At 44.8% G+C, this 144,179-nt stretch overlaps 2 protein-coding genes and 1 non-coding gene across 3 annotated transcripts in view; all 3 read right to left on the bottom strand.

Annotated features, from left to right (window-relative positions):
- The window catches only part of Adcy5 (adenylate cyclase 5), a 149,378-nt gene extending 148,410 nt beyond the window's left edge, over nt 1-968 (bottom strand). Inside the window, exon 1 of the mRNA XM_050159706.1 lies at nt 1-968. This exon is cut by the window's left edge and continues 855 nt beyond it. Coding sequence (XP_050015663.1) covers nt 1-279 — 279 coding nt within the window. The 5' untranslated portion in view covers nt 280-968.
- Nucleotides 969-10,247: 9,279 nt separating this feature from the next.
- Trnak-cuu (transfer RNA lysine (anticodon CUU)) lies at nt 10,248-10,320 on the bottom strand. Its single transcript has one exon. It is a non-coding gene; the product is annotated as a tRNA-Lys (tRNA).
- Nucleotides 10,321-49,596: 39,276 nt separating this feature from the next.
- Hacd2 (3-hydroxyacyl-CoA dehydratase 2) lies at nt 49,597-143,811 on the bottom strand. The gene is made up of 7 exons (XM_050159841.1): nt 143,593-143,811; nt 140,146-140,263; nt 126,386-126,404; nt 93,272-93,360; nt 60,043-60,164; nt 57,667-57,845; nt 49,597-52,376 (listed from the first exon to the last, which is right to left on the bottom strand). The coding sequence occupies exons 1-7, from the start codon at nt 143,745-143,747 to the stop codon at nt 52,294-52,296; spliced, it is 765 nt and encodes a 254-aa protein (XP_050015798.1). The 5' UTR covers nt 143,748-143,811; the 3' UTR covers nt 49,597-52,293.
- Nucleotides 143,812-144,179: the final 368 nt, after the last annotated feature.

Genomic DNA, 144,179 nt, shown 5'->3' with positions numbered 1-144,179 from the left:
GAAGCCCCCGGCCAGAGGGTCATCACCGCTTAGTGGAGGGTCGTCGTCGTCGTCGCCACGCCAACGGCTGGCCAGGCGTTGCTGTTGCTGTGGGGTCACTGCTCCCCCAGATCTCTTGGTAGAGCCGCGGGCAGAACCCCCGGGGGCGTGGGGGTAGCCATTGGCGCGGGAATCAGCTTCTCCCCACGCGGCGCGATGCTCCGGGCCTCCCCGGGGCGTCGGCGACGCTGCTGTCTGTGCAGCGTAGCCCGGGGGGCTCACGCTTTTGGAGCCGGACATCCCCCCCTCGGCCTCGTCGTCTTCTTCCTCTTCCCCCCGGGGCCGGGCCGGGGGTCTCCAAGGAGAGGGCGGACGGCCAAGCAGGGGGACTAGACTAGGGTCACACGTCGAGGGCGGCCCGGGGCCTTGAGCAGCAGCGGGACATCGTGGCACCCCCGTCCTGAGCGGTGGAGGACAACGGGAAGGCTAGCGGGGAGACAGCGCAGCCCCGAGGTGAGAAGTAGCTGCGAATCAGAGTCTAGAGTCCCAGGTCCGAGACAGAGTTGGCTCCGAGCGGGGGCAGCGGGGACAGCTCCGGTTGCTGCGGCGTGGCGCGCAGGGACGTCCGGACTCCTGGCTCGCGTCGAGCTCGACGAGGGCCGAGAGTTGCGGACCAGGCGGGACGGAGAGATGTCCTTGCGGGCGGTGCCTCTCCAAAGCTGGCAGTTCCCGGGCGCGGCGCTTGCCGCTTCTGCTTAAGCGGAGCACAGCAGCTCTCCAGGCGAAGTGGCGGCGCGGGCGGCTCGGTAGGGGTCCCGGCACGGAGACTCAGCGGGTGCCCTTTGCTCGCAGCGCACTGGGAGCGACTGGGAGGTGCAGGCTCCTGCCAGCATTATTTTCTTACGAGGGGTGGGGAGGTGGGATGGGGGGTGGAGAGGACGGGGGAGGGGGCGGCGGGCGGAGCAAGAGCTCCCGAGCCCTAGGGAGGAGGGTCCTGGAGCCCGGGGGGGCCGTCACCCGCATCCCCCACCTCCGGCGGCGCGAGTGGGAGCGTGGCCCCCACGAAAGGCGAGCCGAGCCTCCGGCGCGTCCGCGCAGGGGGCGGGGGCGAGGACCAGCTCCTGCGGTGCGGCCCTTCCCCTCTCGCCTCTTTCTGTCCTCCAGACCCAGCAGGCTGGCCCTCCAGACCCAGCAGGCTGGCCCGCACCCTCTGGTCCCGAGGGCTGAGTCGCTGGCTCCGCAAGCCTCCGGTTCCTCGCTGCCGGCGGCGGGCCCACCGTGGCCGGGCGCAGAACCTCTACGCGGAGGGCGGAATCCGGCGCAGCGCCGCCGCCGTTCTGCCCCAATGCAGGCGGGCTTCTCCCGGAGACCACTGCATCCAGCGATGGAGGGCTGCGGCTCAAGAGCAGCCAGCTGACAGGAGCCGGCCAAAGAGCCGCGGCGCCCCCGGGGCGCTCCCGAGGGGCCCGCGGGAGCCCGGCTCCGGGCGCGCCATGCACGCCTCCGGCCCTGCGCCGCTCCGGCCGCTCGCGCCGCTCCTCCCTTCTCGCCCGCTCGCCGCCGCCGCCGCTGCCGGAGCGCCCTCCGCATCCCCTCCTCCCGCCGCCTCCCCGCCCCCCGCGCCGCTCGGGCCTCGGCTCACAGCGGCGTGCAGCCGCCTCCGCCCTCTGCCCTGCCTCGCCCCGGGCTCTGGCCCCGGCGCCCCGCGGGCATACTCAAGACCAGCCCGGGGTCAGTAGGGACCCCCACTCCCCTTACCTAAAATTTTTACTGCACCCCTCCCTCCCTGGTGCCTGGAGCCGGGTCAACCAGCGGATCCCTCGTCGGACCTGGGTAGCGGGCCATCCACCCCCGGCCGGGTCCTGCGCCCCCAATCCTATCTCCCCTCTTTTTATTACCCTTTTCTCTCCCACCCCCATTCAACCCAACTTCAGCTGCGGTGCTGCCCCCCCCCCCTTCTCTGGTCCGGCTCTATTGGCGGTTTCCAGAGCTGTCAGACTCGAGTCCGGTGCTCTTATTGGGCGATTCTGTGGCCCCGCGACGGTGCCAAAGGAGGGCGCGCCGGGTGGGGGGCACCCCAGCCTCTTGTGCCGCAAGGAACTGGAGTCAAGAGTCCCTTGAGAGGACGGAGGGACCCAGAGCCAGACCCGGAAATGAACTGAGGAGATGCAAAGACCGAGGATCTCTGAGGCACAGGAAGACAGCGAGGGAAAAGATGGAGTTGCTGGCAGTGGGTGAGGCCGATGCAGCCAGGGTGGGGCGGACAGGACCGCTTTGGAGCATAGTTACTAACAAGAAACACCACTGACAGCTGTGAGAATACCTGGCGTTTCCAAGGAGCTCTTTGCCTCTTCGTGCCTTTTAAATCTCATCTGGTTCTAGTAACAACCCTGGGCTATGAGGGGGACAGGGCCTATGTATTTATTTCCTGTTTGTAAATGTGGAAACCGAGGCTCCAAGAATTTAACCATCGTGTCTTCTAACCTTCAATACAAAGATCTTTTCTTCACTTCATCTTTTCTACACTGACTCCCACACCTACCAAGATGTTCCCAGGAAGGATGTCCACGGGCAAGGTATAGTCTCCTTGCCAGTTAGGAAGGCAAAAATGACCCTTCTGGGGACCCTGGTCAAAGGCAAGGGTGGACAAGACGATATTGCTGAGAAGACAATCTGGTAACGTGCCTCTTCAATTCCCTTGACCCCCCTAAACCGACCTGCTGGAGTTTTGGCCGTCTCAAAAGGGGAGGATGAACCAGAAATCTTTAGCCCCTTCACCCTTCCACCCACCTCCAAAGTCCCTAGAAGCGTGGAAATCTGAGAGAGCCTTCTCTACAGCTCACCTCTTTGCTGACTGGAAGGTAAACCGTTCCAGAACTACAAATCGGGAGGAGGGAAAAAAAGAATTCCAAGAGTTCTGAATAGACTGGGTCTTGAGTAATCACCCAACCTTTGAGTAATATATTATTAGCTAAGTGGTAAGAAAGCAACACGGACTTAGCCGACAAAACCCGAGTGCGTTTTGCACTATGCGAAGCACTGTGCGGGACGCTACCAGGAAAAGATGACCAGACTGGACCTGGACCTTATACTCAGGGAGAGAACAGGAAAGTTTTTGGAGATGGAATCTGGGTCTAGCCGGGGAGGAAGATGGGTAATATTTATTAAGCGTTTTGGTACTGAAGGAAAATATTCTATTGCCAGTGTCAAACGCCAGTCAGACACCAGATTTAGTTGTGATCTTAATTGGCTTTGCTTTGTGATTCGGGAATGGAGCAACAGCTCATTCTGTGTGATGACTGAGGGATGTGATGAGCTGCGCGGAAGAGCTTTTACTTCCTAGACAGAAAATGGCGGAAGAGGCAGGCTCAGAACAAAGAGAGAAGGTGAAATCACAGCAGACCTCCTTGTCGCATCCAGGCTGGCTCGTTTGGAAAGTCCACCCCTACATATTCTCTATCTGCCCCTTAATTTCCTAGAAGGGGAGACGAATATCTTAGTGTGGCCTGGACTGGGATTTGAGCGAAAGCATTTCCATGTTGGTTGGGTCTGTTGGGGCTGGTGCGGGATCTCAATCAGTGACCTCTTGTAAATGTTATTCAACAGCACATAGCCATCTTGAGGAAAGTGTTAGTTACTCCTGCATAGAGATGAGGAAACACACTTAGGGAATTCAGCCATTGTAGCAAATACGGTATCTGAGTGATGCTTGGGACATTGCCAGCAGTGTTCACAGAAGCCAGGTGGACAGCAAGGTTACGGGCCAGCCTTCCATCCTTGGACCTGCTCTCGCTCCTCTAGTTCCTTAGGTCATCCCTCCTCCTTCTCCTCCTCCCCCTCCTCTTCCAGCACTGTTAATCAAGTCTAGGACTCACACATTTACCACTCCACCGTTCTTTTAGTTCTGTTCCGATAAAGGAATCGTTTTACAGCAAAAGCTGTGTGTGACTGATAAAATGGTTAATGTTTCTCATGTCAATCAACATTCATTTACAAAACTCGTATTTTAGACACACTTTCACCGTGTAGCTCAGACTGGCCTTGAACTTGTTCTCCTCCTGCCTCAGCTTCCTGAGTACGGGGTTCCAGGTACATTCCATCACACTGGCCTAATGTCCATTTCATAATGAGCACGTCGGAGTTGGGATAGCCAATACTCTGTTAAACATTACTGTCGTGGTCATTTACAAAATGTTTTTACTCTTGTACCATTAGGAACAATAAGCATTTTGCTAGCTAAGTCTTTATTTGCATCCTTAATTATAGTCTTGGGAGAAATTCCTCCAAGTACATTTGCTCAATCAAAAGATGAGCATACTATCCTTAAGATATTTCAGAAATCTGTCATTAGCTCTTGACTCTTGAGGTTCCAACTTTCCCTTGCCCTCGGATGCTCTTGGGACCCGCCCATAACTGATTCCTTTTATCTGAAATTAAGACCATCTCCCAAGTAGCTTACTGCCCCTTGTGTTCTCTCAGAGGAATGACTGGACCTACACTCCCGTGAGTGGCGATCTGTCCATCTGTCTCTGCCTCTCCATTCTCATCACCACCTTTTCCGGATGGTCCCCTCCTTGCCTCAATGACTTCTGACTCACCCTCCTCTTTTGTGCTTTCATCTCATCATTCCCCCACCGAAAACTGTCCGTGCATCAACAGCCATCAACCATCACTTCCCATATTACCCAGCCCCCGGACTGCTCCACGAGCCTCTGCAGACATTGCTTTCCTCCACAGTCACCAGCTCCTGGGGGAAGCCCTACTTAATGCCCCTGTACCTATTGCAAGGCTGGTAGGCACTCCCACCTCCTCTGCTCCCAGGGCACCTTGCTTGTAACCCTGTCCCACGGTATGGACACATTAACAGGCCTGGCTCCACACACTGCAGAATTAGGATCACTCACCCTGTACCCTAAACCTGGTCCCTGACAAACAGCTGTCCAGTGATGCGCAGGATGCAGTCTCAAGAGCATGTGTGGAGAGGGCTTGCCCTGATAGGTGGAGATGGACAGTTAGGTCGGAGCCTTCAGCACAATACAGAGGAGTGGTTTAAAGACAAAGAGGAGTGGGGATGGAGAATTAGCCCTGCAGTTAACAGCATTTGTTACAGCTGCCAAGAACCCAGTGCGATTCCTAGCACCCACGTGGTGGCTCACTTCAGCCCCGGGGTATCTGACACCTTCCTCTGACCTCCTCAATCACCAAGCTCACCATGTACATTTTAGACATGCAAGCAAAAATACTCAGACATAAAATAATAAACCTACAAAATGTAAATAAAACTAAGGAGGTGGGGCTTTGGAGATACTTTCTGCTCTAACATGAGGACCTGAGCTCAGATTCCCAACACCCACATAGAAGCCAGGGCTGCAATACCAGCCAGCTATGATAAAACAGGAAATTCCAGCCTCATTAAGAGACCCTGTCCAGCCAGGCAGTGGTGGCACACGCCTTTAGTCCCAGCATGAGGGAGGCAGAGGCAAGCAGATCTCTGTGAGTTCGAGGCCAGCCTGGTCTACAGAGTGAGTTCCAGGACAGGCTCCAAAGCTACAAGTAGGACCTGTCTTGGGAGGGAGGGAGGAAGGGAGGAAGGGAGGGGGAGAGAGAGATCCTGTCTTAAAAAAAAAATAAAACAGTAAATAAGATGCAGAGCATGGACATCAACAACTGGCCTCTACAGATGTGTGCACAGGAAGGGCACAGACATTTCAAGAAGTGATTAACTAAAGGAACTCCTGCATTTGAGGCAGGAGCATCCTGGTATTAGGAGGCAACCTCTGACAATGAAGAAAAACTCAAGACTACAGACAGATCAGAAAGCTGTTTCAGAACTGATGGAGTTTAGGACCAGATGCAACAAGACAATGAGAATAACGCCGCTGGCTAGAAGATCCCCAGACCGTTCCCTATGTGAGCGAGGAACCCTTTTGATCAGGAGATAACTCAGAAAAGTCAGGACCACAGGATGGAAGAGCAGCCCCTAAGATGTCCAGACTGCGTGAGAGAGGTGGAAAGGCCCCTGTCCTCAGGCAGGACACTGGCCTGAGCCCTCACTGGAATAAGTGTTCGTGTTGCCATTGGTAATGTCAGTCCTGTTCTCCAGGGCACTGAAGGTCCTTGAGATCTAGAGACAGATCTGAGCTGGCCATTTACCTCTCATGTCTCAGTTCCCCTCAGGGCTTTGTTCACCACTACTCCAGGCTGCCCTTTTGGAAGAATATGTCTACTTTAGAAGTCAGAATATTAGAATGTAAGTGTTTTAGAATCTGAAGAAGTTCCTATTGAAGTCAGTACTGATAGTACTCCTACTTACAGTTTGCCCACGCTGCTTAAAAATCCCACTAGTAGACTGTCATACTTGGGGCTAACAACCACACACACACACACACACACACACACACACGAATGCAGAAAATCCAGAGACAAAAAGTAGATTAGTGGCTTTTGAGGCCTACAGAAGAGGAATGGAAAACGGCAGCTCATGAGTAGATGTAGGATGATGGACGCGTTTTAAAATTCGATTATGGTGGCGATTGCACAACTCTGTACATATACTAAAAACCATTGAATTACATAGTAGAGTCTCTGGGGAGACGGCTCAGTAGGTAATGTTCTTGCTGCTCACACATGAGGATCAGAGTTCAATCCCCAGCACCCACATACGTGCAGGGTATGCTGGGACACGGGTGCCCTCCGTGGCGCGCAAGTTCTGTCTCGGGGGCTGGAGAGATGCAGTAAAGAGCACTTGCTGCTCTTCCAGAGGACTGGAGTCTGCTTCCCAGCACCCACATCAGACAGCTCACGAACCACTTGTAACCCCAATATCAGGAGATCCATGCCAGCTCCTGGCATTCCAGGGCACTTGTATACAAGTGTGTATGCACACACATGCACACATACACACACATGCACATATACATAAAAATAATTCTTTTAAGTTATATCTCAATACAGTGATTAAAAAATAAATCAGCCGGCGGTGGTGGCACACACCTTTAATCCCAGCACTCAGGGCAGAGGCAGGTGGATCGAGGCCAGCCTGGTCTGCAGAATGAGTTCCAAGGACAGCCAGGGCTACACAGAGAAACCCTGTCTTGAAAAACCAAAAACAACAACTAAATGAATTGGTAGCTGTAAATGGATGTGTTGTTAATAGGTTGACGGGCTCGTGATGTGAAAAAGTATAAACAAGTCAGTGTGCATGGGAGTTACCAGCCCATGCCCTGCCCACAATGCCCTTAATACTTCGGGCTAGGGCTCAGTTAGGACAAGGAAGAAGACTCGGAGGCAAGTGAAACCACAGTATGGAAAGCAATGGGTACCTGTAGGAATGAAAAGCATCAGGGACTCAGGGTCAAAAATGAATTTTCCCAGGCTGAGGACAGCTCAGTTGTCAAGAGTCCTTGCGAGTTGCTTTGTCGATCTGACACAAGGCAGAGTCATTTGGGAAGAAAGACTATCAATCAATCGAGAACACGCTCCTACCAGATTCCCCTAGGCAAATCTGTGACCCATTCTCTTGGTTGGTGTTCGACATGGAAGGGCCCAGCCCACTGTGGGCGGTACCACCCCTGGGCTGGTGGTCCTGAGTCTATTAGAAAGCAAGCCGGGCCAGTCCCAAGAAGCAAGCCAGTAAACAGCACCCCTCAGTTGCCTGGGAGTGAGCTCCTGCCTCCAGGTCCTTGACCTGCTTGAATTCCTGTCCTGACGTCCCTCCGTGGCGGACTGTGATGTGGAACTGCGAGGTGAAATGAACGCCTTCCTCCCTGGGTTGCTTTTGGTCCATGGAGTTTATCACAGCAACAGAAACTCTCGCGAAGATACCTAACATGCCCGAGGCTCTGAATTCTAGCCCCAGCGCTGCAGAAGACCGACATGATCCAACACAATTGTAATCTTCAGCACTGGAGAAGCGGAGGCAGAAAGATGGGGTTGTTCTTAGCTATACAAGAACTTTGAGGCCAGCATGGCTGGAGACCCTGTCTGAAAATAAAAGAGAATGTTCCCTTTTGTATGTTTTCAGGAGATCTGCCTTGAAAGGAGTTTTTTTTAAAAGAACAAATTCTGGGGCTGAAGAGACAGCTCAATGGTTAAGAGAACTGGCTACTCTTGCAGAGCCCTGGGTTCAATTCCAAGAACCCACGTGGGACTTACAATCATCTGTAACTTCAGTTCTCAGGGATCTAAAGCCCTTCTTCTGGTATTCCCAGGCAAAACACCCAAATACATAACATTAACACTTTAAAAATTAAAAATAAAAGTAAAACAAGCAGATGAGTAGGAGAAAACACAATTTTTATTCATTCATTCATCCGAGACAGAGTCTCACGCAGCCCCGTCTGGCCTCAAACTCCTATGGAATAGAGACAGGCTTTGAACCACTGATCTTCCCACCTCCCTTTTCCAAGGGCTGAGAGTTGCCCCACTATTCCTAGCTACGTCATCTTTTTCTGTGTTGTTGAGGACCAAATCCAGAGCCTCGGAACATGCTAGACAAAGTTTCTACCTGTATACTACACTCCCAGCTTTCTGAAAACACATTTACTAAGAAACATTCACAGTATGAAACACAACAATGGCTTAAACACCCTCTTCATAAGGGAGAGGGACTGGGACCTGACTTTTAGGAGTGAGGTACGGACCCAAGAACAGTGTCCCAGTACCAAATTCATCTGGCTGCTATTCTAATTTCTCTTCCAAGTTGATTTGTGGGAGGATCCAATCTCAAGGTAGACAGGAACTACGGTGAAAGCCCCTGCTTCAGGACAGAGGAACCTGACAAGGATGGAGGCCAGGAGGACAGGGAGACCTGAGCTCGAAACTTTCATCTCACCAGAACATCCTATTTTAAGGAGTAATTTTCTGAGCTCAACCGGGATGCAAAGCATCTTAAAGATCACCCCGTGCCTAAGTAGAAAGAACATTCGCGTTTTCAGAGCAAGTCCTAGACGGCAAACAGGATGACGTAACTTTCCCACCAAGAACTGCTACCCTTTCAGGTGCTGGAGTAGAGAACAGTTTAGGGAACTGTGTGTCCGGAGGGCAGGTCATCCAGGCTAGTAGTACTTAGTATCTTAGCCCCGGGCCACAAATGCCTTAGGTCTCTTGGCAATCATCCCCCCCCCCCCCCCCCTTCCCAGCCTGTGTTTTACTAAGAACCCTGAGATCCAGAAGACAAGGGCATTAGCCCTTGTTCTTGACCTCTGTCAAGAATGGAAAGTCTGCACCTGGCGAGAGAGAGAGAGAGAGAGAGAGAGAGAGAGAGAGAGAGAGAGAGAGAGAGAGAGAGATCCTATGTTTTTCCAAACTCCAGCCTCACCTTTACATTCGTGGGCCTAGGGGAGCAGGAACCCTGCGGAGCTCAGATTGAGCCTGGAAGTGGCTGGTAAAGGCAGGATCCTGTTCTCTCCCAAGTGCTGGCATTTGCATTTTAATGGAGGCGGCTAATGCCGCCAGCGAAATGAGTGACTAATAGGTTATTTCAATTGCTACTGGAGGTGGATGGAAGACCCTTTGTTTCCCAGGACCTTTTAAAGACCCTGCCTTCACCATACAAGGCCTGCAGCTCCTCTGCCTTTGAACTACTGTGCCCACATTACTGCCCTTGCTTTGCTTTCCCGTGCGTCTTTTCCTGCTAGAAACCTAGAAACATCCCAATGAGTCATTGATTCCTTTCAGCACGAACTTATTGCCCGTGTGGAGAGAAGACTGCTGGGTAGAGTGGAGGTGAGGGAGCCCAAAAAGCATCAGAAGACGCCAGCCACCCCAAAAAGTTAGAGCTGAGGGATTCATCGAGAGCTGGAAACACGACGTCGGCTCTTGATGACAAATGGGCCATGCTGCTTATTGATGTGGGAGTGTCATATCAATCTGTTGATTTCATTGGCTGAGCAATAAAGAAACTGCTTGGCTGGCCCTCATAGGTTAAAGCATAGATGGGAGGAGAAAACAGAATAGGATGCTGGGCGGAAGAGGAAGTAAGGTCAGACTCTGCTCTGCTCCCGGAGACTCGACAGCTCTGCTCTGGAGCAGAGACACCAGGATGGACTTAGGCTAGAATCTTCCCGGTAAGCGCACCTTGGGGTGCTTACACACATCATTAGAAATGGGCTAGTCCAGGTGTGAGAATTGGCCTGTAAGGGCTAGAGTTCATGGGCCAAGCAGTTCTTTAAATGAATACAGTTTGTGTGTTGTTATTTCGGGCATGAGCTAGCCAAGCGGCCGGGGTGTTGGGGATGCAGCCCCGCCGCTCCTATTTCAACAGATGGCGCCCAACGTGGGGCTCGAACCCACGACCCTGAGATTAAGAGTCTCATGCTCTACCGACTGAGCTAGCCGGGCCAGGCAGTGTTTGAAAGAATACAGTTTCCGTGTAATTATTTCTGGGCATAAGCTAGCCATGCGGGCGGCCGGGTGCCGGGGACGCAGCCCCGCCGCTCCTAATTCAACAGCTTATGCCTGGTGTTTCTGGGGCAATCCAGACAAGAGGTAGCAAATTTATAGGAAAAGAGATTCCTGTGTGTCAGGGTGATCCAGAAAAGCTTGGCAGGGGCCGTGCGAGGGAGTCTGAAAGTATACATAGAAGTTAGATACAGAGGCTGTCAGTGTAAAAACAACCATAGCTCACGTCTTAAAGGGATAAGAGATAGTTTATTCTGGAGTCATTTTGAGTGTCCATTGCCTGGGAATACCGATTTAGGTTACCCCAAATTTCATATTTCAGCATGGAAGCAGTTTCACAGGGTTTTTATAGTTTTACAGAACAAATAAAGCCATAAAAGAAAGCAAGTGTAAAAGGCATTGGTGGATCAGGAGCGAGGCCATGTGGTGGTTTGAAGGAGAATGGCCCCCATAGGTCATAGCTGAATGCTTGGCTACCAGGAGTGGAGCTGTTGGAAAGGATTAGAAGGATTAGGAAGTGTGGCCATGCCTCTGGAGGTTTGAGGTTTCAAAACTCCAAGCCAGGCCCTCGGTGTGAGTGTGTGTGTGTGTGCATGTCTGTCTGTCTTTGCTTGTGGATCAGGATGTAGACCTCTCGGCTACTGCTCCAGCACCTGCCTCCATGCCCCCATGCTCCCCACCATGAGGAGAATGAGCTAAGCCTCTGAAACTGTAAGCAAGTCCCCACTGAATGCTTCTTATTTTAAGAGTTGCCTTGGTCATGGTGTCGCTTCACATCCTTAGAACAGTGACCAAGACAGGCAAGGTACAGCAAAACAGGGTGGGGTGTTGTTTAGTTCTTGGACTGGCACAAGCTAGCAGAAGCTTAGCATTCTGTCAAGTTAATAGCCTCTAGGACAGTGGTTCCCAACCTGTGTGTCATGCCCCTTTGGGGGTCAAATGACCTTTCCACAGGAGTCGCCTAAGACCATTGGAAAACATAGATGTTTACGTTATGATTCTTAACAGTAGAAAACTTTCAGTTATGAAGTAACAACAAAAATAATTTTATGGTTGGGGTCACCACAACTGTATTAAGGGTCTCCACATTAGGAAGGCTGAGAACTGTGTATGATAATTCGCCACCACTGATGTAATAAGCCAAACAAACCGAAGCATTTCTGGGTGACCCCATGGGAAGTGGAGGAGACCACAAGGGGAGCACATGAGGTAGGGCTTTTAAGGCCCTCAGGGGTGGAGCCACCGATGGTGGACTTTCTCAGGGGCGGAGTCTGGACTGAGGCAACTGTAGGCGAGGGGTTTTGGGGTGGAGCCTCCACCACAACCTTCCAGACTCTTTGGGTATATGGATGTCAGGGGAGTGAATCTTCCACCCGAACAAGAACCATTGTCTAGGAGTTTTTATTTATTAATCCCAAGACGTTGGTTCTGATATAGAGTGGGGCAAACAGTGGCTGTTCCAGAAGGCCAAGATAAAGTAATTAGCCTCTGAGTGCTAAATTCCAGTCTGTCCACAGCACTGACATTCCGCTGGCCCAGCGGTCTCTGCAGGCACAGAGACTCCATGAAGGGTCTTCGTTCACTGTCAGACACAGCTTCTGTTTGGGAATCTGCATTCACAGGGCTGATTCAAAACATTCCACTAATCACAAAGACCAGAAATTAGATGATCCTATTTGTATAAAGTAACCAAAAACCAAAACCCAATCCATGGAAATCGCATAGATCAGTGGTTGCTTAGGGCTGGAAGGCAGGGAGTCAATCTTAATGAGGGCAATGGGGTGTTGGAAATTGTTTTAAGATTATGATGGTGGTTCCACAAACCCATGAATATGCTTTAAAGGTGAATACATTAATTGGGCCTAGACAGGCAGGTAAGTAACTTTTCACCAAAGCTGTTTAAAATGGGGGAGGAAAGGTAGAATATTTAAATACCCTTCAACAGTTCTTCTCCACAGGTACAGAGGTATCCTGTTCTGAGTCTTAGTCTTTCCTGCCCAAAGATTCTTTTTCTTGGGGAGGGGGCGTTGAGACAGGATCTCTCTGTGTAGCCCTGGCTGTCCTTGAACTCACAGAGATCCACCTGAGTGCTGGGATTAAAGGCGTGAGCCACCACTGCCTGGCTGGGTTCATTCTTAAATTTGTTTATTAGTGAAGCTAAGAACCCCAAGAGGGGACTCCAGTTTTCCTAGTACCATCTGGCTACCATGAAGGGAACCCCCTAATAGTTTATGGGGTGGTGGGAACTAGTTGACCGCTAACATGTCGTCTCAAAAGTTTTACCTATTAGTCATAAAATGTTGGGTCAGAAATGAAGGTGGATAGAAAATGGCTATTAAGGGGATGGAAGATAACTCCAGAGAGTTGAGTCTTCTCCTTTTTTTTAACCTTAAAAATGATCTTTGGTCCACCAACTCCAGTAGGACAGGGAAAGAACCAGCACAGGTCCAAACCAGTCCCTCTGAATGTGGGTGACAGTTGTGTGGCTGGGGCAGACTGCGGGGCCATTGGCAGTGGCACCAGGATTTATCCCTAGTGCTTGTACTGACTTTTTGGGAACCTATTCTCTTTGAATGGATACCTTGCTCAGCCTAGATAAAGTAGGGAGGGTCTTGGACCTTCCCCAAAGCAATGTGCCTTACCCTCTCTGAGAAGTGGATAGGGAGTGGAGGATAGGTGGAGGGGATGGAAGGAGGGAACTGGGATTGGTATGTAAAATGAAAAAAGATAGTTTGTTTTCTTTTTTTAAAAAAAATAAAAGAAAATAAATTATTTTTTTAAAAATGAGTCTTTGGCTGGGAGATGGTAGTACATGCCTTTGATCCCAGCACTCAGGAGGCAGAGTCAGGTGGATCTTTGTGAGTTCAAGGCCGGCCTGGTCTATAGAGTCAGTTCTAGGACAGTCAAGGATAAACAGAGAAACTCTATCTCAACCCTCCCCCACAAAAGACTCAAATAGAAGCTACAGGACATTTTTATTCGCGTTATAAATGAAGAAGATCCCTGGTTGGGCAAGTTTGTAACCTGCAGTAGCTGCCTGAGGAAGAGAATGGAGGAGAGAGGGGAGGTCACAAAGTCTGACCTGTCCCGTGGCAGCGAGTGGGACAGGAGAAAAGGAAGGAAGCCCACAGCCCACACAGTACCAGAAAAGCATCCTTGGGTTGTGGCCAGCCTCCAAAAGGAGGGAAAAAAGAAAAGGTACACCTTTTTGAGCCAGGTGGCTCAGCTCATACCGGGAATTCTGGGAAGAAAAAGAACACTATCTCAATAAAAGGGTAATTAATCCATCTTCCTCTTTGGCATAGCTGGCCCAAGGTGAACCTGCCTTCCTGGGGTGGTCCATGAGCTGGGTGATTGACCTAGCCCAAGGGAAATGGTAGGTCTCTACCCAGGGCAGAGATTCTATTCTCTTGGATAGAAGGAGCTTTTCCTTAATGGGCCTTTATTAGTACTCTTAATACCACGAGTGCTATAACATTTGAAACCTGCAGAAGAGAAACCCTCATGCCAGCACCCACCCCACCCCCATCTGCTGTTACCCATCTAGATGTCCCTGCCTGTTATTTCCATCATTAGGTAAGCAGTTTGATTTCTGACTTTCACTCTGTGGCCATCAGAATTCATATAACCTCTTTCGTGATGGAATCTGCTGTGCAGAGCGATCCAGGTCCATTCTCACAGGCCCTGGCCGCTCATATTTGGCTCAGAATAGACTATACATGACTCCTTCTGGGGCAAGAGCCATGTTTTCCATTGACACACTCATGCTTTCCCACAGTTCTGGAAGCTGGAAGTCAAGATGGCTGTCACACCTGATAAGGGCCTCAAACTGCCATAACTCAAGGGCAAGGAGGCCCACTTCCCATGTGGATGACCCTTTCATTCCTACAAAAGGCAGCCCTCATTCAGCCCTCTGAGCAGAATAACTCCCACGCCTCCCAATACTATTGTGTTCAGGAACTAATATCTCAACATGTGAATTTTGTGGAGACACACTTGAGTCATAGCAGTATATATGGGCTACCCCACCCCTCCCATACACATGTGCACACACACATGTACACATACACACACACAGTCCTGTTACAGTCACCCAGACTAACCACAAACCCTATATTCTGCTTTCCCAGTCTCCTGAGTGCTGACATTACAGGCATAGGCCACCACACACGGCTAGGATATACATTCTTTTAGCTTAGAATTATACATAATTTGTGAGACTGTTATACATTTAGTAATTGAATTAAATGGCAATAATTCACCCATCTCAGAAGAGTGGTTTTGTGTCTGTGGGGCAGTTTGTTTACCAGGCCTTCTTCATCCTGGCTTTGTAAACCTCTTTCCAAGCCTTTTTAGTGTCTGGAGGTCCCCAGGTTTAGAAGCCTGGCCAGTGCTTTGCTAAGATCTATCCAGTATGGCTCCCTGGCCAGGCTAATGGATGAAAACCCATTATCAGAAAATCTGATACAATCCCCACCCTGGGCTATTGCCGCCTCTTCAGGCCGTACAGCTAGAATGGCACCTTTCCTCCCCCCAAACCAAATGAGCTCTGCGGAGAGTGGACACAGCAAGGAAGCCAGCCAGGGCCTGGCTAGTTGGCAGACACTCGTCTCAGGCAAATGTAATTAAAGGCAGCCCCAAGTAAGTGCCTATTAATTTTTCATTAGAAACGTCAAAGGCAACCTCCTTGGAAGGCGGCGTCATTGAACTTCAGGTTTGGTGGTAAGACTGGGTTTCCCCACGGTGGAAGTCCTTGTTCCCGAAGTGCATGCATCCACTCACACAGGGAGCCTGAAGCTTCCCACTGAGCACAGGAGAGAAGGACTGGGAAGCCAGGACCCTGACCTCTTTCTTCAAAGGCCGCTCCGTTCTATTTCCTTGTGCCCTTACAGCTCAATGATGACTGTATGGAGCCAGGATGAGGCAGCAGTGCCCCAGACTTCGCCTCCTTAAATTATGCTTACATATCGCTGTATAGTTTGAGCTCCAGTTCAGATGTCAGGGGGAGGGGCTACTATTAAATACTCTCAAGAGAGCCTACTCCCTAAGAGGTCTGCTCCCTAAATGGCGTGGAGTGTGGTGGGGGTCTAAGAAGAGGAAAACAAATGGGGGACTTTGGTGGCAGCAGCTAACCATCTCCTGCAGGGCTGACTGCGGGCCCCTCTCTCCTTCCCACCACTTCCAGCCCATCTCTCCTCTTCCGCCTCAGAGCAGAGAGCCATTCACACAGAAGTGGCTTCAGCATTCAACTAGGAGTCAGTTTGTTGCTAAACCCACTTCCCTGGGGGAGATGTTTTCATCGTCCCCTTCTCCTAAGGTCCCAATGACAAACTGAGGCACAACTCCACAAAGATCTCTGGGGGAAACCAATGAGTTTATTTTACTTCCTTGCAGAGCATAGGTGAGGGGTTACTTGCTGGACTGTGGGGCCTTCCCCACCAAAGTCTACCCAGGAGGGATGATGGTTTTCCCATAGTCACATAAATGGAACTCCCTGCCCCTTCCCCCACACACACACACTGCCTGCAGGCTTCCCTGAGTTATATTCTCTGGCCCCTTCTCACGGCCACATGCAGACACAGGTGGTAGGGAGCAGCAGGAAGCCCAGGGGAGCCTCATGTCCCTCTCCATTCCTCTATGAGGGGGTAGAAACATCAAGAATCCCAGCAGATCTTTTGCAAGTTTTGCAAGATGGTGGTTGTTTGTCTCAGAGGATAATCCTGCACAGCACAGCTCTCCCAGTTCCAGCTGTACAACCTCAGACAAGTCTGTTCGCCTCCTAGAACTGCAGAGCCACCAAGGATACTTCCCGTGATGTCTTGTTACCAGGAGCAGGAGAATGATGGGAAGTCCTTTTCAGATGATTCCCCCTTGTGTCGAGTGGGAAACATTCTTAACAATAACGAACGAATAAATTCACTCTGCGCAGATCCAAATGTTTGCTTCCCAGGCTGGAATGAGGCGCAGCTCTGGGTCTCCAGCTCTTGCATACATTTATAGAGGACTGTGATAAATATTTTCATGTCTGTGCTGCGTGTGTACCCACTCCTCTCATAGCCTGGAGATCTGCTCTTTCATCTTCTGTGTTCAAAGCAGGGCCCCCAGGGCCTTGCAGATGAAGTCTCTGGTTCTCAAAGACCTTCCCGCTTCCAGGATGCTGACAGCCAGCAGCCTGCCTGCCATGCCTACTGGCAAACTGTGTTGTGTCCTCCTGCAGGCGTGGGTGGTGATTAGAGAGGCCTGGAGGGGGCCAGAGCAGTGCTAAGTGTTCTTTCTCCTCTCAGTGGCTTCTCTGCTTAGCGTTGGAGTGGTCCTGGCCAGGCTGTGCGTTGCTGGCTCTGCCTCTGTGATGGGCAACTGGCAAGTCAGGCTAGGTTAGACTGCTGGGGCTGGCTGACCTTCCCCAAACCCAGATAATCTCTCTCCCTGGCAACAGGCTAGGCTACCGAGGGACTGTGACAGATTGCAAAATCCTGGGGCTAGGCTTTCTAGAATTACTTTAAACAAGAAAATAATATCGAGTCTACACGTTTGTATCGTGTTCTTTAAAAGAAAGAAAGCGGTGCTTAAAAACGGAGGGCAAGCCTGGGATTGCCTGGGGAGACTGACCCAAGTGGATGGAAAAGGCCTGTTCTTGTTTGCTCCTGATATGGAGAACATTAGGAAAAATAATTTCCCCCCATAGATGAAGATATAGGAGAAAAAAATGGAGTGATGTAACAAGATTCCACAGAAGCAGGAGCAGAATTTGACTCGACAAGATTCAGTCATTTTTAAAGTAGGCAGAGAGAATGAGATTGAAGGGCCTGGCAGTTTGCCTGGTGAACCTGAGCCCCTGGAGTGGAGACACAGTCATTGGATTTTTCCTCTTGTGGCACATATGGGAAGATGCCCTGATTTGCATATCAAAAACAGTGAGGAGGAAGAGGAGGGGCAATGCAAGGCATGAGAAAAATGAGCATCCTTCTGCGAGGTTATTTTTGGTAAGGACCATTGAACAAAGGGGCAACTTCAACAGTTAGGTGTGGACAGGGACAGCACCTGCTGCCGGGAAGGGCTCAGCAGGAAAAACACCAAATGCAGCCTAGCGGGCCACATGCAACCACTGCCTGTTTTTGTAAATAAAGTTTTATCGAAACAATCATATTACTTGTCGTCTCAGCAGCTTCTGAACTTCAGTGACAAGTCTGAACATCTGTGAGAGATAACCCATAAAAACTAAAGTCTTTAGTATCTGACTGTTCCAGAAAAAAATAAAAATTTGTTCATTGCCTAGTACCATGTACACAAAAAAATCAACTCAAAAATTTTAGATGTAAATGTATAGTGTAAAACTTCTAGAATAGTACAAAGAAGACAATCTTTGAGTTAGGCCAAGATTTCCTTGACAAAACACTAAAAGCACCAACAAAAAAAAAAAGAAAGAAAAGAAAGAAAAAAGTGTGTAAAAAGCCGGGCGATGGTGGCGCACGCCTTTAATCCCAGCACTCGGGAGGCAGAGGCAGGCGGATCTCTGTGAGATCGAGACCAGCCTGGTCTACAGAGCTAGTTCCAGGACAGGCTCCAAAGCCACAGAGAAACCCTTTCTCGAAAAACAAAAAAAAAAAAAAAAAAAGAAAAAAGAAAGAAAGAAAACACTAAAAGCATAATTGATCATTTTTCCCCAGTATTTAAGATTATTAAACACTTTAAAATTTTGTTTGTTTTAGTGTAGGGAGGCATGCATGTGCCATGGTACATATATGGGGGTCAGAGGTCAAGTTGAAGGAGCTGGCTTTTTTTTTAATACTTATTTATTTATCTATTTATTATGTATATAATATTCTGTCTGTATGTATGTCTGCAGGCCAGAAGAGGGCACCAGATCTCATTACAGATGGTTATGAGCCACCATGTGGTTGCTGGGAATTGAACTCAGGACCTTTGGAAGAGCAGGCAATGCTCTTAACCACTGAGCCATCTCTCCAGTCCAAGGAGCTGGTTCTTTCCTTCCCTCATGTGGTTCCCAGGGACCAAACTCTGGTCGTCAGGCTTGGTGGCAGCAACCTTTATGTGCTGAGCCATCTCACTGGCTTTCAACATTAAATATACATATTTATATAATATACAATTATTTGTATAGGTGATTGCCTGCACCAATGTCTGTGCACCACGTTCATGCAGTGCCTACAGAGGCCAGAAGAGGGCATTGGATTCCCTGAAACTGGAGTTAATCATGGTAGTGAGATGCCATGAGGGTGCTGGGAATTTAATCTTGGAAGAACAGCCAGTGTTCTCAACGACAGAACTATTTCTCCAGCCTCCTCTACATTGTTTGATGAATTAGACTTCATTAAAATGAAAAACTTCTCAGCCAGATATAGTGGCTTTACCTGCTAGTTTTATGTCAGTTTACATACAAGCTACAGTCATCAGAGAGGAGGGAGCCTCCGCTGAGAAAATGTCTCCTTAAGCTCAGGCTGTAGTAAAGCCCACTGTGGTGCCACACACGGGCTGGTGGTCCTGCCTTCTATAAGAAAGCAGGCTGAACAAGCCATGGGAAGCAAGCCAGTAAGCAGTGCTCCTCCATGGCTTCTGCATCAGCTCCTGCCTCCAGGTTTCTGCCCTGACTTCTTTTGATGATGAACAGTGATATGGAAGTACAACCCAAATAAACCCTTCCCTCCCCAACATGTTGTTCAGGGTGTTTCAGCACAGCAAGAGAAACCCTAAGACAGCGGTGCACACCTGTAATCTCAGAACTCAAGGAAAAGCAGGGAGGTCAAGAGCACCCTGAGCTGCAAAGTGAGGCTGTCTCAACCTATTGTGATGTTTTATTTGTGCTTTAATAAATAAAGCTTGCCTGAAGATCAGAGAAGCAAAGCAGCCACACTAGTCAGCCATACAGGCCAGGCAGTGGTGGTACACACCTTTAATCCCAGCACTGGAGAGGAATAAAAGGCAGGATGAGAGAGGAACCCACTCTTTCCAGTCTGAAGATTTTGCAGACGTAGATCTCTCTAGTGGTTGACTGCTTTGCTTCTCTGATCTTTTAGCTTGAATCCCAATACCTGTCTCTGGGTTTTTATTAGTCATGCTACATCAACCAACAAAAATAACACCCACCACCTATACACCAATCCTAATCTGACTTTTGGCCTCTGCAGATGCACCTGAGCGTACACTCTTGAACATGTACAAAGACTGTTAAATCCACGAAGAGCCACAGACTGTGAAAAACTATGAGGAAGTCACAAGTGTGATAAAGGATTGGCAGTACCCATAAAGAACTCTCTAAACTCACTGATAGTTAAAAAAAAAAAAAAAGAAAAAGGAGCCAATAAGATGGACAAAGACAAACAGATCATATAGACCATAGGAAGTCATGCGAAGCTGTCCTACGTCATTTGTCATTAGGGAAAAGCAAAGCAAATGACATGTGACACCCCACACATCAACTAGAGTGGCAGAATCAAAGAGGGAACATCTTTGAACAACTAGAATGCTTATCCATCCCTGATGGGAGTGGAAAATGCTACTTTAGGACACAGAATCAAAGTGTCTTAAAATGCTAAGCAGACACATAGGATGTAATCTGTCTATCTTAGTTAGGGTTGCTATCGCTGTGATGAAACACCATAACCAAAGCAGCTTGGGGAGGAAAGGGTTTATTCAGCTTGCACTTCCACGTCATAGTTCACCACTAAAGGAAGTCTAGAAAGGAACTCAAGCAAGGCAGGAACCTGGAGGCAGGAGCTGAAGCAGAGGCTACAGAGGAGTCGTGTGTGCTTCCATGACTTGCTCAGTCTGCTTTCATATACCATTCTAGGACCACAGCCCAGGGGTGGCCCCACCCACAACAGGCTGTCCCACATCCATCAGTAATTAAGAAAATGCCCATAGGCATACCTATAGTGTAATCGTATAGAGGTCTTTTCTCAACTGAAGTTCCCTCCTCTCTGACGACTCTAGCTTGGGTCAAGTTGACATGAAACTAGCCGGCACAGCATCCAATCCACCTTAGGTGTTTAGCCAAGAAAAGTGAAGCATATGTCCACGCAAAGACCTCTGGGCTGCAGTGGTGGGCATGGCTGCCTTCCAAAGACCCCTGTGAGGATATTTATAGCCTTTCTATTTACAACTAGAAGCAATCCAACTATCCATCAGCAAGTGAACAGAAAAACAAAATGTGGGCTGCGGAGATGACTCAGTGGGTAGACCACTTGCCTGATGACCGGAGTTCCGATCCTTAGTGCCTTCTGCCATGTGGGTCTATACATCAAACTCGGGTTGTCAGGGTTGATGGCAAATGCTTTAACCCTGTGAGTTATCTCATTGGCCCCTTAGAAATATTTTTGAGGGTAGGCAAGACTTAATGGGTAAAGGTGCCAGCCTTGTATGCCTGGTGACTTGAGTCCAGTCCCCACAATCTGCATAGAGGTGGATGGAGAGAGCCAACACCTCAGAAATGCCCTCTGATTGTCACGTGTGCTTTATAGCACGTGCCCACTCCCCTCCCCCTTAAAAAGCAAATGTAATAAAAACAATACAAACACGATCCAATCAATAAACAGGCACATAGATTAACACACTTTCAACTAAATTCTAATGGTGGAGGCTGAGAGTGTAGTTCAGTGAAACATAAGGCCCTGGGTTCAGTCCTTGGTGAGAGAGAGAGAGAGAGAGAGAGAGAGAGAGAGAGAGAGAGAGAGAGAGAGAATATGTTTGGAGACAATTAAAATTTTTTAAAAAAAATTGAAATAGCCAGCTGTGGTGGTGCATGCCTTTAATCCCTACACTCAGGAGTCAGAGGCAGGTGGAGCTCTGTGAGTTCAAGGCCAGCCTGGTCTACAGAGAGAGAGTTCCAGGACAGCCAAGGCTACACAGAGAAACCCTGTCTCCAAAAGATCAAACCAAACCAAAAACAAGCAAACAAATAAACAAAAGAAAAAATAAAAAAATTTACCTCTCCTCAGTCAGGATGGCTATTATAAAAGGGAAGAAGAGAGGGAGGAAGGGGGAAGGGAAAGGGGGGATGAAGAAAGGAAGGAAGGAAGAAAAAAGAAAGAAAGAATGAACAACAAGGGCTGGTGAGGGTGCTGCGTGAAAAAGGACCTCTGATTGCAGGCGGACATGTAAATCAGCCCAGCCGTGTATATGATCCACGATCCAGCTGTGTCATCCCTGTGTTTATGCCCCCAAAGAAGCAAAGCCAATTTCCTATAGGGGCACCGGCATATTCATGTCCATTACTGCACTATCCACAATAACCAGAATATGAAATTCGCCGAGGTTTCCACCAATGGGTGAACAGATAAAGAAAATGTGGTATATATACACAATAAAGTTTTATGAGATCATAAAAGAGAATGAAATTATGTTGTTTGCAGGAAAATGGTTGGAACTGGAGATCATCTCTGTTAATGAAATGACCCAGACTCAGAAAGACAAGTATCAGATGTTTGCTCTGATGTGGAATCTAGGTGGGTGGAAACAAAGAGGATGTGAAAGGAAGAGGATTGGGGTATGGAACGGTGAGGGGTGGGGGTAAGAAAGGGAAGTAGAGGGGTAAATATGGTCAGAGGACTTTGTATGGTTGGATGGAAATGTAGTCATGAAATCCATATACAACTTTTAAAAATTCACTTGTTTCTGTCCCGACATAAAGATTTTCAATGTCATTCCTTCCTAAACAATAGTTTAACCATTGTTTCTATGGCAATTGTATTATATGAGGTAATAAAATACGAATATTGTTGTAAGTGCACATGAGGCTATGCATAGCTCATATGCAAATACTTCCTACTTATATAGGGACCTGAGTATCTATAGATTGGGCATCCATAGAGGGAGCCTGGGCATCTATAGATTGGGCATCCATGGAGGGGGGCCTGAGCATCTATAGATTGGGCATCCATGGAGGGGGCCTGAGCATCTAGAGATTGGGCATCCATAGGGGGGCCTGAGCATCTAGAGATTGGACATCCATGAGGGTCTTGGAATTAAAATTCCATGGATATAGATGGGCAGTTATATAAAATATGTCAAAATTGATCAAGCTGTCCACTTTAAGTATGGACAGATTATGTGTGCCAATTATAACTCGATAAAGCTATTTCCCCAGGCTGCTTTAAAAAAAATTTTTTTTGGAAGAAAAATTCCTGAACTCTTAACTTCTTTAGACATTCTGTGTTGCTAGAAGCAGCCAGTTCAAACCCAAGCTTTCTATTCATCACTTGTACACAATAGGCTGTGACAGCCATTCTGTATTTTTATCTTCATCCTAGCAGACCACAGGCTATCAGCCTGTAGCCATCGCGTGGGATATGAAGGACACAGAGCAGGTCTACTGCTGCTAGCAGGTCCCTGTTGCCCTCCCATCCAGTCAGGGGGAAAGTACAATGTCACCATCTCATTTCCCTGAGCTGTGGTTGCTTGGCACCATCTTGGTCTCAATGAATCTGTGGGTGAGAGTTAGTTTCAGAGAACGAAGCCCATCTCCCCAGGTGACTCATAAAGGAATGCAGTAGATATTCTGGAGATGTGTGTGAGAAGCAAGGTCTCAGCTGTTTCGGTCGACAGGAATTTCTTCCGTGTGTGAGTGAATGAACTTGCCATGCAATATGAAACCCCAGGAAAGGAAGCATCTGCTCTGTGGTGGTTTTCCTCACAACACAGCACTTCTTAAACACTTCCTTCTTTTCCTCGTTCCTCCCTTCAATTCTCCTATCCTTTTCTTCCTTTCTTCCTCCCTTTCTTCCTTTTTCTTTCCTTCTTCCTCTCTCTCTCTCTCCCTCTGTCTCTGTCTCTCTGTCTCTCTCTGTCTCTCTGTCTCTCTCTCTCTCTCTCTCTCTCTCTCTCTCTCTCTCTCTCTCTCTCTCTCTCTCTCTCTCTCTCTCTCTCTCTCTCTCTCTCTCTCTCTCATTAAACTACTTACAACTCAAACTCAACGGATGACCAGGACTCCTTTGATAAATTGCTATTTCACATCTGGAAAAGGACAAGGTGAATCTGGAAAGCCTCCTTGGGATAGAAAATAAAGATGTCCTATAAAATTGACGGGACATGCTAAAAAGGCCACAGGATACTACACATTATTCGAATGGCTGAAAGGCAAGGACAAAACACAAGGTCCCCAGAAGGGACTGCTCCTCCCTCAGAGCGAGCTGTTTAGTGTTCTGTGAGATGCAGCTCACAGACGACCTGGCTGTGAGTCATAAATGAATGTCAGCTTCTCTGGGGGACATCTGAGAAAGCCACCAGGGAGAGGCCTGGTGAAACGGATTCTACACTGCTGGCCTGCCTCTGTCAGTCTAAGGGCGAGCCCTCTCTGCTGAACCTCAATGATAGCACAACATATTACATAGGGGTCAGGAGTGGACCCGAAATGCTTCAGGCTGAGTTCCCTAGAATGCCAGGCTCCTTGTTTTTGCCCTTGGGATGTCAAGGGTCAAATGGGGGCCGGGCTGGGTGTAGGTGCCCCTGTAGAAGAGTCCAGCTTCCCCACTTTGGGGGAATATAAGTATTTAAATATATTTGACAAATGTAACTCTGTTAACTAACTGGAGGGATGGAAAATACCAAGTTTTTACTTGTCCAATTTTCCAAAATCATTTTGAAGTCCCAAGATCCATTACCAGAAGCTAGATAAAATATTCACCTCAAGTCCTTTGAGGGTTCTTCTCTCAAGCAGTGCGTAACTCCTGTGACTAAGAGGTCCCGTGAGGTGAGGCCCTTGTGAACCTACTGCCTCAGATGATACGCCACCCCTGGAACATGCGTACTTATTAGGAAGGAGCTGGCCAACCTTCTCTCTGTCTCCCCTCACCCCACGGATCTTTCTCCTCAGCCCACTTCCCACCTAAGGGAACCCTTTGGGAGGGTCTTGTATGTTTCCAAGGCATTATTCTGTGTGTCCTCCCCTCTCGAATCATAGTTTCACCCAAGGAGTCTTCACCCCCAACACCATGGGGCAGGACGCTCTTTCTAGAGATAGTCAAAGCAGAGTGGGATCATTCGGATCTGTCCTCATCCAATTGGAAGTGTCTTTCTAAGAAGAGGAAATAAGGACACAGCAGAGAGGAAGGAGGGCATGGAGGGAGAGGAAGGAGATGTTCTCTATAAGCCATGGAGAGAGGGCTAGGGCAGATTCTGCCCACGGTGTCAGCTTTGATCACAGACATCTGGGCTCCTGCAGTGCGGAACATGAAGGTTTTGTGTCCTTGACCAGCCAACCTCAGCACCTTTGATTACTGCCTTGATCAGCTACAGGGATTCCTGCTCTTTCCTTAGCTCCCATTGGAACCCTGCATGCTCTCCTAGGGATTGCAGGCCAGTACAGCTACTCTCGAACAGAAGAGAAAGGGACAGGAACTAGACTTTATGCCCCACCGTCTCATTCAGCCACACATGCAGAAGGGGCTATCCAACCGTCAGAGGCTAAGACTGCTCTAGATGTCACAGGGCTGGTGACCGATGTCACTGACTGGGTGATGGGAGGCTCTTCAGAAGATCAGGATGTCATTCTCTCTATTTTTGTATATATTGAAATTTTTTCCATTATAAACTTTTGGTTGCGAGCCTAGATTTTAACAGCTGAGCCATCTCTCCAGCCTCCACCATCAGCTTCAGAGGGGAGGTGGAGGCACTCCCTGTCTCTAGAGTTCCTAGCTGCGACTTCAGGCCCTCCTGTGGCCTGACCAGCCATTAAGAATGACCCCCAGCCCTCCTTCCCATGTCAACCTTGAACCCGGCACCTTCCTCAGTCAGGCTCCAAGCTCTGAGGCCACCACAGCACTAAGGCAGCTCCAGTCCGCAGAGCAAGGGCTGATGACAGATATTTCTCAGTCCCCAACATCAAGCAAGCCTTCCCAACAAGCCTCATCACACCACAGTGGCTTCACTGCATCCCCCCAGAGGACTCCTTTCCCAGCTTCCCTTCCTCCTCTCGGTTGTTTTCTCTGTGTGTTTTCTCGGTTGTGTTCTCGTTTGAGTCCTGTGTTTCCATTTAAAATTCTAAACCAGAACTGTGGGCAAAGGACCTGCATTTTCTCCCCCTACACACAGATGACACATGTACACACATACACAGAGACACACATGAATACATAGATGCCCACACAGATATGCACGCGCTTGCGTGCGCGCGCGCACACACACAGGTTTACTACCGATCACACGGGCTACTTTTCTGAGACAGGCTCCCAGACTCAACAAGAACTTCTGTTGCTTCCCAGCCTGGGTCAGGGTAAAAACCCACAATCCTGTTATCTGTGGCATCTGAACTGGGCTCTGCATATGGTGGGTGTCCGGCTGACAGCCCTCCTGGTTCTGAGGTTAAACATGTAGTCAGTGGAAGCCCATCCGTCTGGGTGTCCTCTCGCCCCAGTTCAGGGCTCTTCTTCCTTTCTTTCTTTCTTTCTTTCTTTCTTTCTTTCTTTCTTTCTTTCTTTCTCTTTCTTTCTTTCTTTCTTTCTTTCTTTCTGGGTTTTTATTTTTTTTCCCCTTAGAAACGTGTCTAAACCTTCGTTTTGAAGTTTCCAACACAATAAAACAAGAGAAGGAAAATGAACTTCCACAGGACTGACTTTAATAAAATCCGCAAAGTGTCCTTTTATTTTAGAACTATGTTTTTTTTTTTCTACATTTTGTTAGGAGATATTTTCTGTCATGAAATGGTGGAGTCAGCACACCACAATAGGATCAGCCGAGGTTAAACTGCAGGCACAGCCGTCACTTGAGTTGTTTCAGCAGAACAGAAGAGAAAACAGGTACTCGGAACTTCCCACAATTATTGGGAGAGCTGGGCTACCCACTTAGGCTGGGTTTCCTGGAATGCCTCCTGTGTCTGTCAGCTTGCCACCACTATAACAAACTACTCCAGCTAATTAACTTGCAAGTTAGGAAAACGTTTCTTTTTTAAAGATTTATTTTTATTTTATGTATATGAGTGTTTTGCCTGCATCTATGCATCTGTGTCATGTGGGTGTCTGGGGCTGATGGAGGCCAGAAGAGGGCATCGGATCCCCTGGACTTGAAGTTACACACTGTTGTCATTTGCTATGTGGATGGTGGGTACCAACCCCAGGTGCTCTACAAGAGCAATCAGTGCTCTCAGCCTCTGAGCCCATCTTCCAGCCCTATAAATGTTTAAGTTTTTAGAGGTTGTTTGCAGCTAGCAGCCGGAGAGCTGGCAGGGGCATTCACCCCAAGGGCAGATAAGACTCTGTGGGCAATGAGAACGAGGCAAGCCAGCCCAGATCTGGAGGTAAGCAGGTACTCTTGGGATGGTGCTCCACTCTTTCCTGGCCCACAGCCTGTCAGTGGTCTTCTGCTCCTCTCTCCTGAATACCAAGCAGTGGGCAGTGCCGCCTAGCGCCCCTGAGGGAAACACGTTGTTCTTGATGACAAGCCTCAGGGAATCACAGTTATTGTTGGCTACGGGGAGGTGACTGAAAATTCTGGAACTTGTGCTTACCCTTGGGCCAGCCTCTCTGGGGACAGCAGAGAAATGTTTGGGGGGCAGGGGGAAGGACGGGGATCTGGCGATCCCCGACCCACAGGAGCAGAGCGGGAGAACAGTCTAGTGTCGCTAGACCATGTTAGCAGAGCAGGCTGGGGGGCGGAGGGAAGGACAGGGGGATCTGGCGATCCCCGACCCACAGGAGCAGAGCGGGAGAACAGTCTAGTGTTGCTAGACCATGTTAGCAGAGCAGGCTGGTGGCAGCAGGAGCCAGTGCCTCTGGGTGCTCCAGACCCTATGTTCTGGATGTGGCCGATGCACATCCCTGCTGCTTCCAGGGCATGCCATGACAATGTATCAGGCGTGCCCTGTGAAAGCGGGCACAGTCTCATTCTTCCCCACTCGCAGCCTGACACTGCCGGTACTTGGCGAGCGTGGAGGGAAAGGAAATGCCAGGCATTGAGCTAGGCAGGCAGTGAAGGGACAGATGGTATCAAGAAAGGCAGCAGCCATGTCCACGTCGCTTCTAGCCTGCGTGGTACGACGACTGACCTTCACTGAGTGTTCGGTGTTTGCAGACCCTGTTCCAACGTCATGGCATCGTCTCGCTGAGGCCTTAGGTCAACTCTGAGCTGGGGCATCAAGATCCCACCTTACATACAGGGGAAAGGAAGCTGAAAAAGCTGAAGTTACTTGGGGGTAACCTCTGAGGGCTTAATCTTCCCACCTCCTTGTCTTCATGCTCTTGCTACATAAGCCCAAATGGCCTGGAACTCCCTATGTAGACATGACTGGCTTCAAGAGTGCATCGGTTTTCTCGAATCTGCCTCCTAACGGCCACATCTGGCTTGTCTTTGTGTCTTTTTAGATACTTTTTTATTCCATGTGCAATGGAGGACGGTTTGAATGCATTCATGTCTGTGTGAAGGTGTCCAATCCCCTTGCAAATGGAGTTACAGGCAGCTATGAGCTGCCATGTGGGTGCTGGGAATTGAACCTGGATCCTCTAGAAGAGCAGCAGCGCTCTTAACCGCTGAGCCATCTCTCCAGCCCCTGTCTTCACATACCTATAGAACCCTTAACTCTTTCTGTGCAGGCTGAATTTGGTTTTTTTTATTGGCTTGGAATGGGTAGAATGAGGCAGACTCTGGAATATCGGCTTGGAGAGTGGGTTACAAAGAGACAGCGGTCTGCTTGTGGGTGCTGCCTTGGGCTATTCTGTTGGGGAAGCCAGATGCCACCTCATGAGGCCAGCTTGGGGAGAGATGACATCCATGTGGCAGAGGTTGGAATCAGTTTCTCAGCTGAGCTCTGAGATGACCGTGACCTTGTGAGATTCCCCACTGCAAGCTAAATTGCTGTCAGATATCCTGAGATAATACACGGTGCTGAGCTAACGCACTAGGTTGCTAGAGACAGCTAACACACTTGCCCACCCCATACAGGCTGTCCGTGATACGGCTGGCATCGGAGCTCAGGTAGACCTGACTTCAAACTTCATGTCCGCTTTTGTTCTTTGGTGCTAGACTCAAACTCAAGACTGTGGGACGCTGAGCCACTATGGAGCTACACTCTCAGCCCTTCAAAGTCCACTGTTTAGTTACTATTCCATGCTGCTTCCCCTAAAATGTAGTCAAAAGACATCTCACCCCAAGTGAAGATAAAACTAAGAGCAAAGTAACCAACTCTGCATCAGTTTCCTCAAATGCAAAATTGGCTGAAGCTGATAATAACCAAATCCTAAGGCTGTTGTGATGATGAAATACATTTACTTACATGAAGATCTTAGAAGATGATAAACATTCAGTTAAGAATTAACTATTAGCTGGGCACAGTGGCAATGCCTGTAATCTAAGGTGTTTGAATCTTTTGGGAGGCTGAGTTCAAGACCAGCCTAAGCTGTTACACAGTAAAACCCTAGATTTAAAAAAAAAAAAAAAGGAGGGTGAGTTCATTATTGTTTTTGTTTTTAAAAGATTTATGTTATCTTTATTTTGTGTGTAAGAGTGTGTGCGTGTGTGTGTGTGTGCGTGTGTGTGCACCATGTGCATGCCTGATGCCCATAGAGGCCAGAAGAGGGTACCAAATCCTCTGGAACTAGTTACAGACATTTGAGAGCTGCCATATGGGAGCTGGGAACCAGACCCAGGTCCTCTGCAAAAGCAGCCAGTGCTCTTAAGCTCAGAGCCTTCTCTCTAGCCATGAGTTAACTGTTGTTAGTACTAGATGAAATGCACACACACGTTAAGTGATTTAAAATTGGCTCAGGCCCCTGCGGAAGATCAGTGATATTTATGTAATGGTGACCACAATACTGTCATCACCATGGACAGGACTAGAGGAACTGGCAGGGTGTCCAGCTTCTGCTAGAACCTTAATAAATGGCTACATTGATGGAGGAGGGTCATCTGTCTATGTGCTACTTTCATTGGTTAATAAAGAAACTTGCCTTGGCCCTTTGATAGGACAGAAAATTAGGTAGGCGGAGTAAACAGAACAGAATGCTGGGAAGAAGAAGGCAGTGAGGCAGACGCTATAGCTCTCCTCTCTAAGATGGACACAGGTTAAAATCTTTCCAGGTAAGCCACCACCTCGTGGTGCTACACAGATTATTAGAAATGGGTTAAAGCAAAATGTGAGAATTAGCCAATAACAGGCTGAAACTCAGGCAATGTTTAAAAGAATACAGTTTCCATGTAATTATTTAGGGTAAAGCTAGCCGGTGGCCGGGAGCTGGGAGGCGGGAAGCTGCCTGCCACTCCTACTACACTGCATAGTGCCTGGTACACTCAACATCCATCCATCCATACCTGGAGCACTATTCAACACACATATAAATATACATACATACATACATACACACACACATACATACATACCTGTAACACTCTACTCATCACATACATACATACCTGTAACACTCAACACACATACATGTACATACATATAACACTCAACACACATATACACACATACAAACAAACCTGGGATACTTCTCTTAGCACACACACATACCTGGAATACTACAAACATATTCACATAAAAACATACATACATAGACATATATATGTGTATATATATATAAACATACACGTACACACACATACATACCTAGAACACTACTCAACATACCCATATATACATATCCTGGAACATGCTACTCCGCATACACAAACCTGGAACACTCCACCCAACATACCTGCATACATAGGTACATACTGACTACTGCTTTCGAGCAGCCAGGAGGTGCTGTCCCAGCACTCTGCTGATACTGTTCCCTGGAGTCAATCGTCAACCCCCTGCTGCAGGGTCTAGGGAGCCAGAGCAGTTATGGTCCCTGAGAAATCTGAGAAGAGGCCCGGTAGGTCCTGGTGCCTGAGAATGTGCCCCTGCGGAGCCCATCCAGGCCCCCTGCACTGGCACGAGCAGGACCTTCAGGCCTCCAAAGAGAGGGTTATGTTAACAACCCCAAGGAGGGAATTTGTTCCATGGCCTCCCGGATCCCTGGGGCAGGAGGGCTTAATGAGTCCCAGCACAAAGGGCACTGCCGTTTCTCATTCCAGTTGGATCTCTCTTGCAATCGCACTGTTTGTGCTCCAACTGCACTCCAAAAGAAATAAATGAGTAAATAACACGAAAAAGATGGGCCTGGCTCCACGGCCCTATGTGGGAATGTTTGGGGAAAATGTGATGACCATCTTAGTTCAAAGATTTGGAGATTTGCGGAACATGTTTGTACAAATCCCTCTGCCAACTTCTCCTTGAGTTTTTTGGCAGTTGAAGTACCAAATATCATAAAGAAAAAAGTAAGAACCCACACAGCCACCAGTGAGACTGGCATACACTCATAAAAATACATCTTTGAATCAGACATGGTGGCGCCATTTGAGGTCTCAGCTGTTCCCGAGGTTGAAGCACGAGGATTGTGTTCGTGAGTTCGAGACTAGCCTGGGAACACAGTGAGCCCTCCATCTTTAAATCAACCAATCAGTAGAGTCTTCCCCGAAGATAAATGTCATGATTTTCCTTGAGGTCCAGCCACTCTGCCAGTGAACTTCATATCGGGAAAAGATGCGGGCTGAGGTCCTTTTCTGGGAACCTTGTCCCTTGACTGCCGACTTTTTACCCACAAAGTGTTCCGTTTGACCTGATCAAGATTTTCAATTTGGCTTCTTGGGGGTACCCTGGGAGGGGTGGGAACACCCACTTCTTATGTCAGTCAGAGATGCTTCCCCTTTGTCAGTGTATCAGATTTTTTTTTTTTTTTTTTTTGGGCCACCAACCAGTTCCCAAATCATGACACAGAGACATTATTAGTTTTGAATGCTTGCACATTCAAAATGCTTAGGCTCGTTTCTGGCTAGCTCTTTTAACTGAAATCAGCCTGTTTCTCTCTCTCTCTCTCTCTCTTTTTTTTTTTTTTTTTTGAGACAGGGTTTCTCTGTAGCTTTGGAGCCTGTCCTGGAACTAGCTCTTGTAGACCAGGCTGGTCTCGAACTCACAGAGATCCGCCTGCCTCTGCCTCCCAAGTGCTGGGATTAAAGGCGTGCGCCACCACCGCCTGGCTCTGTTTCTCTTTATGTACCTTTGGCTTCGGAGCTTTTTACCTTACTTCTGTGTCTCTTACTTTCACTGCTTCTCAGTGTCTGGCTGTCTGGCTTCTTGACCCAGGCATGTTCCTTGTTCTCCCATTCTTCCTTCTCTCATTTTTTTCCTTTTGAGCCTAGATTTCTCCTATTTATTCTCTCTGCCCACCAGCCCCGCCTATCCTTTCTCTGCCTAGCTATTGGCTGTTCAGCTCTTTCTTAGACCAATCAGGTGCCTTATGCAAGAAACCAAGTGAAACAAATGCAACCCATCTTTACATAATTAAACAAATACAGCACAAGCAATTGTAACACATCTTTGCCCAGTTAATAATATTCCGTGACCCCTCAGTTTTAGAGCTCAGAGTCTTACTTTTTGAAAAAGGGATTTTGCTACTTATAAAATAGTAACACCTGACTTCATGTCCAGTGTTCCCCTCACCCACCACATTGTTTTTTTTTTTTTAAAGACAAGTTACTATGTAGCCTCAGCCGGTCTGGTTTTTACTACTTAGTTCAAATTAACCTTCAACTCCAGACAACCTCAGCCTTGGAAACGCTAGGTTTACAGGTGCATGCCACCACACTTGGCTTTGAATGCCCCTTTACTGGGTGACCTCTGAGGTCCTGACTAGTACCGATAATGCTAGATCACGTTTGCTAGCTTGGAGGAGGGTGAGGCTTAAACCTGCATGTAAAATATAGAAACCAGGTTCACCGAACTGCATAAGAAAATCACTGCAACCACTCAGATGGGAAGGAGCTGTGGAGTTTTGCTCTGTGGGGGAACCTTGAAGAAGAGTGTGGAAGGGTTTGAATGAGGGAGGCACTGACAGGGCAGGGTTGAGGTGATGGGCTGGTTCCACAGTTGGAGGATTCCACCAGCCTGTGAAATTCCGCCAAGAGCTGAGCAATTCCTAAACGGGGAAAGGCCTGGCAGACTCCAAGGCAGGCTGTTCCTCAGTTTCTTCCTTCCTCTGGCACTCGCTCCTCCCAGCACTCCAACCCTCGCCTTTTACTGAATGTTCTGTATGGTGCATGGAACCCAGGAGGCCATATGGAGGTTAAGCTCAGGGTGTGGGAAACAGAGGACTCCCCTGACGCCCAGCCCCAGGGCCTGATCCGGAGCGTCCACTGCGGGTTGGTGAGGCTGACCATCGCGGACAGTGTGACTTGGACCAGGAATGGTTTATACTTGGTCCTGTCCCGCCAGAGCCCCAGGAGAACACGGAGTGCACAAAGCCCTAATGGCTTACACCGCAGGCTCTGTGAATGTCACCAGTGTCTCTCGCAGTGGGTTGGTGTTCCGCATCCAGTGACTGGCTTCAAAATGATGCTCAGGATGTCCGTCTCATGGCTGAGAAGACAGGTTACCACAGCCTTGAACAGGGCAGCACAGGCTTCAAACAGGAACTGTCTTTACTAGCTGCAAGTCTTCCCAAAGCCCTGGTCAGTGTCAGGCCCTCTCCACCTGATCATGGCTGCTCCTGCCGCAGCATGACTGCCAGAGGCAATGGTTACAGTGAGGGTGAGCAGAGAGTAGTCAGAGACCCTGCTTGGTGAACTAAGTGGCCTGGAGACAATTTTGGTATGTGGAGAGCTGGTTGGCTCAAAGGGCCAATGATGCTGGCCTCCAAAGGGCTTCCTCCTCGTAGAGTCTAACCACTGTGGGGTAGCCTTCCCATGGAGGGAGGCTAGCACCTTATATATTCAGATCCCAGGCCGGTAAGTGGAGAAGATGCCCAAAATGCCCACAGAGTATCACATTGGGTAAGGATCCACTGGGGATGAGGGTGTGCTGGAAACTTGAGGGTTGTCGTCATTGGGTTTCTATTACTGTGATAAACACCAGGACCACAAGTTGCCATTTGGGGAGGGAAGGGTTTATTTCATTTTACAGCTTACAGTCCATAAGAGAAATCATGGCAGAAACTGATTCAGAGGCCATGTAGGAACGCCACTCTTAGGCTTCCTTATCTACCCTAAGACCACATGCCCAGTGGTGACACCACCCACGGAGAGGTGGCCCCTCCCACTCCAGTCATTAATGAAGAAAATGCCCCCCCAGGCTTGCCTGCAGGCCAGTCTGATGAAGGTAATTTTCATCTGAGGGTCCCTCCTCCAAGATGACTCTAGTTGATGTCAAGTTAACCAACCCCAACTAGCACAAGGCCCAAGAGCCCCACAGGCTCTTCTCTGCCTTCCGGCTACGTCCATCCTACAGAATGGCCACAGAGCCTGCCTGGTTTTGCTCTCAGTTCCCTGCCCGCTAGAACCTACAGAGTCCATGGACATCTCTGTGGTGTTTGTCACCATAGAAACCAAGGACAACAGAGACAGAACAAGAGAGGAGGAAGGTGAGTCTGAAGAGCATGTGGGTTACTGAGCACACTATGGGCATGGGAGGGAGGCTGGTGGGGGTGCAGGATATACCATCCTATTGGACGAATTCAGACACGTGGGTGGGGCACTGAGATCCTCCTGTCAAGCCCCAGAGGTAGTGCCAGGTGACTTCTGCCCCAGTCCCCGAGAGGGAAGTGATCCTTTGGGACACTTCTAGAAGTGTGTACAGAGAATGTCTGCTAAATGGGACTTAGCAGGGTCTCTGTGTGGTCCTGGAGATGGTGAGACACTGAGCCCAGCCCAGCAGGTGCTGGGGACAGCTCATCTCCTCCCAGCGGCAGAGGCAAGAGCCACTCTGGTTGGGACAAGGCTCTCTAGTGGGGGTTGGGCCAGGATCCCACCTGTCTTCTCCACTGGGGTGTTTTCACTTCAGAGGAGCAGCATTAAATGAAGATAATAACGAAATTAATCTGTCGAGTAATTATAGACATAGCTGCTATTATAATGTGTGCTAACTGACCATGAACAGCAAACAGTTTACAAAAAACAAGGCAACGCCTTTCACTCAGCTGGGCTGGGAGACTCCCAGCAGGTTCCTCATGGTCCTGGCAGCTCTCCAGGATGCTGGGGACTGACTGAATGCTGACCTGGGCAGTATTCAATCCCACACAACCACTGACACTTGCCTCTTGTGTCTCAGTTGTCCGGCGCCCCTGAGCAGCCCAGGATCTGTCCTTATCCCTCAAGGGGAGTCCAGCTATCCTATCCGGGTCTCTTTGCCTCCTTCAATTTATCAATTATTTTTTTTTGGGCCCCTCCTCCACGTAGCCATCCTCTACCCAGTGCCAGCGACGCGGAGGGGATGGCCAGCTAAACTGTCAAGGGCCAACAGAAACATCCATCCTCTTAGGAGGACAAGAGAATCCTCTTCGTGATGTCACAAACATGCCATGGCTCACAACCAAAATACCTTTTGTTGTTGGGTTTTAGTTTACTCTAACCCCACATTAGAATGCCAAAATGTTGTTTGTTTTGACTCTTTTCTCTTTACTCTTTTGTTCTTTGGGGGCCTGACACCCAGCACCCAAATCTCTCTCTACCCCCCCCCCCTCTCTCTCTCTCTNCCCCCCCCCCCCTCTCTCTCTCTCTCTCTCTCTCTCTCACACACACACACACACACACACACACACACACACACAGGCTTATTCTTACTTATAAATGCCTGGCCTTTGCTTGGCTTGTTTCCATCTCTTGTCTTAAATTATTCCACCTATCTTTTGCCTCTGGGCTTTTATGTTTCTCTTACTTCTGCACATTCTTATGTTCACTCTCACTCCATGGCAGACTGGGTGGCTGACCCTTGACATCCTCCTCTCCTTGTTCTCTTGTTCTTGCCCCTTCTTCCAGAGTTCTCTTTGCCTGCCAGCCCCCTCTACCCCTTTTCCCTGCCTTGTTCTTAGCCATTCAGCTCTTTAGTAGACGGTAACACAAGGGCCTGCTTGTTGGGGGTTTCTGTCCTGCCCAGTTCCCACAGCTGGTAAGCCCCAAAGAAAATCACACAGAGAGTCTGCATTAATAATAATAAACTAATTGGCCCATTAGCTCAGGCTTATATTAACCCATTATTCTTATCTATGTTAGCCACATGGCTCAGTACCTTTTTCAGCGGGGTAGGTCACATCCTGTTTCTTTGGTGGTCTGGGCAAAACTGGGGAAAAAGCTTACTTCTTCCCAGAATACTCCTGTTCTTGTCACCCCACCTCTACTTCCTGTCTGGTTGACCTGCCTATACTTCCTACTTAGCCAATCAGCATTAATTTAAAACATGATCGACAGAATACAGACAATCCTCCTGCACCATTAGACCATCAGGCGTTTTAGACAGGCAAAGAATCACAGCTTCACAGAGTTAAACAAATGCAGTATAAACAAAAGCAACACACCTTTACACCATTAAACAAATGTTCCAGAGCATGAACAGATGTAACACACCTTGAAATAATATTCTACAACAACCTTTGTAGGGCACAAAAACCATTTGGAGACTAGGGAGAGATGGCTCAGCAGTAAAGCAGTAACTGCCAAAGACTGGAGTTTGGTTGCTGGCATCTGCACTGGATTGATGTGGGATTCCCTTCTGTATGCGTGAATATGTTTTATTACCATTAGTTAATGAATAAAGCTGTTTATGTCAATAGCTTAGCAGAGCAAAGTAAGGCAGGAAATCTGAACAGAGAGATAGAAAGAGTGTAGGAAGAGTCAAGGAGACGCTACATAGCTGCTGAAGGAGATGGTTGCTGGAACCTAACCCGGTAAGCCTCATGGCGATACACAGAATAATAGAATAAGTTCATTCAAGATGTAAGAGCTAGCTAGAAGTATGCCTGAGTCATTGGCCAACCACTATTGTAATTAATACAGTTTCTATATCATTATTTGGGTGTGAGTGACGGGGAAACAAACACAAAGTCTCTGTCTATACTGGATGGCTCACGGCTGCCTCTAACTCCAGTTCCAGTGAATCTGGCACCCTCTTCTGATCTCTTCAAAGACCTGAATACATGTGTTACACACACAAGCACACACACACCCGAATAAAAACAAAACAAATATTTTAAAAAGCACTTTTAAAAAAGCTACCACAGCCGGGCGGTGGTGGCGCACGCCTTTAATCCCAGTACTCGGGAGGCAGAGACAGGCAGATCTCTGTGAGTTCGAGACCAGCCTGGTCTACAAGAGCGAGTTCCAGGACAGGCTTCAAAGCCACAGAGAAACCCTGTCTCGAAAAACCAAAACAAAAAAACAAAAAAAAAAACAAAAAAACAAAAAAAAAAAGCATAGCACAGATAAGTGTTGTGGAATATTTAACCGTGTAAAGGTGTGTTACATCGGTTTCTGCTGCACTTGTTTAATTATGGAAAGATGTGTAAGGCACCTGATTGGTCTCAAAAAAAAAAAGCTGTCCAACTAATAGCTAGGCAGGAGAGAAATAGGTGGGCTGGCAGGCAGAGAGAATAAATAGGAGGCGAAATCTAGGTTTAAGAGAGGAAGAAGAAAAGAAGGGGGAGAAAAAGGAGAGCAGGCAGCCAGCGTGGAAGAAGCAGAAAAGCAGGATGTACAGAATAAAAAAGTTGTTTACCCCCTTTTGCCCCAAGGCAAAGGTAGATGAAGAGAAACAGGTTAAGTTAAAAGAGCTAGCCAGAAACGCGCATAAGCTAGGTTGAGCATTCATAACTAATAGAAGGTCTCTGTGACATGATTTGGACGCTGGTGGGTGGCTCACAAACAAGACTTTGTGGTTGATCTATAGGAGCCAGCATGCTGGCAGAAGAACACAATCTCACTCCAGCTCACTGCACAAATGATGTGGAAGCAGATGTGTGGGCTTTAGTTTGGGTGAGGATAGAGGATGCGCGGAGACCCTTCTGAACATCTCGAGAGGAGAGAAAATCATGCGAACCTACCTTTGCTGGGCACTTATGAGGCAGATACTGAGGGTGGCGTGGGAACTGTTAGCCGTGTAATTTTCACTGACATGTGTGTCAAATGTTCTTGGACCCATTTTGGAGAGAGATACATTGAGGAAATAATTTATGCTGTGCCCCACCCCAGGAGATATGCCCTAGTCCTTACTATCAGTGTCTGTACATGTTGGCTTCTGCGCCTTTCCTTATCAGAGGTTTTACTTTCTAGTACCCTGTGTTTGTATTTTCACTGTGGTTTCATCAATCTAAAAATAACAAATAGAAAATTCCAGAAATAAACAATTCATAGGTTTGGTCATGTGTGTGTGTGTGTGTGTGTGTGTGTGTGTAGCTTCGTGTTGCCCTGGGGTAGAGAATCCAGAGTCTTCACGTTAGGTGAGTACTCTACCCTCACTTACAGTACTTACAACCCCTTTCACTTTCTTTTTTGAGAAGGATGTCACCAAGTAGGCCAGGCAGACTTTGAAATGTTGATCCTCCTGCCTCTGACTTCTCAATAACTGGGGTTGCAGGCTGATGCCTCCAGGCCTGGCTATAATTCAGACCTCTTAAACTGTACTTTTGTACTTTACTTGTGGTAACAAGTTGAAGTCTTGTTCCTGTCCTCAGCCCTGCTCAGTCCTGAATGCTCCCTTTGTGGAATGTCTGGACTACCCCCCCCCCATTACTTATCAGCAGAATCTAACTTAGCAGATAAATTTTCAAGAAATTGTGGTGAAGTCGTCCTTATTTTATATGACAATGGCCCCAGGACAGAAGTAAGGCCTTTTTTTTGTTTGTTTGTTTTTCGAGACAGGGTTTCTCTGTAGCTTTGGAGCTTGTCCTGGAACTAGCTCTTGTAGATCAGGCTGGCCTTGAACTCACAGAGATCTGCCTGCCTCTGCCTCCCAAGTGCTGGGATTAAAGGTGCCACCACCGCCCAGCATGGGTGGGGGTCTTAAAATGTTCTCTTTCATCAGTAAAGGGGGTAACTATATTTGGGAATGAGGTAGTATGCTGATAAAAGCAGTTTAAGGGAGAAAGGGCTCAGTTTGGTTCACAGTTCAGGTTACTGGGGACAACAAGGCTGGAGGAAGTGGAGCAGCAGGCTGCATCAGGGAGCAGAGGACAGTGTGTGCATGCTAGCATGCTAGTCCCCAGCCTGCTGCTTCCACTTCACACGGTCCAGATTTCCCTAACGTGGGAATGGTCCCACCTGGAATTTTTTTTTTTTTTTTTTGATAGGGTTTCTCTGTGTAGCCTTGACTGTCCTGAAACTCACTCTGTATACCAGGCTAACCTCGAACTCAGAAATCTGCCCACCTCTGCCTCCCAAGTGCTGGAATTAAAGGCGTGTGCCACCACCGCCCAACTGGTCCCACAGGTAGGCCCAGAAGCCTGCCTCCCAGGCGATTCTAGGTTCTGTTAAGGCGACAATTATCAATAGCTACTGGAGGCCTACAAATATTAATGACTGAAAGTTTAGCATCTTGTAATATGCAGATCACAGTGGCCCATGGGACCCATGGACTGGCACTCCAGCCGTGAGTTCAAGAGTAGCTGCATCCTGAACTGGAATCCCTTCCTTTTGAATAGAGCTAAACAAGGTGATCCAACAGGGAAGAGACTGGGGACTTCGGTGTTTGGTGTTTTGGTGTTTCTCAGAGGTCACAAAGGAAGTTCATCCTTGAACTTCTTGCCTTTTCTGGGTTATCAAGAGCTTCAACAGTGGCCCTTGTTATTTGGGCCTTGTGCTGTCAGGGGTGGGTGTTGGTGACCAAATGGGTCACTGTAGCCAGAAACCATCCAACATGTCACAAGCGGGGAGCTCACTTCAGGGTTTGCAGCCATGTGAAGGCAATGCAGTTAGTGAACTCACAAAGGGCACAGGCTCTGCCATTCATGTGTCAGGTGACTTTGGGTGTCCTTCCTCATCTGTAGAATGAGCGTCTGACAGAATGACTTTGTAGAAAGTTGGAAGAACTAGGTCAGTTAGTATCTATGAAGAACGTGAACAGTGCTTGGCATAGCAAGGCCTACACAGTAGCGCGATGCTCCCTGGGCTCCTCCATGCAGGAGGGCTGCACACGGGGAGTCTTTTTGCATTTGAAATATGAGCCCGTGAAAGAGACTTCTCGGCCTGCCTTTGACCATGAGAAAAGCTTTCATGAGGTGACCAGGACCTTGCCTGAGGAAGGAGAACTCTTGCTTTTTGAGGACAGGGTCTCAGGTAACTCAGGCTGGGCCCCTTCTCACCTCCAAACTTTATTGCCAACGTGAGAAGGCCAGGAACAAAGGGTCTAAGTACACGGCAGGATCTCTAGCGTAATGGAGAGAGACGGGTGAGGGCTGGGGATGTGCTCAGTCAGTAGATTGCCTGTCTAGCCTGCACAGGTCCCTGGGTTCGATCCCCAGCCTAAACTAGGCATGGTAGCAGACACCTGTCATCCCAGCACTCTAGGGATAGAAGTGCAAGGATTGGGAGTTCAAGGGCATCCTCAGCTACAGAGTGATGGAGCTTGAAGGCAGCCTCGGCTTTCCTCTGGCCCTTTCCTCTCCCTTGGAGCCTCAGTTCTGCCTTTCTGGTCTTAGGCCTCTTGGTGCAGACTGTTGGCATTTACCCCTGCTCCCGAGAGTCTGATGGCCCCCGAGCATTCTCGAGGCTGCACTCCTCAAAATGCTTCTCCTCTAAATCATCTGGTGTTCAGGCCAGGGGTTGCCTGGGAGACCTCCAGCAGTGCTCAGAGGTGGGGATGGAGACCCGGCCTGGGAGAAGGCCGGGAGGAGCCCAGCACAGCAGCATCCTTTAGGAAGTTCACAGTTCTTTTACCATGCCAACGCATGGTAGGGGCAGTGCTGTGTGGGGGTCTGCCAGTCACTCCTGTGCATGGGATGCATGGCAGTCATTAGTTCCTTGCTATTGCCTTTCCAACCACAGGTAGATAAAAAAATCTGAGGCATGGGTGCCAAGGCCCTGGGCTCAAACAAACACCGTTGGGAACTGTTCTGGCCTAGTGGAGGGTCCCTGGTCCTGACCAGCCAGCATCCTAATGAAACTTATCATGCAAGATTTTTCTCTCAAGAGTCAGAAGTAGCTGGGTGGTGGTGGTGCACGTCTTTAATCCCAGCACTTGGGAGGCAGAGACAGGTGGATCTCTGTGAGTTCAAGGCCAGCCTGGTCGACAGAGTGAGTTCCTGTATTGTGAGGGGCCACACAGAGAAACCCTGTCTTGAAAAACAAACAGTTCCTAAAAACAAAACAACAACAGCAAAAAAAACAAAAAAAACTAGTCAGTGTAATGGTTGTTCTGTCTCTTTAAGAGACAAGCCATGCCCATCCCTCCACCATCCACAGAGGCAGGCAGGTCTTCCTTCTTGCTTGCAGCCTTAGTCTCTCTCTCTCTCTCTTTTTTCTGTCTTCCTCTCCGAGAGGCAGCTTCTGCCTCTCTCCCCATTTCTCCCCTTCCCCCACCTCTCTCTCTCTCTCTCTCTCTCCTCTTCTCCCCTTCACCCTTCCTCCTCCATAACCCCCTGAATAAACATTCAACCTCACTCTGCATGTCGTGTCTATCCATGTCTCTGTCTCTTGCCTGCCCACCAAGTGTCTCCCAGCCTGGGACCAACCACCACCCAGGGACGGGCAGCCGACTCTGCCTGGGACTGGCTGCTCTCAGGGCCCGCTGTCTGCCGCCACATGGCCCGCTACCACCGCTTGGGGACCTACAGCATTTCTGCTGCCTACTGCTGCTGGGGATCCTGCAGCATTTTTAATTTTTCCATTGCACTTAGTGCTTAGTCATCAGGGAATGACACTATTGAAAAGGATTAGAAGGCTTGGCCTTGATGGTGTGTTAGAAGTGTTTCAAAAGCCCATCCCAGGCCAATGTCTCTTCCTGCTGCCTGCAGATCAAGATGTAGAACTCTCCATTTACCGACCAGGGTGTAACTTCTAGTTACTTCAGCACTACACTTACCTGCCGCCATGCTCCCGGCCACCATGGCTCCCCACCGTGAAAGTGGACTAAATCTCTGGAACTGTAAGCCGGCCCCCAATTAAATTCTTTCTCTCATAAGAGTTGCTTTAGTCATGGTGCCTCTTCACAGCTACAGAATGATGACTAAGTCACATGGTCACTTCTGGACTCCTGAGGGGAAGGCATCCTGTGGACACGAGCTGTTTCCTGGAACCAGGGTAAGGACAGACAGGACTGACTTCTTTTGGGTCTTTTTTAGCCCATCACTGAGGCAAGCGTAAGCATCCGTGGCTATCGATGAGCTAGGACACTTCAAGCCAACCCTCACAGATACCCTGCATTTTCTGTCCCTGTTTTATGTGTAAAAGGCTGAAGAGAGTGGTGAGAGCGAAAAGTGGAGAGGAAAGCGAACCCCGACCTGACTCCAAGGCATCACACGGCTCTGCCCCCATGGAACCAGGCAGGTTGGGGAGGTTGGTGCTGTGCTAAAATAGAACAGCACAGGCGATAATATAGGGCACAGGAGCGGGGTGAGAGGAGCAGGAAGGGGGAGAATCTCAGAAGACCAAGGGACATAGCGAACGAGAAATAAAAGACATGCGAGCAGGTCCTCCTTCATGTCCCTATGCCTCTCGTCACCTGCTGCCATAAAAGGCCCAGGCTGTGTGGGCTGTCTGTCCCCAAAACCTCCATTGCCAGCTAGAAGACACATGTGAGCATCAAAGTCTGATGAGGTGGTTCAGGGACCCTTCTCTCCAAATGACAGGTGTCTGTCTGTTCCCCAGGGAGCCACTGTGGAGCGAAGGAGCAGGACCTAAAGTGACAGGAACGCCACATGTTTCTTCAAGAGAAGCAGGAAATTAATTTTTTAAAAATGTGATCTCTCATAATTTTAAAATGAAAAAAAATATTTTAGAGGAAAAAGGAAAAGCTGCCAGTTGGCAGTAGGCATAGCCAAGCTTTGGCATATTTGTTTATATGAGGGTCTCTAGCTGGGCATGGAGCTCCTAAAGACCATAGGAAGGCACCGTGTGTGTGTGTGTGTGTGTGTGTGTGTGTGTGTGTAAAAATGAGGGTCAGGAGGGTTTCAGAGTGGAAACAGCCTTTGGAGAACAATGCCTTGCCGTCTCCAAACACAAAAGGGACATTTTGCCACTGGCCAGGGCTGTTTTCTACCAGCCAGAGGCATCTGCTCCCCACATGGAGCTGAGAGGAGCAGAGGGAGGAGATGGGGAGGAGTGAGGCGGGGTGGGAGAGGAGGGATGCTTGGAGGTGGTGGGAAGCGGCTCAGAAGTGAATCACATTTCCACGTGATGGGTGCAGTTCACACTTTGGGAGAGAGCAGGGAGCGACCAGAGCCTGACTTTTCTAAATATATCAGCCAAGTCAAACAGCTGCCTGGCTTGGAATGGAGATTTGTGACAAGGGGCCGAGCACCCCATGTTCCTTGTCTCCAGTGGGGGGAGGGGCACTGAGGCTGACTCAGGATGGAGCCTGGAGACTTCTTTTCCTAAGTGCTGACTGGGCCTCCAGAGACCATCACGGTATAGAGAGAGAGAGAGAGAGAGAGAGAGAGAGAGAGAGAGAGAGAGAGAGAGAGAGAGACCTGTGTTTTCTGATGGTTTTGGGTGAGTCTTGTTTGGTCCCAAAGGGGGTTTATTTTGCAAGCCCCAGGAAGGAATGTACTTGGAGTGCCCCCCCCCCCCAGCTGTGGCTCCGCTGCCTTGGTCAGGAGCCTGGGTCACCAAGGAGTCAGATATGTCCACTTGGCATACCCAGATGTGGCCTGCACACTATCCCGCAGGCTGTGGGGAGCACCCACATGTGGCCTGCACACCATCCCGCAGGTTGTGAGGAGCACCCGGATGTGACCTGCACACCATCCCGCAGGCTGTGGGGAGCACCCACATGTGGCCTGCACACCATCCCGCAGGTTGTGAGGAGCACCCGGATGTGACCTGCACACCATCCCGCAGGTTGTGGGGAGCACCCAGATGTGGCCTGCATACCATCATGCAGGCTGTGAGGAGCACCCAGATGTTCCCTGCACACCATCGCGCAGGCTGTGGGGGGCACCCAGATGTTCCCTGCACACCATCCCGCAGGCTGAGGAGCACCCGGATGTTCCCTGCACACCATCCCACAGGCTGAGGAGCACCCGGATGTTCCCTGCACACCATCCCACAGGCTGAGGAGCACCCGGATGTTCCCTGCACACCATCCCGCAGGCTGAGGAGCACCCGGATGTTCCCTGCACACCATCCCGCAGGCTGAGGAGCAGGGTAAAAAGCAGCAGTTCTGTCATTATCGGGCCACACGTTTTCCCTCCTTGGCCCCATCTCCATCTTTATGTAAGCAGAAGCCGGAGGTGACAGAGAAGGCTGAGGCACCTTCCAGCTCTAATGTCATAGTTCCCTTAGGTTAGAGGTGGGCTGGGGTTTGGGGGCAGTGACAGCCTTCCATGGAGTGGGTGGGACTCTTGTTTCCTTTGTCTATGAGGTGAATTGTGCTAGTCACTGGCAGGTCATGCCCATCCATACTTTGCTGGGAGGCAGAGAGGCACCTGGAGCCTGACTAACAGCTCAGACACAGAAATGTGTCAAAGAAAGGTGGCTTCCATAGTGCTCTGAGATCCCCTTGTGAGGACAAGCGCTGCTGCTGAGTGCTGCTGGAATCTACCATAGGCCTCCAGGAATCCTGTGGGCAACTCCCAGTGGCTAGCAGCTTTGCCAATAGCAAGTGCCTGAGGAACTAGTCAAGTCTGGGAAAAGCTCTACCTCAGCTTGAAGGCAGCTGTGCAGGGCGCTGTAGCCCAGGATCTAGGAGGTGGCACCCCCTCAGGCCCTCCACCTTCCAAGGCACTAACTGTGCTTTTCCAGGAGTCATCAAAGATGTCCAGAGGGCAAAGGGGGAGCCAGTGCAAGCCTCAGCAACCAGATTTCATGAGCATATTTTAATATTCTACATTATTTGTATGTATGTATATATGTATGTATGACGTATTTGTGTGTGATGTGCACATGGATGGACATCAGATGTTTCCCTCAACTCTCTCTCTCTCCCTCTCTAGATAGGGGCTTTCACTGATACTGGAACCATCCGACTCAGCTAGACTCACTCCAGTGGCCATGAGCCTCAGGGAGCCTTGTCTCTGTCCCCTTGGTGCTGGGATGAGAGGGGAGCACCACTGTGCCCAGTTTTTTTGTTTTGGATTTTTTTTTTTTTTTAGTTTTTAAAAAGTGGGTGCTTAGGCGGTGTGGGGGGTGCGGGGAGCAGAGGAGGGAAGCATGTGGATGGTGGATGCTTAGGAGCTAAAATCAACAGGCTTGAGCAACTGAGTGAAGTGAGGACAGGCGAAGGCCCAGGAGAGAGAAGATGGCTCCAAGGGCCTGCCTTGTGTGGCTGGTTGACTGAGGCCGTCAAAGGCAGGACAGACAGCAGTGCAAGAGGACTGTGGAGGATGAAGATTTGTGGCGGGGCGGGAGAGCGGAGTTCCAATGTGGAAGGGTGAACTGGGTGGCTATGGATTCCTGGTGGAGGCCAAAAGTCCGAGATCTGTCCTCTTCTTAGCATCTGCTCCATGAGCCCCCAGGACCCGGATGGGCGGTGCCAGGGTGAGCTGCAGGACTGGACAGCCAGCACTGGAGCCTGAGCACCAGACCCGACAGGTGACACCCTCCCTGGTTGTCACCAAGGCCCGATGGCAACTTCCTGTGCCTCAGCTTTTTTATTATTTTAGAAGACTACATGGGATCTTACACTTTCAAATTGTTGCCAACTGATCTGATTAAAAAGAGACAATGAGGGTCCAACAGAATATACTCACAAGTCAGATCTGCTCTAGCCCCGCAGGTCAAAGGCCTTGGGTTAGAATGAGATGGAATTTGTAGCACGATTAATAAAAACCCAGAGACAGATACCAGGGTTCAAGCTGAAGACCAGAAAAGCAAAGCAGCCAGTCACCGGCTCTTACCTTTACCTCAGTCCAAAAATGGCATTCCTGCCTTCAGAAATCCTCAGAATGAGACTGAGCCTGAACCTGTCTCCTCCCGTTTTTATATTCCTCTCTAGGGCTGGGATTAAAGGTGTGCGCCATTACTGCCCAGTTTCCATGGCAAACTAGTGTGGCTACTGAGATTAAGGTGTGTGCCACCACTGCCTGGTCTGTACGGCTGATCAGTGCGGCTGTTTTACTCTCTGATCTTCAGGCAAGCTTTGTTTATTAAAATACAAATGAGATATCACCACAGGAACCACCAAGTCCAGGGGTCCCACAATGGTTTTCAAACTCTCCTCAAGAGGGTCAGGGAGATGGCTTAGCAGGCACATTTGCTGCCAGTCAGGATAACCTGAATTCCACCCCCCAGAATCCACACGGATCACCCCAGTTGTCCTCTGACTTACACAGCATGCTGTGTAACATGCAGTAAAATTTCCCCATATGCCCCTGCAAGTAAAACCACCCATCACTCATAAGTGCTAGCAAAAAAAAAAAAAAAAAAAATTAGACCCTTAAGCTTCAGTGTTGCCAGTTGGGTGGGCTTAGGGGTAGCCCAGGGCTGATTTTAACGAGTGCCCGGAGTTCTTGGGGGCACACCAAGTATATGAGAAACCAAGTTGGGAAGGAGGCAATAAAGCTTGGCCTAGAAAATCAAAAGTGCAGGCTAATGGACAAGAGAAAACAGAGTCCAAGATGGCTGCTGATGGGAGGGAGGGTGCTGGCTCCCAGGACGACTTCCCTTATCCTCCCACGGCATCTTTGCTTCTCCCCAAGGAAGAGGGATGCTGATCTTAATGCCGAGTCTCAAGGTTATGGATGCCGCTGATGGGCCTTAAGAGGTCAGTGCATTGGGCTGGGATCTCTGTGGCCTCTCCCAGGCTTAAGTAGCGAGAGGAGTAGGGGTGTTCTCCCTCGCTCTCCTTGGGAACTGGCCTGCCTTCTCGGCCTAGTCCTCGGCCAGCCAAAGCCAGTGTGGTACCAGGTGTAGCAGCACAGGTGCTCTCCATGTCTTTCCCTCCCCGTGCTGGGGTGAGGAATGGGATGACATTTGAAGCGAGTTTAGAAGGTCTCGTCATTTCCTTAGTCTAAGTGACCACTTCACATTGGTTTAGGGAGGAATGTTTTGAGGCTCTTTCCCAGCCTAGAGGAATTCCACCCTGGAAAGATTAGCCATGACACTTTTTTTTTTTTGTTTACTCTCCATGGAGGAGAAACAAGAGTCCTGGGCGAGCACTGGGCATTGCCGAGCCTCCTGGTTTATTCCAAAACCCTATCATGGTCTCTAGGGTCTGGGACTGCTGGGTGCCCAGCCCTAAGACAAGGACTAAACAGTGTGCCCTGAACCTATAACACGGAGACCACCAGCAATCTTGACAGAACCATGTCAGTGGCATAGCATGGCCGGAGAGGGAGAGAGAAGCAGTGTGGGAAAGAGCCCAGAGGCAGTACCAAGAGACTGGGGCAGAATGTCTAGAGTACAGCGGAGGGATGGGCCTTGGGTAAAGGTTAGGAGGAGGCAAAGTGTGTTTCCCAAACAGGTTTAGGATTTTGGTAGCAAAAACTGGAAAGATTGCTACTGATGGCTGCTTCCCCTCCACCACCTGCCTGTTTTTATTTATCTTTTTTAGGCAGCATCTCTTTTTTTGTTTGTTTGTTTTTTTCTTTTGGCAGCATCTCTTTCTATAGTTCAGAAATCCACTGCTTCAGCCTCCTAAATGCTAAGATTACAGGTGTGAGCAACATGCCTAGCCTAGGTCACCGCTTTCTTGGTGAAAGCAGGGACTTAATGGGGGGGGGGATGGAGTTTAGACTCCTACTGGGCAGGCAGGGAGCCCTAGGGGTTTGACTGAACTTGGCTTGGAGCATCATGGACAGAGTCACGCGCACTAGCGACACCTTTTACACCCACGGAACACCAGCGACCGGCACATCCATCTGGGCTGAGCATACCTGCATCGTCAAGCTAAGCATCCATGTATTTATTTGATGAGAGTGGTATATCTAAAAATCCAACCCGCCTAGAAACGGAAGTAGCAAGCTCCCCAGATCCCAGGTTGAACCCCACTTCCACCATCCCCAAGAACAGGTGGCTATCCTTTGGAAGGCTGCCACCAACAGTCATAATTTTCAAGATGTGCTCCGAGAGCCTTGGAAAAAAACAGGTTTGGAAACTATCACAGCACCTCCTCTTGGAGTAAAAGCTGACAGGAGAAAACTTTCAGTGTTTGAAACCACGGACACCCCCACCCCACCACATCCACCCACAACTGTGGTAGATGGCTGACACATCTGGTTGGATTAGCCCTGGGTTATCTGCTTGGTCACTTCAATGTGGCAGCTGTTTAAGCAGCTCCTCTGGAGGAAGAGGTTGAGCCTTTTAAAGAGAATAATTCATGGCATGGGCAGAGTATTTAGAATCTGTGAGAAAACCCACAGTCCACGAGTCAAGTTAACTCAAGTCCACAGTGTACCCAGCAAACTGCAGACAGCATTCTCGGGTCCAGACACTGCCTTATAAGGTGGCCTGACATTTTCTCATGGCCCAGACTGCCCTCCAAAAATATCCAGAGACAAAGCAAGAGTGGGAAAGGACCTCTTGGGGCATTTCAGATAATCACATGCAGGCTCAGCTGCAGAGTGGAGCTAACACCTGCTTGCTGCCCTGGCTCTCAAAGCTCTGGGCTGTGCAAAACAGGAGGGCACTATGGGAAAAACCCGACCCTCAAGGCAGGCACCCAAGCTGCTTTTTCTTTGTATGCTTCCAGAATGTGCTCTCAACCTGCCTTTGCTTTATATGGACAATAGATGTGTGACTAGTTTTCATCTGTGTGCCTTGCTGCCCTTCTTATCCTTGGGCCGAAGCTGTTTCTGCGATGCTGCCAGTGCTCCCGAAGCCCAGATAGCCTGTGAGGTGCTGCCCCCCAGCGGGAATGGCTGGCCACTACAACTCGCTGGCAGAAATGGCGTTCCAGACTTCAACCAAGGCTGTAACTGCAGCATGTCTGGATTCCATCAGCCCACTGCCATACAGACGTGAAAGTGATGCGGCGGACAGGAGTTCATGCTCTAGAATTTAGGAAGCTCCCAGAAAACAAAGTGTTTTACAAAAGAGACATTGGATGTTTCAATACAAAGCGTCTCACTGTTTTAGAAAGATTACCCAATGGGGGTCATGGGACAAATTTGCCTTTTTATTTTTGGTATGGAGATTTGCCCATGTAACACCATGAGTGCCAGTCTAAATGGAAAAAAAAAACCAAAGACAAAAACAAGGAGTCTCTCACATTTTTCAAAGAAAGTATTGGTTAAAAACACAAAAGAACTTCATGGCTCTCCCATGATCTGGCTTAGATACAAGGAGGGGAATGTTAATAGGTTTGGCTATTTTTGGGTATAGTTACTTAAACAGTTTCTTCACCACCAAATGGTTTGACAATGAGCCAGGCTATTTGTAAGGCTGGGATTAAAAAATAACGATATGATGAATCGCAATGCTAGCTCTCACTCGTTAAGGGGCAGAACCCAGCAGCACAGAAGGCTGTGTAATAGGAGGCTTCCTAATCGCACCAGGCAAGTCTTCAGGCTAAGGCTAACATCAGCAGAGCACACATAATTGCCACAAAGTAGACAACGGCAACCAGAAAGCGCCAGTTCTCACCACCACCCCGAGATGGTGCAGGATGACCGACTTTCCTGCCTGATTCCTTTTCGCGGAAATGAGAAACAAAGGATCCTGCACGGGAGAGGGGCGCTCAGGCTGCTGTGCAGAGAGCAGATGTTCTCCCCTGGGAGACCAGACAGTGGTTACCTTTGAGAAACACTGCAGATTTAGGTGGGGGCACCTAGGAGACTGGACAAGCCTGTGCACAGAGACTAGGGAAAGAAACTGGATCCAGAGCGGGAGGGCATCCTAACCAAGGTCCCTCCAACACTTCTTAGGTGAGTTTGACCATGTGAAAAACTCCCAGGAACTTTCCGGAACTGGAACCACTTTCAGGGTGAGGTCCTTGAACTTCACCACATCTAATTTCATGGAAGATGAACACTGCTGGGAAACCGTTATCTGCTGCCTGGGGACTCAGCTTAGTATTAGAAAACCCCCAAACAAATAAACAAAAACCCCATTCTAGGGCAAAGGATCTTCCATCTTCACTTCTTACTGATTAATGTTGTAGACTTCTGGTTCCTCAGCTGGGGGGCGGGGGACTCGCAGCCTTGTGCAGCCTGTTGGCAGCCTGCCTTGGTGAACTCGAACACTAACTGGCAGAAAGAAAAGTCTATTTTTTCTATAAGTACAGAAGTGGTAATATCAGAAACAGATTTGAAAATCATCAAAGAACAAGCTGGAGTCTGTAATGGAAGGGGAGTTTCCACATTCTTGCAACATGGCCCAGATCAGACCCAGGCAGAGCACACACCAGTTTATTTTGAATGCAACATAGATCAGTGTTTGATGAGTATAACCTACTACATTAATATCAGATAAAAACAGCTTTCAAATGCATGCATAGAAAGTTAAGCATAGTCTTTGAGCTCCTTATTTCTAGATATACAAAAAATACATTTAAATTATATAATTTTAGTGAATCAAAGACTTATAAAATTACAATTTTGGTTTCCACAACATAGAAAAAATACAAAAATGATTATATATATGGTTGTATAATTTTTTTCACCCAAATTTCAAAGGAGCAGTATGTACTGACTTTGATGTTTCATAATGGTTGATCTGAAACTCAGAACTGACTGTGATTTTCAGGACCACAGTGACACCAGCTTTTATTAGAAATGAGAAGCAGCAGCACGAGCGTCTGCTCTTGGGCTGGTGTCGGCTGCATCGTCCTCTTGCTCAGTTGGCTTTTAGAGGAACACGCTTATTCTGTGACTAACTCCACGGGGCTTCTGATTACAGAGCAGGACGTGCAGTGAGTGGTCCCCACCTCAGCACGATGCAGATTAACAACACAAGTCTACAGAGCACTGCTGTGCACCTCAAAGAATCCTTCCCTTCAAGAGGGCCCCTTGGGAAGATCTGAGACCATCACGGGTGTGGGGAAGATGATGCCTCAGACTCTTAAGTCTGAAAGTACCCTTTGAAGTACCCTGAGAAGCACCTTCCTCAGTCACACCTCACTATTAGACGTGACACTTGGAGGGACTGGATGTTCTCAATTTATAAAAGAACAAAATTACCTTAATTCCAAAGAAGAAATTAATTCATGTTAGGGATGAAAAAGGAAAGGAAAAAAAAAAAAAACAAAACAAAACACTAAAAGCCAACTGCCAAGAGAGGTGACTGACAGACAGCTGCACACACCTGCTGTGCCTTCAGTGCTCATGTCCAGAAGACACTGGATTGAGACCCTTTCTGAAGGAAACCGGGGATTGTGTTCTCATCACCCACATTCAATTCGATGTAGTTCAGCCGATGCAGAAGGCCCCAGGAAGACCCTGTCCTTAGGCTGGACAGTTTGCTTCTCACATCACCTCCTGCAGCCATTCCGACACAACTGTGACAATCTTAGATACAAGACTGATAAACACAAGTTGATTCTGTTTTACAGAAGTACAGTTTGGAGGAATAAAAAGTTGAAGAAAATCTTTCCCACATATTTGTCTATCAAATACCAGAATAGATTGTGATTTAAACACAGCAAGTTAAGAGAGCTGACTGGAGGCAGAATTCTAATGTTCCCTTTGACAATAACTTATTACACACCTGCCTGCATTGGTTTTTCAAGCTCCTATGAAAATACACATTTGAAAATGTAGTTTTCATTATATTCTTCTGATTGGAACAATTATATTCTAAATGACAATGGCAAGATTTTTAAAGTCTTAAACAGAAAAGAAAACAAGGGACGAGATCCTATTAATGTGCTGTCTAAAATCAGGTGCATATCTAAACTCGGGCCTGGCATTTTCATTAGAACTTTGCTTTCTATTTTTAAAAGGATAGTTTGTTGAGTGCACTGTGAGGAGCGGCGGGCAGGGCAGTAACTCAAGTTTTGCCTGTCTCCTCCAAACCTTTCCTAAAGGGACTTCCATAGACAGTTAGGCAATTCAGTGCTGGGAAGACTCCTTAGACAATGCCCACAGTCGAAAGCCAGCTGGGGGCTGCTCTGACATGTGTGTCACTGAACTTACAAGGCAGTGGGAATTAACACAGGGCCACAATCAGGAAAAGTATCCAAACAAAAGAGTCAAAAGCTAAAATAAAAAGTAAGTATAGATTTATATCTATTTCTGAATGCTTTTCTGAACTATGGTGGTAACTACAGATTTCCTCCTCCTGTTTAATGCGGGCTTCGAGTCTGGCAATGAGAATAGCTCTGGGCCAGTACACATCTGTGCTCTGAGCTGGGTACAATGGAGGTACTGGGCATTTACTAGGTACCGAGCCTCCCCTCTCACACCTTGGCTTGTTAGAACCTACAGAAGCTAAGCCCAGGTAAGGGTCTTTACAGTATACAGACTTACTAACTCCAAGCACGGTTCTTAGTGGCAGGCAGTAATGAGTCAATTGAGAACAAATGAAAGACTTAGGCTTTTAGTGGCTTTCTGGTTACAGGCACTACCCGAAGCTTCACAGGCATATACATCTTATAACTCATTCACTAGATATGAGGGCTAGGTCCTAGCCAGAACTTCAGAGCATTCCAGAGGATAAACTGCCGCTTCTTAATCACAGAGAGTTTCCAGCATGCCGTCAAGCACTTTGAGAAGGGGATGCTAAACACACTGCAGACTGCATCTCTCGAGAATTCAGTGTTACAGGTTTCTATCTGTCAGGTATATGAAGGACACGGAGGAGATAAAACACCAACCCCTTCTAGGACCATCACAGACACTGGGAACTCCTGGTTATAGCATGCTGAAAGGACCAGCTAGGATGCTTGAACTAACAGCCTTCTGCATTTTTATCTTTATTTTTATTTTTTATAAAATCCCAGGCCCACGTGACACTGGATTTTGGTTCTTATTTTGTTTTTAATATTTTAAAAATAGTTCTTACTTATTTTCTATGAAATGTACTGGGAACTCAAAAAGTCTGCAGCATTTTTTGATCTTTGAAAAGTTTGGTTTTGGGTAGTGGTGTGGAGAGTTAGTCAAACTTCTTGTGTTCTTCAGTGCGAGAGAGGACCTTTCTTCTCTGGTGGAGCATGTGGAAGTACAGCTGGGGGAAAACTGGAAGACAAGAAGAGAACAGTGGCTTAGGCGCCTTTGGAAGCCCCACTCACTCACTCAAAGCACGGCTCCAGACGGTGACCAATAGCACGAATAAAACAGGCGTGGAGAGGGAGGAACAACATGGGACTCTCCTGCTCCAGCTGTGTGCAGTGGAATGGCAGACACTATTGCCACTACCATAAGAGTCAAGATGCCAGAGGTCACCAAATAGTTATCATCCATGCCGGAGACTGGAAACAGTGTCACACGAGGCAAGTTTCTGTCACTGAGCAATGGGCCCAAAACCTGCTTATGCCCCACTAACCACATTTATTCTAGGTAACTTCAGAACCCCAGAGAAAGACATGTGATGGAGTCTTTCCGATTTCAGGAGAGGAAATCACAGCTCCAGAGAGGGTAAACAACATGCCTGGGTGCTCACAGGGAACCTGATCAGGTCCTGGGCTCTGGACTGCTTGGGGGTGGGGCCATAGCGATCACCGCAGGGCACATACTGAGAAAGGCTCATCTATGACCAGCAGAATGAGGAGGGAGAAGAGGGCCACAGACATAACAAAGCAGCGCTAGGGGTGTAGAAGGGAAGCCAGTATTTTGGGGACTGGAAAGCCTTCTGTCCTTGGTATTGATTTTAGAGGAGAGACTGCCTCCCTAAAGAATGTTTGGCAAGGGGGTTGGAGTAATGGGCATTTAGAATATGAAACAGGGATGCCAAAATATGCCTAACACCTGTTCACCACAAACCAAATGTCCAGTGGAGAAGTGCTGATTGACAACCTGGTCTTCACATGACTACTGCAAACGGGACACCCAGTCACCACAGAAACACTGTGTAAGGACCCTTCCCTTCCCTTTCAGTGGCCCCATCTCTGTGTTCCAGAGAACAGCCTGTATTTGAGGGGCGGGGGCTTCTCCTATTGCCAGCTCTCCTGGGAAAGTTAATTCCTTAAGCTGATAACTGTTTTTTTTTTGTTTGTTTGTTTTTGTTTTTCCTGACAGGGTCTCTCTGTAGTCATGGCTGTCCTGAAACTTGCTAGGTAAACCAGAGTATCTGCCTGTCTCTGCCTCCCAAGCGCTGAGATTAAAGGTGTGCACCACTGTGCTTGGCTTTAAGCTGACCAAATTTTAAATGCCCCTCTTAAAGAGCTTCAAGGTATCAGGAGGTATCCAGAGATGTGGCCAACAGGCTCCAAGGCCAGTTGCCACCCCATTTGCTACTTCCAGGGAGGAAGTTACTCATGGAAGAGGCTCAGCTTATGCAAAGAATTCAACAGTGACACAACTATTTTGGTACGAAAGCCAGAAAATTTGACAAGCTCTATAATCTAAAAACTGGAAATAAGGATATAATTAAGCCATAGGGAGTGCTAATTGTAATCATTTAAAAACGCGGGCCAGCCACATCGCCAGCTTTCCCTAGGAAAGGGGCTCTCTGAGCTGAGCAGGCTCAGGACTGGCTGCATTTGTGACTACGCATCACTCACAGGGGGTGGCAATGTGTTGGGAACTATAGATCCCTGGCCTCTTGACTTTCTCAGACCCTTTGGCTGCTGGAGTGAACTGAGCAAAACACCTGTGCCTGCAGCTGCTCTGAGCAGGCGACCTTGCCTGCAGCTGCTAGATCCCAAGAACTAGGCATGGCTAAGGATCCCTACATAAGCTGTCCCTGAGCACAATAAAGACTGGCACTTGGCATTCTTGTATCAAGGATGACCCGTGTCTGCGTCTCTCTGTCTCTGTGTCTGTCTCTGTGTCTGTCTCTGTATGTTTTTACGTCTCCAGCTTAGTTCCCGGCTCACGTACCAGTCCTGTAGTGGCACGGGAGCTCCAGGACCGTCTCCATTTGGGCTTTTACAGCAATGCCCCATGGCATCTTCAGAGGTTAGTACTAGAGGCTATTCATTAGACCCCTCACTGGTAGTAGAAGCAGAAGATGGTCATGCGTTCCTTCAGTCTCATGGGAAAGAGCTTGAGGCTATGCTATCAGCAGGGTCACACTACAGAAATGAGGTTTTTTCTAAATTTAGAATTTTTAACAAACATTTATTTAGTATGTGTGCATTGTGTCTGTGCATGTGCCGTGGTACATGTGTGGAGGTCACAGGACATCTTGTAGGTGTCGTCTATTTCACTCTACCTTGTGGGTTCCAGAGATGGCACTCAGGGCGCCAGACTTGGCACTTTAACCATAGACATTTTGCTGGCCCAGACGTGGCCCTTTCCGTTCTCTTACACTCGGCAGAGGCCTTTAGTGCTCTAGGTAGAAAGAGGAATGCATGTGGGAAGCTGGACACTGGATGCTCTAGGGCGGTTTTCTGTTCCAGGGGTGACTTCTTGGCAGTCAAAGCATTGATACTGTCTCTATCAGAATGACCACTGTGATCAGGATGAACACTACCCTACCCATTCTAAGCAGTAGATCCTGAGTTTACCCCTAATGTCAATGCAGAAAAAGAAGAACAAGACAGCAGAAAACAGAGTAAACTGCTCCTATGTCCAACTGTCCCTCATGAAATGAGGAGGGGCAGAGGATGTGGATTGGAGGCTGGGGTGCCCCTGTAGCAAGTCAATCCTCAGTATTCAGGACACATGGCTACTTTAACTACATCTAGCCATACTGATGAAAGAAAGCCTTGAAGAAGATACTACCTGAATAGGCAACTGAGAAATCTCTATCTTCTGTTGGTTCTGAACTGGAGAGCAGAAAGGAAGGAGGAGGAGAGACCTAAGGTTAGGAAAGCTGAGTTCCGTGCCTGGAGAGACCAGGCAGCTGTAAAAAGCATATGTTTCTCTTGTAGAGTACCAGAGTTTGGTTCCCAGCACCCATGTGAGACAGCTAATTCTAGCTTTAGAGGATCTGATGCCTCTGGCCTCTTAAGGGACATGGCCTGCCTATAACTAAAAATCGATCTTGATGACTTGGTGGATAAAGGGGCTTGCTGAGCAAGCCTGACGCCATGACTGTGATCCCGGTCACATGGAAAGAGAACTGACACATGACTGTGATCCCGGTCACATGGAAAGAGAACTGACACATGACCGTGATCCATGTTACATGGAAAGAGAACTGACACATGACCGTGATCCCGGTCACATGGAAAGAGAACTGACACATGACTGTGATCCCGGTCACATGGAAAGAGAACTGACACATGACTGTGATCCTGGGTCACATGGAAAGAGAACTGACACATGACTGTGATCCTGGTCACATGGAAAGAGAACTGACACATGACTGTGATCCTGGGTCACATGGAAAGAGAACTGACACGTGACCGTGATCCCGGTCACATGGAAAGAGAACTGACACATGACTGGGATCCCGGTCACATGGAAAGAGAACTGACACATGACTGTGATCCTGGGTCACATGGAAAGAGAACTGACACATGACTGTGATCCATGTCACATGGAAAGAGAACTGACACATGACTGGGATCCCGGTCACATGGAAAGAGAACTGACACGTGACTGTGATCCCGGTCATATGGAAAGAGAAATAACTCTTCACTTTTGTCCTCTGACTTCACACATGTGCTCCTTATAAATAAAAAGTAAACATGTAAGTGAAAAAACAGTGAATCTAGTTCAGGGCTGCAGACACAGGCTAGTTGTAGAGGCTATGTGCTAAGGTCCAACAATCCCACTCCTCAAAAATGAACGAGAATGAGAGTTCTGCCCTTAGGTCTGTGCTTGCTCCCCTCTCCCTGAAGGTCAAGATGGAAGACCCGCCAGTGCTGGCTGTAGTTTCCACCAGGGCCCCAGTATCACGGAGGGCTGCTCATGCCTGACCTGCTAGTCAGTCCAGCAATAGGCCATCAGGAAGGTTGGCAAGACTGGCTACCAGGGAGAGCAGAGGGAGGCCGCCTTGAGAACTGCTCCTAGATGGAGGCCTTACCAGCAGTGGGACTCTGGCAGGAACCCTGAGCTGGACCCTGGATCACCATCAGTGTGGAAGTTCTTGCAGAGGTGTGTCCATGCCACCTTCCCTGCCCTTCTTAGTCCCACAGTGTGGGGCATATCTCCTGCTTGTCAGAATAGAAACAAACAACTGAGGTGCCCACAGGGTTGCTATTCTGAGAGTAGTAAAACCGCTGCTGTTCCTTGCTGCTTTGGAGCTGAAAAAACGAAGCTCCAGGAAGCAAACGTTGAAAGGTGAAAAAACCGTGCATTTGCGTAAAGCACATTTTTACTCTTCCAGATTTGTCTTTTGTTTCAACATCCAGGCCCTTTCCCCCATGTGAAGAGAAATGGCTGTTAGCTGCCAGGGACCCAGCACGAAAGGGGAGGGTTTGGGAATGAATAGAAGGGAAACCAAACCATAAAACAGGATTGCTGTGTTCAAGAATTTCTTCAAGACAAATGTGCAGATGAAATCTGGATGGAGTTTTTTTCCCCTCCTCACAATGCGTAAAATGCAATTTTCCACAGAGGGACACAAACATAGGATGACTCACTCAGATAATGCTGGGGGCTAAAGAAATAAAATCTATCCCTGTGTGAACTTAGTGGGGTTTAAGGGAGATTCAGCGTTACAGTGGCTACAGTATAGCTAAATGAGAAGATGAGTTAGCTGGGGTTGTCCTTGAGTCTAACAGGTCCTTTTTGGAATACAGAGATCAACCAGAGGAGTTAGAACTGAGGAAAACACTCCTCGTGACAGCAACAAGATCCGATGGCACTGTCGGATGTGCCCTTCCCGCTCCGTCCCTGTGTACTCAGAGGTACATTGAGTTTTCCGTACATTTAAGCGATCAGTAGTTCTATTAGAATAACTGGAAACCACACTGAAGGGAACACTGTGTCCTATTCTGAGAGTTTTGTGCTCAACAAGAAAACGAGAAATGTAGAAAAAAAGAACATTTGTTTTCATTTTGTTATTTGTTTCTTCTAGTCAGCTTCTAAGCTCTGGAAATGAAGCAGCTGCCTATTTTGATATAGCGAGCAAAGCAAACATCTTTTACAATGTGTTTCACAAACCATAATAAAACAGTTCTTAAGAGATAGGAGAATAAAGCAAGGTAAGGCCTTCAGTGGCTTTCTGCTTTCTCCTCAATACTCTCCCTAATACAGGGTTGACCTAGCCTCCTCTTCAGTGTTTCAAACCCACACACTAAGAAGGGTTCATCTTTATTCAATTACTACCAGAGAAAATTACTTCTGATAGTTGGTGATCAATGAAGACCAAAGTGTTCCCATCAATGAGATTTATATTAGATATAAAGCAAAGACAAGCAAAGATGTAACTCTAGTAACTGTAGAGCTGACTTTTGCACATAAATATACTTACGTGGAATGTAGGAGATCATTACCAGGATCAGGAATGCATAGTAGTCAAAGGAGAAGTTGTATTTGTTGGGTAAGCTGATGGAGTACAGGCCAGCCTGCCGGACAAAGGGCAGAGCTGCGTACATTGTGAGCAACTCTCCCGACACCCCCATTGGGTACAGCACAATGAAAAGCGTGTACCTGCAACAAAACAAAACCTCACTGTGGCTCAAAGCCGTGTTCAGAAGCACTGTCTTCTCAGAAAGCTACACCTGTTTATATTCAGCCTCTACCAGGCAATTTGAAAAGGGCCCATTGTAGGTACATGTTTCTAAATGTTCTAAAGCAAAGTCAATGTGTTTAGCCAGCCTCAAAACTTGTCTTCTTCAGAACATGCCTCTTGAGACCAACAAAGGGGCATTAAGACATAACGAAGGGCCCTCCTCATGGAGGCACAGAGGAAGGAGGTAGAACAGCTACCCAGGAATTCCTAGGGCACACCAAGCTGCATGTGGACTGAAGAAAACAGCACATTACACACGTACTTTCTGCTGTTTCTCAAATGCCTATACATGCTACTGTGAAAACAGAATCTTGACTAATTTTAACATTAAATTTCTAATAGCCTTTAATTTTACAAATAAACCCACACAATTATACTATTATTGCTGCATGAGAGGCTCGTACAATTATTCTCACTTTAAAAAGTTTTATCTGGCTGGGCGGTGGTGGTGAATGCCTTTAGTCCCAGCACTCAAGAGGCAGAGACAGGAGGATCGCCATGAGTTTGAGGCCAGCCTGGTCTACAAAGTAAGTTCCAGGATAGGCTCCAAAGCTACAGAGAAACCCTGTCTCAAAAAACAAAACAAAACAAAAAACCCAAAAAAGTTTTATCTGTTTTAAAAGAATTCAGAAGAGCTGGAGAAAGGCTCAGTGGTTAAGAAGACTTGCTGCTCTTACAGAGGACCAGGGTTCAATTCCTAGCACCCATATGGTGGCTCATAGCTATCTATAATTACAGTTCCAAGAAATCCAAAACCCTCTGACTTCTGCAGGCATCAGACATACATGTGGTACACATACATGCCTGCAGGCAAAACATTCATACATATTAAACAAAAAGAATTCAGAGGGCAGGTACTACTAGCACAGGACTGGCCTACAAATTATTCTACGGCATCAACATCCTGTGGAAATTGCCAGCTTTGATTTAAGAAACCAGTGCCTGTTCATGGCTCAAGATTAACCTGGACAAAACTTCCAGGCACAAGAATCTGCTGAGAAAGAAGCCATATTCTCTGTTGCAAACCTAGCTCATTAGGCAGGGTAGTGGTAAAGAATTGTTCATAGACCACGGAAGAAAATGAGCCAAAGAACTCTCCAAGAGGGGCTGAAGAGATTAAGAACACTGTCTGCTCTTCCAGAGGACCTGGGTTCCATTCCCAGCACTCACACGGTAGCTCACAACCATCTATGAGATCTGGTGCTACGCCAGAACACTGTATGCACAATTAAAAAAAGAATTCTTCAAGAATAAAGCCAAGGCCCAGCCAACAACCATTCCCACAGACAGAGAGCCGGCATAGTGGCGGTGCAGGTGGGTTGGGAGCTGCTAGTTCCCCTTTTTCCTGAATATAATTATTTCAGAAAATAATAAAAGAGGCTCATATACCTGAAATGTTGGAAACTGGATGCTGTTCATAATGCAATCACTGAACAATAGCTGTTTCCCTTCCAGGAAATGAGGAGTCTCAACTCCAAAGTGAGTCTGGAGCTTTTTGCTGTGTCCTCCTCACCCCATAGTCCTTCAGGCACAAAACCGTAACTGGACAGACAGATGTGCCACCAGTCTTTTGCCAAAGCCCTAACGGAATTTTGTTATTGTGATTGAGACAAGGATCTCATTCTGTGGCCAAAATTTAGGGCAATTCTCCTGTCTCAGCCTCCCAAGTTCTGGGAATTACAAAGGCATGAATCACTGTGCTGAATTCTTAATTGAATTCTTGAAAAGCAAAATAAAACTCATAAGCAGAGAAAACAACATAATTTTTTCTATCAAGTAAAAATGACCTTAAAAATCATAGTTTCTTGAAAAAACAAGACTAAGAGAGGTAGATATGAACCAGAAATCACCACAATGGGACAAGTTCATCAGCTAAATCGAATAAGGACAAAAACCAGATATTAAATCTCTGCTGAATAAGTTAACAGAAAAGAACTGATTTCCATAAAAATAATCTAAGTAAAGCACAGAGACTGCAGAACTGTTTCTAGAGATGAAAGTCAAGATCATTCTGGTGAGACCCCTCCATCTCATTCAGTTCGAGTTTGGGGGAGTTGGAGGAGAATACAGTGATGGATGCTTTCAAAGTTAGTCTTCGCTTATGCACTTCTTTACCTGGCCCATTTGATGATGTAAGGCAAATGGTTTAATAGACTGAACGTGTAAAAGGAGTAACGAATAATTTCCGTGATTGTCCAGGCAATAACAAACAGAAGCACACTGTCTTCACTCTGCACCTGCAGGGAAAGGAAAAAGATGTAAGAGCAAACAAAGGAGCATGTGGAAAGAGGCATTACAGTCTGCAGTGCCTGCAAAGCTGCCCAGCCACAACCACCCATCTCTGTTCTCAGTGGCTGTAGCACAGCTCAGAAAAGGGCTCGCTGACCAAAACCCAGGTATTACAGCAGTCCTGCAGAGATGCATAGGAGGCTCAGCTTATGGGCCAGCCCACAGGAGCCGCTGGACGAAAACTATCTGAGCTGGATCTCCCGGTGGGGGCGGGGACAAATACAGCAAGGCTCTCTGCTGCTCTGAGAGGCAAAGGTACAGTGACACTGGCAGGAGTCAAAAGCAGGGAGGCAGGGAGGCCAGGAAGACAAGCTGGTGCGACGCTTAGGATCTGTCACCAAGAATCTGAATGCAATTGGTGTCACAGCTGGGATCCGAGGACATTTCAAGAACGAGAATGTGAGGTTAAAGCTCAGGTGGGCAGGATGAACTCAAGGGAGGAAGAGGTGTAGACCATTCACCAGGCAGGTGTTTATGGTGGGGCACTCATGACTTCTTCCCCGAGCCCAGGCTTACACCCTCTGTGAGGAGAAAAGCTGTCTTGCGGCTCACAGGAGGCAGCTAGAACCAAAAGAACTTTGACACTGCCTGTTTTTATGCTGTAAAAATGACAACCTTTTAAACTGCCACTACGTATCTTACAGATGCTGTCCCCATGCAGGAACTTATGGCTATGACATGAACTGAAGCACCCTCCCATCCCACTCCAGTTGATCATTTTTTCATGAGCCAAACCCAACAGAGACGCTGTTTCCCACGCCCTCCGTGGTCGGTGAGTTGATGTGTTAGAAATCCGACTCAGTAAACTGAGCAGACTACTATGCACTGTTTTCTGTCTTATCCCAACACCTAGCAGCAAAGGTACAGCATCCCAGCCTTCACTTTGCTTCTTTCCATCTGCAGAGGCAACAGTTTCTAGCACTTACATTCTTTCTCAGAAAGTGTACATGGAGCAATCCACCTACACGATGAAAGAAGCAGTCATTTACATAGCTATTAACTAAATTGCCCTGACAAAGAACTTCATAAATGCATGGTTACTATTCTCTAAAAATAATAAGAATTTTATACTGTCAAGAGCAGGAGTACTTTCTGCTTTCCTGGTGCTTTATTAGCCACAGTAAGGCCAGAGTGCAGCACCTTCAAAGCCCATGGTGAAGCTTTGAGTAAAGCCTACTGATACTGAATCTAACCTCGTAGGGCGTGCTGCTTTTTCATGGATTTTTGTAAGCTTCTTTATCTGACACTGATGTAAGATTTTATTGGTTTTATTTTATTATTATTTTTTTATAGCTATGGCTAAATCCTGTGTAAAGACCCCCAGTAGGAAGCTCCTCCAGTGTTTTGTACTCTATATCATCTTGAAAGAATATGTGATTTAACTTATCTTTTGTCTTCCCAAAGCACCCAATGCTTTTCCCAGGAACAAGCTCCACAACTATCTGTGGAGCAAAGGGATTCAACCTACTCAGCTCACTAGACCCAGTTCCCTTCTTTGTAATACTTAATATCTGTTACCCACATAGGCAGGTAACAAATGAGCAGATGAATCTCAAGTTTCTCACTTTGACCCAGTCAAGCAGGTGGTCTGAAGGAACAGACAGCTTTTACACAGTCTCTGTTTACTTACGTCTCTTTTAAAGGCTGGGACTAGGGGAATGGCCATGTTGTACAATTATAACTGCTGATCAATAAGAAATTCATCCTTGGGATCAAAAAGGGATTTGAGCAACTACAGAGATGGCCTAGAGGGCACTTCCAGAGGACCTAGGCTCAACTCCAAGCACCTACATGGTGGCTTTCAACCGTTCTTAACTCTAGTTTCAGGGGATTCAATGTCCTCTTCTGGTCTCTGTGGGTACCAGGCACACACATGGTGCACAGACATACATGTAGGCAAAACACTCATATACATAAAATAAGATTAAAATAAAAAAGAAGAGATTTGGATAAAGTTAGAGGTCAAATCTTTCTGATTTGCAGATAATTATTTAACAACAAGGAACAAGGCAAAATGTAATGAGTTAAAATCAACAAGATGACTGCAGTAGTTTGAATGTAATTCTCCCCATAAGCTCACAGGGAGTGGTACAATTACGCTTTGCTGGAGTAGGTATGGCCTTGTTGGAGGACGTGTGTCATGGTGGCGGAAGGCTTTGAGGTCTCATATGATCAAGCCAGGCCCCATGTCTGAGTTCACTTCCTGTTGCCTGTACATCAAGATGTAGGACTCTCAGCTTCTTCACCAGCACAGTCTGCCTACACACCACCACGTCCTGCCATCATAATAGGACCTCTAAACCTCTGAACTGTAATCTACCCCAATTTAAATGCTTCCTTTATAAGAGCTGCCATGGTCATGGTATCTCTTCACAGCAACAGAAACCCTAAGACAATGACCAACAAGACTGGGATTGGTGTCTGTAACTCATGTCACAAAAGTATTAATCATAACAGTCAAAAGGTGGATGGAATTCAAGAGTACATTATGGATAAATACATCAACAACTGCATGCATGTATAAACACACAGAATAGGAAATATTAAGCCTTAAGAAAATCTTTACAGGTGCTACAACATGGATGAATGAACCTTGAAGATTATTTCAGTTAAATATGCCCTTCACAAAAGAACCAACACTATGATTCTACTTACATGAGTACATAAGAAGTCAAACTCAGAGGTAAGTAAAGACAGGTTTCTAGGAGCTGGGCAGGAAAATGGGGAAATACTGTTTAACTGGTATGAGTTTCGGTTTGGGAAATTGAAGAAAATTCTGCAGATGGAAGGCAATCAAGGGAATACACTTAAAGCAACTTAACTGTACACCCAAAAATGATCAAAATGGTAAATGTCAGACCTATTTCTCCATGATAAAATAACTTACACGAAATATTTCAAAATCTACAGAAAGAAATATAAAGTCTTCCACAATTCAGCAATGAAGTGACTTCAGTACAGACTAAAGAATACCCTGGCTTTGGTGGTTTGAAAGAAAATGGCACTATTAAGAGGTGTGGCCTTATTGAAGTAGGTGTGGTGTTGTTAGAGAAAGTGTGTCTCAGTCTCCTCCTGCTGCCTTCAGATCCAGATGTAAAACTCCCAGCTACCCCTTCAGCACCACGCCTGCCTACTAAGCCTCTGAACTGTGAGTCAGCCCAAATTAAGTTTTTTTTTTTTTTTTTTTTTTAGTAAGAGTGGTGATGGTCATGGTGTCTCTTCAAGGCAACAAAAATTCCAACTCAGACAAAGCTGATACTAGGGACTAGAGTATTGCTGTGAAAAGCCTCACCACGCTTTTGTTGGGAGGAATGTGGGCTTTGGATTAGAAAAGCAGTTGAAGACTTTAAGTGGGGCTTACTGGCCCATCCTAGTAGGAACATAGAAGACAGTGGTGCTGAGGTGATCTGAACTGTGGAGGACTGGCTCAAGAGGTTTCAGAGAAGAAGATTAATATGTGCTATTAATCTTGTGACATTTTGGTGAAGAATGTGGCTGCTTTCTGTCCTTGTCCAAAAATATCTGCCTGAGGCTAAATTGAAGAATTTTTGCATTAATTGCATTAGCTGAGGAAATATCAAAACAGCCTAGTATTGACTCTCTGTGGTGATTAGTGTTCACTCTTATGCAGATTTATAGTGAACAAGCTGAGCAAGGAAAACACAAAATGTACAATCTGAGAAGAAAAGGGGAACCAGGAAGTGAAATGGAGCTAAGGTCTGTGCTAAAGGAGATAAACAGATTAGAGAATAATCTAAAGTTCTGTCGAGTGCTGATCTCAGGGCAAGATCCCACTCAGTTAAGCTTCCGATTTGTGAATAGGAATTAAAGAAATCTTAGAGCCAAGTGTGGTGGTGAGCGCCTAAATCCCAGCACTAGGAAGGCAGAGGCAGGCAGATCCTCAATTCACGGACAGCCTGATCCACAACATGAGTCTGAGGACAGCCAAGCTCAGGCGGTGAAGGAAACCATGCAGAGCAGAAGGCTGGTGGAGATGTAATGGAGTGAGGAGCAGAGATCCGGCCACAGCAGCGCAGAGCTCGAGTTCCAGAACCACATGGCTGTCTCTAGAGTCAAGAATAGAAGAAAGGGCTTATGGAATCTCCTCCCGTGACTAAGGAAAGCCACTGGGGGCCAGATGTGTGTCAGAGAGGCCACTGTGTGAAGCTGAGAAGCCTTGATTGCCTTGGAGACCCTAAAATATTGAAGGTGCAGAGTTGTGGGATACCTGCCGTGGAAAGGTGCTAACAGGGAGAGGAACCAGCCCAAGGAAAGAAGTGTGCTGCAGTCAACAAAGCTGAAAGGAGCTGGAGATCTGAAGAGAGTTTTAACATCAGACACGGAGATGCAGAGTCTGGAGTTTGCCCAGCTGGTTTGGTCCAATATTTTCTCACGCTTCTCCTGTTCTATCCGTTTAGAATGATAATGTGTAGCCTGTGTCATTTTATATTGGAAGTATGTGAGCTTCTTTTCATTTTGATTTTACAGGGGGTTACAGTTAAGAGACTGCATGAGTCTCAGTAAAGACTTCAGACTTTTACGGGATTTAGACTATTATAGACTAAGGAAACTTTTAAAGTTGGACTTAATGCATTTCTGTATTATGATATGGCTACAAGCCTATAGGGGCCTGGAAACGGAAGATGGTGGTTTGAAAGAGTATGACCCCATAGGCTCATAGGAAGTTGTACTATTAGGAGCTGTGGTCTTGTTGGAGGAAGTATGCCTTGGTCTCTTCCTGCTGCCATCAGATCCAGATGTAAAGCTCTCAGTTCCTTCTCCAGTACCATGTCTGCCTGTGTACTGTCATGCTTCCCATCATGATGACAATGGACTAAGTAAGCCTCTGAGCTGTAAACCAGACCCAATTAAATGTTTCCCTTTGTAAGAGCTATCATGGCCATGGTGTCTCTGCACAACAAGAAAAACCCTAACTACGACACTGACTTATGAACCCCAGAAATGGGAGGGAGCAAACAGAGTATAAGCGATTACAAAACACACACTCAGCATTCAGCCATTAATACTGTAGTCCTGTCCCTAAGACTATGCTCTAAATAGATCAGCCCCCAGCTAGGGGCCTTGAACTAGCTAGCATAGTTTATCCTAGAAAAAGAAACAGAGGGCATGTACTTTAAAACATAAAAGGACATCATTAACATGAGACTAGTAGATAAAAGCAAAAAGCACAAATGCTGGTCTGAAATCAGAAAACTGACATAACAAACCAGATGACTAAGAACACCTGCTATCTCCTAGGGCTGCAGGATTCTGGGCCATGGACTTAAATCCAAACTGAGGCCAGGAGCAAGGAGGAGTCCTAGAGAGGATAGTGGGTGAGTTGAATGGGCACTGACAAGGGGTCCTGTGCAGTGCCTTGGGAAGGAATGGTGTTACCTTCCTCTGGAAAGTCACTGGGCTAGCTAACAGTTAGAACCAGCCCAACAAGAAGGCAGGGGTGGAGGAGGAGGCAGAGGAGAAGAGAATAAAGGGTCACTGGTTGCTGGGTGGGTGGGATTGGAATGTTATATTTTCCTTTATTAGAGGATCTTGAGCAGACCACGTCCCATCATTCAGTTTTCTCAGTTCCAGTTCAGGTCTGGTTCCAGGGCTGTATGGTATAATACCTCTTATATTTGATGAAAACTATTTTTTTTTTTTGCTTTTGAAAGCAAAAGTTGGGACTATTTCACCAGATGGAAAGACACCTATCTAATAGAGGGTAGTGATTCAAAGAGAAATGATAAAAAGTTTTCAGAGAAGTTATGATAGTGTAGCTTAGGAAGGCATTTTGAGAAGGAAAAGGACAAGTATTTCAAAGAGTTCAGCTCAGTTCTCTTTGTTTACTTGTTCTGGAGACAGTGTAGCCCTGGCTGGTCTAGGATTCACTAAATAGCCAGGCTGGTATCAAATCTGTCACTGTTCTCCTGCCTCTGACTCCTAAGTACTGAGGATACAGGAATGAGCCACGACTTGTAATTCAGCTATTTCAAGTTAAGACCTAGAGACATACAGTTTTATTAGCTATCAAGAATAAGAGGAGCTCATTGAATGTAGGGAGGTTGAACTAGGCTTGCATGGAGCCTTCACCCCTGTCTCATTGGGGTGGGAAGGTTCTCTGCGGGCTGTCAAAAGAGAAACCTGGACACCAACCCACATGCCCTTTCAACCTACAATCTGTCTGTCCTGCCTGTAAGATCTGCTGGGGCAATGGTGGTGTAAAACTTGTGGGAGTGGTCAACCAATGTCTGATTTAATTTAAGGCCCACACCAGGAGAGGGAGCCCATGCCCTATACTGTCTGGATGGTCAGGAACTGGAGACTGGATATCCCAGAGATAACCCTAAACTTGACTGGCAAACAATGAAACGATTCCCAATGATAGTCTGCTATACTCATAGATGGGTGTTATGTATAGTGTCACTAGCAGCAGAGGAGAGCAGGTGCAGAGAACCACAGCTAGACATTGTGCAGAGAGAAAAGAGTCTAAATTGAAGATCTCTATTAGGTCCCTTCCTTCACAGCTCAGGGAACCCCTTGGAAGAGGAGGAGGAAAGATTGTAGGAGTCAGAGGGGATGGAGGACACCAGCAGAACACAACCCACTGAATCAACTAAGCAGGGCTCACATGGGCTCAGAGACTGAAGCAGCAAGCACAGGGCCAACAAGGGTCTGCACCGGGCTCTCTGCATATATGCTGTGGTTGTTAGCTAGGTGTTTCTGTGGGACTCCTAACAGTGGGAGTAGATATATCTGACTCTTTTGCCTGCTATTGGAACTCTTTTCCTCCAACTGGGCTGCCTTGTCGAGCCTCCATATGAGGACTTTTGCCTTGTCTTATTGTATCTTGTTTAGTCATGTTTGATTGTTTTCTCTTGGAGGCCTGCTCTTTTCTGAAGGAAAGTGGATCTGGGGGAGAGGAGAGGTGGGGAGATCTGGAGGAGCGTAGGGAGTCTGGTCAGATTGTATGAGAGAAGACTCTATTTTCTAAAGAAAGACCGAGAGAGGGAGAGGTTTAAAGCTGAGTATGGTAGGATATAATCCCAGGACTCAGAAGGCTGAGGCAGGAGGATCACAAATTTGAGGTCAGCCTAAGATACATAGCGAAATCTTTTTCAGGAAAAAAAAAAGGGAGAGGGTTGTATTCAAATATTCATAGAACTATCACAGTTTATGAGTTAAAACAGTTGAAATATCTGGTGACATAATATAGTCATACAGCAGAATATGATTCAGCAACCTCCAGGAAAAAAACTGTATGTACTTCAACATAAATGAGTTAAATGAGTTAAAAAACAAAATAAAACATGTGTCATACTGTGTAAAAGAAGCAAAACGTTAAGTGGTCATTGTCTAGAAAAGACAAATCTGGAGACAGAAAGTAAATTAGTAGTGGCTAGGGTTTGGGTGTACAGTGAACTATAGAAGAGCAAAAAGCATCATATTATAGTGAAAGAATGTTCTAAGACTAGATTAAGGTATGTTGGTTGCACAACTTGTTAAATATACCAAAAAGTAGTGAATAAGTAAAATATTTTAAAAAATTGCAATGTTAAAAACTAATAAAGATTTTTTAAACAAGATTATAAATAAATAAATAATATTGACTTTTAACAGTGAAAAAGGTCATACAAGGCAAAAGAGGAAAAAGGTGATAATTGTGATTTACTGAGACTCAGAAAGGTCAGAGGGCAGGGCTAGGGTGGGCTTCCCCAGGTATCTTTAATCTTAAACACAGGGTCTGTGTCCTAGGCTGGCTAAAGATGACTCTGAATTTCTTATCCATCTGTCTGTACCTCCTGGGTGCTGGATTACAGGCAGGCACCACAATACTGGATTATACAGAGCTGGGGTTTGAATTGAGAGTTTTGCATGTGCTATGCAAACAATATGCTAACTGAGATACTTCCCTGTCCCCCAAGTGTCTCATGCTGTGCTCAAAGATGCATGTTCACAGTGAGGGCACACAGAGGGCAATGTGCTATGGGCTAGACCCTACTGCACACCATGGGCATGGGTCCTGTCCCTGATCTGAAGCCAGGGAGGAGGTAGTGTGTAGGTGGTTTGTGTGGTTTAGCCACAGGAGTTTACATAGCAATTCAAGCTGGAGAAACAAATGGGTGCAAGAGAGAAACCTTTACACATAAATAGCATCATCTGTCTGACTTTAAAAGGCATGGGGACTATCAGCGCACGGAAAGCTGTCACTTTTGTCACAGTCGAAGAGAAACAGATGGTGCACATAAGAAAGCAGCTATTGCAGAAACCCCATTCTTCTCAGTCCTTTGAAACCTGCTGTTTATCACTCCATTTATTTCAAAGGACTCCTGAGCCCAAGCTTTATGGCAAGCGTTCTTACTACAGCAGGGAGGAAGTGAAATGGTAAGGGTTCAGTAAGATGAGACACGGACTAGAGGCTGCTCTCAGAAACACTAGGAAGGGGGTCTGTACCTCGGGCTACCCGGGCTTCATAGCCTAGACAATGGAAGTCAATTCTTTCACAGTTCCAGAGCTTGGTGGCCATCAGGGTGGCAGGCAGCATGGTTGGCTGTGGTAAGAGCCTTTTCTGACTTGCAAGCTGGCTTCCTGACGCAGCCTCACATGAGAGTGGAAAGGGAGCTTTTCGGTATCCTATACGGGTACTAATTCTTCATGAACTCAGCTAAATAAAACTGTCTCCAAAGGTTCCTGCCCAAATACCATCAACATTAGGGTCTTGTCATCAACATAGGCATCCGGGCAATGCAGTTGCATGTGTGCAGTAGGAGGGGCATTATGTGGTCCAGAACAATGTTCTAAACCAAGTATTGACAAAATTTTTCTGTAAAAGGCCCTATATTGTAAATAATTTGGGTTGTGCAAGACATGAAAACTTTAAAAAATCTTGATTGATTTTTATACCCCTTAAAAATGGAAAAAAAAAATCTGGCCAGGTATGGTGGCACATGCCTTTAAACCCAGCCCCCAGGAGGCAGAGGTAGATAGATCTCTGTGAGTTCAAGATTGCCTAGTCTACATAGTAAGCTCCAGGCCAGACAAAGCTATGTAGTGAGACTGTCTAAAAAAAAAAAAAAGTAAGTATAAAAAATTAAAAACTGCAGGCTTGATTTGACCTAGCAGCCAACCCCTTTACTAGGTCTGTTTGCCCTTCCTATGACTCCTCTTACCACACAAATGGGTCTTTCCCTAGCATTCCTTTTAAAGGTTGAGTCTGAAGGACAGGAGGGCAGTCAATATGATTTTCTCTTTATGGCAGGGATATAGTTTGAAAAAGTGTCATGAGGTCATTCCATTGTGCAAACGGCACAATACTTTTATATAAATCCAAGTGATGAACCTAGAACGCTCACATCTAGAGTATACACTGCATGTGCTATACGTTCATAAAGTGGCAAAGTGGGTGTTTATATCAGAATCACCACATGTGAGTCACTAGGCAATAGGAAGTTCAGTCCCATTTTGTGATTACTTTTGTACTGTCTGAAATGATGCTCCATGATACATGGCTGTCTATGGCCAAGGGCATTGTGGGAAAGGAAGTATTCATGCAAGACTATGCATGAGCTTTTCACGTTACTGTATCTTAGAATCTCAGTAATCTTTGTGCATGTCAAAATACACATAGCAAATATTAACAGTTCCAGCCATTTATAAATTCATTCATTGGTAGTAAATGTACTCACCACATGATATAACCATTACCCGTTTTTGGCCAGAATTAAGTAGGGGTTGGGGAACACGGTGGCAGGCCTCACACATGGTAGGCAAGCACTCTACCACTGAGGTCTTCTCTAATCCCTTCCAGACTACTTCATCATCTCAAAAACTCTGTACCTACTAAATTACAACTCCCCATTCTCCCCACGTAGCCTCTAGTAACTGCTACTTCAGTTTTTGCCTCCAAGAATCAGTTTATTCTAGGTACCTATACAGTTAGACTCATTCAGTACGTGTTCTTATGTGCCTGGCTTGTTTTTATTAAGCAAGATGCTTGCAAGGAACGTTTCCTTCCTTAGGACTGAATATTTCATTGTGTTTAAATCACAATGTTGGTCAGTTTGCCTGCTGATGACTGTTGTTGAGTTGTTTCTGCCTTTTAGTTATGGTTAACAATGCCATTGTGAACAGTGTACAAGCTTGTTCTGCCCAGTTCTCTGGGGTGCATACTTAGTAACATACACTTGGAATTGCTGCATCAGTTGGAGTGGTAATTCTTTTTTCTTTTTTTAAGATTTATGGGGCTGGAGAGATGGCTCAGTGGTTAAGAGCTTTACCTGCTCTTCTAAAGGTCCTGAGTTGAATTCCCAGAGACTACATGGTGGCTCACAAACATCTCTAATGAGATCTGGTGCCCTCTTCTAGTATGTAGGAATACATGCAGGCAGAACACTGTATACATAATAAATTGCCTGCATGTATCCATACATGCTAGAAAAGAGCACCAGATCTCATTACAGATGTTTGTGAGCCCCCATGTGGTTTCTGGGAGTTCAACTCAGGACCTCTGGAAGAACAGCAGTGCTCTTAACTTCTGAGCCATCTCTCCAGCCCCCCTACTCCCCACCCATGGTAATTCTATGTTTAGCTCTTTCAGGGCCTGGCAAACTGCTTTCCACAGAGATTGGACCATTTTACATTCCTACAATGCATTGGGGTTACAATTTCTCCACTAGTTATTTGTAGGTTTTTTGTTTTGTTTTGTTTAAATAACAGCCACCTAAGAATGTCACATATGACTTGTAATGGTAAAAGTAAAATGTTGCAAGTCCCTGAGTAGTGGCAGTGGGCAGCGGGTCCCAAGACCATGGCAGGCCACGAAGGCTGCCAATCCTGGGCAGGGAGCCATGCAGCAGGTGAAAGACCAAGAGCAGCAAGTCCCATGAGGACCCGCAGCCCTGGTGGGTGAGAGACAAAAGAATAGGCAAGCCATGCAGAGTGAGGTTGGATATTGATTTAGTGGTTAGGGAAGGGGAGAGAGAGGGGGAGAAGCGGGACAAGGAAAGAAACAGAGGTGGGGAGAGGAGAGGAGCCACGGCAACAGCTACCTCTTTGGGAGACGGAAATGAAGAACTCAGACTGGAAGCTGAAGTTCACTTGCCTCAGTGGTGGATGGAGGGGGTGGGGAGTGGGCAGCTCTTGTCTCTCTTTTTCTTTTCTTGTTGTTTTTTTCAAGACAAGGTTTCTCTGTAGCTTTAGAGCCTGTCCTGGAACTAGCTCTTGTAGACCAGGCTGGCCTCGAACTCACAGAGATCCACCTGTCTCTGCCTCCTGAGTGCTGGGATTAAAGGTGTGTGCCACCACTGGCCAGCATGGGTTTTGTCTTTTAAAGAGACAGGACAGACCATTACTGACCCCTTGTTGTGGCTTCAATGTATACTCTCCTGACTAGTGATACTGGGTTGTGGTGGCCCAAAAACCTGAGTCTATTTCCACAGTTGACCAAAGGCTAGAGAGTTGGAACTTACTGATATAGGAAGGTCATTTGTCTATCTGTTGCTTTCATTGGTTAATTAATAAAGAAACTGCTTGGTCTGATAGGTCAGAATTTAGATAGGTGGAGTAGACCGAACAGAATGCTGGGAAGAAGGGAGGTGAGCCAGACGTTATGGAGCCAGCCACCAGGTCAGACATGCTGAATCTTTCACGGTAAGCCACCATCTCGTGGTGTTACACAGATTATTAGAAATGGGTTAATCAAGCAAGATATGAGAGTTAGCCAAGAAGAGGCTAGATATAAGGGGTCAAGCAGTGTTTAAAAGAATACAGTCTGTGTGTTGTTATTTCGGGTAAAGCTAGCCATGTGGGAGCAGGGTAGGACGAAAAGCAGGCCTGCCACTGCTCCTACTACAACATGGCGCCCAGACGTGGATAACTGAATCCACAGAAAGCCTGAGAAAGCTTGGGAAAGAATAGAGTAAAACATGTTTTCTTGGTAGCAGCAATTTCTTGGGTCTGCTCTGCTTGCTAGAAGCAAGCAAGTGCTCTCATCTAAGAGAGGCTTCCTGACTCAGCTTTAGCTGCAAAACCTTGCAGCTCTTAAGAGGTCCTGCTACAAAATACTTAAATGGTGTTGATAAAAGCTGACTGCATGCTTGTCTGTTTTCAGCTGTAGCAGGAAAAAAGTTGTGCTGTTTTAAAATGCCAGCTTTCTGGGCTGTCCTGCCAGGACAAACTCTGACTCAGTCTGACTGAGTGTGGTCTGTGAGCAGAATGCTGCAGCTTGCTTGCTGGCAGGGACCTTGAAACGCCATAGAGTTGTGGCAATAAAAATGGCTACAGCCAGTACCTTTGCCGTGAGGCTAGAAAGCTAAGGAATGGGCTGGATCCAGCCATCAAAGCCACGGCTTTAATCCTCTCCTTAGACTCATGTAGTTAGAAAAAGAGAGATATACAGTAAAGAGAGATTCAAAGATGAAGAAAACCTCTAAATGATTTACAGTGTGTTAAAAAATATATGCAGACTAAAGGTTAAAGTTCTTAAAAGTAAAAAAGAAAAAAGTTAAAATTATTTGGGTGTGGTGGTACACATCTTTAATCCCAACATTTGGCAGGCAGAGGTAAATTGTTGACCTCTGTGACTTCAAGGTGTGGTAGTATACACCTTTAATCCCAATGCCTGGGAGGCAGAGATGGATGGATCTCTGAGAGTTCAAGGACAGCCTGGTCTACAGAGTTATTCCAGGACAAAGATATACAGAGAACCTGTCAGAAAAAGTAAAAGTATAAATAAAAGAAATAGAGGTTAAAGTAAAGCCACATAAAGATGGAAAATACAAAGAGAATCTTGATACTGTATGTTATTATGCTCTCTTTGAATTGTTTGAATGCTGAGGAAGGAGCAACAGTTGCTAAAAGATATTTGTTTATAAATGCTGCTGAACTAATCCAAGATAGATATTTTGAAAATACCTTGACTTCAAAATTTGGATCTAAGGTTATGATGCTTTGGAAAAGTCCTTCTTTTGTTTTCACAGAGGATGAGACCCTGTGGATTGCTTCTATCCCAATATGGTATGATGGACCACGCCCTCCTGAAAGGTTGCTGTGAACACCCTCAAAAATTTACTTCACTCAACTGCTGACTGAGATGAACCTGGCATACAGGTTACTCCATAAAAGATCTGATTAACAGCACCCCATACAGCAAGAAGCAGTTTGGAGAAAAAAAACTGCACCCATGTTCGCAAATATTGTTTATAAATGTTCTTTTATATTAAAGGGGGATATGATATAGATATGAATAATTTGCATTGGTATGAATCTTAGTTTATTGATACAAGTTTAAGGTCTATTTTGTTATATGTATATGTATTTCTGATCTTGATTAAGGTATTGTGATTGTGTAGTTCATTTAAAGATGTAATGTATATAGGTCATTAATAGATAATCATCTATAATAGTCAAGTTTGTAGTCATGTTAGTTAGACTTTCTAGGTGTGCATAGATATATTTCAGATAGGCATTCTTCATATCTTTCAAAGACTCCAGAATATGGCATTTAATGTTTTAATAATTTAGGGTTTTTCATAACAATGAGACACGTCTGCTCCTGGTAGCACCAATCTACTTCAAGAAGAAGATGGGCATCGAAGAGGATCTTTACGGAGTTTGATAGCCACTTGGGCAAGAAAATGCTCTTGCCTGGACTGTTGCATAAACTGGACACAAAGAACCCACAGAGAGAGGACTGCTGAACTTGCCTAAAGGTGAGATGATTCTTTGGGATTCCTGACTCATGAAAGAGTCTGTGAGACATTCTGCAGAACATAGCAGATAGGGACTGAACTGTCTTTGAAATTTCCTGCTTCATGGAAAAAGTCTGCTGGATACTATGGGCCTGTAGGCTGAAGATGGATGCTCCAACTGTACAGAGGAACTTTGGGTGACTGTCCAGGCAGCGAGATGTCTCTGTCATTTCTAGAGTTTGGAAGTTGCTTATTTCTTGTTTGCTTAGGTAATATTGTATCCTTCTGGAGTCTTTGATGGAGTTGAAGAATAGATAGATAGTTATAGTTGTTTTCCTTTGTTATGATAAAAGATAAAGTACATATAAATATTGTAACTGTAATTCTTTTTTTTTATTGAGAATAAGAAAAAAAAGTTTCCGCCTCCTCCCAGCCTCCCATTTCCCTCCCCCTCCCCCACTCTTCTCCCCCTCCCCCCTCTCTTCTCCCCCTCCCCCCACTCCTCTCCCCCTCCCTCTCCTATCCAAAGAGCAGTCATGGTTCCCTGGCCTGTGGAAAGTCCAAGGTCCTCCCCCCTCCCTCCATGTCTAGGAAGGTTAACATCCAAACTGGCTAGGCTCCCACCAAGCCAGAACATGAAGTAACTGTAATTCTTGCTTGATAACTGTTTTGTTATATGTAATTTTACTATGTTAAAGTGAAAGCCTTTCCTTTTTGTTTAAACAGAAAAAAGGGAAATGATGTGGGAAGGTCATTTGTCTATCTGTTGCTTTCACTGGTTAATTAATAAAGAAACTGCTTGGTCTGATAGGTCAGAATTTAGATAGGTGGAGTAGACCGAACAGAATGCTGGGAAGAAGGGAGGTGAGCCAGACGTCATGGAGCCAGCCACCAGGTCAGACATGCTGAATCTTTCCCGGTAAGCCACCATCTCGTGGTGCTACACAGATTATTAGAAATGGGTTAATCAAGCAAGATATGAGAGTTAGCCAAGAAGAGGCTAGATATAAGGGGTCAAGCAGTGTTTAAAAGAATACAGTTTGTGTGTTGTTATTTCGGGTAAAGCTAGCCATGTGGGAGCAGGGCAGGACGAAAAGCAGGCCTGCTTGCCCTCCTTACTACAACTTACCTCTATTCCTTCAATGTTATTGTGTTTCTACCTCAAACAAAGGTCCCAAGTAGATTTAGAACAGAGGGTTCTGTTCTCTCAAGGTTGTCAACAGGTGTGGCTATTTGCCAGAGCGTGTATTTCAGGAATAGAGAAGTAGATATGTTTCTACTTCAAACAGAAGTCTAAGGATCCAACTAATGGTCCAATTATTTTAAGGAGATAACATTAGATTCCACCCAGGGACTGGTTTGCCTACAGAATGTTTGGTCTAGGGTATGAGCATGACTTGTTTTGTTCTAGCAACAGAATGTTTAACTATGGACTAGTCAGCGACCTTCAACTGGTACATACATTCCCTTGTATCATGTTAATGCAGTTTTTTGTCTTACTCCTACCTCTTGGGGTCAGGGTGTTTTAAGCAATTGGAAATGAAACGCGGGAGATTTCAGTATTCACTGAAACTTCCTTCCAATACTATTTTATGTTTTTCTGTCTTACTATTTTCACATCTTTGTATTCTTTACTAATATTTCTAAACCCCAATGTCCCTACCCTGGCGAGTGATATTTTTGTCGAGGCTGGTCCCCAACACCAGGTGTATTCTCCTGTGCTTGTTGGTGTTTGTTCCACTTCTTTGAAAAAGTAAATGCCTATTCAACTTCTTTGCTTATTCTTTTTGGAAGCAATGATTTTTCAGTAGCTATAAAGGCAACAATAAAGCTATTATACTAACTGTGGTTTGGGCTCTTCTACACCAATCACTTCTGTACATAAACTGCCTCATGAATTCCCATCTGACAGACAAGGAGAGTAAAGCTGAGAAAATCCAAACCTTAACCTTGAACGTTTCTGATTTGTGTTTTTGGGCTACACAGGTATGAAATAAATGGCCAGTGTGGTTGGGAATTAAGGTCCTAGGAGTAAAGAAGTAAACTAACTGAGCAAATAAACCAATGTGTTAAGAAAAAATAGGCTTCTTTTGGCTGGAGATAGCTCAGTAGTCAAGAGTACATGCTGCTCTCACACAGGACAGGAGTTCAGTTACCAGAACCCATGTGGTGCTCTTGTTACAGGGAATCCAGATAGGGGGACACAGACAGAGAGATAGACAAACAGACACAGACACACAGACACACACAATTTGCAACTGTGAAATGAGAGTACTAGAAAGACCAGAGTATTGGAAGAATCAGTCTGACCTCATAACAAATACATAAACTCACACTGCACATACAATTTAGCTATGGAAGTACATTTAGATGTATATGTGTGAGTGCATGTATTCATAGATACAAGAAAGTATGCCTTAGTTTTCTCTACTCAAAGAACCCATGAGCAATCAATAGCATGTCTGCTCTAAGCTCTTCAACTGCTCAAACTGCAATTCTTTTTAAAACACAATTTTAAATTAAAATTTTTCATATATATTGCTCATGTTTTTTCCATCCTAGATACTCCTCTCTTACCTACCCAACTCCATCTTTCTTTTTCAAAAAGACAAATAACAAAACTGGTCCTTCCCAGCCCAAAAGAAAAAAAAAAACACAAAAAACATGGTCTGATTTATATTGGTAACTATTTTTGAACACAGAGCCTGCCTTGGCGTGTAGTTGATAGATCCAGTGTAACTTCACTGGCAGATTTTTTCCTATTACTGCGGTTATCAACTGCAAATACCTTCTTGGTTAGGGCTGGCTTTATACACACTCTCGTCCATGCTGGGATTTTCAGACTGTGGTTCTTAATAAAATTCTTCACTAGAAGGAACACCAGGCTCCTTAGTAAGTGGCCAATTCTAGGGCAGGGGCAGGGGAAGTATAGGGTAAGTCTTGAAATGTTTTCACTGAATAAGATAAAGCATGACTCAATGATGGAGCTAAGATGAAAGGACCAGGAAAAATCACAATTTTGGCATCAAAATAAACAACAGATCACAATTCACTGATTTTTTGTGAAAACTTCTTAGTAAAAAGCGACATGCATAAATAAATAAATAGGAAAAAGAAGTTATTCCTTATGGTAGAACAGTAGTGGAAGAAACAGCAGATAGACATTTGGTAGCCATCACAGAAGCAGTGGGCATGGTCAGGAGTTAACATTAACATTCCCACAGATGTTAATAAAAAAGAACAAAAAGCAAAATTAAGGTTGAGAAACCTGGCAAACATTATGAGGAGCTGGTGTTTGGGTCAACATTACTGGCGCAGGAAGACTGCCACACTATCTTGGTGTAGGAGTTCCTTCTGTTGTGTGTTGCTTTCATTAGTTAATAAAGAAACTGCCTTGGCCTAGTTGATAGGGTGGAGTTTAGGTAGGCAGAGAAGACAGAACTGAATGCTGGGAAGAAGAGCAGAGTGAGAGACACCATGGATCTTCTGCCTGATAAGGATGCTGGTTAGAATCTTGCCAGTAGATGAAAGGAGACAGAGACAAAGACAGAGACCCACATTGGAGCACTGGACTGAAATCTCAAGGTGCAAATCAGGAGCAGAAGGAGAGAGAGAGCACGAGCAAGGAACTCAGGACCGCAAGAGGTGCACCCACACACTGAGATAATGGGGATGTTCTATCGGGAACTCACCAAGGCCAGCTGGCCAGGGTCTGGAAAAGCCTGGGTTAAAACCGGTCTCGCTGAACATAGGGAACAATGAGGACTACTGAGACCTCAAGAACAATGGCAATGGGTTTTTGATCCTACTGCACCTATTGTTTTTGTGGGAGCCTAGGCAGTTTGGATGCTCACTTTACTAGACCTGGATGGAGGTGGGTGGTTCTTGGATTTCCCACAGGGCAGGGAACCCTGATTGCTCTTTGGGCTGACGAGGGAGGGGGACTTGATTGGGGGAGGGGGAGGGAAAGGGGAGGCGGCGGTGGGGAAGAGACAGAAATCTTTAATAAATAAATAAATAAATAAATAAATAAATAAATAAATAAGAAAAAAAAAGAATCTTGCCAGTAAGCCACAGTCACATGATGACACACAGATTAATAGAAATGGGTTAACTTATGATGTAAGAATTAGCCAATACAAAACTAGAGCTAATGGGTCAAGCAGCGTTTTGATGAATACAGTTTCTGTGTGGTTATTTCGGGTGTAAGCTAGCCGGGCGGCAGGGATAAAAAAGGAGCCTGGCTCCTTGTAACACTATCTCCTAAGGAGTGCATGGGGCCATTTCTATGGGTTTCCTGCCAAGAATGCATGGCTTGTATTGTTAGGAGCAAACTTTGGGTGGATCTATGTTAGAGGCCACCAGAAAATATGCTCTTTAAAGCTGTCAATGATGTGAGCATGGGTGAGCACATGTGAAATATTGAGGAGCTTTCCAGACTGGGTTGGAGAGGCTTGACAGGAACATACCCTCCTTTCCCTCTGTGTTTTTCTACTCAGCACAGCACCTAAGGCAGACAGCACATCTCCCTGTATATATATACACACATGTGCATGCATACACACACACTTCCAGAAGTACTTATATGGCTATACTGTCTGTATATGCACGCATATGTATTGCCATTTTAAAAAGGACATTGTTTGGGCAGTTAGCTTACTCTCAAGGATCAGAAGACGATACACAATGATGCACATATGTACATGCACTGGAATGGATGGAGTAAAATGTCAATGGGAGAAAGATATATTGGAGCTCACTGGACTGCTGTGGCAGCTTTTCTGCCAAGTTTGAAATTATTCAAAAGTAAACTTCCTTTTTTCCTTGGAAATTTTCATCAGCTATTGTGAAATCATTTTGATAGCATAAAGAGCTTATTAATTTTTATGTGAAAAATTAATAACAAACATCAGATTAAACCCAGGGCCTCATGCATTCTAGGCAAGCACTGTATCACTGAGCACATCCCCAGCATAAGTAATCTTTTAAAAATCATCTAGAGGGTTGGGCATGGTGGTGCATTCCTTTAATCCCAGCACTTAGGAAGCAGAGGTAAGAGGATATTTGCGAATTTGAAGCTAGCCTGTGTTGTGGAAATTCATTTCACCAATAGTTTTGTTGTATCGGCCTTAAGGCATGGCTTCTTGTCTGCAGCTGTGATCGCTTAAAATGGGAGAGAGAAGTTGGGCAGGCTCTCTCTTGAGTTGTAAAGATTGCAGCGTGTGGCCAGTTCCCAGCTCTCTAGATCCTGTGAGTCTGTTCTCCCCAGCATCCCTAAATAAACTGATTTTATATATAACATATATATATATATTATAATATTGATTACACACACACACACCTTTGTGATTCTTCCTAATAGCCTATTCTACATAGTGAGCTCCAGGACATCCAGACTTACATAATGAGACTCTGTCTCCAAAAATTAAAATAAACAAACAAAAAAAGATAAAAATCACCTAGCTGCAAGCTATAGGGTGCCTCAGTGGTTAAAATGCTTGTCACATAAGCAAGAGGACAAAAAGACAAAGAGCAAGTTGGCTCGTGAGGCTAGCCTTATCAGAGAGCTCTGGGTTTGACTGAGAAATGGTTCCTCAGAAGAATATGGTAGACAGAGACTGAGAAAGACATATCAATCTGAGGCCTCCACATGCGTGAGCACCTGTATGCACCGTCCCCCCACATATTGCAAGCACACATACACACATCACACACATAAGAAAAAAATGAAAAAAACTCTTCTAGCTGGGTGTGATGGTTTATAGTGGTATATTATTTGTGTTTTAATAAATAAAGCTTGCCTGAAGATTAGTGCAAAGCAGCCACACTAGGCCATACAGGCCAGGCAGTGGTGGCACACATTTTAATCCCAGCAGCCATACTAGTTAGATGTGGTGGTAGTGGTGTACACCTTTAATCCCAGCACTAGAGATGAATATAAAATGGGAGGAGACAGGTCTCATTCTCAATCTGAGGATTTGTAGAGGTAGGATCACTCCTTTGTTTGTCTGAGCCTAGGTAGTGGTAAGATTTCTCCAGTGGCTTGGCTGCTTTGCTTTTCTGATCTTCAACTTGATCCCCAATATCTGCCTTTGGGTTTTTATTACTCGTGCTACAGTGGTTCATGCCTGTAACCTCAGCACTTGTAGGGCAGAAGCAGGAAGATTATCCCAGTTTGAGGGCAGTTTGATCTATAGTAAGTTCCAAGCCAGTCAGGGCTACACTATGAGATCTTTTCCCAAAACTGAAAGAAAGGTGCAGTGAGATAGCTTTGTGTGTAAAGGCACTTGTCACCAAGCCCCAAGACCTAAGTCTGACCACACGGTGGAAGGAAAGAACTGACATCCCCGAGTTGTCCTCTAAACTTTGATTGTACCCACATACACAATAGACAAATGAATAAGGACAAAAACAAAAGAAAACCACCACCACCACCACAAAAAAAAAAAAAAAAAAAAAAAAAAGGAAGAAGAAGAAGCACCTACCCCGGGAATCAATTTAGAGATAAATGGAACTACTACCAGGCTTCTACATAAACTTTTTAGTCCTAAAGGCTCAGGATGCACTGGAAGAGGTGGGTTATGAAACAGTCCTAGGAAAGACATGAACATGTTTGTTTGTTTGTGTGTTTATTTATTTTTGGTTTTTTTGAGACAGGGTTTCTCTGTGTTTTTTTTGGAGCCTGTTCTGGAACTAGCTCTTGTAGACCAGGCTGGTCTCGAACTCACAGAGATCTGCCTGCCTCTGCCTCCCAAGTGCTGGGATTAAAGGCGTGCGCCAAAAGAAACTTACCAATCAGGGTCCTAGAGAAAGACTAACAGGTTGGATGCTGGCCCTGTGCTGTGCTGGCATTATTATTGTCTTAGCGCATAAAAACACAGGGCAGGCTACAAACTTGCTTTGAAGAAGGGTTAGCCTAGTTAGAAGCTAAAATCAAATTCTTAATAAATGCTTTAGATTAGGATAATAATCATGATTATGATAATAATAGTTCCCATTAGCAGGGATAATTATTCCTTAAGTAGGATAAAAGTAATTATGTGGAAATTTTCACCAGCTACTGTGAAACTATTTTAATAAGTAAAAGAACATATTACTTTCTATGTGAAAAGTCAATTATATCTCTGCCAGAAACCTCAGGACATAGAAAAGGCTTCAAAACAGTTACAAAGAAAGTCGCCACTACACTGTCTTGAAAGGGTCAGGCTACATAATGTCTAGAACGCAGTGACTATTCACTGAGTCCTTCTAGGAGCCAAGGCTCCCCAAGGGCTGCTCTAAGAACTTTGTATACGCTGACTCACAGCAGCCTCTGGATCTCCGTGAAGGAAGAAATGAGTGTGCCAGACGGGCTTCCTTAGAAGAGGTGCTAACAGACTGACATTCAGTGGAGGCAGGACTAGTGGCCGGACCACCCCTCTTTTCCTCAGCGTCAATAATGATAATCCCACGGTGCTGTCTGCAGCCCGCTTGACTCGGTCTCATTTGTGCTAGGCTGGACACCCTTCTGAGGGCGGCAGCTGCATTTCTGTTTCTCCCGTATCCCAGCACTTAGTCCCAAGGACACTGAGGCCCTTGTACTGGGTACCTAGCCAGTCACAAGGGCTGGGCGACTGCGACAGGAAAATGTGATATGGGCAATCTTGTTCTTTCTTTAGTTTGAATAAAAAAATAACTTTTTTAGTCATTTATTTAAAGGAATTTTATCCTTGGTAAAACACAGAAATATAGATATAGTGGTTTAAAAAAGACATTTTGACTAATTTTTCATCTTTTAACAGGACAATTTCATATATTAAAGCACTCTTCATGATTAAATCCATGACAGGATACATAACAAACCAGAAAATACCTTTTGTTTGTTTTTTTGAGATAGGGTCTCTCTACATAGTCCTGGCTGTCTTGGAACTTACTGTGTAGACCAGGCTTGCCTCAAACTCATAGAATCAGCATGCCCCTGCCTCCCGAGTGCTGGGATTAAAGGCGTGTGCCACCATGTCTGGCTAAAATACTATTATTTTTAGTGGAAAACATGAACTATATGATAAAAAAAATCACCATTTACCCCATTTAGAGGTTAGAAAAATGCGTTGTTGCCAACACACACTTTTTTTTTTTTAACTTACAGTGACAAAGGAAACCAATTAACAAATTCTTACCATTGTAAAATAATAACTAAAGACTTTGGGGGACAGTAGCTTGAGACAGAGTCTTATTATGTAGTCCAGGTTAGTCTCAAACTTAGAATCCTCCTGTCTCATCTCCAAAATGTTGGTTAGAATTACAGATATGCATCACCACAGCCAGGTCAGGATTATTATTTTATATGCATGCATGCTTGTCTGCATGTATATCTGTGTACAACATACATTTATTGTCTACAGAGGGCAGAGGAGGGCTTCAGATTCTCCCCAAGACTGGAGTTACAGACAGTTGTGTGCTGACATGTGGGTGCTGGGCATCGAACCTGAATCCTCTGGAAGAGCTGACAGGGATCTTACCCACCTAGCCATTTCTCTGGCCCCAGGAGTACTTTAAAAACAAAGAAACAAAATGAAAAGAAAATATTTTATTTGTTTATTTTGTGTGTGTATGTAGAAGTCAGAGGAGAACTTCCAAATGACAGTTCTCTCTTGATACCACATGGGGTCTGGAGATTGAACTCGGGCTCTTAGGCTTGGTGGTGGGTGGCCTTTACCCACTAAGCTGCATCACCAGCCCAGAGGACTACTTCTGATATGAATGATGATCCTGGTCTTAGGTATGAAATCAACTGCTCTGATCATGCATTAACAAGGACATACAGGCATGCAGTCAACAAGCAATGCACAACCAACTCTGCATCACGACATTGCCAGGCGTGCAGGTCTGATCTAAATGTTCCTTTTGTCTAGCTTTATGGCTTTCTGTGTACTCAGCCCATTTTCCAGAATGCATGAAAGAGGGTCATGGGTACTTTATTTAAATAGGCTAGCTTGGTCACCATGTCACTGTTTCTGGAACTCTGGAAGGAAAGAGACCTCCAAACTTCTTAGATGCACTCCTTGAACAAGTTATTCTTTCTGAACCCTGGTTTCCTCATATGGAAACTAGAGGCTTGCCTTTGTGTGGTTGCAGGGTTTGTACTAACTCCTGACCTTTGCCAGCATTGTTCCTCAGTCCTAGCTGGGTCTCTCTCTTTGAAAGAGCACTAGTAACTAAAAAGATTTCCCATAGTTACCATGTTCAGCATAACCCATGTGCTGATTATATCTGGTTACATCTGAACAGGGCTATATGTAGTCCCATGTATTTAATCCAATGTGAGGATCCTGTGAACTAATATTTCTGTAAGCACAGCGACAACAGCTCAGAGAATAATGTCCCCAGCATCAGGCTGCTGTGACCCTAAAGAAAGAGCTGGGTATACTCACACTTCCAACTATACTCCAAGGGGCAGGGAGGGTCTCTATCACTGTCAGATATATAACAACTAGACACTAGAAGACATCACATTGGCAACACATATTGTGAATGCCATAGTGTTTGTTATGTGTAGTGTAATAAGTGCAAAAGTTTCAAAAGACAGGAAATAAAAATCAAAGCTATCATTAAGTACCAATTCATGGAACAGAGATGAGAATGGTACCCAGCTGTCTCTGTCCACAGACGTCCTGTTTGGAATTGTACAGTGCTTTAAAAATACTTACACTAGTTTTTGTTCGTTTGTTTGTTCTTTAAACTGGGAAATTTCATATTTTTTAAAAAAATCTGTATTTTTGTCATTTTATAAGAAACTCAGACAGTATCTGGCGGAGATGACTAGTTGAGGTACACACTGGCTGCTTTTATGAGATGGCCTGCTCTCACCAGGACCCACATCACCAGCCTGACTAGTTGAGCTCTCCAGGGCTATAGAGCTATTGCAGTCTCATCAGCTTCTACACATGGATTCCTGTGGACCTTCCTGTGAAATCATGAACTCAAGAGAAGACCTTTACAGCTGACCCAGTAAGACACTAGCACAGAAGGCAAGAGACAACTTTCAAACTCAGGTTATTTTGATAGCGAGTCAGAGCAAAGGGGGGTAAAAGGGAGAAGCAGACAGACTTTGTCCTGTTTCAAACATGGCAGCAATCTGAGAGAACAAAAGTTAAAGCTGGACCACGGATCAAGCCTAGGATACTGGTGATTAGATTCCCCCTGTGGCAAAGCAGGTCCTGCACATGCACACACGACATCCACACAAGAATCAAGTCCATCTTACAAAGTCCAGAAGTGCACCAGGGTTTTACGCCAGACTTGAAAAGGGTCCTCTCTGGAAAATGCAGACAGTTTAGTAATATGCCTTATTTCTTTTATGATACATCACTGTGACAGTTTGAACATGGGTGTTCTGATAATGTAAAGTCAAACATGGTTACTGAGCCTTCTTTCCTAAACACATTGTCTTTCTATAAAGATAGGAGTAACTTCTCCGAGTCCTCCTGTAGGTCACAGAACTGTTAATGGACAGTCACCTGACTGTCACATGGGCATAGTTATGTCATACAAGCTTTGTTCTGCATGTTATATTGCTCAGGTCACTCCCAGCCAAGAAACTGTATTTGTTTATTTGGGAAACTATTACTTTAAGTTCAAGCAATACTTTTCTTCCTTTACTCCTGTTCCCTTGATGTCAAAAGTCAACAGCTCTCAGTGGGTGGAAAGTTCCAGGAGTCTTGACTTTCATATCCAAGCTTCAAAATAAATGTGCTTATAAAAAGCTACAGTGTATAGGGCACTGCTTGCTCTGCCAAAGAAGCAGGTAATAAGAGAGAGTTCTTCCCACATATTAAAAAGTTTCCACATGAATATTAATCAATGCTTTAAGACTGCCATCCAATGTACTGCAGAATACTCCTGTTTAGGTGTATACACACTGTATAGGTGAAAGCTTTTAACTTCTCTTGGCTGACATATCTTAGTGATGCTCATGATGCATGCCAATCTCTTAACTTTGACAGCAGGAAACAAGGATCTTTAAATTCATCCAGATAATAACAGACTGTACACCACTGGTATTATTTAACTCAAAAAGGAGAGAAAAGGCATGTGACATATTTCTCAACAAGGGTGAACCTGGGACATGCTGTCACAGTGAAAATCTCTCTAAAGGATGAGGCCCACGTGGCCTCATGACTGGTGGTTAGAACCACCAATTTCTACCTCTGTAACAGACAGTCAGAAGATCGTGAATGCCACCCCCACTATCAGGATTTGCTTAAAATTAACAACCCTTTATTTAAAGAACAGCATTCCAAGTACTCCTAAGTTTTCTGACTGCTTTCTTGAAAAAGTATCACGGTCACTCACTAACCATGAGAAACCACACACATGAGAATCAAACTGGATGAAATACAGGAAGGCTCAGAAGGCTGCATGCACATGTGTGTAAACCAGCATTTTAAGCCACTTCACCTGCTAACAACTCTCCACTGACATCACAACTACGGGCACAGTTATGTGATACAAGCTTTGTTCTGCATGTTATATTGCTCAGGTCTCTCCCAGCCAAGAAACTGCGTTTGTTTATTTGGGAAACTATTACTTTAAGTTCAAGCAATACTTTTCTTCCTTCACTCCTGTTCTCTTGATGTCAAAAGCCAAGCATTTTTGTGCAAGTGACCAGATTTGGCCCTGAACACACTGCCCACTACTGACAGACAGCTGCAATGCATATATTAAGACACCACTCAATAGTGTATATACCTGGAGGATGTACTCCAATAAGCTACTGTCAGAATTATCAAAGATAGGAATGATGCAGAGTACTTTTTAATATCCATTATAAACAAGAACCATCAGTATTTTAAAGGGCTAAAATGCAAAATGCACAAAATTCCCAGAAATCTGGGACCTGAAGCAAAGAGAAAGAAGCAGGTAACTCTGCTGCCTGAAAGGACTGGAACTGCCAGGGCAGGCCAAGGCAGGCCTGGCTGTAACTCCTGAGAGGCCTCAGCAAAGCGCCCGGACACTCCCTACCAGCCCCAGCCCTTCCTCTGAATGGCATTTCTCAGAACAAAGACAGTGGTGTAGGCTTCTAGAGAATTGATCTGGTGTTGTTTCTTCTCATGATGACTCTGACACCTGGGGATGCTGTGTCAGATTTTAGCCTCAGGAATAAGAAAGCAAAAGAAGTACCAGGAGAAGCCTCACGTGCTGGATGTTTGCAGGGGAATGAGCTCAGCAGGATAAGGACAATGCAGGGCATTGTGAAGGCCAGAGAAGAAAAAGACTAATAGTAAAGAAAACTTAGTTAACTTCCTGCTTTTGCTGAACTTGGACTTACTCAACTATAGACTGACCAGGGGAGTGGGAGGGGGTTTATGCTACATTCTGTATGGAATGATGATAATGTTGAACAGTTTACAAAGACAGTTGTAGTTCTTAAACAATGACTGAACTCTCGCCAGAGGACATCATATTCTGAGTGACAAACATGCTGCAGGAGAGCCTGACAAGAGATGAGAGGGTTGACTGTAGGAGAAAGAGGCAGCTTGAAATGGCAGAAGTGAACCTAGGCCAAGCCTAATGGATCTAAGTATTTGCAATATTTTGATGTAGAATACTGGAACTTGGCAAGCAGGTAACAGAGAGGGGAAAAAAAGACATTCTGATTTTGCCACAATCACCCAAGATTGGTAATGGCAAAAGAACAATTTAGCACAGATGAGAAATACAATCAATCACCAAGTGCCCACAAAGATCAGACATGAAACGAGTGCCGCCTCTACCCAAGAGCTGTCTAAAGTTTGACAGTGCTTGATTAACAATCAAATAATGAAGTTTTGCCTCTACGAGTGGGCTGATTTTAAAAGTGAAGGTGATGTGCATCCACCTACAGGAGTATTTAAAAATAGAAAGTAAGGAACTAGATGGAACGGGAGAATGGCAGATGCCTAGCTTGCAAGGGGACTAGAGGATACTGAGCTGTGTCTCAACAGTGTGAGATGGCTGGAGTATCACTGTGGGGAGGGGACGGGAGACTGGCATAGTCCAGGTACAGCATTCAAGACAATGACACTTGTATAGACACAGTATCTCATCCCCCTCCTTGAACAATAAGGACTCAAAGCTGTTTTTTTTTTGTTTTTTTTTTTTTTTTTTTTGAAACAGGGTTTCTCTGTAGCTTTGGAGCCTGTCCTGGAACTTGCTCTGTAGACCAGACTGGCCTTGAACTCACAGAGATCCACCTGCCTCTGCTTCCTGAGCACTGGGATCCACCCCTGCCCAGCTCACAGCTGCTCTTTCTGCCTCACCATGCTTGCGGGTGGCATGCTGTGAACATAGACCCCCAGTGGCAGGAGGGGCAGGATGGGAACTCTGTGAACCTAGCTGGAGGGCCCAGGAGGAAGAAAGGAAAACCAGCTGTAGGATGAGCCCTTCTTCCTACAGTGTCCTTTCTACGCTTTCACCAGCTTCTGACTGGTTTCTAGCTCCCTCCACCTTGTTTTCACACATTGTTACTTTACAGCTGTGAGGCAGGGGCAGGACAGACAAGAAAAGCTCGAGGAGGCTGAAAGGCTCTGTCCTAAATTGAAAGTGTCGGACACAAACCATCAGCCGCATTCCTCCATGTTCTAGAATGCTGAGTTCCATTTACCCGATAATAGTTCGATCGTCCAGGGCAGGCACGTTTCTAGAAGTCCCAGGTAGAGTGCTTCTGCACAGCACTGCCTCAGATGGAGACCTCCTACACAACCCCCAGGGCTGCTGTAGGCACCATGCAGCTAGGACCACAGCGTGAAGCAGATGTAGTTCCCAACACCTCTCTAACCGAACAAATGAGAAGCCGTTTTGTTTCCTAGATTGCTGTGACTTCAAATCTTTGAAGGCAGACTACTTCTCCAGCTTCCTTTAAGGAAACACCAGAGCCTACATGGGAATTGTACTGAGTGGTTTAAAGAAATTTTAAGGATCTCCTTAAATCTGTAGGAATGAAATTGGAGCCCACTATCTTAGGATTGTCTCTATATTATCTCTCCCAATTAGGTATCCCAGATGGATTTGTTTTAGCCCCTGTCATCCTGTGACCTGCCAGTACCAGGGAGGAAATTCTAGGGAGGCCACCAGAACACCCTGGCAGTCAGGGAATGGCATTATTATCATTTAAAGGTGGGGCCATTGACTATTTTTAAAGTTGATTTAGTGTATGGCTTGCCAGGATGTACAGGTACCATGTGCAGGCAGTGACTGTGGAGGTCAGAAGAAGGCATTAGATTCTCTGGAACTGGGGTTATAGATAGCTGTGGGTGCTGGGAACTGAACCTAAGTCCTCTGGCATAGTAGTCAGTACTCTTATATGCTGAGCCATCTCTCCAGCCCAACCTTCCACTGTTGTTGAGACAGGGCCTCAAGTATCCCATGTTACCTTCCAAATCCCTATCTAACTGATAAGCAGTTTGAACTTCTGGTTCTTCTGCATACATATGCTGCCATACCTCATTTATGAACTGGGCTTACTGAATGCTAGATAACTCCCGATACATCCCCCAGCCCCAGCCATTGACTTCCCTCCTAAGGAGCTAGAATGCCCGGACTTTGTATAACGGGAGAACTATAGAACCCTACATTCCTAGGTATCTGCCAGTAGTACAGAAGTTAACTGACATACCAGGAATGGAGCTTAGCGGAGCCAGCCTGAGAAATAAAACACACGAAGTACAAATGAGAAGACCTGGAGAGCAGGGCTGCTCAAGGCTGTTGGAGCTCCCACACCCCAGATGTCTGCCCTGCTAAGTTTCAGTACTACACTGATCTCAAACCTCCTTTGTATGCCTCAAGTCCTCCCTTCTATAGGTCACTGTATATTGAAGGTGTGTATGTGGGGCTAGAGAGATGGCTTGGTGCTTAAGAATACTTGGTGTTATTGTGGAGGACCCAGGCTCAGTCCCCAGTACCCACAATGTGCTTCACAAACTATAGTTCCAGGGGTTCTCATTTTCCTTTTTGGCCTCCATGGGGCATCAGGCACACATGTGATGCAACATACGTATGTGTATGTATGTGTGTCTGTGTATAGATATATGCATGAGAGCAGGTTAGGAACCCAATAACGGGGTAGAGCTTCTCCATGGCCCTCGGCTGAAAGTCTTGAACTTCCTCAACTATTCTCCACAGAAGACCTGGGGCTTCTCCACCAAGAGCACAGTGCTCTAAAAACTTAGGGACTGGGTTTTCAGAGGGCCGAGTCAAGGAAAGAACAGAACAGCTGTGTGTCTAAGAGTTTGAGGCCAAGCTTAGCTGTTTCAGAACAAGCAAGCGAGTTTTGTTTCTGAAGGGAGTCACAGTGAGAAACAGAAAGTGAACTCTTGCCCATTGCAATTCATTTTAAAGATCTTGGCCCTGTCTCAGTTCAATGAGAAGACTCACACTCAGACCCAAGAGAGAGTGAGGGACCAAGTACCAGCAGAAGGCAGAAGTGGAAGCAGCCAGGTCAGATTCGGGATAGAAGGAAACCTGGGGACAGACTAGGTCAGCTAGAGTTGTGGACTGCCTCTTGTAACTCCCCTCTCACCTCCATGCTGATTGTTGCACCACAGCTTTTCTTTGTTCATATGTATAATCTCTTTAAAAGGAAACATAGGAATGATATTTGCTAAAGGAGAAGCTTGAGTCTGTCTCTCTCTGTCTCTGTCTCTGTCTCTGTCTCTGTCTCTCTCTCTCTCTCTCTCTCTCTCTCTCTCTCTCTTTCTTTCTTTCTCTTTCTTTTTTTGAGACAGGGCCTATCTATTTATCCCTGGCTGTTTTCAAACAGAGATCAGCCCGTTTTCTGCCTCCTGAGTGCTGGGATTAAAGATGAGCGTCACCAGGCAGGCACACCTAAGATACTTTCTTGACAGCCTTGTTACTGTGGTGTCACAAGCTGAGACTGGGTCCTTATGGTGTAAGAGAAAACTCTCTGATCATCTTTAGTTCCACAATGTGACAACTCAGGCTGATGTGGTAGCACACCTGGGATGTGGAAACAGGAGGATCAAGATTCTAGAGTTCACTCTGAGGCAAGCCTGGGCTGCATAAGAGCCTGCTTTTTTAAAAGGAAGGAAGGAAAGGGAAGGAGTATACTTCAATATAAAAGTCAGATCTTGAAAGGTTTATGAGTTCAACCGTAGCACATCACAAAATTAAAGAAAAAAAAAAAAAAACAAAAAACAAAACACCTTTAATCCCAGCACCAAGGAGGCAGAGGCAGACAGATCTCTGTGAATTTGAGGCCAGCTTGGTCTACAGAGTGAGTTCCAGGACAGCCAAGACTACACAGAGAATCCTGCCTTGAAAAACAAAACAACACAACAACAAAAACATAAGAGGAATTAGCACCGAAGGCAGAGTAAGAATCAAACCCACAGAGAATGTAACTTTTGAGCAAGTAGATTACTTGCTGTCCCCTTTAGGGAAGAATATGACAAAGAAACTGAGAATATGGAAACTGATACTGTATTTATGCAGTTCCCACGGTTACAGCACAGGCTACATAAGACAAATACAGCTACTTTTCAGATGCTTCAGGAAATGGAAGGGAAGTCATATGCAATGTTGGACACAACAAATGGAATTACAATTTCTAAGAAACCTCAAGACAGAAAAAATAGCATTTGGTTAAGACATGGGGCTTAAGGACAGGTAAGAGGTAGCAAACAGCCTGACCCCTGTAAACACAGTAAAAGGTTTTTCTATTTAGCCGTCAGGTAACTGGTGTGTGTGTGTGTGTGTGTGTGTGTCCTGGAATCAACAAAATGATGAATGAGTAGTTCTGTCTAGAGCAAAGAAATAAAATCCTGGGTCAGCAAAAATGCTGAATTCTATTTACTCAAGAAAAGAATAAGTCAAGTAATCAATAGAGTGCACAAAACAAAAGGATCCTGAAACACAGGATACAGAGGCGACAAGAAGATGGTGAAATTCACTACACTAGGTCTTCAGAAACTGGCAGGTTAACGTTAGCAGAAACTGGATCACTTTGGCTGCAGAGAAACAGCTGTGAGTACCCATATGTAATGAGTATATCCAGTAACACTCAAATGTGATATTATATTTGGAACCACCTGCTAAATGTCAAGTCTGCACATCTGGCAGGCAGTGTGGCTACCAGAGCTGATGGCCAACTCTAGTACCCAGAATCTACAAAGACATATAATAGCTTTTAGACAATCTGTTTCAATGGTCTGTTTAGGAAATCTGGGGATCTAATGGAATTGCTTTATCTGAACTGCAAGTATTTTTGGGAACTTGTCCATCTGCCTGGGCAACCATGTTAATAAGCAGAAGAGTGGTCACAGAGGCAGCTAAGACATTAACACCTGGATAATCAATATCAGACTGCATTTGCAAAGTGATGAACAGTCTTTATTGGACAATATTTTGGCTCCACGTACTGTATCTCATTACTGAATCCACATAATCACCTGTTTAAGGTGTAAGTAAGCAGCTAGGCCTGGTGGTACAGGCATGTAATTCTAACCACTCTGGAGGCTTAGCCCTAGGAGCACAGTAATTTAAGGTCTATGTGGGACAAAAGAATTCAAAAGTGACATGAGCGACTTAGTGAGATGCTACTTCAAAATAAAAATGTGAAAAAGTGGACTGGGGACGTGGCTGAGTGGTAGAATGCTTGTCTATCACGCATGAGGCCCTGGGTTCAACCCATAGCACTGGGGAAGAATACAACTGAATTACAACTAGGAAATATTTTAGGTTATTTGAAAATATTGGCAAATAAAATTAGGAGTTATTGGTTACAATGAAAAAATTATAGCATAAATATATATTGTATAAATATGTAGTGTACTATACAGTATAGTGTAGGGATAAGTCCCACCCGTTATATACAAAAATTTAAGAGGAAGAAATATACAATAAAAATACATGGCCGGGCAGTGGTGGCTCATGCCTTTAATCCCAGCACTTGGGAGGCAAATGTAGATGGATCTCTCAGTTTCAGACCAGCCTGGTTTACAGAGTGAGTTCTAGGATAGCCAGGGCTACACAGAGAAACCCTGTTTCAAAAAACAAAACAAAACAAAATAAACAAACAAAAACCAAAGAAACAAAAACTAAAGAAAGAACTCTAAATGAGCCAGGCGGTGGTGGCGCACACCTTTAATCCCAGCACTCTGGAGGCAGAGACAGGTGGATCTCTGTAAATTTGAGGCCAGCCGACTACAGAGCCAGTTCCAACGCAATAGAGAAATGCTGTCTCAAAAAATAAAACAAAAGAACTCTAAATGAAGACATTACATGGTATTATAAGTAACACAACTTCCCTAACTCTGTGACAATTACGAATGAGAATAGAGGGTTGTATGTTATACTAGAATTTAATTTCCTTTTACAACTTTTAAAACTGTGGTTACTAAAAGTAGGTACACAATTATTCTGCATGCTTCCTGCATAGTAAGTTTAGATAGACCTTGAAAGAATGAGAGATTAATAAGTAAAGTCCATGGATCTGTTCATCCCATGTGAATATAAGAAAATGATAGTTTATTAATCCAAGTTGTTTAAACCTTGGCTAAGACTTCATTAGCTATGTACATTTTTACCTGTATATCATGTGGGTCAATTTTTAAAAAGTTAGAAAAAAAGCCTCATTAGCTGAAATGCAAATGAGACTGTCAAAAGAGTTTATGACCAACACTAGAGTTTTGACAGAATTTCAGAATAAAGAACAAAGAATACACAAGATTAAAGTTAACAGATAGATAAGCAATCGCTAGAAAGTCAGGGAATCCCATGGTGATGCTAACAGGCTGTAGAGACTGTACGCCAAAGATAAGTCTTTGTACCTGCCAATACTCTAACTTCAGGTAACAACAGTGATAAAAACCTGACACTGGAATAGCAGAATCCTCCTCAAAGCAACGTGAAACAAACCAATGCTTGGCTAGGGATTCACACCTGAAGGAATGGTGGTTTTCTCCCAGTTCTGGTGGTGAGGGTTTGTGGATCTACACGAGCCACCTGGCACAAGTAGCAATGCCATTAGCCCAGACTAGTGGGCTGGAAACAAGTTTGCTTCTCCTGGTACCACAAAAAAAGAAGTGTTCCCCATGCTCTCCAAATGATGCAGAAGCCAATGAGCTGGCTACAGACAGACACTGAGGCAAACAACTGAGTTGCTGAGAATATGCACACCCCACCTCCATGGGAACTAAGACTCCAGGTCCTTGATGCTGACTCAGCTCTCTCCTGAGCAACAGTGAAGACTGGGATTATGTGTTGCACTTTGGACCTAACTGTAGCAGTATACATGAACTTTAACTTGGAAATTCTGAAATGATCTGAGTTCTGTCTTCAGCCAAAACAAACACATACAAGAAGAGCTCACTGCTGATATTCCCTTTACTCACCTCTTTGACACTATGTGTTACTGCCCATATTAGGAAAACTCTTGACATCACCTGGAAAGAAGTCAGGACAACAGAAGATGGCACAATTCCTGGAAGAAATTTAAGATGTGTAAATTAATGTACTTTTTAAAAAAACCACATAATATGTTTTATCACATAATATGTTTTCCAAAACTTTCAAATTTAAATGTCTACAGTCAACACCACCTCCAGCAACTGACACCTACTATGTGGCTATAAATTAAGTCTGGCAATATCACTGTAAAATTTTCCCTGCTCCAAGCAGTAACATTGTTCATGCCAACTGAGGAAGCTGGCTGGCTTTCTTTCTTAAGCCTTCAGAGTCAGTGACCAAATACAATATTTTTAATACTTACAGACAAAACAAAACCACCACCCGACCATTAAACAAGGACCTTGATGGTTCATTTTTTAATATGGCTTTCCTGATGACTAAGCAACTATGGGCAGGAAATCAGTCCTACTTACGTCTAACAAATGCTGAAAGTTCCTGGGTATAAAACTTAAATATTTGGCCAACAAGACTAGCAAAAATCAAAGCTTATTATCTTAAAACAATTTTTTCTCACCTTGTTCACTGCAAGCATAAGTCTAATTATCCTCTCAATACACTGTTTATAACATGAAAACATCTCAAATTCTACTAAGTTCATACTTCTTTGGCTTCAAATGCTATAACCATGACCCCAACATATAGCATTCTTGCCTTTTTTTTTTTTTTTTTGATTGTTCGAGACAGAGTTTCTCTGTAGCTTTGAAGCCTATCCTGAAACTAGCTCTTGTAGACCAAGTTGGCCTTGAACTGACAGAGATCCAGATCCAACTGCCTCTGAGTGCTGGGATTAAAGGCTTGCGCCACCACCACCTGGAGAATTCTTACCTTATTAAAACCCCCAAATAAGCCATCATTTGAAAACATTCTCTTTGTGATGTTAAACTAGCATGGAACTGTTTTTAAAATGAGATTTGAAAGCCAGCAGCCCTTCTGATTCCCTCACTACTGCCAATGCCTATTCTCACTTGCTAGACCCCTGAGATTGAACATAGGACATTCTGCACCTTCCAGGAGCCTTCATCCCAGTCAGTATCTGTCTCCTTTAAAACCAACCTTATCTTCAGCACAGCCAATGGACCATCTGTATCCTGCACCATCTCTATTCTTTAGCACACCCACTGGCTATTCTTCACCATTTCAATTCTTCAAGCTCTCTAAAATACAGTCTTTGAACATTTATATAGCAGGACAAACTTGCAAAGACCATGTACAAGTCAGATGGAGCTACAATTGTCACCACAAGCTGGCTACAACAGGAAATCACTTTACATCTATTTAAGGGATGCTATAGCATGCTAAAAAAAAAAATGGATTTTTAAAAAGAAACATGGGCTTCAAAGAGGGAGAGTTTGCTCCTTAAAGCAGGTATCATGGGAATGTCAAACACAATGTTTAGCATACAGAGGCATGTTAAATGAATAGAAGAAACTGCAAGTGCAGAGATAGACAGGCAAATGGAATACATATTGAGTCCAGACAAGAATCTTCACCTTTACACTCACTTGATTTTCAGTAAGCATCTAAGACAATTTGATATAAAAATGATTTTATTTTCAACAAACTGGTGCAACTGAGTACTCCCAGGTAAAACAAAGGACTTACACAAAACCTGACTCAGGAGCTAAGATGGCAAAGTGGTTAAGAATGCCTCCTGCTCCTCCAGTTTGTCTCAGCCCCCATGTCGGGTGGGATGCCCAGTAAGTTCAGCTCTAGGGAACCTGACATCTCTCTGGCCTCCATGGGTACCCACACAGATGCGACATACACACTGACACACATACATATTTTAAAAAACCAAAGAAATTAACTCAAGGCTGGGGTTCAACTCAGTGTCAGAGCACTTCCCTATCAAGACCTTGGGGGTTTGAGTCCTTGCCATTCATGTTCCAATGAACACACACACAGACACAGATACACCCACTCACCACACACCACCTACAGGGCTGAAACCCTAAAACTCAGTAGAAAACAGGTACAAATCTTGAAGGTTTGAATCACATAATAGTTCATGAGATATGGCACTAGGAAAAAAATATATTTGGCTCAGAAAATCCAAATGCCATATGCTTCAAAGGATACCGAACAAGAAGTGAACACAGCTCTGTTCCAGTTTGAATATGAGGTTTGGTGCCCAATTTAACAATGTTCAGAGATGAGCTTTGGGGAAGTGGCTGAACCATGAAGCTATATTCTACTAAAAGTGCCCTGACCTCAACAGTGGGTTAATTCACTGATGGGTTCCTTGATAGGAGAAAGACTTCAGGAGGTAGGCTCTACCTGAAGGACATGCGTCACTGGGGCATGTCCTGAGAGAATGCATATTGTCTTTGGATCTTTTCTTGTTTTTTGCATTTTTCCTGCATTCTGCCATCATCAGAGAAATAGCCCCCTTTGTCCCATGCTACCTCTGTCGTGATGCTGCTTTTCAGTCCCACAGTAATGCAGCCAACTGACCATGGAATGAAAGGGTGAGCCAGGATAACCCTTCAATCACAGTGATAGACCACTAACACACCATAGCCGGGAAAAGATCTGCAATCTTATTTGACATGTGAGAAACTTTTACAATTCCATAATGAAAAATAACCGAATAAAAAAATAGTTGAAAGGAATGTGAAAAGCCACTGAACATCATTAGTCACCAGGAGACACAGATCAAAATCAAAAGAGACAGACTTCATACCAGCTAGCACAGCATTGCTGTTTGGACTGTGAAACAGTACAGCCACTCTGGACAGTTGCCAGTGCCTCAGAGTATTAAACACTGAGTTATATACAGGCATGCATGTGGGCATACACCCCCCCCCACATAACACACCCACACACATGCGTGTGCACAAAATTTGTTTCCACAAAAATTTGCTTATGTATGTTCATAGTGGTGTATATGTGTTTATGAACTGAGAATAAGTGTCTGTCAAAAGGTAAATGGGTAAACAGAATGTGGTATACTCTTAAAGATAAAGATTAATAAAACCACGGGGCTGGAGAGACGGCTCAGAAATGAAAAGCCCTGGTTGCTCCTCTAGAGGACCCAGGTTCCATTCCAAGACCCCATATCTCAGCTCACAGCTGTCTGTAACACCAGTTCCAGGAATCCGATTCCCTCTTCTGGTTTTTGTGGGCACCAGAGATGCAAGTGATACACAGACACACACACAAATGAAACATCCACACACATAAATAAAAACTGAAAATAGAATAAAAATAGATATACATGTTTTGAATTTAATTCTCAAATAGTTAAAACTATATTAAAAATGAAACACTGTAAAAAGTAATGAAGCACTGACATATGCCACAATATTGATGAAACTTCAAGATACTATATTGAGTTATAAGAAATAAAGGGCAAAGGCCATACAAATTTATATGAAAGTACATCTGTGGTTATCTGGAGTTTGGGGGGAAATCGGAAGTGACTGTTAATGGATTTCCTTTTGGGGTAATGAAAATGTTCTAAAATTGACTGTGGTAATGGTTGCACAACTTATTTTACACTCTAAATGGGTGGATTATATCTGAATAAAGAGATGTTATTAAAAATAATATGAGTGAAGTGCAAAGCCTGGTTACATAATTATGTAACACAGCTAAAGAAACTAATTAGCAAATCAAACATTTAGCTAACACTTTGAGTAAGTTTTACAAAAGAGCTGGAGAATTAGATTTTTATGAGCAGCAAGTATTTGTTGCTTAAGAAAAGATGAATGTTTCCAGCTGCTTCTTTTCCTCCTGCTCCAACCTAAAGACCAGTTTATTACAAAAAAAACCTATGGTTTTGCCCTAATTTTTGCCCATTAAACAGTGTGTTAGCCACTGAGCTGCTGCTGTTTTTTGAAATGCTCCAGGATATTGTTGTGTTTTGGTGAGCTTCAGAGTCCGGACTTCAGAGCTGTAAGCTCAAAACTGATTTGATCTCACTCACCAGCAAGAATGGAGCACTGGGAAACTGATTTACATTAATCAAATCATGTAAGATACTGTAATAATCCAAATATTAATTTATTCATATGTAATAGTGGTGTAGCTTTCTAATAATCTGAGGCCAAAATCAGGATGCTCAGCAGTGTGGCTTTAACTAAAGAGTAGAAGGACAGTCAACTCAGCTGAGCACGAGAACCCTTTCCACCCCAGCAATGGAATCCGGGGCCTTGTGCAGCTGAGACAGGCATTCTACAACCCATGCCACAAGGGAGTCTTTTATATTTTAAGATTTATTTATTTTATGTATATGAATGTTTTGCCTGCACATCTTTTGTATGTGCACCACAGGTGTGCCTGGTGTCTGAGGTAGTGAGAAGAGGGTAGATCCCCTGGAACTAACTGGAAGTATGGATGGTGGTGAGCTGGGAACTGAATCCTGGCCTTCTGCAAGAACAAGTGTTCTTAACTGCTAAGCTATCTCTCCAGTCTCTAATGAGGAATTCTTGTGTTTTTAGAGACAGGGTCTTATTATGTAGCTCTGGCTGTCCTGGAACTTACTATGTAGACCTGGCTGACTCTAAACTCACAGAGATTTGCCTGTTGAGATTGAGGCACATGCCACCATGCCCAGCCCAACAAGGGATTCTTACTCACCCCTTCTTTACCATAAAGTACACTTTTCTAGGTAATAAGAGTATTTATAATTGTTTTCTTTTAAAAAATGCTAAATTAAAAAATATCAGGAAGTTTTCCTTAGAAACAAAATTTGAAATCAAAAACAACGATCTATTCTTTTCCTTTACCTTTAAAAATGTATTTATTATCATTGTATATGTATGGTATGATGTGATGTGTGTGCCATGACATTCATGTGAGTTCCAGGGATGGAACCAGGTCACTGAACTCAGGCTTGCCCAGCATGTACTTTACTGGTAGGTTGAGTACCCTTGAAAGCCCTCTGAGCATATTTAAAGAGACATATGAATTCTAATGCTTGTGCTCTTTGAACTGTTTTCCCTTACATATTTCTCTGACACGCTTCAAAATATCTTGAGTGATACTATTCCTTTAAGTGAATATATTTATCCATTCTCCTTTTACCAGACATTTAAATTACCTCAAATTCCTTGCTATAGTTAAGTGAAGGAATAAAATACTATAAATAACTTAGCATTTTTGAGCATGGATTTGTTCAAGGACTCTTTTCTTGGGGTAGTTTCTCAAGAGTAAAAGTACTAAGTCAAATGGTAAGAATAGCTTTAAGGCTCTGAAAACACATTACCAAATTACTTTCCAAACAGTTTGTTATCAATTTGAATTCCTAATCAGCAATATCCAAGAATGTATGCCTTTGGCAACACATTTAAATATTATTCACAAATCAAAAGCTAATTAATGTTTTCTAGTTTGGTGACTGGCCCTGCTTTTAGGCACTCCTGCACTTGTAGCCAGGGGCCTGGTTCTGTAGACACTACCATTTTCCCACACTTGTTCTTCACTCCAGCTCTCAGTGCGGTGGTTGCAACTCATCCCAGCAGGACACCCAGCAAACAGAAGTTGAGGCCCTGATCTAAGCACACTCTCAAAATGCCTGCTCCCCTAGGACAGCTGAAATGCCGGCGGTGGGGGTCCTGGGGATGGAGCTCAGTGGCTGAGCACTTGGATAGTACTCCTATGGCGCAATGCTCAACCCCAGCACTGCATAACAACAACAACAACAAGACAAGAAACCATCTAACAAAATATGCCAGAAGGAGTGAGGCACAGTGGTGCATGTCTAAAGTCCCAGGACTGGGAGGCTAATGCATAAGGATTTTAAGTCCAAGGCTAGCCTGGGCTAACATCTTAAAACTCTGTCTTAATAACAAAGAAAAATTCCAGCAATGTCTTAGGGTTTCTAGGTGATAAAACACCATGACCAAAAGCAACTGGAGGAGGAAGGGGTTTATTTCATCTTACTTGCATCCATCATCCAGAGAAGTCAGGGAAAGAACATGGAACCAGGAGTTGATTCACTGGTCATGGAGGAGTGCTGCTAATTGGAATTGCTCCCCATGGCTTGCTGAGCCTGTTTTCTCACAGTACCAAGGACCACAGCCCAGGTGTGGCATTGCCCACAGTGACATCCTCCTCATCAATCAGTAAAATGCCCTAGGCTTGCCCGTAGGCCAGTCTGATAGGGGTACCCTCTCAATTGAGGTTCCCAACACTAGCTTGTGCCAAGCTAACACAAAACTGTATGTAAGGGAGTGTAGTAAGAAAGTGCTGGATGGCTCCTCCATGGGGCTGGGGAGGTTTCTACTGCGAATAAGATAGAGAGAACATCCAGAGGCATCTGGATGTATCCAGAGCAGATAGAAAGACACACAGACCGGACATAGCCAGGGTTAGGGACGCAGGAATAGAAACAGTGAGCGGGAGAATAGAGAGAGTGGTTGGGTTGTAACATGAAGAATGAGTAGCTGGGAGGGAAATGTGTGAGCCAGAGCAGTTGAGGGTAGAAGTGGGCAGGGTGTAAGAGTGTGTGTTCCAGGATGCTGGCATGGATTTTAAAATGTATAATGGGTACTTGTGAATAGGCACCATAGGCCTGGAGATTAGCATCAACTTTGATATGATGACAAGTGCCACAGGTATGTCAATGGGGAGCCTTATCCTTTCTCCAGAGACAAGGAGAATGACTCCTCTTGGTGAAGAGAAAACCTATTTCACAAGTTCCTGAGGAATGCTGTATTTAGTCTAACCGCCAGAGATCCTTCTATAGTCCTGCTTGAGACGGGTTAAGACTGTCACTTCTGGATATATGCACTGCCTTTTAGAGTTTGGGGAATTTGAGTTCTCTTTGAACTTGACATTACAGCCTTTTGTTGATGATAAAAGGCAGAGATAATCTCTGCTGTCTGCTGCAGCTGTTTCTCAGATGAGGAGGATCAATTTGGTGGTCCAGAAAGCTGGAATGAAGTCAAAGGCGGGGAGGGAGGAGAGTTGGGCGATTGCAGGAGACTTGGGGAAATTCTGTCAAACTCATCGCTTTACTGACTGTGCCTGATGAGACAGTGAGCAATCACACTGGTGGGACTGGTTTACATCCAGAACACAAGCAAGAAGAGAGGCCTTTCTGTAAGGAGGACTGGTTGAACGCCGGGGAGCTCCAAGTCAGCCTTAGATTCCAGCTACACAAACAGCAGAAGCCACACATCTTATCTCTAAAGCATCTGTCTCAGAGAAGCTTGTGGTTATCAGATGCATTTCATAAGAAACTGTCAACCCCATGCTCTTTTCTGGAGGGATGTTACACAGTGCAATGCTTGCCCTAACTCTCTGTAACCCTTCCATAAAGCTCCAGATGGGAAACCTGCTTTAGACTTTATGTTTGCTCCTTTCCAATGATAAGAACTGTATGACTCAGTCACCCTGGTACCCAGAAAGCTTTAAGCTAAGCCTGAAGCATAAATCCCAGGCAATCAGAGTTCAGACAGAAGAGGACCACTAGATGCCTTTCTTTTCTGCTTCTGTACTGGTCCCACTGTGCTGTGGCCCTTGTTGGAACACAATGTATGGCATGTTAAAGTCAACTGCAGATGTTTTTGTTATTTTTAGGAGTCAGGGATTCTGTAATCTTAGTAAACTCCAGATTAAAATTTATTCAATAAAAATTTGCTGGCACCTATTGTCATTTTATTTAACAACTATTTCTGGAATATCTATTCTGTGCCAGGTTCTGTTCCCTTGGTAGGATCTCAACTGTAGAAGACAAAGTTCAGTGTGAGCTTAAACACGGCATGTAGGGAACATTCTTTAAAACACCTCTAATACTGAGAACTTCTCTCTGAAGGCAATGAAGGTGCTTAGAATTTGTAAGTGACAGATGGTATGATCACATCACGGGTAAAGAAAGTTACCATCAAGCTTGGTTTAATTCCAGCACTTGGAGGCAGAGGCAGGCAAATTTCTGTGAGTTCGAGGTCAGCCTGGTCTACAGAGCTAGTTTCAGGACAGCCAGAGCAAATAGTGAGATGTCTCAAAACAAAACAAAGAAAGCAAGGAAGGAAGGAGGGAAGGAGGAAGGGAGGGAGGGAAGGAGAGAAGAAGGAAGGAAGGACACTACTGTCAGCAACACAATCCCTTAGCTAGGCGTGGGTGTAATTTGAGAAATCATGAAGGAATTTTGTTGAAAGGACAATGAACTTTTGGAGCATTTAGCAAAGAAAAGACACAGTCTCTGTGTGTAAACTGTATATAGGTAATCTGGCAACTAGTGCCTATTTATATAGAAATGAGGATTTACTGAGTCATTAAGCCCTGCAGGGTGGAGAAGTCCTCAGGTAGACTGGCCACAGTTGAGGTAGACAAGGTTGAAGGTTAAATACTGAAGAGGCAAGGCAGGGAAGGGAACCGAGTAGGTTACAAGGACAAGGTCAAGGACACCAGAACCAAGATTAGGTACAAAAGGCAGTCAGTGCCAGAGAATAAGCTAGAAGCTTGCAAAGGAAACCAGACCACAGAACCTCCCCACCAGGTACCTGCATACCAAATCGTAAGTAATAATGTTAACTACCACCCACCATCAGCAGCAACCAAAGAGAACGGGCAAGTGTGTTTAAGAGTAGTATACCTACCCAAGATATTCTGTGTAAAAGCAAATGTTAAGAAGACATCATTACAACAGGAAAGAACCTGGTATATAATGCTGACTCAACGTAAGCTTCTTGAGGACACACAAGCTACTGGAATCCATTCAAGTGAAGTAAATCAAAATAGAGAACTCAGAAGTGTTGTGGAATATTATTTTAAGGTGTGTTACATTTCTTCCTACTGCTTTTGTTTACAACGCAAAGACACCATAGCTTATCTGTGGTCAGGAGGCTGAGTCAGCAACTAGCTGCCAGGAAGTGGTGGGGAGGAACCATGTGGAGCAGTGTTTTAAAGTGGCAGCTGAGCATTAGGACTGTGGGTTTTCTGGAGACACAAGCAAGGAGAGAAGGGTAACTACTTGCTATTAAGTCTCTCTGAGTGAGCAGAATTTCACTTCAAATTCTGAGTTCTATAGAGGGGTAGAGATCTAGATAAAATTTCCCTTGGTGCCTTTGAGAGAGCCGATGTGTGAGGGAACAGAATTCCCACCAGATGCGGTCATTGCGGCCAAACTGCTGCTGGTAGCTATGGGTTGCAGCTGCTGATTAGGACAGAGTTGCTTAAGGCACAGCCACTGTATTAGATGAAAAACAACAGAGAAGTCTTCCTTAAAGGGATGCTCTAGTAAGCCCCTTGTGGGATAAGAGTAAAAAGACTATTCATCTTGAATATTTCACTTATCAACTACCTCCCTGGCCCATGTTACCATGTGAGAAAAGAATGCTCTTTGAAATATTATCTAAAGTTAATGAAGATTTACTGGTAAAATTCAGAATAATTTTCTTTCCTTTTCCTACCAGTACTGGGGGGCAGATCCAGGGACGGACACACGGACACAAACACATGCACACACACAGAGCAAAAAGGTTCTGTGAGTTCAAGGACAGCCTGTGTACCTAGTAAGTTTCAGGCCAGTCGGGACTACACAGAGTCTACACAAAAACAAAAAGCAAAACCCTCCAGGGCACTTGGTGTACACTTGTCAGCTGTCTGCCAGGGAGCTGGATCTCTAACCCTACTCTGATTCTAGACTCTCTGTAGTTTCCCACGTTACCGTAATTCCTTATAAGGAACATGACTTAAATTTCAAAATTGAAAGTAATATTCTTAACTCAAATTAAACTTTTAGCACTAACAAAAAGATAATTCTGAATGTAAACCAATTCTAATCTTAACACAGAAGTTCTCTTCACTACTTTCTCTAAGCATACAGGTTAATGACAGTGCAAGAGAAATGAATACTGGAGAAAGACGTGTGAAGTCAGGGAGCAGGCAGAGCAGACGGCAGACAGACTGATACCACTGGGCTTGATATGATGATGTAGGCTACTCTGGACAGACAGTGAAAGCAGAAAGGTGACCATGCCTCTCGAGGCTGGAGTACCCAGCCATCTCCAGAAAGCAACTGCTATACAGTTTACACAACCACATGTATGCTACTGAGTTTTGACCAAAGAAATTTGGTGGACTCTTAGGCGGGAATCAACAGCACAATTACATCATTAATATAACCTCTGGGGGGCGGGGGGTATCTGAGGTTCAAAAATGGTGTCAACATCCATGGGCACTATGCTCTCTAATGTACACAGGCACTGCACTTTCTCTATGCTAGAAGGACAATGTTCTACTGAGTGCATTCATCCTTAAATTTTTATTAAAATAGAAATGATACAAAGGAGAAACAGAAGAAACAACATATAACATTATACATGTCACTCTTGGTAACAAATGTACAGTAAGCATTAAATCCTGTGAACTGAGGAGACAGTCACTTCAATAGCAGAGGTGTAAATAAATGGAACATGTGTACCCTCAAGGTGTGAAGACTATTACAACAGTTTGTACCATTCAAACTGTTCAAATTCAACTCAGAGTCAACTCCACCAAGCTGTTTACTATATGACTGTGCACACCAGAGTGAGGGCCCTCATCTCACCAAGTCTGCATCTCAACGTCAGGATTTGTATGTATAGTCCTGAATGTAATTACTTCATGTGACATTCAAAAGACACAGGAAGACACAGTTTGATCACTAGGTCACACTGTGAGCCAAGATAACCTAAGACATTTTTCCTTATAGAAGCAATTCTGCCTTAGGGAACACAGGCACAGGATGCATGGTGCTTCTTGGAATACTAATTTTTCCTGGGATTTTTAGGGGAGATCTATTTTCACATTGATATTAAAAAGGGACTTTAAAAATGACCCTTTCTACACTGTTGTCAGGCTGCCTGTCTCTAGTCTCAAACCTCTTGGGGTAGAAGTAGACTCCTGCTATTACAGAACCTCGGAAGAAAAGCACTAGAACACAGGAGCAAAATATAGGGGGAGGCTGGGCTGGAGGAAAACAGGGCAAGGGAACTTTCATACAACCAAAGAAGGGGCAACACCTACGTGGGTGGACACGGAGGCTAGCACGCTTGTGTAGGGTAGGGTGTTGATCCTGAGCTCCTTTTCTACCAATACAAGGAAATAATACGGCTGGTAACCAAGAAGGAGCCAGGAGATTGGCTCTTTGAATCATGTTCTCATGTACTGAATGGCTATTGCTGGGCTGGTTTTAGGTTGCTGGACATTTCAGAGCCATTTCCTGCTTCAGATGACAATTGTCAATGTGCCTGTGATAGCAACTTATTCTTCCATTTACTGAGCTTTTCATATGTAAAACAGCCCCAATAAATGGGTTTTAGTGCAGACTCAGTGTCTTCTGAAAGAAAGGGGAAGCCTTTTGGAGGCTCCTTCCAACAGTAGTTTCACTCTCTGCTATCACTGTCTAGCCTCTGAATAAGCAAAAGACAAACATGAAACATATAACACGAGTCTCCATGTTTCTGAAGATAACATAATAGAATGTCATTTTGAAAAAGGTGAAGCCATAAACATACTAGGACTACACAGCAAGCCAAAGTCATGGAGGCTTACTCAAACCTCCATTAGAGTCAGTGTTCCAATGGCATTGGCATTCCCATCTGATCATCTTCACGGTGTGTATGTAGAACACAAGGTGTTTACAGCAGACTACTGATTACATTATATGGATGGTTCACATGCCACCTCGTTTTCTTTTAAAGTAAAACTGTCAGAGCAAACAAAATTGACAGCGGAACTATGACATAAGTGGCACTATACACACAGCACTGAGTTGATCTACTCCATTTGTTATGTCAAAAGGAAAAAGACAGTGGGGGCGCACTGGTGGGGCAGAGAATGAATTAGTCACTGAGAAATCAAACTCATGTAAGTATCAATGCAAAGATGGTGTGTGCTTGAGCAGATTAAAACAACAAAAATCTCAAAATTCACTTAGTAGACAGTGTAGCTGTAACAATGATATGCATATGGACCAGATCTGGAAACTCAAAAATAAATTTGTTGACTAAAACTAGAGATTTTATGGTCAGTTTTTTTTCCTTTTTTATCAAAATGAATTTCAGAATTATGATAGCAAGAGACTAGGAGTTACACTGACTCCCTGACAGACAGACAGGAAGAGGAGTCATGGCTAGGTAATAACTTTCAAGATAGCTGGCTTCTTCCTCACCCTCCTGCCTGACAGTTTTTACCTCCCTCTCTCTCTTAAAAAAAAAAAAAAAAAAAAAAAAAGCCTTGTCTATTTTTGTCTGCCCCCAGCAGGCCCCTGCTGATGGCCCAGCTCAACAAGTTCAAGGCCTGCTAAGGACATGTCACCTAACAGTTCTCGGCCAATCAAACATCTAGCTTTCTTCAAACTGACCAATCCTAAATTAGGGGAGAAAAAACCCTTCAGAGGCTTTAAAACCCCAGGCCTAGAGAAAAGACCGTCATGGTCTTCGTGGTGGTTGTCTGTGCCCATGTCCATCCCCCACTACTTCCCCCTGCTTTGTAGAGGGTCTTTTTCTCTGTATGTCTGCTCTGCTGGGTGCCTGTTTCCTCACCGTCAATAAATGCCTTTCTTTAACTGCTGATTCTATCCGTGGTCCTGAGACTTCTCTGCTGCTACCTGCTGTGTATCAGATTTTTCCTGACTTTCAATTCTTTAACTGGCCAAAAAAAAAAAAAAAAAAAATCCCCCAAAACAAAAACAATCAAGACCACTAGACTATATCATTTCTAGACTCTAACAATGTAGAAGCCAGGTTATTTGAACCTTGAACCTTGAACCCACAACCAACATACTGAGAACAATTTGGGGTTAACGTAACTACACAGGCAAGAGGAATAAAAGAAAGGGTCTCCTGAGGGCTATTCACAGCAAACACGCACAGTTCAAATGTCTTTGCCGTCTGTTTCCCCTTGCTGCACTCATGGAGGTGGGGTGGGGGAGTTCACTGAGTGGGAGGCCAGCAGAACATGGAAAGAGCCTGTCGACAGCATATAAAAGACACACACTGAAAACACTGCTTGCAGGAGGAGTGAAGCTTGTCAAAGTACTGCAGAGGCTGGAGAAGTGAAGAGAAGAGAAAGCAATTATAACCTGAAGCTAACAATTCCTTGGCTAATTTTAACTGGAGAGGTGGAATGTATCTGCAGTTGAAAACGATAGGCAAACGAGTGTTCAGGCACAAAAGACCCACCCACACAGAGCCTGAAATGGTCACTGCAAGAAAAGTGTATTTCCCATCAATCATCTGCCATTGCTCTGATAATACTTCACTTGTGGCTCCTTTAGAATAAATAAATGGCCTCAGGGAAGAACAAAAATCCTAAGCTCAGAGCAGAAGCTGTAACTTTTTGTTACAAGATAAATCAAAGTCAGTAAGACTTTATTAATGTCAAACTCGGCAGAAATGCCACTTTAACATTTCTCAGCTATGAATAATGGAAACCAAATATTAACTCATGTTTACTTTTAAATGGAGTTGAAATAGTTATTCAGCCAAGGTTTTCTTAACTTTTTGAGTCAAGAGCTAGCACAGCTAATATATTTATTCATATTGAACTATGTTCACAAATAATTTTAAACATGTTTCCTATTATTTTAAAATCAGAGACAACAATGACAATTATTTCTTAGTGATAGGATCACAAATGATTCTTAAGTTATTATGAGAGGTGTCCTGTACCACGTGAGGGGAGGGCAGCGGACAACTGTTCTCTTCCTCCATCTTTACATGGGTTCCAGGGTTTGAACTTGGTCACCAGACTTCCAGGCTATTACCTGCTCAGTCAGCTTAATGCCCACCCTGAGCGGTGATTTTCACATTCTTCACATATTTTGGCATTAGATTATTTTTTTAAAAACAATATGTATGTGTTAATTTTATATTAGAAATAAAGCCTATTCCTTTAAGAATGTTACAACTCAATTTAATAGCCATTGAGTTAAAATGGGTACAATTTCCAGAAAAAAACAGCTGTAACAAGCTGATTTACAAATCTTTTTAACAAAAAAGCAAAACTCAGACACATATAAAAAATTAAATTAAACACAATATTTGAAAGGCTTTATTAACTGCTCCTTATACTACTTGAGAAGTTTGCTGGGAAGATGAGATTACACACAGGTCATTACTGTGATTCACAAACATGCATGCTGCCTAAAGGCAAATCAGTGCTCTTTGTAATTTAAGCTTAGCAAATAAAAAACATTACTCATTTACATTGAGTATTATCCCACCACTATGTTCTACCACCACGTGGATGCTGTGCTGCTGTGAGCTCACAACGTTGGCAACAATCCAAATCCTCTGTCGCTTACCCTTTGCACCTCCCCTTCCCCACAACACAACACTGGTTTGGGCACTGTTGACACACTAGCTTCCTTGCAATCCCTTGTACCTCGAGGAAGCCATCGAAAGCTTTGCTAGAGTAGCCACTTTGTGCCTGTGATATGAATATGACACCACATAAGTTGCCACTGTTGTAACTACTGGACCACAGCACAAAGCAGAAGCCACACACTGAAGATGACGGAGTAGAAAGACAGACTTCCCACCTAGGAAAAACAAATCCTTGTTTGGTTAAGCCCACAGTGGCCAGAATTCTGGATAGCATAGCTAAATGCAATGCCCCTGCCGTGTATAGCTTGGAAATTAGCTTCAAGTAGCTGAGGGCTAGAGCAGAGTCAACAGTGGCCTTCAACCAGAGGCTACTTCAGTTATACTCTCTGCACACAAAACAAATAGCATCACCAGGAAAGAACACAGTGAAAACCTAGTGGATTTTCTTTTCTTTTCAGAACCATCTATAAAACAGTTCATTATGTTTAAAAGATCACTAATATTTTATATCTAAAAAATGTGAAACCCATATCACTAATATTTTATATCCCAAAAAAACCCTGAAACCCACTCCATTTTACAGTCCTGGCATGCGGTACTCATGAGTAGCACTTAAAAACATCTTTCTGGAGCCAAGAATGTGGCAGTTCACTTGATCTAGATGACAGAAATGTGGTACTCAGTGAAAGAACTGAGCCGCTCTTTAATTTAAAGGTTGCCCTTTAATATCTCTTTTCTTTGCAAGCGTTATAAGTGCCCCCCCACCTTATGCACAGATTATTTTAGGGAAAAAATACCCTATCCATAAGCATATTACCTAAATAATCAGACACAAATCTAACAACAACAACAAAAGAAATAGGAAAGGAAATAGGCCCAGAGTTAAAAGTACGCTTTGAACTCAAAAGGAGTTTAATAAATAAGTGTGTTCTGAGTAGGGGATAAGTCTTGAGCAATGAGCACAGACCACTCGTCCAAAAGCAAGGCTCAGCACATGTGTATTAGCTCTCATACTGCCCATTGCAGACGGACTCTGTGCAAGTCATCAATTCGCTTCTACCATGTATTCCTGAACGACTGTTCAAGGTAGAACACAGAGGACAACAGCACTGGGTGAGAGGTGCAGCCCAGGCATGATTTTACAGACAGACACTAACCAGGCCACACTGTTGCTTACACTAGCACCACCAGAAGCCATCATTTGCTAAGGGCACTCTATGCCTCAAACTTAACTCCAGAATAGGGAGGAAAAACACAGGTCAAAACAAGTCTAAGTGATGTTAAAATATGTCCACGAATTCTTTGATATTTCTCTCCGTCAGATGTAGAATTTAATTCTTCCTTTGATTGTGGTGTGCACTTAGTAACATGCTTTTATCAAAGAAAAAAGCAGAGCCAACGGTGTGTGATTTTATAGCCTACATCACAGAGGCCACTGTGGCTCTCTCACTCTGGAGGAAGACAACTATCAGGTCTTGAGAGATATCCCAGGAGAGGCCAAGCAGTGAAAGAAAGACTTCCTGCTATCAGCCACCCTTCAGTTCTAGTCCAGGATCTAAATGATGGTCACCCTGGGTGAAACACTGACTGAAATGACAGGACACAACTAGAAATATCCAGCTGAGCTGCTCAAGTCCTGAGCCACCACTCTTCAAGCACACTGTCTTAAGTGATGATTTGGGGGCTAACTTAACACATTAATAGAAACTACTACTAAGGGAAAGGACTACTCGGGCACTTTCATCAGAATCCTACTTCCAATCAAGTCATTTAGACTAGATGTCAACTGTATAATTAATGGCTCCATGTGGCTGCTCATTCCCTGGAAGCAATAACTATTTTGATCAATTCAGAAGGAACAACAAATCCTTTATGTCCCTTCAAAAGCATAATGAACTGAACTAATTAATTTTTGAAATTCTACTCAGAATTTCTACTCAGAAATTAAGCAAGGGCTACAGGGTATAGCTCAACAGTAGATCATGTAGTCAGAAAGCAAAGCAAAGCAAAACAAAACACCAGGAAATGTATAAAAAATGAATGATTATTTTGGCTCTAATATTTCACATACCCTTTTTTTCATCTAAGACCATAAAGAAGCAATGTAGTATACCTCCGAGATCTATAAGAATGAGCTGTCTACTTGATTCCCGACAGTCTACTCAAGGTGCTAATCTGCCATTATTTATAGACCCTTGGCTCCTTTCTGCGCAGCTGCCATTAATAGAACAACTTAGGAATTCAAAACACATTGTCCAACTCAACTGCCTCCTGGAATATTAGTTTCTCAAACCTACAACTGTGTAAGAACTAAAGACAAACCACGTCTTCAGAAGGCTATGAAGAGCTGCCATGAAAAACACCAAGATTAACTGTTGCTCTCAGATCGACATTTCTTTGAAGCCCCCATTCCTAATCACTAGAGAATCTTCTATCAGCTTTTAGACTTCCTCTTCCTGGGAGGGCTCTCTGTCCCAAAGTTACAAATGTCACCCGGGAACTCCTACATCCTCCACAGACAGGCTGGTCTATCTCCCAGGTTTAGAAGGAAAGGGGCAGTGCTATTTCTCAGCTAAAGCATCCTCTCTGAGCCAGGCTTTTGAGTTTGGCTATCCATCTCAACTTGAGCTCTATAAACAACAGATCACAACCAACTGGTACCTGGGAAGTACATTTGGAGAAAGTCTAAGGGCAGGGAATGTAGACCAGACACATGAAGAACCAAGCAGAAAAAGGAAAAACAGAAAAAATGAGCAACATTGAAGAAAATAAAGAAAAAGCAAGGAAGAAAAAGTATAGAGTTTTTTTTTTAAAAAAGCAGACATGAGATCAAACAGGATTCTTACATAAATTTATGTATGTATTTAAAGATTTATTTATTATGCATACAGAATTCTGCCAGCATGTATGCTTACATGCCAGAAGAAGGCACCAGATCTCACTATAGATGTAGTTGGTGGGAATTGAACTTAGAACCTCTAGAAAAGCAGTCAGTTCCTAAACCTCTGAGCCATCTCTCCAGCCTCCAAACAGGATTCTTAAAAGTTATTGTTATAGTGTGTGAGCACACTCACACTGTGTGCCATAACACACAAAAAGAGCTTGACTCGGTGGAGTTGGTTCTTTCCTGCTACCTCTGTGTGGGCTCTAAACATCAAACTCAGGTCACCAGGCTTGTGTAGCAAACCTCTTTACTTGCTAAGCCCTCTCACCTATTCCCCAAGAGGAGTTTTTTTTTAAAGGATAAGAATATGGACAGAAACAAGGAAACAAAGTTCTCTGAAGGAAAGAGGCAGAGAGAAAAGCAGGTGGCAGACGGTGGAAAAGGCAAAGACCGACTCAAGCTTTCTGACCGAGGACTAGTTGTGGATAGGGCCACAGCAGATCCAGAGAACAAGATGGGTCAGGGTAAAACCATGAGAGAGGTTCTGGACAAGCTGAGTTTATGGTGTCTGCAAAATGAGCAAGGCAGAACCAAGGTGTGACCCGGAAGAGATTACAGGGAGCCATTGTTCCATAGAAGAGTGGTAAGGTCACACTGGGAGACTGTCAGCAGACGATGATTAAGGACCAAAGTCCAGAAAACTTCGATATTTGAGAAACGCAGGGAAAAAAAATCTCAGGACAGGAGCAGGTGGCTGAAGCCATATGAAGAGAGCTGTGTTATGAGAATGAATGACCACAGCTTAGTGAGTCCACAGTACTTTCCTTGGGAGGGTCCAGTATCCAATGAGGTTTGCAAGTATGGTAGAAAATGCCCCAAGCAGCTCTGTGCCCACTTTCTATGCCCTCTGCATTTCTCTAAGCATAAGGTCTCCTACACTGTCTGTTTCATGCCCTCTTAGGAGTGACTGTCGGCACTGCTCCTGCCGTCAGATCCTTATGGGTCTGCTGGAGGACAACTGGAGAACGTGAACTAGTCAAAGTCTCAAAATGACACTGCCCTTGACCTGTGTCTAGGAGTTACCAACAGAGATTGATCTAGTTGTGTAAAACCACAACTACAGTATGGTTATAATCTACAATGTGAAAGACCCTGATTCTGTTTCCCAGCACCACAAAACAAAAAGACCAAGAAAGCCTACTACAGACTCAATAAACACAGAATTGACTAAAACCAAACAAACCAATCTAACTACAACACATCTGTACAGCTGAATACCATAAACCCAAATGCACAAAGATAACAACAAGTAAAACCACACAATACCCATACCCTTAGCAGAACTAAGAGATACGGGTTAATATAGGTGAAAAACAAAAGACTTCAATTCCAACACAACTACCTTGAGCTTCCACTGCAAATCTCTGTAAAAAGAGAGCTTGGAAATGGTTTGATGGAGGGAAGAACAGTACAGAGGGCCAGAATCGGACTTAAATTACCTCTGAAGAGGACAATATGCCATTTGTAGAAAAAACACTTAACTAACTACAGAACCAACCAGAGGGATGATGTCAGCCCACAGGAGCAGCAATCTGAAATCTGAAAGATTCTCCTACTGCAAATGGGTGGGCAAAAGGAAGCCAGAGGTGCCCTCTAGCGACTGGTAAAGGAGAGGAGGCAGGCAGCAAGTGCTGGAGCCTATAACACAAAGGAGAACTAAACAATCAGGACTTAACATCCATCCCTAGCCAACCTCAAGCAAGACTCTACCCATCCACACTTCCAAACCCACAAATCAATCAAAAATGCCCCCCCCAAACAACCAAAAGGAAACTAACATCATTCCAAACAAAACAAAGAACCTTTAAATAAACATTTGGCACCTAAAAAGTGTTAAATCAGAATTTTAAAAGGCAAGATTAAAAAATGGACAAAACAAACAAAAAACCCAGAAGTGCAATAAAAACTGATTAGACTTAAGAAAAGGAAAAACTAATGTGGAGACGAAGCCTAAGTTTCAACATGCTCAAAGGAGGACAAGTTCAAATGAACACTGAACAGAGGATACTCAAGAGTGGAGATAAAACATCCAGGGAATTGAAGAGAACAAATCAAAAAGGATAAAAGGGAGAATTCAAAGAGCAGGCAGGTGAAGTTGAGCCAGCACATATGTATTTGAAGTCACTGAAAAAGAAACCTGCAAAACAAAACTAAAAAAATTTAAACTCTAATCCAGTAACACTTTCTAGAAATAAAAGGCGCAATCATTGTTAGGCACAAATCTACTGAGTGGTAGGGGCTGGGTGTAGTGCAGTGCTTGTCAGGCATGCATGAAGCTCTGGGCTCAATCCTCAGCACCGTATCAACAGGGCTGGGTACTGGGTGACTGTTATACTAGCACTCTGGAGACAGAAGAGGACCAGATGTTACAGGTCGTCCTAGACCACACAGGAATTCAAGGCCAGCCTGGGATACATGAGATCTTGTCTCAAAACAAAAAACTGTGCTAGTATTGTCAACTCTGAACCACATTCTAGGAAAACAATCTTACCACCCTCCCTCACACACAACCACAATGTTTTATGATTTTAAAAAGGGCTGGAGAGATTGCTGAGGGATTAAGAGTACAAAGCGCTCTTGTAGAGGATCTTAGTTCCCAGCACCCTTGTCTGGTAGCTTACAATCTCCTCTAACTCCAACTCCAGGGATCCAGCATCCTTTTCTGGCCTCCATGGATACCCGCATACATGTGTGTGCATGTGTGCATCTGCATTCACACATGCACGCACACACACAGTTGCATTTTCAACCAATTCAAGGGAAGAGAGAGTGGAGTATTTGATCTGAACTCAGCCCTTTTTGAAAAGCTTTCTAGAAAAGACAATCAGGCAGACCCCCTGGATTATCCTTGTTCGTGCGGAGTCCTAACAGTCTTACTGCAGAGTCAAGCTCACTGGTTTACTTACTTGAGACAGTCTCACTCTTAACCCAGGCGATTTCCTAGGGCTCTGTTTCCAGGAAGCAACCTTGGGGGATGAGGGAGCACTCCCCCTAAGGGGCTTCCATCTACTAAGTGCAGATTTCCTAAGTTCTCCATTCTTCCATAATACAAACTGCTGTCATGTAGACATTCATATATACTTACACGTGACGTGAAAAACATAAAGAACTATTGCAAATAAATGTAGAGCTTTGGTTACTGCTTCTGTCATAAGTAATAAAGTCCTTTGTCCCTGACTTGAGAGTCTTGTCTTTTGCCAGCACTCAGAAAACAGTACTAAGCAATTCTACCAGTTGGGAAGTAGGGTAAGAGCTCCAGTTGTCAAAACTCCCAATGGTACCAAGGAAGCTCCAACCCCCTAGAAGCTGATGAGCCGGGAGGGTGAGCATTAAATATGTGTCGACTGAAGGCTAACACCTAGAGAAGAAAAAGATACAAATGTGCGCATGTTCTCAAAAGGAAATAATGTAGTTCTAAACACAGGAGGAGGTGAAGGGAAGCAGGAAGGCAACAGGTGGAGTCAGAAGGCAGCTTTTAAAGTTGACAAGCTAGCGGGGCACTGGTGGTGCATGCCTTAATCCCAGTACTTGGGAGGCAGAGGCAGGTGGATCTCTGTGAGTTTGAGGTCAGCCTGATCTACAGAGTGGGTGCCAGGCCAGCCAGGCCACACATAGAAACCCTGTCTCAAAATAAATAAATAAAAATAAAAAAATAAAATAAACTTGATAAGCTAGACAATGAAAAATAAACTAAGAAAATTGAGGACTGAGGACATTAAAAAGGGACACAAATCCAAAGATCATCACTAGGAAAAGGAAAAATTTCTAAATTCCAAAATTAGTAAGAAAATATGTCAGGTCAGTAAACATAACAGAGTAGATGTAGAAACTATAACATAAACTGACAGAGACCTCCAAAAGAATGCAGGCTGCCTCCACTGCTCTTAACTGCTCACTGCAGGCCCCTATTGCTGAAGACACAATACATTTGGGTTGCAGGACCTAAGAAAACTTGCCCACTTCTGACTAGCTTTCCTACTTTAGAAAGTCACCAATGGTAACACCTAGTTAACCCTGAATGTTACAATTCATCATGCCAGGCATGATGTGTCCCCTGGTACCACATGGCATGAAGGTTGTCAGAGTAACCAACTACTACTTTCTGGGTTTGACCTATGCCTGGGGAGAATTCATGCCTAGTGTAAACCTGACGAAAAGCTCACAGGCTGTAGAAAGGGACCTACTACTGCTGCTCTGTTACATGTCATAAATACTTATGTTTACATCCAGAGATTGGTGCTGCTCAACTGGGTCAGAGAAGTTGCTTCTGCAAGGGGCAGCAGTTGACTCACACATAACTGGTCAAAGTGCTGGGAAAACTGAACATCTATATCAACTTCTGATAGGGCTCAGGGAATGGATGGAAAGATGGGAAGAAGTACTGTGAAATGCTGTCTCTGACATGGCACGGCTGTTGCACTCATGAACTTACTGCAGTAGTAGCTGCATAAGACCGGAATGAGATCAAGCCAGTTAACATTCCAGTCTGTAACAACCAGGTTACAAAAAAACAGCAGATGACATGAGGTGGGAGGGATATACAAGGGGGTGTCCTGGTGGAGCTGGGGGTGGATGTGATAAAGATACATGGTATACATGTATGAAACTGCCAAAGAATAAAAGATATTTTAAAAATTGACAGAGCAATTGTCATATCAGCAACTACACGAGTTCAACTTATTTATCAAGAGGTTTTTAATTGACTTACAAAAGAAGACCCGACCTTGTATCATTTCAAAAATGATTCAAAGGGGCACAAATAAAAGAATGAACAAAGGATATTGAGCAAATGGAAACAAAATAAAGTATAGGTCAAGATCCTGATATCAGACAAAGTAGAAAGAGAGGGGAAAACAGCAGTTAATGTTACCATCTGTGGTGTACATGCCTCCAATCAAAACTACTTGGATGCTGGCCTAGAAGGATCACATGTAGAAGGCCAGAACAATTTAGCCAGACCCTGCTAAAAATGAGAGTATAAAGGACTCTGGGGATATAGTTCAGTGTAGAGCACTTGCTTATCATGTGTAAAGCATTGGGTTCAATTCCCCTTCCTAACCCCGTGTGTGTGTGTGTGTGTGTGTGTGTATGAGAGAGAGAGAGAGAGAGAGAGAGAGAGAGAGAGAGAGAGAGAGAGAGAGAGAGAAGAGAGAGAGAGAGAGACAGGACAAACAGACAGACAGACTGTATTTAGATACATTTTATTATGCATGTGTTTATCTATGTATGTCCTACTTTGGTATCTACTGTTGTGACAAAAATACCATGACAAAAGACACTTGGAAGAAAAGAGTTTATTACGCTTACATGTCCAGATCGCAGTGTATCACAGAGGAAATCAGGATAAAAATTCAAAGAGGGTAGGAACCTGGAGAAAGGAACTGAAGATGAGACCTCAGAGGACTGTTACTTACTGGCTTGTTCCCCTTGGCTTGCTCAGTCTGCGTTCTTATACCACCCAGGACCCCCGGCCCGGGCTGGCACCACCTACAGTGGTCTGGGACACTCTACATCAATCATTACAATGAGTCCAAACTGACGAAGTCATTTTCTCAACTGAGGGAACATTCCATTTCCCAGATAATTCTGTCTTGTGTCAAGTTAAGAAAAGTAACCAGGACAGAGGCTGCATGTACATGAGTGCACTGTCACCCACAGAAGCAAGAGGTAATGGACCCCTTGGAGCCAGAGTTACAGGTGTTCGTGAGTCTCCAAGCAAGGTCCTAGGAGCCGAAATCCAGTCCTCAAATGAGCAGCAAGCACTCTTAACCTCTGAGCCATCTCTTTGGCCCCAGAACATACTTTTTAAATACTAAAAGCCATACTTTTCAACGAAGGTATAGCAGTTAGAAATACCTATGCAACAACTATTATGGACACTTTTGTTTTTGAGACATGAAGCACTGGTTGGCCTCAAACTCATAGTAATCTTCCTATCTTGGCCACTGGGGGCTGAGACTATAGGCAAGAGAAATCATACATGACCTATAGCAAACATTTTTGCTAAAACAAAAGCACAGAAGATCATAGGGAAGTAAGACATATATTGATAATTCTAGGAACTTTTTTTTTTTTTTTTTTTTTTTTGGCTTTTCGAGACAGGGTTTCTCTGTGCCTGTCCTGGAACTAGCTCTGTAGACCAGGCTGGCCTCGAACTCACAGAGATCCGCCTGCCTCTGCCTCTGCCTCCCGAGTGCTGGGATTAAAGGCGTGCGCCACCATCGCCCGGCAATTCTAGGGACTTAAACAGGCCAAATGAACAACAAATATAAGCAATGAAACAGAATAGCTTTTTAAAAAAGAGTATACTAAATTTTATATCTAGATAATATAAATGAAGAAGTATATATTATTCAAAATTATTTGGGCAATAAAAACTGAGTTGAAAAAAGGTTTATCATTGAGTGAAAAATATAATGAAGTAGGCAGAAGAGATAGCACAGCAGTTCAAGGTGAGGCTCACAACCAAAGTGTCAAGAATATAATATAATAAACATCATAATCCAGGTCAGACTACTGCAGCAACATAGCAAGACCATCTCTGTTAGCAAAGAGAAAGATGCAGAGGTTGCACACACGTGAAAAGACAGGAACATCCCTGGCGTTACTCAGACAACGTGCCCCCTTTACTTCATTCTTTACCCAGTACGCCGTCACAGAACTACACAACTAATAGCTTAAGCAGTTTAAATAACAACTTCTTTTGGGATGGGGGGGGGGTGCATGCCAAAGCACACATGCAGAAGTCAGGGGACAACTTGTGGGAGTCTATAAGTTCCAGGGACTGAACCCAGGCCAGGCCTGGTGGCAAGGGCCTTTACTCACTAAACCATCTTGCTGACCCTGAGTAATTCTTTTTCTGAAAGACGATTCACACCTCCTCTGAGATCAACAGATATTCCACGTCTCATTTTGGTCACTACACAGTGTTTCTCTACCTTCACTGGTCTGATCCGGCTTTTGAACCTAGGAATATAAATGGAACGTTTTCTTGACTTCGGACTGCCACAAACTCTCACAGGAATTTCAGAAGTAGAGCATTTGCCTTCATAGACAAACCAAGCTCATTCTCAACTTAAAAGAGTTAAGAAATACTGTATAATGACCTTCCAGATAACACATAAAGTTCCAGTTTTTCATTATTCCATCATTAATGACTAACTCAAGAGGCAGCAACAGAAAAGCATCCCCTTTCTCTGGCTAACTTACTCATGCCTCTCTAGCTGGACCAGGACTGAACGAGCATGGGATCAAACTGGACCCTCTGAATTTGGCTGACAATGGGGGCAGACTGAGAAGCCAATGATAAAGGCACTGGGATTTGTCTCTACTGCATGTACTGGCTTTTTGGGATCCTATTCTATTTGGATACATACCTTCCTAAGCCTGGATGGAAGGAGAAGGGCCTTGGACTTCCCACAGGGCAGGGTATCCTGCCTTCCCTTAGGATTGGAGGGAGGGAAGTGGGAGGAAGTGAAAATTTTGAATGGTATTATTTATAAAGTAATAAAAAATTATTAGGAAAAAAACTTGCGCCTCTGCTTCAGTTAATGGTTCACTGCGATACATTTTAAGAGATATTTTCTTACTAACACAAGGGTGCCACCTAGTGACAACTGTGGGACTATGGTATAGAAAACTTCAGTCCACAGAGCTTGTCATGCAGGCCTAAGAATCTAAATTAGATCCCCAGCAACCACGTGAAGGCTGGGTTTGGTGCCGGATGCCTATACACTCAGTGCTGAGGTGGAGGAAGACAGGCAGATCCTTGGAGCTTGTTAAACTGCCAGTTTGGCTAAGTTGGTGAGCTCCAGATTTAGTAAGAGACCCTGCCTCAAAAATTAAGAGGAACATGCCTGATCTCAACCTCTGGCCTCTATATGCATATATGTGCACCTGCCTATGTATGCACGCACACATACCATCTTAGTCACTTTTCTGTTGTCACATAATACCAACAAAAGCTATTTAAGGGAGGGTTTACTTCGTCTCAGTTCAAAGTACAGCCCATCATGGTAGGGAAGTTAAGGAAGAAGGAGCAACTGGTTACACTGTGTCTGCAGTTAAGATGAAAACAATGAATGATGTACACAGTTCACTTTCCCCTTTTTATACAGTCAGGATCCCAGCCAGGAATGGTGGTACAACCTACAGTGGGTGGCTTCCGACTTCAATGAACTTAAGATCGTCTCCTACAAGCATGCCCGGATGCCCACCTCTCAAGTGATTCTAGATCATGTCAAGTTGATTGCTGAGACTAATCACATGCACACAGAAAAAAAAAAGAAAATTGTATTTATTTTATCCCAGTTCTGCTTTTTGAAATGACTTTTAAAATGCACCAAAAATGGTAGCAATGCCACCATACTTGAGCTTCCTAACACACACATGGACACACTGAAACATCTAATAAACACTGCTTACATCGCTGCTCAGTTCACTAATCTCATTTAGGATACAGCATCTTTTAGTTTCATGGAATTCAGAAAACCTGGTATTGTGGTGTCAACATCCTAGTTTCTCAGATCTCAGCCCAGAGTGTAGACGCTTAACTAGTTACCCAGGCACCTAGATAGAATACAGTTCACTCACACCAGCTTCTTGTAGACTAGAAGGAGCTCATGGTTTATGAGGATGGCATTTTCACCACCTTTAGAGATGTTTCCGATCACGAGGCCCTGGCTTCTCCTTCAAGGGCAGCAGAGGGCAGCCTCTGGGCTCTTTTCACACGTTCCCTTCTGAACAGGAAGTGGCCACACAAACCCAGGTACTGTTTTGCACAGGCTTTGGGTTCCAACTACCAAGTGCTTGTGAGGTTTCAGGTAGTCTACACAGTCCCAAGTGCCTTGGGGTCCTAAAGAGCACACCCCACTTCTCTCCCCTTTCCCGAGTCTCAGTATGTTTGTTCCAAGCAGGGAACAAGTATCAGAGCCGGGTGTTCCTGGCAAAGAAGCTGTATGTGCAAAACCAGAGGTGTGAAGAAGGAACTTATTCAGAGAAAAAGAGTGGAAAACTTGTGCATCGGGAGCAGAACATGCAGGTGCTAACTCCCTCTTTACTTTCTTTTTTCTTTCTTTCTTCTTTCTTTTGTGGAGCACGGAAGGAAAATATACCAGGAAGCAACACAATGAACCGTAGGCAAGACAGGGAGGCTAAGCCGATGCAGTCTAAAGGAAGTAATTGAGTTGGCAAAGGTTTCAGTTTGGTTAGTGCCATCCCGACATGAATGTATGCAGTGTGGATGCTAAGAAGCCACTGTATTTGAGGTAAAAGGCAGAGGTAACACCATAAAGGATGGAAGGTAGTTGTCCAAAGCCGAGCCTTAGAAGCCTGAAGATGGAGCACAAGCTGGCCAGCTAAGCATGAGTCTCCATTCTTCTGACCTACTCCACCCATACCACTGCAGTCCAGACAAAGGCCGCACCTGAACCCAAGTGAGAAATGGTCTGTGTTCTTATCTGTAAGGAGGATGAAAATGTGGGGTTGGAACAGGGGTCAGGACTTGAAGAAAGGTGGCTGAACGGGCTCCCAGGAACTAAGCATGAGTTAGCCTTTAGGACCTAACTCTTGCTTTTTTTTTTTTTTTTTTTTGGCGATATTAAGTTTTTATTTTAGATAAGTATCCCCCTCTTCTTCCTTCCTTCCTTACTATTTTGGTAAAGTTCAGTTTTAAAATGTCGCCCACATTAAGTAGAACCAAATAAAGCAGTTTTGGGTTCCAAGAAAGCAGTTGTTTGTGTGCCCAGCTACCCTGAGGGCTGGGTACAAGCTGGAAACAGATGTTAGGGGTATTAGCTACTTTTCTTTTTGCTATGAGCACATAAACTAGCAAGAAGTAACGCAGGCTTTAGATTGCCTCAGTGTCTGAGCATATATGGTCTATCACTGTACGGCATGGCATGGGTGGTCCTGATGCAACAACACGTGGTAGCTCCTGGGGTTTTATTGCTCTTATTTTTGTTATTGTTGTTAAGATTTACTTATCTTCTATGCGTACATGTATTTTGCCTGCATGTATGTCTGTGTACCACATGTGTGCAGTACTTGCAGAGGCCAGTAGAGGGCATCATATCTACAGGAGCTGGAGTTATAGGTTATGAAATACTAATGAGTGCTGGGAAAGGATCCCAGGTTCCCTGCAAGGGCACCCAGTGCTGAGCCATCTCTCCAGCCAAGGCAGCTGTGAGACTGGGCCAGCTCAGGCTAGAAGTAAGTGCTTCTGAACTACTCACAGGAAGATCACAACTTAAGAAAAACAAGAAAAAAATTACATTTAGATTTCATTTGCACATGTGCACTGCACATGTTGGGTGGTTTGATAAAAATGTCTCCTAGACTTGGTCCCAACTCACCAGCCGTACTGTTTAGGGAAGCACAGAATCTTTAGGAGACACTGCCTGGTTGCTGGATGAAGTGAATCACAAGGGGTGGGCTTTCGGGGTTAGTAACCCCACCCACTTCCTAATCGCCCTATGCTTCCTGGACGTGGATGAAATGTGATCAGCCAACTTCCTGAGCCTGCCGCAAAGTCTTCCTCACCACCACAGACTCTCCCTCTGGAATCTTAAGCCAAAATAAACTCTTGCTTCTGTAAGTTGCTTTTGATTATGGAGTTTCATCACAGCAAAAGTAACTAAGAGAGAAAAGGGGAAGGCAGTGTGTGAGTGCAGGCATGTGTGCATCACAGCACATGTGGGCAGTCAGAGGGCAACCTACAGGAACTGGTTCTCCCCTTCTCCCTGGGTCCCAGGGATCAAACTCAAGACTTCTGGCTTGCCTGGAAAGTATTTTTATCCACTGAGGCATCTTACTAGCCCTTAAGAGATTTTTTTTGTTGGTGGTGTGCATGCATGCGTGCGTGTGTGCATGTTATGATGTATGTACATAGGATCTCCCTGTCTCTGCCTCTCAATCCTGGAGTTACAGGCATGCACAGCCATGCCTGGCTTTTTACATAGGTACAGGGGATTTGAACTCAGATCCTCATACTTTTACAGTGAATGTTTTCACCCACTGAGCCATCACCCTAACACTTACATAAATCTAACTACTGACCATTATACTGGCTTCAGAATAAACGTCTGACACTCTGTGGTATGTTGTTCTCATTTTCAAGCCGGCATGCTGCAGGCACTGTGTGCCATGTTCTTCAGGTACTGTCGGGCCGACTTCCACAACCTTGTCCAGCAGGGTCATTAGCTCCTTTTACTGAGATAGAAACAACCATGTATAACATCCGCCTTACTTATAAGAGCCACGCAGTTCACAAGCAACCCAGTCTGTTCAAGGTCCAGGTTTTTCAGTTTAGGAGCAAAAATATTTTAAGCCTGTAAGTTTCTAAAAGATCAAGTGCTTGTAGTAAACTTCCAAAATCAATTGTTATTCCAAAAATAAACTGCAGTTTTATGAGTGCCTTTAGATAAATACTAAAAAATAGCTCATTTTTATTGTTATCATTAATTATTTAAAGTAACTGAAACTATTTTGGAATATATTTTGGAAATCCACCAAGATTTGGATGGCCCATGATCACTGATCACGAGGCTACATAGGTGTAACAGGAAGTCCTGGTGTTATGTGCTGGAACACAGGGACCAGTAAGAACAGTTTTTGATTTCCAAACAGTAAGGACAAGAAACACAGTGACAAAGCACACATTCTACAGAGGACTTGGCACTGGGTCTCACAGCAAAGCCACCTACAGTGCGTTACATAGTCAGAAGACAGCAGGGAGTGCAGAGAAGGAAGGAGCTAAGTCAGTCAGGTGGCCATGTGCTCGGCTCACTCCAGGAGAGGGATGCAGGAAGCCAGAGCTGCCCTAATGCGGATTGGAAGGCTGGGTGCAGACCATCAAGACATGAAAACCTGTCAAGGTTTTAAGGAGGAAGCAACACGTTTAGAGCCACCCCTTAACTAAAGCCCTCAGGGACAGAGTGAAGCGGGACGTGGGCAGCATGGGAAGGGGCTCAACACGTGCTGTGTGAACTGGTGTACAGGGCTGTTTAGTTACACCTTCTACTGCTATGAAAAGAAACCATGGCCACAGCAGCACACAGACAAGGTGCTGGAGAGGTGGTTCTCCATCCAGATCCTCAGGCAGCAGAAGAGAGAGCTCCTGGACAGAGCTTGAGCTTCTGAGACCTCAAGGCCAACTCCACGGACACACTTCCCAAGAAGGCCACATCTACACCAATAAAGCCACACCTCCTAACAATGCCACTCCCTATGGGTCTATGGGGCCATTTTCAAACCACCACAAAGATAAAACCTTTTATTCCCCCCTTTTTAACACACACACACCAATATACTACATGGTTGGAGACATATATTAGCGAAGATTAACATCTGTGTTAGCTCACATACTTATCTATGGTGAGAACAGATGAGATCTCCACTGGGTCTTGCCAACTGTTAATGGAGAGTAGAGTAAGACATAGCAAACTCAAGTAGTGGAACCCAGCAAGTGATAAATGGCAGCTGCTGACACGAAGACTGTGTGTCTCTACTTCAGGAACATCTACATGGGAGTCTGATGAGATCTACTGAAAACCCTCATGGGAGAAGTAGCTTTCAATTCTTCAGACTGTCAACTAGACAATCTGAAAAATATTTAGGGAATAAAATTGAAAACTTAAGTGATAGCCCAGGGCTAGAGTGTGAGAGAGAAGGTGTTAGTGATGAGCTCTAGGTCTAGGCTGGGTGATGGAAGGTGGCTCCTCTGACAAAGAATATGGAGGCAGAATGAGTCTAGCAATGTGGGGTCTTGCTGAGGAGCAGACCCTTGTGTGCATACAGGAGTAGAGACCTAAAAGGTCAGTGGGCAGGTCTGGGGTGTGGGTACAAGGTACAGCTGGGAATTAAGAGGGGTTATGAGCACCTCACACCATGAGAAGGGAAGACACCGCCTGGAAAGGGCATGTTCAGTCAGCTCAGTGAGCCAAGGCGGAACCTGAGAACACTGACAGGACAGGAGGCAGGGGCACCCATGGAAGAAAAGAAGTACAAAGTGGACTGGAGCCCAGCTCAGTGAGTCAAACACCAGCCATCAAATGCCAAGACTGGAGCTCATCTCACACCTGCAGGGATGTGTACTGCTCACATTTCATCAAAGAATCTTCTTCTTAAAGCTGATGGAAACCATCACAGAAAGCCACAGCTAGTCAGCAGGCTGAGAACAACTGACTCTGCGGTATCTATAACACGTTAACACAACCCTTCCTCTAAGGCCCAGGGAACGTTAAGGAAGAAGGGGCAGAAAGACAGCAAGAACAGAGGGTCAGAGGATCAGAGAGTCTGCTGCAAGACTGTGTCTTCTAGATCTGACAGGGAAGCCAAGCCCATGGAATCTCAATATGGCTGTTTAAACAAGAGCAGAGTAGGATAGGGAAAATCTTACGGGGCCCCATGCCCAGATGAAGAGCTACAGGCAATTAGAGACTGCTGAGAGGGAAAATTAGTCTTCTCCAGATGAGCCCCTTAAATTGTTATCCAATCCCAAGTGGTCAGCACTAAAAATATATATGGATAAGCAGCACTAAACAGACTCAGCAGGTTGTATTAACATATTTACTTTCATATATGTGTATGATGTGTGTGTGTGTGTATATATAAAATTAAGGAATGAGAGGCCATGAATTTGAAAGGGAGCAGGGGGAAAGGAATCATGAAAGGAGGAGGCAATGATATAATTATATTTAATTTAAAAACTTTGGGTTTTGAGATGAGTTCTGTCTACATAGACCTGGCTGTCTTTAGAACTGACTCTGTAGACCAGAATGGCCTCAAACTCACAGGGATCAGCCTGCCTCTTCCTCTAGGGCGCTGGAATTAAAGGTGCCGGCTAACTAACTTTAAAAATGACTGGAGTTCAGATTCCCAAGAACACATGAAGAATTTCAACTTATGATGGCAAGTGTTGTCAACCAGACAAGACCTAGAGAAGGGCCTCTTGGCATGCCTAAAGGGGGTTATCTACCAACCCACTACAGGTGGTAGTAAAAGAAAGTCTGCTAAGCACAAGGATCCACTGATAGAAAAAGAGAACATTTCTCTCCCTCCCTCCGATTCATACACACACACACACACCACCAATTGTAGACACAATGTGACCAGCTGCTTCAAACTCCTCTGCTTTGATTTCCATGTAACTGTGAGCCGAAATAAACCCTTTCTCCTTAGCTTGCATTTGTCAGTGTATTTTGTCTCAGCATCAGCAAAGGAAAACTAAGATAATCTCAGCTCTTATATGGGGAGATGGGAGGAGGAAAAGACAGGAAATCCCTGGAAGCCTGGGGTCAGTTAGCTGGTGCATGCAGTGGTAAACAACAACAGACCCTGTCTCAAGCAAGGTAGAAGACCAGGACTCATAGCCGAGCTTGTCCTTTGACCTCCAGATGCACACCTGTATGTGTGTACATTTACACACGACATGGCATGAGCAGCAGTGAGAAGGGGAAAGAACCTGCCATACACTTAGGTGATGGGACAAGGGGGAACTATCCAGGAGGAGGAGGAAACTGCAGACTCAAAGGTTAGGCTCAACATTATAGTTTTGGCTCTTTGTTTAGACAGGGTCTCATTATGTAAGCATAGCTGGCCTGAAACTCACAGAGATCCTCTTCCTGCTGCCTCTCAAGTGCTGGGAATCATTATTTGTAAGATAAAGAACTCTGATCATTCTGTGAACTGTGAAAATAGAACCACAGACAATGCAAAGAACAATGACGAAGTCGGGAAGACCCATTGACAGAACAGGGTCCTTGAGAAAAAAGAAAGGCTTTCAAGATTCACCCGTGTATCAGGGGCCTCCTAAGAGCTCACAGTCTGCCAGGGAAGCAGTATCAACAAACAAGAGGCACATTATGCCACAGAACGGAGGACCCAAGTGGCATGGCTTCCCCGAGCCATATCTGTAGCTGCTCCCATTCTCCATTCCTGCTGTCTCAGGCAGCAGCTGGGACCCAGCCCCACCAGGAATTTGATGAGGCTTTTTTGTTTATTTTGTATAAATGAACAAATGAACCCACTGGTATTTACTCCCAGGGATAGAAATTTTAAAGAGGTGTAACAACTTATTTTAAGATAAGCAAAGTAATTTGGGACATTAAAACATTCAGACTTCAATAAAAATAATACTATACATACAATAGTACACATGTCTACTTCAGCTGTCAGGTAAACTGAGCGGGCGATACTGGCTTGCAGCCTCAGTTCTCAAGTTTTCAGACTTGCAGTACGTTTGGATAAATATCATCTGCATACTGTCCCTTTGCTTTATAGGGTCTGTCCACTTTCCAAAACTGACCTTTGTTTAATTACAGGTGTCTATCCATCCCATACTAGAAGCTATGCCTCAGAGTTCCACGGCAAAATGTGATGGCTCTCCCAATAAAAAGGAACCATTTGGCCAACCATGCACATGATCTACTTTCATTAGAACTCTTGTACATAGTGTTAAAACTATTATGCTTTACAATACACAGAGAATACCCATGTATGGGTCACAGGGGAATTCTCCAACAAAGCACAGCACCTGAACCCGAGCCATGCTTAGAAACATGGGGGTGTCCCTATTTATTACTACTGTGTTCAGAAGGGGAGGTCCCTCCTAAACCGACAGGAAAGGAGCCACAACAGATAATGTGTGTGGTGACAACATCTCAGCAATACTTTCTACGTCAGAAAGCAAAACTACTTAAATGAGCAATTATATACATATTAATTAAATAATCTGAGTTTTAAGGACCAAACCAAGCCCATCATCTATGACTCTAAAAAAGGCAAAATTTAATGCATTCAGAAGGTGTGTGTGTGGGAGGGGGGGTTCTACTTACCTATAGCACAATGTAAAACCTAGAGAGAAAAAAAAGGGGGGAAGAAAATTAGTGAGGGCCAATATTACAGCTTTATTTCACACAAATTGCTCTTTCAGTTAAGAAAAGAGCAGCAGTGGCCAGCAAAACTTAACCTGAAAAAACAAACATTCTACTTTTAAACCTTGCTACAGGCTATTTAACAAAATAAAACTTGTTACTAGTTTTGTTTGTTCATTTTAGTTTGTGTATCTCTGAGAGATCGTAAAGACTTAATGGTCACACAGTGGCTTCTTAGATGTCAATGACCTCTTTTATAACTCATCAGCTCACAAGTACAGCCCAAGCACAGCCTCTCCTGTGTCCTATAATGTGCAGAACAGAACTGTCACAGGCCACACAACGTGGCACCAGTAGCGCCTTTGTTGGCTGTTCTTGCCCATAGACCCTTCAATGCGGATATTCATTCTTCAAAGCTCCATCCTTGGTCCCTCTCTCGCTTCCCTGGTCTAATTTCTAGACTTGTCTCCCAGCTCCAGCTGCACTTTCCAAACCACCGTGGACATCTGCATGCACTACATCAGCATCTCAAAATGGTTACCTCAAGGAGGCACATGGCTTCCTTCCTCTCTCCATTACCCGAGACCACTGGGCTCCCAGTCTGTTGGACTAACGACTCCTCACCTCCAAGTCTCAACTGGCTTCCTATTCCTGCTGGCTTCCACTTCTAGCACCTGGACTGAGAATGCCATTTCCACCCTATCTCAATTGCCTCCCAATTGGCCAATTGTGTCCTTCTAAAGCCCTGTTGCTTTAACACTGGTGATGACTGTCTTGATGCCACCTCAAGGACTGAGTTCATGAACAGAGTTCTTCTGGGCGATAAGGATAAAATATGTTGCAGTTCCTGGTATCACTTTTACAAAACATCTCTAGCAGTTCTTTATTTGATCCTGCTAGTCACCATGAGAGGTAGACAGGGCAGTTAGGGCAGTGGATGGAAACACCAGGACACAGAATGCTGCACAGCTTGCCACCGTGGTCAGCAGCAGCCTGGGCAAGAATCCACACCTTGGTTTTCTGTCTTCTCTATGTTTTCTGCCACTATTTCTGAGTTCTGAGCCCTGGAGGCAAGACCATCATAAGATAGACTTTAGCTGATCTATCCCTGATCAGCTCTATGCTTAGCGACTACTTATTTCACTAACGTCCCCAATCCCATGGAGAAAGCAGAGTAGAGGGAGAGAGCCTGGCTTTAAAAACCGAGCTATGCAAAAATTCCTGCTACCCAAAAAGAGAAGAGAAAACTTTTCATCCATCCAGTCATGTTATCCCTTTTAAAAGATGCTCCGAAAATGTGAGACTATTACAAGAGAAGCTCAATCTCCTACTGCACAGCTTGGGAAAAGCAGAGGACAAATCTAGATGAAAGTGAGGGCTGAAATGAAGGGCATGAATGAAGAGCAGCCTTTGAGGAGACAAAGCAGCATGCATTCTCTTCATGTGTGTGGCAAGACATCTCGACTGCTCATTAAGGACCAGCACTGGAGGAAAAGATGACAGCAATTCGTGTTACCCTGTTTTCTAGGTCTCCATCCTTTCATCACACGTATTTTATAACGCCCCCTTCACCTTCCTAATGAAACTCACAGCTGACGTGACCTACTTACACAAAATTTTCAAAAACTATCCTAACTGATACACGAAGAAGAAATAAGAAGAAAATAATTGAATTAAAAATACATATTTCAGTATGTAAATGCTTTTGGACATAAATATGTAACAACAAGCAGATACAATATTAACTCATAATAAATAAATTTGGATTTAAAAATAAAATGGCCAGGGCCAGAGAGATGGCTCAGCAGGTAAAGCCTTGCTGTGTAAGCCAGGCACCCATGCGAGGAGCTCATGGGAAGGTAGGTGGAGGGGCTGACTCCAGTGTTCCCTGTCTGCCACTATGTGCACTCCCATGTCCACACCCACACAATAATACATAAAACTTAAAAACTGTAATGTAAATATCTGTGTTTTCTAATGATCTTAAGTAATCTCTGTAAAACCTACAAGGGGGGTTGCAACCCACAGGTTGAGAACCACTGTCCTAAGAAGTGCCAATGCTCTGGGATACATAGAATAAACCACTGGACTAGAAGAAGCATACCTGTAAACTGAAGTTTCTGTTCTACTAGCTCAGTTGGGAGAGCATGGAGACTCTTAATCTCAGGGTTGTGGGTTTGAGCACCACATTGGCGCCAGGATGTTGCTACAAATATTTTCCGCCCTGCTGGTCCCCCTGGACTGGGTTTTCTCACCCCGCCTGTTCCCGAAGCTGCTTATAAAATATCACTCTGAGGCTTAATATTAATTACATACTCTTTGGCCTATTAGCTTAGGATTCTTATTAACTAACCCTTACATCTTAAATTAATCCATTTCTATTTATTTTATATTTTACCACAAGGCTCATGGTTTGTTATCTCACATCTTGCTTCTTGGGCGGCTACATGGTGTCTGACTCCACCTTCTTTCTCCCTGCATTCAATTTAGTTTTCCCTCCTAGATACATACTGCTCTGCCATAGGCCAAAGCAGCTTCTTTATTAACCAGTGGTAATAAAACATATTCACAGCATACTAAGGGGGATCCCACAACACATACCTCATAGGAATAACAGTAGAGAACTTGCCATATTCAAACTGCCTGTGAAAACACCATACAGTCTTCCCTCGAGAGCCCTTTACATTGTGGGGATGTGGCAGCCAGTCCTAACATGATGACACTGTGTAATTGCCTCTAAATTACAGTGACACTGCCCCCAGAGTGCTCAGACCTGTGTAATAATCCACACATTAACTCCCCTGTGATGGCTAAAGAAATTTAATATGGTACCAGGCAACCCTTAAGGGCTGTTGACTTTTGCCCTGGAATGCCTGTGAGACCCCAATGGCCTGAAGACACGTTAACAATAGGATAATGGTGTTCCTGCTTTCTGCTTTGTAAACCTACTTAACACTCTGGGACTGGGATGAAGTGGTCTTTTTATTACTATACAATGGGGAAAAGAAATAACTGGGGAAGTAGAACAATTTTCTTGCCCAGCTATGAATTCCATAGATAACTGTAATGTACACATTGCTATCCACCTTTATAAACCTCTTCCTTACCCCCATTTGGCATGGAATACTGTTTGGCTATAAGGCCGTTGTTTTTCTGCTAGCAGTAAGAATAAATTCACTTAATCTAAATTTGAGTTGAGTCTAAGTCTTTGGTCTTTCCCAGTGGATTCAAATGCTATAGTATCTACCTACCAACATATACGCTGGTTTTGGTTTTAAACTTTAACTTCAGTATCAAATGCCGTCTTGTATAATGGCTTTTTAGAAATGCCCTTTTGAAAAAGTTCCTATGATTTGAACTGAGGAAATTTTGTGAGTTATCAACAAACCTTTCCAATTTCATTTAAAAATATGTTGTTACTTAATGTGCATGGATGTTTTGCCTGAAAGTATGTCTGTGTACCACATGCACACCTGGTGCCAAAAGAGGGAGCCAGATTCCCTGGAATTCTAGTTACAAATGACTGTCAGCCAACATGTGGTTGCAGGAAATCAAACCCAGGTCCTCTGGAAGAAGAGTCAGTGCTCCTAACCACCGAACCATTTTAATTTCAGGTAAGGAAATAACAGTAAAACACCCACATAGAGTTTAACAAGTCTCAAGGCGAACAGGAACCCATGGGAAAAAAAGAACCTGACCAGCCCAGTATGGGTCAGGTAGGCACCCCTGCTTCAACTGGCTATGGCTTAAGAAGGTGAGTCTTTGGCAAGGGATGTAGTTGCTGTGGGTTCAGTCTCAAGAACAGAGAGAACTTCCACACATGACAAAATTCAGAGCTGGGTAACTCAATCGTATCTACTATAGTTGTCTACACTGTGCAGTAGCCCATAATTAACTGTGTACATTAACTAAAATTTGATTCAATTTGGAAAATAAAATACCATACACAGATAACCTCATTTTGCTTTAAACCCATGCATATAACATGTAACCTTTTCCCCCAGTGCTGAGGACCAAATCCAGGGTCTCACATATGCTAAGTAGGTACTCTACCACTGAGCTACACTCCCAGCCTTAACATGTAGTCTCGAGGGACAAACACCAAAATGTGACAAGCAATTTTGAGGCATGGAGCATATGAACAATATGTACACCTCCTTCACCATCTTCCATCCAGTGAACATACACGACATTTACTGTTAGAAGGAAAAACCTCTCTCTCCTCGGGTGGCCAAGAGCAGGGTTTCTGCCAAATCCTACCAGTCTTTCTCCACCTTTTAATTTATTTACCTCAGGAAAAGCGGGTGACTCACCCTGGTGTCAAATCTGGAAGGAATAAACAAGGTGTGCTGGACTCAGTCTCAATAAAGTGCCTTATGTAGAAGGAGGCCAGTGGGGCAGGGAGAGCAAGCAGGGTACATGCGACCACTAAGTGTGATGCACATATGTGAAAACATAGAGTGAAATTATTATCTTCTACAGTGAATGTGTTCATAAAAGTTCTTGAAAACAGAACCCTAGGTTCTCATGGATTCTTCCAGGTCAACCTGGCTGCTACCACCTGTGATGCGGTGTGTGAAGTCGCTTCTGGGGTTCAGTGAGGGACGAAAGCATGTTTTCCAGTCTAGCCTTCACTACACAGGCAACTCCTTTTTAAATGTTTAGAATCTAAGCAAAAAAAAAAAAAAAAAAAAAATGAAACATTTACTGATCACCTCCAGAGACACCAAATGTTTTTTCAAAATCCTTTTACATCCTTGAAGGAGAAAACAAGCGAAACTTCCCTAATTGTCAATATTTTCTCATTGATCTTAATCTCACCATCTTGTAGCGCTATAGTGACTAATTTGCTTATCTTTCATTTTCTGAGAGTAAAGTGCTAAAGTTTCACGGAACTTAACATTGGGAAGGAATTTAATACAGTGTGTTCACTGCTCACAACAAATCGAGGCTCAAGAGAAAGAGGGTGACCGTGCTAAGCAATGACAAAACTGTCTTAGATTTGTGTCTGCAGTGTTTGCATACACAGCATGACGAATCTCAAGACTCCATTTTCACTTCTCAAGCACTTCTGCCAGCCTTTCTACACATTTTGATTCTCTGTTCAGATAAACATTTACTCATCAAATGATCTCCCATGTTCCTGCTAGAGACACACTGAACTCCCAGTCTCTGCTTGTGAAATCAGCTTTATCTTATGCTGATCTTCCTCTTGCCTTCTCTTCCTCCCTCCCCCTCTGCCTGCTCCTCTTTTGACTCAGTCCTACTACTTAGCCAAGGCTGGTCTCAAACTCCCAGGCTTCCAGACTCAGCTGGGATTACAGTAATGTGCCACCATGCCCGTCTAGTCCCAGCTAGCTTTTCTTTTCTCTTTTTCTCTCCACCCACTCTTTTGTGGCAATGGAGCTGAAACCAGGGTCTCACATATGCTATGCAAGAGCATTTATTATGCTTTTTGTCTATCGTCTTGTAAGTTTATAGTAATTCTGTCACACACAGTTTTTGTAAAGATTTATTTCTTTCTATTTTCTGTATGTGAGTGTTTTTGCCTCCGTGTCTGCTTGTCTACCATGTGCATGCCTGGTGTCCACAGGTGCCAGAAGGAGCATTAGCTCACTTGGAATTGGAGTTAGACCGTTGTGAGCTAGGTGGATTGTGGGTGCTGGGATCCTGGATTCTCTAAAGGAGCACAGAAGCCATCTCTGAAGCCCCTCCCACTCTCACTTTCCACTTTGATAGGCTCTGTACAGCAAACGCAGATCTCAGGTATGTTTCCATGACCCCAAGCTCTCAAGCTGAGGCTTCAAGACTGAACCCATGAACTACCTCAGCTATTGAGTTCCTTATTCAAAACAGTTTTAATCCTACTTTCCTCACCCATCCAGCTTTTTCGCATGTTATTACATATAATTATTGTCTTTCAAGAGTCATATAAAGAGGTACCCAAGTGTATACAAAACACAGAAAGTAGAAGAGGATAGCTCTTACTCAGCACCCCTGCACTCCGCACAGACAGCACTGGCAATGGCAATGCCCTTCAAGCCTTTCTCCATCAGAAAACACTCACGTTTCTAAGTAGCTAGTCTCATCGCTCTAAAGTTATGTGATGTAATGTTTACAGCACGTCAGCCCCCTTACTCAGTCACCACCTTCCTACTCACTCTGTTCTGGCAGAATCGGAACCAAGTCATGGAATTCCAGGGGGTAGTTGGCAATCTGGATCATGGTCTACCTACCCTGGGCTGTGCAGATGCCACTAGTCATACATACCTACCAAAATGGAAACGAAATTTAAAACCTGTTCTCCCACCAGCCATGTCTCCAGGGCTCCACAACCATGTGATTAGTGGCTACTGCACTGGGCAATACAGATCTGGGACGTTATTAAGCAGACAGTTTAAACACACTTAGCTAACGTCTTTATTATTTATGTAACAGCTAAACACACTTTGGTTCTCTTCCCAAGTCTGTGCTTCTGGAGGTGTTAGGATACCCCACCTGTAGGAAACAGTGCTGTCTCCTTAGGGGCCTTCTGCTCTCGGCCAGCATCACGAGGACTTTGTTTCCTTGGAAGGTCCAAGTCTAAGGCCCTAGCTCGCTTTTACTATTTCATTTCCAGGTTTCTTTTCTTCTAGGAATTAAGATCTTTGATCTAAGTTTAAGAACTTAAACAGAAATCCAAAAAGAGGAAGAATGTTTTTCCTGACAGAAGTGCTCCTCTGTGGTGTGCCATAAACTGTCAAAAACCAGCCTTTTCCTTCAGAAAAGTCTCTGGATTTTTTTCTTCACGATGACTTTGAATTACACTTTCCAATTTTTCCTATTTCTTTGAGTAGCCTTATTATTCTTTTAAAGGTTTTATGCCTTCATTCAGTTCTATGGACGCACTGGTTTTAACACTAGTGGTTAGTTCAGCGGCTCTGCGTCTTCACAGACTGGGCCTCTGTTCTAGGACCATGCACCCACTAGCCAGTCCAATACACCACATCCATTGTGCCGGGCAGCCTGTGTAATGTTCTTTTTAGGCCTTAAATGGTGAGCTCTGCAAAGTTCTCAATGCCTTCTGCTCTCATCTGCTTTACCTAGGCTACTCTATGACTGGGACTGACTGTTTCGTGGTTATTGCCTGTGTCACCACCGTCTCTTTCCTGCCCTACAGTCACTATCAATAGATTTAGTTTTGGGGGTTTGGGATTTGTTTTTTAATTTTAGCACATTCTGTTCTAAAATCATTAGCTTTCTCAGTTCTTTGAGCACTGTATTATTTAACTTCTACTTGCTTGAGTTGTCAAGCAATGACACCTGTGTGGGTGGGTCTTCTTTCCTACAGACTCCCTCTTCCTGTCAAATGTTGTGACACTTCTTACATCCAGGCTCGTTTTCTCCCATCCAGTTCTCACATAGTTTCTGAAGCTGGTTTTTCTGGGCTTTGTTGTTCAACAAGTTTGTACTAGATGTCTCCACCTGACTGGCTCTGCTAGCCCTCCCAAACTCTTCTAGATCTGTTCTCTTAAAAGCAATTTTCAGAATAGAGGGACTCTAACAAGTGCATGTAGATTGGTTCAAATGGCCCTTAAGACATAAAACTGTTATTGGAAAACCAACAGGTTCCCACAAAAAAGAAAAAACAAAACAAACAAACAAACAAACCCTGGCCTTTTGTGAATCATCCCCACACTAGTTCACAGAAGCAAGCCTGACTGGTAGTGTGCCTGGAGCATACAGCTCTATTAGTAAAACCATGACACTAACACAGGAAGTAGGCAAGATTTGAGCCACAGGGCCAGAGGCGTGAGCTGGGAGCCTTTTTCTTAAAGATGTAAGTTATAAGAGTGCCCTCTATCTAAAAAGCTTTCAAAAGCATCTCCTATTCCATCTGAAGGATGGAGTAGGCAAGAAGACTCTGACTAGATACAGAGGTGGAGCAAGAATTGCTACCCCAGGGTTACAAGATCTGGAAGGAGTTGTCTGCGGTCCTTTCAGCCCTCCAGAACCAAGTCTGCCACTTCAAATCCAGCAATAGGAAAGCTCTAGAAAAAGGTAAGAAATGAGCCTGCATATTTCTCCGTATCATCGATAAGGGCTCTGCACAGGAGAAGATCTGGAGGGCAATAGGACATAAAAGAGTTGTTGTGGGCCACTGGGCCAGAAGGACAGAGGCAGACAAATGAGGTACATAGCAACCTCCATGGTTTGTACCAGCCCAACAGGCCTGTGCAAACAATCTCATCCTGCTGAAGATCTCACTTTCAGTCCTGGGCCACAGTCAACATGCACTCCTATTTTAACCAAATGCATGCAGGAATGCAACTTTACTCAGAAGTCATTTTAAACTGCCATTCTGGCCCAGTCTACAGGTGCAGGTCTACAATCCTTACTCCTGAGAATGAGACAGCTGGGCCTCAAGTTCACTGCATTGTAGGACTATAAAGGGTGTTTAAGGGCAGCCTGGGGAACTTAACAAGACACTATCTCAAAAATGAAAGTTTTTTTTTTCTGAACTATGTATTATTAGTTGGGGCCACATATGTGTGGAGGGTCAGAGGACAGTGGGGGCACATATGTGTGGAGGTCAGAGGACAGTGGGGGCACATATGTGTGGAGGTCAGAGGACAGTGGGGGCACATATGTGTGGAGGGTCAGAGGACAGTGGGGGCACATATGTGTGGAGGTCAGAGGACAGTGGGGGCACATATGTGTGGAGGTCAGAGGACAGCTCTGTGGAGTTAGTTCTCTTCTTCCATCATGTGGGTTCCAGGGAATGAGCTCAAGTGCCCAGGCTTGTGCAGCAAATGCTTTACCCAATGAGTCTTCTTGCCTGTCCAATAAAAGGTTTTTGCTTGTTTTTTTAAGGGAGGGCTAGAGATATAACACAGTAGTACAGTGTTTATTTACCTAGCATGATGAAACTCTAGGTTCAACCCCAGTCCAAACCAAAGCAAGATTAAAAAAAACAAACTACCATGACTGTAATATCAACCAAGTATTTGTTTGTGTACAAGGAGTTGAACCTAGGACTCTACCACACACTACATCCTCAGCCTAATGTTCAATCTCTGCTCAGAGAACTAGAAAAAGTCTGCCTTGTCAATGACTACCACGAAACAAAGCAAAAGTGAGAAGAAGCTGACCCACAGCACATTTAGACAAATAGCATTTTAAACCAAGATATGTTTTACAGAAGTGTATGATTCAGTGATCTTGTTCAGTACAGGCACAAAGTTGTAAGTCAGCGTCGTTACTGACACTAGAACATTTTTATCCCTTTAAAAGGAAACCCACTACCCATTAACAGTCAATCCTCTGCCTCTACAGACTGGTGCCCTGAACATTTATGCAAAGGAGTCACATTATCTGCTGACCTTTTGTGTCTGCCTTCTTTTTACACAGTGTGTTTTCATGGTTCAGCCAGGGTGGACATGCCACTAACAATTCGTGTTTCTGGTAAATACACATCACATTTTGTTATCTATGAGTAGCATTTTAAAAAATATGTTGGTGCTGCTCATATAAATTAGCACAGAATTATTCAAGATTTGACCCAAGGTACAACATATATTTGTGTACTGATCTTTGGACCTATATTACTGATTATTAACATTTTACACTGGTCAACTTATAAATCACATTATAGCCAGATATGGTGGTGTGTGTTTGTACGTCCAGTGCTTTGGAAGGCTACAACAGAGGATTGCTTAAACCCACAATGGGGAGACCAGCCTGGAAAATATGGGGAAACATCCTCACTTAAATCCTAAAGCAAAACTCATAGATAAATAAGATATTAACTATTACATGTAACAATATATTATCACATATTATACATAATAAAATACAAGATATTTTCATTTTGCTGAGGGTCTTGTGAAAAGTTTAGTAAAAGATTTCCCGCCTTTATCTGGAATCTCACTCTAAAGCCTGCCCCTTTCCTCCTGTCTTTCTGGGTAATCACTACAGCCGCAATCCCTGTCTACAGAGGTGACAGTCCAGGGTGCACAACTGATTCAACTGCATCTTAGCTCCTCACTACAAACACAGACCAAGACTCTGCTTCTAGCCAGCTGCTCTCACCTTGGTTGGAAGAGCTACATTAGGAGACTAACTGTTACCGTCACCCGGCACACAGAAACAGAAAACTAGACTGCAGGCAGGGAATGGTTAGGACACCACTCAGAGAATATCAGACACAAGCGATGGTGCGTTAACACCTGAGCGACTCTGGCCGTTCCTACGGCCCAGCTACATTCCTGCCTTGGACTTTATAAAATACTTCTAATAAGTTCCTCTTGATGACTAAGTGAGGAGGTTCCTATGATCTCCAGCCAACAGCCTTCCTACAATTACCTACCCAACAAGACTATAGGCTCCTATTTTTTTTTTTTTTGTTTTTTGTTTTTTTTTTTTTCCTGTAGAGTGACTCCCAGGCCTTGTGTGTGCTAGGTGAAAAGCCCCTCCCCAGGCCTTAAGTTAGTTCCTTTTTAGTAAGGGTTCAATTTTCACAGTATTCATTAACCAAACACTTAAATTAATACCTGTAGAATAATTTGGAAATTTATCCATTAAAAAAATACTGGAATGTTCTTGGATAAGTAGGTTTCTATCAATCTTACTAAAATTCTTTACCGCTGGGTTGGCAGCATAGCCCAGTGTTAAATTAGCCTGGTATGTGTGTGCAAGGTCGTGGGTTCAACCCCGAGTATTCCACCTCCACACACAAAAAAGACCAATATCGTGTACCACCAGTTCAAAGTATCCATTGTGCAAAAATAAACAAATAAATCTCTTCAGAAAGTAGATTATTTTGAGTTTTGTTTTCGTACCACATCACTGCATGACCATTTGGGCTTGCTTAGTAAATGCTTCTAAGTGTTTTATATATTCCTAAGAAGAGTTGAAATTTCTTAGGAACAACTAACTTCTATTTTCTTTTAAGCCAAAATTCCCAAAGGCCCTACTGAAGAACATCTGTCAGCACACAAGTAAATGAGTAGCTAACCTATCTAGATTATTTTTCTCATCCTGTTAATGGGATACAGTGTAATTAACCAAGCTGCACACACCTAGCGAGTATACTAGTTTGTTGTGTATGTGATAAAGCCCTTCCTAAGTACGGCACATAAGTGTGTTTGTGTGGGTGCTCTCCACAGCCACTACAGACCTCTATGATGGTCACCTGTTTGTTTTTAGAAGTCACCACTTCATCACACACAGTTCTTTTTACTATCTCTTCCTTTCTGAGGGGTGGGTAGCTTGAAAGACTTTTCCATTTTAGGGCAGAATCTTTTCCTAAAACCAAATCCAGGACTTGTCATGTAATAAGATTTTAGTGGAGACTGACAAAGACAAAGCAAAAAAAAAAAAAAAATTAATTAATTTCTTAAATTCCTATTAAAAATTCAACAGAGATGAACAGGCCAACCATCCTTCAAAGTCTTAAGACTTGGCTCTGGAGTGAATTCTGTAATGCACTATTTAATTTACTTACCTTCCCTAAGACATATTTACATTTTTAAAATTATATTTGTACATTACAAAATCTTCAAGGAAATCCCCTTAAAATCACAGGTGTGTTTAACCCCGAGTAACCCCTCCTACGTCAAGCACTGAGGCTGTTTCTGAGGGCCCTGATCTCAGATGAGCTCCTCTGTAGCTGAGGGAACTGTGTGACTAGGTGACGCGAGACCACGATAAGTACCACTTATCTCTTCCCCATTTCAGGAAACCCCAGCTCCAGGCTTCGAATGACTCACACTAGAGTCTGCTGTGGAACAGAGTATTAGCTTAACTACACAAAGATGGGCTGCATTTGTGCTGCACAACAACTGTTTACCTATGTAAAGATGTGTCGCATTTGTTTATGCTGCATTTATTTAACTATGTAAAGGTGTGTTGCTATTTCACCTTGCCTGCCTAAGGCACCTGATGAACAGCCAATAGCTAAGCAGAGGAGGGGGCAGGCGGGGGCTGGCAGCCAGCCAGCCAGGGGCCAGCCACAGAGAAATGCAGAAAAGCAGGATGGACAGTATGTAAACAGATAAGGTAAATGAGCCTCAGGGCAGCACAGAGATGAACAGAAATGGCTAATTGAAAAGAAAAAAAAAAAAAAACTAGAAACAAGCCTAAGCTAAGACCGAGCATTCCTAATTAATAATAAATCTCCATGTCATGATTTAGGGACCGGCGGTCCAAGAAAGCCTGCTATAAGAATCTGTTGGTTTTCTTGGACTCAAACTGTTTGGGCAGGAAGAAACCTGAAATCGGCTTTAGCTTAACTCTTTTCCAAATCAAAAAGGTGAACAAGGGATAAAAGACGAATCCACAGCCTAGCTGGAGTAGGTGCTCAGGGGAAGCTCAAGTCACCACAGCATCCCTGCAGGTGCAAAGTCGAGACTGCTTACTTTAAAGCAGTAGCAAAAGCTACGACCTTCTGCTTTTAAAAGTTAGTGTGAGAACCAGAGATCTTAAAACGTCTTTCCCTAGTTTGTGTTTTAAATGTCATGCTGGGTTTGCCCTGGAGAATGCGGGAAATAAAACTGAGCGTGTCTTCTATACTACCAAAGGTTTTCACTACAGTAACTATGTAGCTTTTGATTTGTATGACCCTATTTAACCTCAGTCCCTCTTTCCACTACCAAAATCTATAATCCATTAGCCAGACGAGCAGGCACACACTCTAAGCCTGCTGATCAAGTTGGTATAAATAGGGCCAAACAGAATCCTTCCTAGAACTGTATCTGAAACAGCCACTCGGAAAAACTAAGCCTTCCCACCACATAAAGATGTCCACAGTAGCAGAGCCTAAGAGAAACAGAAGTCTAATGTCAAATCACTGGTTCTCAGTCCCAGTCTGGTTCCCTTCATCTTGTAAGTTAACATTTTATCTTTTTAAAACATTATTTTACTAACTTATTTTTATGAGTGTTTTTCCACATGAATTACTGATGCCCTTCGGGGTCAAAAGAGGGCATCAGATTAACTGGAACTAGAGTTACAGAGATGTGATCCACCATGTGGGGGCTGGGGATCGAACTCGGGTCTTCTGGGAGAGCAGTCAGGACTCTTAATTGCTGGGCCATCCCTCCAGCCTAAAACTTTGTACATCTATCAGCTTCAGACCAAAAGATTCCTTTATTCTTAAAATTCTTTGAGTTGGATTTTTTTTCTGTCAGACCTAACTCAAAAATCCAATTATACTTATAACCCAAACTACATTGATTCAGCAAAGAGGATCAAGATAAGCACAGCACCACCAGCTTCACTGAGAATCTCTACTGTCTGTCCTTCAAAGCCTTAGTTAATTATTTTAAATTTAGATGCCTTTGGACAGGTTCTGCTGTGTCTCCCATCTATCACTAATACATCCGCCAGCACTCACCATTCCTGCTATTACAATCCCTGTTATACGGGCCCTGAAAGTATGAGTTTGTCAACACTTCACAAGGGCATTCCTAGAATTTCTCAAAATCTTAGCATAAGCTTATGTCACTTGATTTCCTATAAAATCTGGATAAAAAATATATTCCAAGCAATACATTACGTGGAATTTTAATTTTTTTTAGAATTTCAAAGACTGTTGAGGCGCTGCTTTCATAAAACAAAATTTCTAAATTTTGTTTGCAAAATCCAACAAGGACAAGGCAATTTCAATATATTTTATCATAATAACAGTATGTTTTCTACTTTATAGCATTTGAAATTAGCGACAAAAATCTCAAACGTACCTCCAGTAAGGCTCCTGTCTGGAAGAATTTCAAAGGCTTTTCTATTGAGTAATAAAGACTGTGGTAGCTGCCCTTAGCCAGGTATGCTCTCACAAACCCAACTGCTATCACCAGCCATCTAGGAAAAAAAAGAGAGAGCACAATTAGGAAAGAGAACAAAGAGTAAGGTGGAAGATAATATAAAGATATAGTAAAAGCACAAAGCACAGCTTTAAAAAAAAATTCTAGATTTATCAAATGTTATGGTTTGACTCTAATAATGGTTCTCAACCTGTGGATCAATACTCCTTTGGGGGTCAAATAACCCATTCGCGGGGATCACCTAAAACCAATGGAAAACACAGGTATCTATTATGATTCGTAACGATAGCAAAATTACAGTTTGAATTAGCAATAAAAATAATATTATGGTTGGGGGTCACCACAACATGAGGAATTGTATTAAAGGGTCCCAGCATCAGGAAGGCTGAGAGCCACTGGTGTATGTGAAGGGCATAGCCCCAGAGTAACACTCTTGGGTGGAGGTCAACCTTTAAGACATGAGACCTAGTGAGAAGTCTTTATGTCATTAGGGACATGCCCTGAAAGAGGACTGTGAGATCCCTACCCTTTTGTGGCATGGTCATGAGGTGAACAGTTTTGTTCCTGATTTATCAATTGACCAACAAAAGGAGATCCTTCAGTTGTGGGATGGACCCTCCACAACTGTGCGCCCAAACAAAACTTCCTTCCTTGCAAGTGAATTATTTCAAGTGTGGTATAAAAGTGATGCGTGCACTGACTGTAACTCACAAAGGCCAAGTTGTAGCACAAATAAGTGTTACACCACCTACCGCACACTGTTAAAATAAAATTACATGGTGGCACCTCACTCATCAGGAACTTGACTCTTCGGTAAATGTGTGTGCTGAGAACAAGGTCAATATAAACGGAATAAGCTAAGATGGTCTTTGTGCAGTTAAATCAGATCCCACAAAGTCTAAAGGGGAACAAAGGGTTCGATTTTAATCGTTTTGTGCTGTTAAAGTATCTTTAATAATATTAAGACTGGAAAATATTTCAAACTATTTTCACAAGAGTCTCAGTGCGACATGCCCATATATAATCTTTCTTATCTAAATTATCAATGAAATATAAATAAAAGTTGCCTTTGAAAAAGAATAGTTTTAAATTTCCCAAAACCAAATGAGAAGAGAGATCAATAGGCTTATTGATTAGAATAACATGAAACAAGAAAGCGTAGGAACATGCAGCTGTGAACTTTATCGTTCTGCTCAACTTTCCTTCTCAAAAATAAACATCAGGCTCTGGTATTCCTTGTTAAATTCCATAATGAAGCAAAAGTAACTCGGTCATTAAGGCACATATCAGAGAGAACAGTCGAATTTAACTAAATTGACACACTCTATACCTACAAACTATCACAGAAGGACATTAAGTAAGGGTTCAGAATAGAAGAAATGAATTCCTTACGGGTAGAACTGGCCAGACGCCTGTTATAAATTCATGCTCAGGTTTGTTATCAGTATTAGGCATAACTACCCTCTCAAAATCCCAACCTCTCTTCCTGGTTTAAGATCTCACTCCTCACTCTTATCTCAAGCTCCTCACCCAGAAAAAGACGTTCCTTCTTCCTCAGAGAAGCAACGCAATGCTTCTACTAACACCTTTGCTAGTACAGGAACTTTACACACAAACATACACAGATCCCTGAATAGTCTCCTAAAAAAAAAAAAATCACTCTAATTGATCTGGGGAATTTTATGTGAAAGACAACTTGGATCTGCAGTAGTTTTTCACTAACCTGAGTTTAGATTCAGGGATTCTGAGAACTCCTACGATCTTATGCAAGTTACAACGTCTTAAAGTCTATGTTTCTTTTTTCTTTCTTTCCTTTTTTTTTTTTTTTCCCCGGAGACAGGGTTTCTCTGTGTAGCCCTGGCTGGCCTTGAACTCAGAGATAGACGGTGCCCAGCCTGAGCCTATGTTTTAACACCCCCATTTCTAATCTAGCAATAAGCCTACCACCCTCCCAGCCTATTTCTTCATTCAAAGGCAACACACTAACTATAAACCTATAACATTTGTGTAAGTGTACAGTAGCATGTGCTAATAACAACATCTGAAGGAGATACAAAATTAGCTAATTTAACAGTAAGGTGATCTGGGTGGAACAGCACTGGATGTATGTCTTTGTGTATATTTTAAAATTTGAATCCTGCCAACCTATCTCCTACTCTATAAAACAATTAAAGCTGAACTTTCAATATTACAGTCCATAATTCTCTTCTCTATATTTGAAAGTTTTATCTAAAAATTAGCCGGAGATGGAGCACGCCTTTTAATCCCAGCAGTCGGGAGGCAGAGGCAGGCAAATCTCTGTGAATTCAGGGCCACCCTGGTCTACAAGAGCTAGTTCCAAGACAGGCTCCAAAACTACAGAGAAACTCGGTCTAGAAAAACCAAAAAGGAAAAAAAGAAGAAGAAAAAATTGTTGGGAAAAATGACTACAGTCCAAGGGATATAGCTCAGGTGGAGTGCATGCAAGCAGGCCCTAGGTTCAATCCCAGGACCACTACACAAACAAATGAAGGCATGCTAGGGAGTCAAGAGGGGTGGCACAGGCCCCTAATCCAGCAGTCAGAGGACTGAGGCAGGAGGATCACAAGTTCCGGACCGGGCAAGACTACATAATGAGCTCTAGTCTTAAAAAACAAGGGGAAAGGGAAGGAGAAAGAAGTAAGGGAAAGTAAGAAAATGTGCTTTACAACTTAGAAATTGCCTAACAAATCATATAGCCAAAGCCAGCGGATTGCGAAACTGGATTCACCTAGCCAGTTCCCCCTCACTGAAAACACCAGAGGCCCAGAGACAGCAGCAGATTCGGAGTTGCACGGCAAGTTGTGTGAGAACTAGAAGTAAAACCCTGCTATTATTAAGGGGCAGACCGAAAGAGGGGAAAGTCCTTTCAAGGGTCGATTCCTTCCCAACCTCAACTTGGCCCAGTCCTCCCTAGAAAGTCTAAATCCGCCCATCGGACAGCTCCGACTTGGGTGGCTGGTCAGAAACTTTGAACGCGTTCCCACTCCCTCCGAGATGCAAAGCTCTGCGGGGATTTTGAAAACGACCGCTGAAATGAATGATCGCCGCGGCTAGCGCCGCTTCCACGCCGCGGCTCGTGACCGGCCGACCGGCCGACCGGCAGGGCTGGCCTCCGCTCCGCTTCCCTCCGCCCCGAGCCGCACCTGTGGCCGCCCCGGCGAGGCCCCGGCCGGGCAGCCCCGGGCCAGGCTTCCCCGTGCTCCACCGAGCCCGAGCCGAGCCCGCACCGAGCTAGCACCGCGGCGGCCCCGGGGGCGGGTTCCCACTCCTGGCCGCGCGCGCGGACCGCACGGCGCCCGGCCGCAGAGCTCGCTCCCCGCCTCCCCGCGCTCGCCCCAGCCTCACCCGGCCGTCATCACCACATTGTAGATGACCAGGTACGCCGTGGCCACGGGCCCGGGGCCCTTCTTCTTCCGCGGGCCGCTGCCTTCGCCGCCTCCGGCTCGGCCACTGCCGCCCCCATTCCCCTTGGTCGCCGCAGTCGCCGCCACTGCCGCCATGTCAAGCGCCCGCAGCCCGCTCTGCTCGCTCGCCGGCGCGCGTGCACCTCAGCCCCGACCGGGTGCTGCGAGGGGGCGGAGGGAGAGACGGGGAGGAGGCGGGGCCGCGGCGCGGGGCGGAGCCGGGACAGCGCCCACGGGGGCCGCCATCTTGGATGAGGGCAAATAAACGCCCCAGACGCTCCCGCCCTTCTGTTCGTCTGCTCGTTTCTGTAACCGCCTCCACCTTGGGTGGGGGTCATTCCCTCCCCTCTTCCGGCACGCAGCCCGTGTTGGCGTCCAGTGCTATGTTGCCATGTTTGATTAGGTTCATATGAACCTGGGGCTCACATGTCAGGCTTGGCCCTCCGCACAGATGGATGATTTGTCTCAGGCCATTCTCTATCTTATAACCATTTCTTCCTGCTGGATCCAAATAATACACCTTGGTCT

Source organism: Alexandromys fortis, unplaced genomic scaffold (genome assembly GCF_014885135.2).
Source record: "Alexandromys fortis isolate MF-2015 unplaced genomic scaffold, M_Fortis_MF-2015_v1.1 scaffold_119, whole genome shotgun sequence".
Taxonomy (NCBI): domain Eukaryota; kingdom Metazoa; phylum Chordata; class Mammalia; order Rodentia; family Cricetidae; genus Alexandromys; species Alexandromys fortis.
This window is presented reverse-complemented; position numbering and strand designations above follow the sequence as displayed.

Coding starts and splice junctions, on each gene's coding strand:
- Hacd2 (XM_050159841.1), bottom strand. CDS start 143,747: ATGGCGGCAGTGGCGGCGACTGCGGCGACCAAGGGGAATGGGGGCGGC. Junction 140,264..143,592: donor AATGTGGTGATGACGGCCGG/GTGAGGCTGGGG, acceptor TTTTTTTCCTAG/ATGGCTGGTGATAGCAGTTG. Junction 57,846..60,042: donor TACATCATCAAATGGGCCAG/GTAAAGAAGTGC, acceptor GTTTTGTTGCAG/GTACACGCTTTTCATTGTGC.